The sequence below is a fragment of the Engystomops pustulosus genome, chromosome 3, assembly GCF_040894005.1.
Source record: "Engystomops pustulosus chromosome 3, aEngPut4.maternal, whole genome shotgun sequence".
NCBI lineage: Eukaryota > Metazoa > Chordata > Amphibia > Anura > Leptodactylidae > Engystomops > Engystomops pustulosus.
Genome location: NC_092413.1, coordinates 192,382,566 through 192,504,461, shown reverse-complemented (window position 1 = coordinate 192,504,461; position 121,896 = coordinate 192,382,566). Strand labels below are relative to the sequence as shown.

The following is a 121,896-nucleotide window of genomic DNA, read 5'->3' as shown; positions in this document are numbered from 1 at the left end:
ACAGGGGGAGCTGCTGGGTAGGGGGTACAATAACAGGGGGAGCTGCTGGGTAGGGGGGCGCAATAACAGGGGGAGCTGCTGGGTAAGGGGGCGCAATAACAGGGGGAGCTGCTGGGTAGGGGGTACAATAACAGGGGGAGCTGCTGGGTAGGGAGGCACAATAACAGGGGGAGATGCTGGGTAGGATGGAATAATAAGATGGGGAGCTGCTGGGTAGGGGGGCACAATAACGGGGAGCTGCTGGGTAGGGGGTACAATAACAGGGGGAGCTGCTGAGTAGGGGGTACAATAACAGGGGGAGCTGCTGGGTAGGGGGCACAATAACAGGGGGAGCTGCTGGGTAGGGGGCACAATAACAGGGGGAGCTGCTGGGTAGGGGGGCACAATAACAGGGGCAGCTGCTGGGTAGGGGGGGGCACAATAACAAGGGGAGCTGCTTGGGGGCATAATAACAGGGGGCAACATAAGAGCGGGAGCTGCTGGGGGGCACAACCTAATGGGGAGATGGAGGGCACCAAGGGGGAGATAATACTATGTGGGGGCAGAGTAGAAGGAGTGGATCAGGCATCTTTTCTCCCTGGGAGGATTTGCTAATTAAATGAAATGGAAGTTGCAGATTTTTATTTCTGCGTTGATACCCACCTGTGTGAACACACCATAAACATTTGGTCATCTTAAGCTCCTTCACTTAACACGTTTCTCACTCCCCCTGACCTGTAACCCAGTCACCGGCACACACTCTATTGCAGAACACAGCCCGGGTACTGCTTATATATAACGTGTGCCCGGGTCACGTGACCTGCTGGTGACCGGTCAGTCCATGTACGCGGCTCGCGATTTTTTTTCCTTTGCGTCACCTATAGTCACTCGCCCTCTGCTCTCATTCGTCCGCTTTCTTCCCCTGTACCTCCGATTGGTCTGCTGTCCTGTACTGCGCTCTCATTGGGCTTGCGCCTCACATTGCTGACTATGATTGGTGGTTATGTTCTTGTGGCTTCTCATTGGCTGCCGAGCGGGGGAGTTGTCATGGCGGCTGTCCGCGGTGTCTCCCGGCTCCTCGCCGGGCTCCTGAGTCCTAGCGCCCGCTGCTCGTCCTGGGGAGCCGCGCGCCTCTACTCTGTCACCCACCTATCAGTACCGGAGAGGATAGAGAGGAAGCGGAGCGCAGCGCTGCAGGGCGGGGGAGCCCAGAGGATAGAGGCGCAGCACCGGAGGGTGAGAGCAAGGGCACGGGGACACCGCCTGCACACCGCTCCGTGTATAGCGGGATGTGTGCGCCTGTGTATAGCGGGATGTGTGCGCCTGTGTATGTGTAAACACTTGTATATAACTGTGTGCACCTGTGTATAGGCGGATATACACCTATATATAACTGTGTGCACCTGTGTATGCAGAGGCTGAGTGATGGGGGCCATTCACACTCCATTTATAACACTCTATTTACACAGTACAGTCCAAGGAGATCTGTATAACCTTACCTTTTTGTGTGTTGAAAGTAGCATCAGGACTGTGACAAATTCACTTTTATTACAGGATTGTAGCTGGACTCTGGTGCACAGGTGTGTGATATCTCTTCACTGTACTGCTGCACAGCCCCTCCCTCTGCTCTGAGTCACTGCTGCAGTTTGTAAACAATCCTGTTGTAGAAGGGAGGGGTTTTCTGCTTTCTATGAGGGGATCCCACACATCAGTCATCCACAGTTCTCCAATTACAGCTACAATCCTTGAATATTAATTCTTATTTCACAGTCCTGCCAGGGTGAGACAAGTAACACGCGGCGTGGAAGTCTCACGATTCTCGGGTGCGCGGTGTGTCGCACACTGGTGCAGCCTGGTCACCTGTGCTGATAGTCAGGCGGCCGGCTCATGTCTTGTAGCATTTCTGAATAGTTTTCCATTATGAATGTATCAATCTTGCATGTCTTCCAGGGAAAGCTGACGGCGCGGGAGAGGATCGGCCTGCTGCTGGATCCGGGAAGCTTTGCAGAATATGACATGTTTGTGGAGCACAGATGTGCAGATTTTGGAATGCAGGAGGACAGGAACAAGGTAACGTGATGAGATCAGATTACTCCTAGTAGGATGTGCACAGGGACTGTTATCATTACTGACACCTTGTACAGAAGGGGAGTCCTGGCATTATACCGAAATACAATGCAAGGACATCCTATCAGCTGGCCGGGTTACAGCACCAGTACTGTAAGTGTTAATACAGTGTCGGCTGGGAAGTCCAGAAGTATGCGGGAGCCTGAAGCTGAGTTACTCTAAACAAACTGACTAATGGAGAACCACCTCAATGATGTTTTTAAAAGGACATCTACCACCTGGATGAAGGACTGTATGCAAATGAGTCTGAGGGGCTCCAGGCTCCGTTAACACCTATGGTGCCTGGAGCCCCTCAGGCTCATTTGCATACAGTCCTTCATCCTGGTGGTAGATATCCTCCTTTAACATTATATCACTCTCCACTACTTGCACACGGTTGCGGGTAGGTTGGGCAGTAGTTACCTTTTGCCTAGTGGTCTGGATGGGGGAGAGATGAGAGAGGGCCTAGTAAGAAGGTTTTATGGTGATGAGTTTATATCCTCACCTAAGTTACAGTAGTGATGTCCCATCCTCCGGTGTCCTTTCACCTATACACATAGGGGTGTGACCACGTAGCTGCTGTTAGCAAATGGGTAATGACTGATCGGATCTCGGCTTTTAACTGCTGTTGCAAAAGATCTATGGGCAGCGTTGCCATTAAAGGGATTGTCCCAAATTTTTACGTTATCCCTACCTTGGAAATAACAAGGTGATCGGTGGCCTGACTTCTGGGACCCCCATGGCTCACGAGAGAAGCACTCCCAGCTAATGGGTGCAGCATGTGTCCTGCTCTTCCATTCAGTTGTACAGTGGAAATCAGTAGTCTACATAATAAATAAATATATATATATATATATATATATATATACATATATATATCTCTCATGAAATCACAATAAACCTTTCGCATTTTAGGTCAGTTAGGATTACCAAATGCCAGAATAATGAAAAAGAGAATGTTTAATTAGGCAAATCTCTCTTCAGCTGTTGCAATGCGTTTTTAAACCGCTGTGTGACCGCATCCTGAGCTTACTACATACATCCTTAACAGACTTGCAGGTACATCACATGTTGTTTAAGTGTAAAATAATCTGGCACTGCCCATGTGATAATGTCATGTCTTTGGAAGCTTCTAAGCCAAAATATAGGGAAGAGAATTGTGGATTTGCACGAGTCTGGTTCATCCTTGGGTGCAATTTCCAGAAATTTGTAGGTGCCTTGTTCACCTGTACAAACAATTGTACGCAAGAACAAACAAAATGGGAATTCCAAGCTATAATACCACTCAGGTAGGAGACTGGTTCTGTTTTCCAGAGATGAACTTGATTTTGACCCAAAAAGCCAAATTAATGTTTCCAGTGCACAAGAGCAAAGACCTTAATTTTTGGAGACCTGTCTGATGGACCTAAAATGGAACTGTTTGGCCATAATTTCATCGTTACGTTTGGAAGAAAAGGGGAGAAGCTTGTAAGCCTGAGATCATCCCAACTGTGACACACAGGGGGCAGCATCATGTTGTTAAATAGATGCATCACGAGGAAATAACATTATGTGGTAATAATGAAGCAACATCTCAAGACATCAGCCAGGAAGTTATAGCTTGGGTGCAAATGGGTCAATGGACCATAACCTAATGGTTAGTTGTGAGCCCCATTGGGGACAGGGACTGATTTGGCAACCTCTGTACAGCGCTGTGTAATCTGTGTGCACTATATGAATAAAGCATTATTATTATAAAGGAATTATTAATGCCAGAGTGGTTACACAGCGGCTTAAGGATAACAAGGTCCATGTTTTGGAGCGGTCGTCACAAAGCTCTGATCTCAATCCTATTGGAAATGAATGAATAAAGCTGAAGACGGCTCCGTTACACCAGTCAGGAGGAATGGGCCCAAATTCCTCCCATCTATTGTGAGAAGCTTGTGGAAGGAGATCCAGAAAGTTTGACCCAAGTCGTACAGTATAAGGGCGATGGTCCCAAATACTAATGAAATGTATGTAAACTTCTGACTTCATAAAAAGTTAAAATAATTTTTTTAGGCATTTTTCTCTCTCATTATTCTGGCATTTGTCAAATAATTTTGGTCATACTAATTGACCTAAAACAAAGGTTTATTTTTAGTTATACCTGACATGGATTTTGTGCATTGTGCTTGGTAGTTTCCGACACTCCCATAGCATTGTATGGAGCGGGAGGATCCAGAGGTCCTGTTCACAGGATAAGTGGGGGTCACAGCCAAGGCCCGTGCCAGCACTGGGCAAGTGCCGGGGCCCCACGTAAGGAATCCATGGAGGTGAGGGGGCTGTTTGGGATGATAAACAACAGAATATTTTAGGAAATTGGAGACTTTTAGTTTCATAATTTTTAATGCTGCCACATGAGTTCACTGTAAAGGGGCCCACTGAGGCTCTCTCACCCAGAGGCCTACTGAAACCCTCACCAATCGCCTTGTTATGGATAAATCCATGGCAATGTGGGGATGATTTCCTATCGTGTTGGGTTTCCATGATAAAACCTGGATGACTGGTGTACTGCATGTAACTGATGTCCTTATTACAATCCTTGCAGTTTCCTGGAGACAGCGTGGTCACCGGACAAGGACGCATTAACGGGAGACTGGTCTATGTATTCAGTCAGGTAAGTGACACGTATGACTGCGTGCGACCTTCTGTGGGGGGATTCCATGATACATAGAGAACAGGGTTTTGTTTTCTTTTTGGTAATACTTTTGTAATTTGGTGTTGTGTTTCTCCACAGGACTTCACAGTGTTTGGTGGCAGCTTATCTGGAGCTCATGCCCAAAAAATCTGCAAGGTAATTCTTAAGTTTTATTAATAAATTTGGTATTTCTTATGGTCTGTACCGATTGTAGCCAAGTGTGATTGTAGGATCTAAAAACTTTTTGGGGGAACTCTGTTGCGGCGTATAATGTACTGCATTTTACCTCTAGATCATGGACCAGGCGGTGCTGGTGGGAGCCCCCGTGATAGGACTCAATGACTCTGGAGGAGCTCGCATCCAGGAGGGTGTAGAGTCCTTGGCCGGCTATGCAGATATCTTCTTGGTATGGATCACTGTCATAGAGAATGAATGGAGCACATGTTTTGTATTGTTACATGGTGTTACTTTGTATCCAAACACAATCCATTCATCACGTGTGTATGCGGCCTAAGGATACAGTCACCGTTGTGATTTACATTGTCTTCCATCTGATGGATTTTCTCTATTGCCAGAGGAACGTGTTGAGTTCGGGAGTCGTGCCGCAGATCTCCCTCATTATGGGGCCGTGTGCTGGGGGCGCAGTCTACTCTCCAGCGCTCACAGACTTCACATTCATGGTTAAGGTAAGAGGTCCCTCTAATTGTGGGCCTAGGTCTCCCTCTAGTGATGCCCTCTACACAAGATGGGCATGAGGAATAACTAGCTGTACACTTTTGGTTTATCCAGTGATATTTAGCTGCTTCTTCCTCTATGGGCTCCTTGTGGATCCATGCATCTTATACATCCTCCTTATGATGGAATAAAAGTTCACATCTAAATGTTTAAACACCATCAAACCCCCATTTACATTATGGGGGAGATTTATCACCAGCACCTGAGAAGAAACCTGTTCTGGTTGCCATCGCCAATTAGAATAGTTTTGCTCTTTGAAACTTGTGATGAATCTCTCCCTGTGTCTTTATCTCGCACTACAGAATATGAGGAGTTGATTGTCCAAACGTAGACAAAGAAAAAACCGATGCATCACCTCCATTGAGTTATGGGGTTACGTAGAAGTGTATGGACAAGGCTGTATCATTCATATTCGTATAAATCAGTACTTCTCCATAGTGTCCTACATGATCATACAGACTCTGTGATGGTTATGGAGCAGACTCTCCTGTACTTTGTGTGCAGTGTATGGTAGACATCATAGCAGCTGGTCTCCTGCCACTAGCTCTGAGACAACTGAGAATTTGCCCAAAATCCAGTCCACTTTACTTGAATAGATGTGACTCTTACAAATACATGTTTGACCTCAAAAACCCAACCCCTGCTTCTGTCTAGTCAAATAAAAAGTATCCAGAACCTGATCCGGCTCCGACTTGGGCCCAGCTTATGTCTTCTGGTAGTGACGTTATGGTAGCAGAAAGACGTATTGTCTCCTTCTCCACAGGACACTTCATACTTGTTCATCACTGGTCCAGATGTAGTCAAATCTGTCACCAATGAAGACGTAACACAAGAAGACCTCGGAGGAGCCAAGACCCACACGGCGCTCTCAGGTTGTTACATCCTCAGTTTGGTTGTAAGGAGTAAACTTGGAGAGATGCAGCTGTAATGGCTGATACAATGAATCTCGTGTATCTTGCAGGGGTGGCTCATCGAGCCTTTGAGAATGACGTTGATGCTTTATTAAACCTTCGTGAATTTTTCAACTTCCTCCCACTGAGCAACAAGGATCCAGCACCCATAAGAGAGTGCCATGACCCAAGGTGAGTGTCTGCGATCTACAAAAAGCACATCTGATCATATGTGACCAGTACCGATCTCTAGCATATATCTCTTATATCCCTGATCAGGCCTTCTGTGCATCCTCCAAATGGATGTCGTTGTGTAGCTGCACAGGACAGGAGCAGGGATGGGCCAGAACCAATGGCCCGCTGTGGGGTCATCTTTGATCCCCTTTATATTGTTCCTGTTTTGTCACAAAATACAATATGAGGTGATAATCTGTTCTCAAGTTTAACGTGGCCTATACATAAAAAGTTTGTGCAAGTCTGCTCTTGGCTTTGAACACATATTTTCTACTACAGAACTGGCCTTTACAGCATAACAAAACTTTTGACAACGTTTTGTAAATAAATAGTGCACTTGATAATAGTAAACTTTGTGATATACCCGTATATATATATATATATATATATATATATATATATATATATATATATATACGAGAGTATAAGCCGACCCGAGTATAAGCAAAGACTCCTAATTTCAACACAAAAAAACTGTGAAAACCTATTGACTCTAGTATAAGCCGAGGGTGGGAGATGCATTGGTCACAGCCTCCCAGTACATAGCCTGCCCAGCCCCTGTAGTAGGAAAAAAAACCCCCCACTGTACTCACCTTTCCGACATCCCCCGTAGGTCCTCTTCTGTCTATTGACTTTTTTTTTTTAGTTGACTCGAGTATAATATAACATACTTTACAAGCTAAAAACTGGTTGGGGGACATGTTTCCGATTAAAGTATGTAAGTGTAGTGTGTATGCAAATGGTAACCAATAACATTAAGTGAATGACAAGTAATTTAGCCTTGTACGCGCAACAACGAAATTGTATTATAATGTATGAATGCCTCTCGTGACGTACTGTATGTGTATCCATAATATGCTTATTACTAATTGTATGTGACAATGTGCAAAACTATCAATACTGTCATAGTATAGGAGAGCAGGAAATAACCAAGCACTGACACTCAGCTATCCCCAGCAGGGCCATAGAGAGGAAAGAAGGCTAAGCAGAAAACAGCGCAGATGCCAGGGGTTGGCCTGCAGGGGGCGTGATTTGTTACTGTTTTAAAAAATAGTTTTAACAATTATTTCAGAAATGAATAGAGCAGGTGATAATAGAAAACATTTTAATATACTTCATTGTCCATCAGCTTTTTTCTGCAATTTCTCCTGTATTGAGCAGTGTATCTAAAAACCCTGAAAGCTCCATCCACTTCAGACAGATGAGGAGGCTAATAATTAACGACTTCCACACTAACGCGACGGGTAAGGTTGAGGGTTTGTGCTGTTGTAATTGGCAGTGTTACAGTGAAACCAGCCTGAACGTGGGGAAGCTGTACGCTGCTCTGTGCCGGTGCTGCTCTGTGCCGGTGCTGCTCTGTGCCGGTGCTGCTCTGTGCCGGTGCTGCTCTGTGCCGGTGCTGCTCTGTGCCGGTGCTGCTCTGTGCCGGTGCTATAAGCTGCCTGGTGCTGGTTACTTATGAGACTGCTTGATACAGCTTTCCCTCGTCCAGTGCTGAGACACTGGTGACTACATTTCAGGGGATTCCTTGCCTCCTGGTGCTTTGGTGAAGCCCTTAATAGGCGCTCTTGGCTGTCTGGTCCCGGTGCTCTGCTGAGCCCAGTTTAGCAACCCAGAACAGCCTGCTGCCAGTGATCCGGTTGGTACTGTAGTCGGATCCTATGCGGATGTTTGGTCACGGGCATGGTGCTGTCCAATGTTGCATTACGCTATGTGTTCAGCTACTTGCTGGCATCGATGGTGGATCTTACCGGGTGGTGATGCTGGCAACACAGCTCCTGGTGGGGGGGAGGTGGGGAGTCGGGCTCTAGGAGGTGAGGTCAGCTTGTGGACTTGCTCCATTGTTCATATGACCCCCTATTACTCTGGTCAGTGTATATTTGTGAAAAACTTAAAGAGCAGCTCGCACCTTGCATGGATTGGAGTAGAGCCACACACAATTCTCTGATCTTTTCTAACTCAATCATTTTTTGTCTCTTAGTGACCGCCTGATCCCCGGATTGGACACTGTAGTCCCCATGGAGTCCACTAAAGCCTATGACATGCTGGATATCATCCACTCGGTAAGATTTTTTTCTATCGGATGCATAGAAGGCGACATCCGTAGTCCGTCTCCTATCGTACGAGTCTTGTTTCCATGTCTTTCAGATAGTCGATGAGCGGGACTTCTTTGAGATTATGCCCAATTACGCTAAGAACATTGTGGTGGGCTTCGCCAGGATGAACGGCAGGACAGTTGGCATTGTCGGAAACCAGCCCAAAGTCGCATCAGGTATTCTACCTGGAAGTTAAAAGGGGTGTAAATAAAATAATACTGATCAAATACAGGGAGGAAAAAAAACCCTAAACTTAGAGGATCCTCTAAGTCACTGATGACGAACCTTTTAGAGACCAAGTGCCCCAATTACAACCAAACCCACTTATTTAAATGCAAAATGCCAACATGGCAGCTTTTAATTGTATCTGTGTCTTAAGGACACCAATACAGTTGAACAAAATAGGACAAATTCTGATTATCGTTGTGACATTATCACTAAACAGGAAGAATTGCGGGGCCCAGAGCAGGAGCTCCAATAATAATGCAGCCCTGTATGCACCTCCTGGCTCCTCCTGTAGTTTCAGGCAGCTAAGGATGTGTAGCTTTAAAATGGCCCTGATCATAGCACATCCTGGTTGGACAGGGACTGCAGGAGGAGGTTTTGAGACCTGGCAAACTCTGTGCTGGGGTGATGGTCTCGGTGCCCCGAGTGCCGCCCCTGGCACCCGTGCCATAGGTTCGCCACCACTGCTCTAGGTTATCATCTGGACTCGCTGCTAGGTGTATGTGGGTAAGTAGTGGGCACAAATGCCAGAGACAGTCTCATGCTGCTCCAGATGGCGATATACCTTCAGCTCTATTACACTGTCTAGTGGTACTTTACACCTCCTATTAGTCCTGGTGTGGTACAGCAGCTTCCGCTATTGCACTACTGGGCCCAGCACATGAATGCAGCCAAGGTATGTGTACACAGATGTATCCAAGACTGTACACGTCAAGACCTCAATCTGAGAGCCGTGTTTTATAGTTTTGCTTGCCCTCATTCCCTCCATCTTGCAGGCTGCTTGGACATCAATTCATCAGTAAAAGGCGCTCGCTTTGTCCGGTTTTGTGATGCCTTCAATATCCCCATCATCACTTTTGTAGATGTTCCCGGATTTTTACCAGGTAAATTCTGCATGAATGGAGACGCAGTGTCTATATAGCCTATAAAGTTGAATATGTATGTAAGCTGGAACAGATACTTTATAATTGCAACTCCAGAGGTTTTTTTTGTTACTTGTTCCTGTGATCGGATTTTCAAAATTTTGTGCTGTCATGGGGGCAAGGATTATAAAAAAAAAACTTAATTAAGACACTTTACAACTGATGATTGTAGCCTGGGACTAAAGTAAAGCCTCCAGGGGGCAAAGAGGTCTGTAACTAGGAATCCTTTAAGCAGGGTCCACCTAGTTATGACTTATTACAAGTGAATGGAGCAGTGGATGCATCACTTTGTCCTTCAGTTCTATGGGACAGCAAGACATCATTTCAAGGGTCTCACAGAAGAGGCAGTGGTCACACTCACATGGGGTATTTGAGAACCTCACATCTTAAAGATGTGCTGGGCGGCAGACCATAAAGGTTAAAAAAAAACAAAAAAAAAAAACTATAGTTTGGGGATAGAAGATCCGGGTAGATTTTAGTGCTTTTCTAACTAGTAGATGTTTCATTGGGTTCTGTAGAATCGATAATTCCTCTTAATAACAAAATGCCCTTTTTATCCCCTTCTTTAGGCACCGCTCAGGAATATGGAGGAATTATCAGACATGGGGCAAAACTTCTGTTTGCCTTTGCTGAGGCGACTGTACCCAAGATCACAGTTATTACCAGAAAGGTGAGTCCAGAAAGGGAAAGTCTAAGTGCGGAAGAACCATTGGATTTAGGTCATCCTAGGTGTGACATGATTGTTGCAATATACCCTATCATATTATGGATGAGCCCCCCTATATAATACATTGGAGCGACTGCATGAACTATACTTTGTCTGGCACAGCCTTCCCTAAACGTACACATTTGGCTCAGCGGAGATGGTGTCAGTCTTCCAGATGCTACTACAGATATTCCCACAGAACACAAGAATCCGGTATTTGTATCCCAAATTGTCAACTCATCTCCCCAGGAGTAGAATTGGGGCAATCAGCTGCACATCATCTGCTCTGGCTAATCGAGATGTTTGGGTCCTACTGACTGATATCAATAACCCCTTCCCAGTTCTTGTGTCTTGCTAATTTGTGGTTACTTTCAGGCTTACGGTGGTGCATATGACGTCATGAGCTCCAAGCATCTTCGAGGGGACGTTAACTATGCCTGGCCAACAGCAGAAGTTGCCGTCATGGGAGCAAAGGTACATAGTGGAGAGATCCCATAACTTTATGGAGGTGAAGTACTGGGAAAGGTTACTATACAGCCTGGAGGAGCGGTCATTATCTTGTCTGCCGGAGATGTGAGCGTCTTCAGCCTATGTGTTAATGTGGGAGCTGTCATTCTCCTACTGTAAAGGAGTAAAGATAAAATAAGTCCTAAAATGACACTGTCTCTACAGGGGGCTGTGCAAATCATATTCAGGGGAAAGCAGAATCAGGCTGAAGCAGAAGCGGAGTATGTGGAGAAATTTGCTAACCCCTTCCCTGCGGCAGTGAGAGGTAAGAATCCTGACCCGAAGTACCGCTCTTACAATGCCAAATGTAATGTTAAATTATTGCTCTGTTCTCTTGAATATCTGGGAAGATATACCTTTTTTTTTTCATGTCCAATATAAACTTGATGGTACAGTGACCACTGGACAGAAGCATCGAGGGGGCAACAAAAAAAAAAAATATTGAGGGAGGGTTGGAAAGTAATAAAATGTGTAAGGCTTGTGCCATACGACTGAAGAATGGCCCAAGCTCAAGGCTGGGGACATCTTAAGCTACATGCACAGGACTGTATTTGTGGATGCACCAGATAACAGCCAGAGGTCTATAGCATCCGGTCACAGTGCAGGCGGCACACACTGGGGCCCATTTACTAAGAGTAGTGCAAACTGCACTAAATGCAGTTGCTTGTGTAGTGTGCAGGGGGCGACAGATTCAGGATTTCTGGTGAACATTACTTATGAATCTGGCACCCCCTGCACTGCTCCGACAGAGTGCACCTGTAACATAGGGCGTGCGGCAGAGTTCTGTCATACTTTCCATGATAAATCTGGCACACGTTCTGACTGAGCACCAGAATGCCCCCTAATTTGTGTTGCATGGTGCCTAGTGCTGCAGCGCCACAAAAGGGTTGGATATGACACAACTGTGATGCAGACACTTCTGAGCCGCCAGTTTGCACAAAAAAAAAAAAATGTCCATTAGAAAACTGGTGCAGGGCCTTTCATGTGCCCCGATGGTCTTGCCACACCACAAAAAGCTCAGAACCTGCATCTAAAACTCCATCCCAACGTGGAGTATGTGGCTGATGCACCACCAGCTTGTTGTGGCTCTGCAAGCAAGTGAGGTTAGGATGAGACGCTAGCACCCAGAGTAATGATGGCTTCTCCAGTGGATCAGTTAGGAATAGTTTTGGGGGGGGGGGGGGGGGGAAGAGATATAAGGCAAGTCACCAGTATAACTCTATTACATGTTCTGCACTGCTTTCTTGACCTATAAAGTGAAGCCGCCTGGTTCAGAAATGTCTCGCCTCTGCTGCTATTACAGTCCAAAAATGGAATTATAATTCTCATTCTTCCCTCCCATAGGTTTTGTCGATGACATCATTCAACCATCTACAACGCGGCTTCGCATCTGTCGCGACTTGGAAGTCCTCGCAAGCAAACAACAAGTGAATCCATGGAAGAAGCACGCTAATATTCCTCTATGAGGCCGCACTCGTCCTGTACATTCCTGTCTGGAAATGATTAGTCCCAAAATACAATGATGTTGGTTTGTGTCAAACTGAGTGACAACACTAGAATCTGGGGATTTGTCTCTCCTGATCCAGCACTTCTGACCTATAGATAATGATTATTAATGAACCATTAGATTGTAATAAATTCATATGATGGGAGAAGAGTGGTAGAGTCCTTTCAGCATCCACGACAAGGATCATTTATGCCTGAGACTGCATTGGGCTGAACGGGAACATAGGTTTAGGTGCTCCTGGTGTATATAACATGTACCCAGGTCATACAGCTTAGGTAATCATATGCATATGATGACTTGTGATGGGTAGGATCTGGGTCTAATTGATCACCTTGTTGCTCTAATTTCAGTCACGGCAATAACGTCACTCGCATGAAAACAGCATCAGTTCACAGTGCTTATACACAGTCAAAACGTCCTCTGTTTACAGCCAAAATATAGAGGTATATACATAACAGGAAAAACCCCAAAACATACAGTGGTGTGCAGTCAGTTTTTCCTGCACATTTCAAGCAAGTAGCTTGGAGTTGTAAAAAAAAATTTGGATGTGAAAATCTGATAGGACTAGGTCTGAAATCTGACCAATTATAGTATGATTCAACACATTATGAGGCCCACAGGCCTTAGGCAAAATGCATTGTACATGTAAAAACTGCATTTGGCTAATTCTCCTGTACACCAGTGAGAAGAGATCCCTGGAGGCAGGCACTGGGATAGCAGCGTCTATATTTTTCCCTGATACAATAAGAGCTTATTACACATAAGTTGAGAGTCTAAGTTTCCTCACGAGTTGCTATACATAAAACACTCCACTTGTTTCTCATTGATTTAAATTGCAGTGTGTTCTAGAATATTGGAGCACCCAGCTTTTCCAGGAAAAGATCCTCAAATACTGATCTCAGTAACTGCCACATGAAACCATCCATATAACGCAGCGGTTTACAATCCTAATTCTGTGTCCTAGGGAGCAGTTTATGACCCGGTAGCCAAAAACCAATCAGACCTTCATACTTCTCTAGAGACAAGTCATAGAAGCCGCATCAGACTTATGGACAGTTCTCTTGGCGTCTGTGCGGTTCTTCAAAGAACCCGGGGAAGTCCCCCGGGGCACAGATGTAGATAGTGTGTAGATAGCGGAGATTCTAATGTGACTTGTCCAACAAATCAAGTTTGATTATGGGACTGGTCCTTTGGGCTCCATTATTGCTGTGTGTTACAATTATTACATTTTTCAGAACGTGGATCACATTGGCCGTGGGTCTGCGTAGAATAGAAACAAGAGCAGAATATAGGTAGGTCCACTACACCAAGCCATCTGATTCAGTTTCAACACAGCAGTAAGTGATCCTGAACCAGAGCTGGACCCAACAGAGAGAAAGTCTAACTGACAGACTTGTACATTATCTGCATTTAGGATACTTTTTTTTTTTTTTTGGCTTATTAATTCAGACAAAAATACTAAGGAATAGCCATGTGGTCCTTACTCCATGCTATAGGGAATAGCAATCTGATTGGTAGGGGCTAACCACCAGCAGGGCAGGGGATCCCATTTCTGCTCCATTCAATAAGATGGAAGTGTAAGAAATTGCTGAGCATAGCCTTTGGGTCTCTCTAGTTCCAACAGCTGGGAGTCATTCTCTATCCTGTGGATAGGAAATTCACTAAAACTTGGCACAGCCCCTTTTATTACCCATCCTAGGGATAGATCATTAATTTTCAGTCTTGTGTTTGCCTTTTAAGTCACAGGAATGGGGATAACTTTCTAAATCTGTGATGTTCTGACAACTGGAATCCCCATCAATCACAAAAATGGGGACCACCAGCAATCAGAAGAGGGATCCCGTTCTTACAAATGAGTGGAGCAGCAGAATGAGCATGGGTCCACCTGCTCCATTCAGTTCTATGCTCTCATAGAATTGAATGAAGTGTGACAGCGCACACTCACCCTGCTGCTCCCCCAGTTACTGAGAACGGGATCACCATTCTCCCCAATCCACAGGCATAATTTCCTAAGTGGGGACAAGCCCTTTAAAGAAGCCCGTGGTGAAGCTAGCAGAGAACATGCCATTTCAGTAAATTCTGCGCTGGATATAAGACTAAGTTATCAATTATTGTTAAAATCACTTTATTTAAGACATGTGATTTTGACTTTTATTACAATAATACAGAACAGGGCAGTTAAACAGGGAATTATTGTGCTGGGGGAAAAATACTTTCCTCTTTCCCGTTTAAAAAGAGCCAAACTGGGGACAGATAACACTGAAAATGCTAGAACTTGCAACATTGACCAGAGGGGGAAACAATGGCGAGAAAAAATAAAATGCCCATCCAAGCGCTTGTTATAGGCGACAAATAAGTTTAAAATTGCAAATTTTTTTTTTTGTGTACCTTTTCTTTACAAAAATATTACTGTTGAATTTTACTGCATGGATATTAGGCTCATGTCAGTCCGACTATAATAAGTTTCCTTTATTTATTGTAAAATATGTACGGATGTGTCCGACAACACAAGGAATATAAAAAAAAAAGTGACAAACCCGACAACAAAAAGTGGTGGGGAAGGAGAAGAGACTGGTGACCTCCAGGGATGAGGCCGCTCATCTGCTGCCACCCTTGGTTTGCTGGTATCAACTGGTAAAAATGTGGAGGACGAGAAAAATAAGAAACTGCAACGTTCTGGAACAGAAGTAAAATACAAAACTTGTGAAAAAATAAAAAGGAGCAGATGATGATCCAGGTCTTGACGTCTGCTGAGTAATAAAAATCCCAGGTTAGAAGAATTGGATTTGGCTTTCCCCCCCGATGTTCTTATTAACCTCTTCCAGTGCATTGAGTAATTTATGTACATTTCCATACAGGAGGGAGGGGGGGGGGGGCAGAGGCTGGGGGTCTTCTGGGCCAGCTCAAGGCCAATATGTAGAAACACAGACTTAAAACATATAAAGGAGGGGGGAAAAAAAGGTTAAAATGTTGACTTTTACAGCAGGAAAAACGAGTCGATAAAACCATTTAGTCCATAAAACAGGCTATGTATCCCATTACATCTCTGTATGACCAAATGCAGACGGATGCGAGTGCCCCCCTGCAGCACTGCTCCCCAATCTGGAGGGGGTGTAGTGTTCCTTCCAGACAGCGGGAACCTTTTTCCAGGTTGTACAGAATCCATCAATACCACAAGCATTTGGTTTGAACAAAAACTTTTTAAAAAAAAGTCTTTTTTTTTTTTGTTTTTTTTCCCCTAATTTTCTTACAGAAGCTCACAGTATACAGGCCTTTAAACAAGAGTTCCAGGTATGTGCTGAACCTCAGAACATTGGCATCCCGAATCCCTGCAAGAGAGGAGAGAGAAGGATTACACCACACAATACTACAGCCGTTGTTTCACTGCGGAATAAGGTTGAGGTTTTGTATTTTTGGTGACTGGACTGACCTTGGATATCTGCACACATTGCGGATTGTCATGAAAATCAGCATCAAATCTGTGTCAAATATGCACAGTATTTGTGTGCATTATTGATGCAGATTGTAGCATACTTTGCATTGTTTACGTGTTTTTTTCACACTCCGTTCAGCTGATCAGATGTAACTTCAAGCTCAAATATGCATCAATATTTTTTTTTAAAAAAACCCATCATTTTATGTTCCACACCGAGTAACAATTTCTGTGCAGAAAAATGCATCACCTACATGACCTTCTCCAAATCACATTCACTTTAATGCGACTGTTATACTGCAGATCTTCCGCAACAAAACTTATGCATAATATTCAGCAAAGTGTGCAGAAACCCTTAAAGGCAAACTCCAGGAATGAGCACTGTACAGCAGGAACACTCAGGACTGCATATGTATACCACATAATACATACTGAATCATCTTCAATAATGGCTGCGGAGTCGAAGAAGTCTGGTCGTAGCTCTGCTCTTTCCCGTCTGTTTCGAGATGGTGGCTACAAGAAAAAAAATCAGCATGATTTCCTGCTGTGTCTGGAGTTAAATACTTAACTTTGAGTCCTGACTATTTTGATACGACTTCATGATCATCTTTCTTACATCGCTGGGTTGTATTGCTTGAAGGTTAAAGGTTTACACCCTATTGGGTGTCAACAGTCTGTACACACTCAATGTCCAGCAAGTGATGCTGCTGTCAGAGTGAACTACAGCTAGTTTACCTCATTTTGGTGGGTGGACAATGATATGTGCTCTATGGGTGTTCTCAGCGTGTTACACAGGGTATCAGTATTACTAGAAGACATTGCCCAGGAGAGGGTACAAAGGATAGCACACATTGCGGGTATGTGTACACAGACTGTATACTTTTCTGTATAGAAAATCCTCTTACCAGATCAATAACCATTGTGTCCTCAAACTCTTCATTCATGTCTTCCAATTGCCCCCGCGAGGACATCATTACATCCTCAAATATAGGCTCCGCATCGTCTTCCATTAGACCTCGTCTGAAAATGCGGGAGGGGGGATATTGTTACTATTCAGATCTATATTATTCATTGGTAACAAAGTTATTACAGCTAATAAATACATAAGATGTTGTGGTCCTGGATAAAGACTAAGTAAAACTAATTGAAAATCCCTGTAAATACTTACACCCCATGCCTCACGCCGCTCCGCACTTTCATGTAGCTCATGGATGTTCTGTCTTTTCTATTCAAGTCTTCTAATTTCTGCTGCCCCAACCAAGACATCTGCATCTGGGGACTAGGAGAGAAAACACACATGACATTACTTGGCCGTACAGCACACATCCATCCCATTGTCTAGTAGCTTCTGCTGGAACCAACCACCACAGGAGAAAAGTACATTGTATCCTCAAAAATAAGACTGGGTTTTATATTATCTTTTGCGCCCCAAACATGGCGTAGTGTTAAACAGAACAGAATAAAACCTACTTGTGTAGGAAGTCTGGTTCTGAGCCGTGTTCCGACTCTTGTTCAGGCATTTGTTCGGGTATCTGTCTGGTGTTCTCCCGTAAGACGGTGGATGTAAGCTGTGGGGTGGTAAGTGCTCCTGGTGTTTGAATGGAGTCGTTCCTGGTGACCCAGGAGCTGTCGATGCTCTCTTCTGTAACATAGGAACAGTATAAAGTCATTGTATGACGAGATGGAAAAGTTGCAGTCATTAATAACTTTTTGCCATGGTCTTATTCCAGCAGCGCACACAGGCTGGAACTCACGGAGTGACCACAATGTAGAGGACGGGTCTCTGAGTATCTTAGTGATAGGATTACAGTCCAGTGCAAAGTCCCCTAGGTCTTACCTTCCACGCCTCTCTTCTTGTGCAGGGGCGGCCGGCCCTTCTTACTCCTCACAGACGAGCCCTTGCTGTTGCTGCCTCCGCTATTCACAGACAAGCGGTCCTCGTCCCCACCTGTTACCAGAGAGTTTCTGTAGGAGATAAGAGGCAGCCACACATCTTCCCTTCTCTCCATCATTTGATCAGATAGGAATTTCTCTAGATATGAATGCCTACAGGGGAGAAGAAAAGGGTAGGAGATTAGTTTCATAAGGAACTGCAAATAGCCCGTCTAAGGCAGACTTAAATTTGTCCGTCATCTGTCTGGCTTTGATAAAGATAATACAACTTAGAAAACTTGACTGTTCTGTAAAATAAACAAAACTCATACTTACACTGTCTTCTTGTCCTGCCGTAACAACTTAGAAGAAAATTCACTTAATACTTCCAGGAAGGCCAAGTTGAGTGGTGGGTACTCTGGGCCCTTGGGATTTTGGTATTTAAAGGCAAACTCTATGCCGTCCCTGCAAAAAGTAAAGCAGATAGGAAAATGTAATTCACTGAAATAAGTATTTACAAAGCGATCTGGAAGACATGTATCCAGAGCGGCTGTGGCAGAGCAGGGCATAAATAAATATATAAATGACTTACTTGTGTAACGTCGCCACAGCTTCCCTGGTCTTTATTTGATCCAGACCAAACGTAAGAGCGAACCTACGAGCCAACTCTTTGATACCACTGACATGTGCCGACGTCCTGTCCAGGTTGGGGCCTTGCTCCTGGACCAGTTCATTGAAGAGCTGGGAATAGAAGGGAATGGATGAGGTTAACAAGTAAACTCCCTTTAATGGAAGATTTGAAGCGTATGATCGTATCTGAAAGCTTCATTCTTACCTGCTGCAAACTAAGGATCAGGGTCTTGGCACATTGGATCTTGTCCATCTGTCTTGCTTTACTTAGTGTTTCTTTAATGATGTCACCATAATCGTTGTAATACTATAGAATAGAAGTAGTATAAGAGATGAGATCTACGTCCATACATAGTACCCTCCATTAGCCAGTTTTGTTCATGTATGATGACGCCTTTACCTTCATATAGTGCTTGAAGATGTCTGCGGCTGCATGCATGTCTACAATGTCATAGATGATAAGTTTACAAAATGCTGCCAGAAGATTTCTTCTCTTGTGCAACGCCTCAATTTTGTTGGCTTCGTCTTCCTCGTCCCCCTCTGTGAACGGACATTAAATGATGTTTTTTTCTGCAAAGTTGTCACTACTTCTATGTATAATTGTCCCCTGAGTACACATAGCACAAAAGTTCCACTTTGATAAAGGAAAATCATCAAAAAAGCCATGTACCCACATGGCGGGATGGGGTTGGTTGTGCAGCCCTGGACACTGACATCCCCATTCAAATGAAAGGATTTTAAATTTGCTAAATTTTCTGCAACAAAAACTGCCATGTGTAATTATACCTGAACAAGCTGTAATTCCAATAAGATGAAGAATTGGAATCCATTTATAAAATTACTGTGTATGAGTTACTTACAGAACCAATTATATAAATCAATTGGGATATGACCCAATCAATGTAAATAGGCCCTAAAATTGGCCTTATTGCCCATTACAACCAGAGCTCCGTTTTCATTCGCTAACGTGCACTGGAAAAGTGAAAGCTGAGCTGTAATAAATGAACCTCCATGTGTTTAAAAGAGCAGGTAATATAGACCCAGTCTAAGCCCATCTTTGAGACTCGCTATATTTGGAATAGTGTGCCATTATAAAGACGACAACACAGCAAGAGACACTTCTAGGAGGTATAATTCCATTACCCATGCTCTGGTTCTCATCGTCTTGATCAATGAACACGTGATCCATGACAAAACTGAGTAGTTCGGATTGCAGTCCTATGTCAGGATTAAAGACCAGCAGCAAAAGATTGTCCCGTCCACCTGTGGTTAGCTGATGGCTGAAGATCATGAGGAGGTCACAGAGGAGCATGAACGCCTGGAAGAAGACAGCCAACAAGTCACACAAAAGGATAAGGAGTGCATCCAACATTATTATTTATTAACAATAAAAGGAAATCATTCATTTTATAATAAAAAAAATTAAAAACCTGTGTGGTTCTGTAAATACAGTAATCTATCGCATAGTTCATCACGTCGCCTTCCTTGTCTCCGCTTACCTGTTCTTTAACCTGCGTGTTCACATTGGTAAGACACTGCTGACAGACCGCTAGGAAGGACTTGACAGTTTTCCTCAGCATCAACATATCTTCCTGTAGAGGAACAGATCACATGATGAACCAACGCACAGCTATTACGTATGAGAACCCATGGTAAGACATGGAGGTATCCCTTACTTTGGAAGGGTTTCCTTCAGTGATCTTCACCAGCTGCCATAGAATGGAGTAGTGCGCACACTGCAGGGCCTGGACTCCGATCTGCACAGACAATCATAGGGATCATTAATTCCTGTATCACCAGAATTACACTTCTCCATAGCACATCTCGCCCACTCACCTGCTCGATCATGCCTTCATGTTCAATGCCTGCTCTTAAAAGCCGGTAACAGTTCCCAAAAAGATCCCATTTTGTCAGATCATGAGCGCTGAGAAGAAAAAAAAAAACAATATCGGTGCCTATTCAACTAATGCTGAAGATACAGGTCCACGTATACCGATTCTCAAACACGTGGCAAGAAAGCTCATCCCAGTGTGCATCATAAAGGTGTCCAGGGATATGAGCAGCTGGGCTTAACAGAGATACTGAAATGCTGATAAATACTAATAAAAAAATATAATATATATATATATATATATATATATATACACACATACATATACATACATATATATAAATAAACAAACCATACAGAATGGTCTGGTTTACAGAGGACACTGATTTCATTTCTAGTATCTGACCATTCAAATCCTCTTCATTGTCAGAGAGAAGGGTTTATAAAAATCGCCTCTGTGTCAGAAGATTAGCTTTACATATGCCGCCTCCTCCTCTGCTCCAGCTTCTCCTCACTGACAATGGAAAAAATTATAATGGTCAGATACCAGGACTGATATCTTGGAAACTGTGGAGACTCAAAAGAAACTTTTAAGTGCCCCTGAATTTATGTAGCAGCCCCTAAAGAATGGTATTTTTTATCAGGTGGTGAAAGAAAATAAAAACAAAACATGTACTCACTTGTGAAAACACGTTAACCTCTTTAAAGAAGCCAGGACATTGTATATATCATCCTCGTCTGCGTCATCAATCTGGAATTAAAAACAAAATCGCAGCGTCAGATTAGAATTGGAGACTGCATTTTTTTTTTGCTGATGCCAGCGAAGATTTGGGCAGGAAATCCACTACATTTTCATTGTTGTACAAGGCAGGAAGGTGGGGGGTGGGAGGGGTGGGAGGGGAGTGAGAGCCTGAAAACAGATCCGAGATTCTACCAGTTTTATGTATTTTATTCTGGAATCAGAAGAACAGACTTAAGAGTAGAAGAAAATAAAAGCAAAGTTTGTGGTTTAGGATGGAAATTACATTCTACCTCTATAAAGGGTGGGACACAGGGGAGGTATTAATCTAGTAGTATTAAATAGCAGCCATGTATACTAATGGCTAGTGCTGTGCAGCGTATCTAGTCCGCTCCAGCCTCTCGGAAAACCTCTACGTATACCCCAGATTAGAGGCAATGTTCTGCTGACTCTTCTACAGATCAGTAGTGGTGTAATGTTATGTAAAGATGAAGCTGGACATAAGTTTCATCATTATATACAAGCATCAATTACACTTCTTCACCGCTTGTTAAACTCACATCGTGTAATAAGTCCTCCACGGAGTGTGAGAATCGATCGACCAGCTCATCGATCAGCTGGCTGTGGGCGATGTCCACCCTGTTCTGGATGGTGTACTCCTCGCTGCACAGGATGCTGTAGGTTTTACTACAAGCTTCTAACACGTCTGACTCCGTATGTTTTTCCACTACAAACTTTATCTGCTTTAGTAAACTGTCCAGGTGCTAGAGAGAGGGGAAAAAACCAAGCATTTTGAGAAACTTCCAATATGCAGTGAAAGGAACATATAACAGGATAAAAGGATTAATTGTTGATACAGACAGTCCCCTACTTAAGAACACCCGACTTACAGATGACCCCTAGTTACAAACGGACCTCTGGATATTGGTAATTTACTGTACTTTAGCCTTAGGCTACAATAAACAGCTGTAACAGTTATCACAGGTGTCTGTAATGAAGATTAATTGTTAATCGTGGTTCTTAGAACAATCCAACATTTTTAAAATCCAATTGTCACAGAGACCAAAAAAATTTGGGCTGTGGCTACAATTATACAGTTCTGACTTGCATACAAATTTAACTTAAGAACAAACCTACAGAACCTGGGACTGCCTGTATAACCCATATATGGAATATATCCTCAGTATCAGATATGTGGGAGTCGAAAACTAGCACCTTCACAGGTCAGCGGTAACAGGAAGCACACAGCTCCGTTGTCTGTGAAGTGGTCATAACAAGTTACTGCAGATGAGCTCATTTGCCTCTAAAAGTTGCAGTAACCCAGATGAGCCGCTACATAAGAAACAGACAGGTCCAGTCACTATTTCACTCTCTGCATCAGCTTCTACATACCCACCAATCCAATTTTGATGACCAATGCAAAGTAATAGGTCACTCATATTTTTACAAAGGACAAACTCTAATGTTATTAGATCTCTATTCTCCCTGGGTGCACATGCTGATCTGACTTGAAGCACTGCATCCATACATAAGCATTGATGGAAGATACAGTAACAATTTACTTGTAGCACATACCTAAAATGTCAATGTACACATAATGAATTGCTGCGAGAACAATGCTGACGTACCTTTTCCATTCGCCCGGTGCTATACAGCTCTAGATCAAAATACTGAGGGATTTGTAAAAGATTTGCCACTTTCTCCGCATCAGCAGAATACTACAGGAGACAGAGAGAATTATTTTGCATGCATCTCAGAAAATTGACAACTTTGGAGACTTGTCTGCACATCTCCAAGGCAAGGGCTACGTGAAAACGTTTTCTTTATGACAATCACCCCTTGTCGCTTCCATGTTCCGGACCAGGCCCTATTTTTACAATGTGATCGATCACGATAATTGGTTCTAATTTGGAACGCTTTAACATACACAGTGATTTTAAAATGGTTTTCTCATGACACATTGTACGTCACATTAGTTGAAAAATTTGGGCGATTTGTTTTGTGGAAATTTGAATTAAATGGTAAATGACAAAAGCTTTGCAAAGTTTGATAACCAATTTCCCCATATGTGTTGGTAAAAGGGGTGAGCTACACTGTGCACATACATTATTTTGGGGGTCTATAGCTTACTCATGAGATTAACTATGATATTAACTATTTCAAGGCAGACAAAGAAAATCATCAATTTTTGTTTTGGATCTTAAGCGCTTTGTTTTCTGGCCGCTGACCATAAAATGTTATGTTTTCTCTCTGGTTGACAACGATTACAGCAACCCCTCATTTGCCCAACTGTACAAAAGTAATATTTGAGAAAATTGCAATAGGATCCCTGGAGGAAATGTGCCTACACTCCGGAGTTTTGCATAACTCTTAACATACAGCGATCAACACCCGTAATCAGAGTCCTCTCCAATCCCGGGTGTCGGCTGTAATATTCATATGGGAGCCGCATCTGAAGGCACCAACTCCGCTTAGGACGTAATAGTAGTGATGTTTGTGGGAAATCACTTCCCGCAGGGCAGTACTGTTGCTGCCCGAGTAGCTAATGACAAATACAGACACAGAACCTGCATGACTGGATATCGGGATGACAATGGGGTTTGGCTACCGGGTCATAGCGTGACCATATCACTAATCAATTGCAGCTATGGTGTGGAAATTCTGTCATGCCAATGCAAGGTAGGAAAGCTCATCATCTGAAATGCTGCCATGTCGTATTACACATAGCAGCTAATACAAACATCAGGCTGGCAATTGCTGTGTTGTTTTTTTTAAATAAAACTTCTTCAATTATCAAGACAATAATGTACCTTAGATAGCAGCATTGGAAGTGCAACAATGAAGTGTTCGGTCAGCTTATTTTTGTCATCTATTTGAGTTTTTCTTTCCTTGGCAGTCAAAACCTGTAAACAAAAAGAAAGACAAACAATAAGGTTTTTTTTCTGGTTATAATTAAACCATAAAATTGTAAGTGATGCACAATAAAGCCACCTACCCTCTTGCCGGTTCCTCTGCCCACGGGCGGATGAGCCTCTGCGGCCTGACGTATCGTGCACACCATCAGTTCTATCAGTGCACTCTCCTGCCGCTCAGACATCACTGCAAGTCAAAATACATGGTTATTGCAAACATCAATGAGCCTGGGAACATGACAAACTGCATTAACATCTGTGAGGGTAAGTGCAACCTGTAGGAAATGTGTGGGGAATGCTTACAACTCTATAGGGTGGTTACATACACATTTTTAGGGGATGTCAGTTAAAGGGCTTGTGAACTATATTGGAGGGTGGGTTTTACTGGAGGGAAAATATTGCAGATAGAATAACAAGGCCCAAAATGCAATGAATGTATTAAAATCCTGCAATAAAATTATGAAATGTAAAATATGAGATTCATTCAGCTTTGCCGTATACTCAAAAATACAGACAAGGCCCAAACATATGGAAATCTCTGCTCAGATGCATTGGATGTATCTGCCGAACCAGGGAGATGTCCATGTACATCAATACCCGACTGTATAACCGATGAAGGGACTGTAATGATGCACACATCAGCTGGGTTTACAGGAGTGAGAAGTCCACTGACTGACTAAACACTAAGCGTCTAGCTTAACTAGAGTATGTAGGGTAACATGGGATTACTCAAAAGTCCCACTTTCCTCTAGTTTGTTTAGCATTTCAAGCAGCAGGAAGCAACAAATAAATCATTTACATACTGCAAGATAAATGAACTGCAAGGCCTCATGCACACCAGCATTGCATGGGGACAGAGGTCGCACTAACATTTTTCCAGAAGGGTAATAATACTCCTCTCACCATTTTTGAGGAGTATTTTTAGCTGAGGAAGAGTATGGAATTTTCAGTAAAACAAATATATAACTCCTAGTCGTATAAATTGTTCATAACCAGCCCCAAACCCCCTACCTCCCCACACTGAGCAGGCCGAGGCTGCCGCCTGTAAATTTATTTTATTTCTTTTTCAGGGGTTGAAGGCATAACACTTTTTTGGTTTTTTTACACTGTTTATTTTTTACTAGATAATCCTTCCCAAAAACAAAAGCCTTGTGACCAATGCACTTGCATTCACTGACTAGCAAGATGTGTTTGGCCGCGATAAAGTTGCTACTTACTGAGCACAAGTGTTTTGGTTCAGGGAGGATTTTTTTCAATTGAATGAATTTCAATACAATGTTAAAACATTGGGGTCTTTATTTATTTTATCCCTTACTTGAAATGCCTGGATCATTGCACAAGCGCTGTCATCTCCTGTGTCCCCTCCTCCTCATAGATTGTAAGCTCCTGTGACCATTGTACAAGCACTGTCACCTCCTGTATCCTCTCCTCCTCATAGATTGTAAGCTCTTGTGGCCATTGTACAAGCGCTGTCATCTCCTGTGTCCTCCTCCTCATAGATTGTAAGCTCCTGTGACCATTGTACAAGCGCTGTCACCTCCTGTGTCCCCTCCTCCTCATAGATTGTAAGCTCTTGTGACCATTGTACAAGCACTGTCACCTCCTGTGTCCCCTCCTTCTCATAGATTGTAAGCTCTTGTGACCATTGTACAAGTGCTGTCATCTCCTGTGTCCCCTCCCCATAGATTGTAAGCTCTTGTGACCATTGTACAAGCGTGGTCATCTCCTGTGTCCCCTCCTCCTTATAGATTGTAAGCTCCTGTGACCATTGTACAAGCACTGTCATCTCCTGTGTCCCCTCCTTCTCATAGATTGTAAGCTCTTGTGACCATTGTACAAGCGTGGTCATCTCCTGTGTCCCCTCCTCCTTATAGATTGTAAGCTCTTGTGATCATTGTACAAGCACTGTCACCTCCTGTGTCCCCCTCCTCATAGATTGTAAGCTCCTGTGACCATTGCACAAGCGCTGTCATCTCCTGTGTCCCCTCCTAATAAATTGTAAGCTCTTGTGGCCATTGTACAAGCACTGTCCCCTCTTGTGCCTCCTCCGCATAGATTGTAAGCTCTTGTGACCGTTGTACAAGCATCGTCACCTCCTGTGTCCCCTCCTAATAGATTGTAAGCTCTTGTGACCGTTGTACAAGCACCGTCACCTCCTGTGTCCCCTCCTCCTCATAGATTGTAAGCTCTTGTGACCATTGTACAAGCGCTGTCATCTCCTGTGTCCTCCTCCTCATAGATTGTAAGCTCTTGTGACCATTGTACAAGCACTGTCACCTCCTGCCCCCCCCCCCCCCTCCCCTCCTGATAGATTGTAAGCTCTGGGGACCATTGTACAAGCAATCTCAATCATAACTATTTTGTACTTTATTAAATACATCTAATGTCAGGCTCAGGTAACCACTATTAATCAATTGAACTCCCTGGGAATAGGTCAGTCACACAAACCTGTGAGAGCACCACAGCAGGCACAGGACCCCCACCACAGCAGCAGGCACAGGACCCCCACCACAGCAGCAGGCACAGGACCCCCACCACAGCAGCAGGCACAGGACCCCCACCACAGCAGCAGGCACAGGACCCCCACCACAGCAGCAGGCACAGGACCCCCACCACAGCAGCAGGCACAGGACCCCCACCACAGCAGCAGGCACAGGACCCCCACCACAGCAGCAGGCACAGGACCCCCACCACAGCAGCAGGCACAGGACCCCCACCACAGCAGCAGGCACAGGACCCCCACCACAGCAGCAGGCACAGGACCCCCACCACAGCAGCAGGCACAGGACCCCCACCACAGCAGCAGGCACAGGACCCCCACCACAGCAGCAGGCACAGGACCCCCACCACAGCAGGCGGCACAGGACCCCCACCACAGCAGGCACAGGACCTCCACCACAGCAGGCACAGGACCCCCACCACAGATGACCTCTTTGAAATCAAACGCTTCTCCACTCTCCTCATTTCTCTTAGACTTTGCCAAGTCTGTTAGTGTGCATGTGCAGCTGTATCTATTAGAACTAGAGAGACGGGTCAGGAGGGGAGGAGGAGCAGAGACCCCAGTAAAGGTCACATGTCCTGTCCTCCTGCCTGTGCCTTGCCCCGCCCCCTTTTAGTGTAATGTGATTCCCCTGCTGCTCCCTATATGTGAAGTGACAAGGGACACAGAGCAGCTTGGAGAAGACAGTGACTGGCAGCAGTGAGCGTTCAGGGGGCGTGGCTTCATCTTCCCTTCTGCCGGCAGAAGCAGAGACCTCTCTGCAGTGTAGTGGGTCCGTGTGCACGTGACTGCTCTGTGCGCTCCGCTGTCCGCTCTGCTCCTTACAAACTAGCAGGCGGCAGCTGCAAATCGCTACTGCGGAGAGCCAGCGCTTTTACAAGAAAATCACCAAGCGTATTTATACGCTTGGTGTTTTTTTTGGAGAGTAAATCAGCCTCTGCATGCGTCATAGACGCTTGTAGAGGCGTTATTGCGATCTCTGCATGGGGACATGTGCTAGATATAGCTTACATACCTAGCACCCTTCCCCATGTATATCTATGGGCTCACACACACAGCAGTGGTGTCCTTGTGTAGGAGATGCCTGCCCGAGCCACAAAACTCAGGTGTAATTCCTGCCAAAGTTTGCAGTCTATTCAGGGAATGAGCAGACTTCAAATGACAATGACACATGGGGTGCAAACAACCAACAATGGAGCAGTTGCTTACAGGCCCAGAATGCAGACGTGCGTGAGGCTAGTAAGGAGCAGCCAGATACATGTGTGTGTGTGTGTACCACCTCATCCGCTGATATGGTTTAGAGTCACCAACCAGGTAATCGTTGTTCCGAAATGTGTTGCTTCACTGTACATGCACTCTCACCCCTGCTTTACTGAAGCAACAACTTACATGTGCTGGGGAACACCAGAGAGCAGTATTGGACTTTATCTACAAAACTCTGTAAAGTCACAAATGGGAAGAGATTACCAAAAGTGTGGTCCCATATTTGCCGATACGTTCCATAGACATTGGCAGATTGTATGGTGTTCTGAATTGCACTCGTGAATGATAAAATGTGTGGTAGTTCTAACAGAATAAAAAATTACTTTTTCCACTACCCCGACAAAAACAACTTAAGATAAAATTATTAATAAACAAGTTAAAATAAAAAAAAAAGATTTACTTTTTTTTAGGGTTGGGGAGAATGACCTTCACCAAAGAATATATATACCATATATACTCGTGTATAAGCCGAGTTTTTCAGCACAAAAAATGTGCTGAAAAACGTTCCCTCGGCTTTTACAAAAAAAAATTACCCACTTAAAAAAAATAAACTTAAATACTTACCCTCCGATGTCGTCGCGGCTTATCGATGTCCCCGATGTCAGCGTGTTCCGTCTTCTTTCTTCTCCGTGGCTCTTCTTCTTTCTTCTGGCGTGGATGCGGCCATGTTTTCTTCGTGGCCGCGCATACTATGACGTCAGCAGCATCCGCGTATAGTATGCGCATGCTAGAAAAAAACATGGCTGCGTCCATGCCGGAAGAAAGAGGAGCCGCGGAGAAGAAAGAAGACGGGACGCGCTGACATTGGTAAGTCGCGCCAACATCGGAGTATTTAAGTTTATTTTTTTAAGGGCAGTGGGGGCGGGCTTGCTGTATACTACTGGGGGCTTGCTGTATTCCCACCCTCGGCTTATACTCGAGTCAGTAGTTTTTCCCAGTTTTGGTGGTAAAATTAGGGGTCTCTGCTTATACTCGAATCGGCTTATACTCGAGTATATACGGTAATATATAATCAGGTTTTGTATATAATACTTTGTGAAGGTCCAGTACAAATTAACCATATTGGTCTTCCCCTACATGGCCAGTGATTTGGCAGGATCTTCTGCCATAGAACATGATCCAGCATTGAGTTGCGATGTCTGAGTTGAGTGAATGCAGCCTTACCTTCCTCTCCTTGAATTGGCTCCTCTACTAGCAGCTCAGCCATGCATTCCCAGTCTTTCAGAAGTTCTTGAGAACTTTCCCATAAGCTGTCCACTAAATACGCCGCATGTTCATGTAACTGAGATAAAACCATAAAAGACGTTTAATCTCTGAGCAAAGATTAGGTTATATGGCTATTACAGGATATAAACATTTCATAACTGCATTTTATGTATTATGGGCAAAAAATCCAAAAACATGGTCCTAATAGGTTCTGTAAAATCACACATACTGGGGTCCAGTCTTAATGAATTCCCACTTTTCCACATACACTGCAAATCGTTCATTCACACGTTGCATTTCAACGACATTCTGCAACGCAATTCAAATGTGACAGCGAGAGATATGAAAACTAACTAAAGGTGGCCGGTGGGGGCTGCTTAAAAAAAATAAACTACTTACCTTCCGGCGCCCTGTGGATGTCCCACGTTGCTGACACTCCGGTCCGGGCGCCATGTAAACAAACATGGCCGCCAAAGCAGCGCTGGACTCAGCTTCTGGCCGGCCGTGGCCGGGCAGGCCTATCCGTCCTTATTCACAGCATTGTGAATGCGGGCCGGAAAGTTGACGGGTCCGACCGAAAGCCGAGTCCAACGCTGCTCCGGCGGCCATGTTTGTTTACATGGCGCCCGGACCGGAGCAACAGCAGCGCGGGACACCGGAGGGTTCTTTATTTTTTTAAGCAGCCCCCATCGGCCACCTTTAGTTAATTTTCATAACTCTCGGACAACCCCATTAAGTATGCGTTTTCACATTGTTTACATGTAAAATATGTGCTGCTCATTAACGATCAAATGCGTTTCAGTGGAAACATTAAAGCGATAAGGTCCAAGTTTGAAAACGCAATTGAAATGCAACATGTGAACGTGGCCTCAGTATTTGTCCGAAAGCTCAGTTTGGAGAAGCTGCTTCTCAATGATAATCTGTTTTGATGACGTCAAAGAGATCCTGTAACACATCTTACCTCACTTTCAAGAAAGAAAAGTACCAGCATTTTGACCAGGTTTCCATTGGGACTGCTGCGCCCCCTTCTTTTAGCCAAAGCCTCTTCAGCTTGTGGGTCATGTCTGCTAAACAGTCTATGCAAAAAAGAAAAAACAAACAATGAAATCCACATCCAAAACATTTACAGGTACTACATATGCACTGCCAGACCCTCTTGATTGCAGCCCTGAAGATCAGGTGAAGCTCTGAGCAAGCATTTCACCCCATCTCAGAGAGCAGAACCTCCGCACCGCTCTCCCTCTCCTTTACCTGACGCCAGTGTTGCACTCGGCACAGTGGGTCCTGTAGTAAGTAAATGGACATAGCAGAACCAAAGTGCACATTTCAATTTGCTTGTGCAACAAATAATTATGAATGTCAAAAAACAAATACTAACTTTTTATGTAGGAATTCTCCGGCAGCCACAGCAACAGGTCGATGTGCTGAATAGACCAAGTGGTAAACATTCTCACAGTCTTCATTGGAGAGCGCCTCCTCACTGCCACTGAAATAATACAGGAAATTAGCACTATACGCGGCGAGGAAAAACCTAATTAAAAAAATTATATATATATTTTAACAAAACTAAATATTTCTCAAATATGAAAGTAGTTCAGCGATGAGCTAATGTCATTGAAGAGACACCTTTACATAGTGTCCTGTATCCATTGTTCATATGTGAAATACATGGCTGCCCAGCGTGAGAGAAACATTTAAAAGGGGTTTTCCCCTTCAAATCTGCTATTCACAGGAAAATTGTTTAATTAGTGACTCCCTCTGTACTACTACACGGGTAAGAACCAACAGCAGGGTTGCCTTTATAAGGCCAGCTTCAATATAATTACAGTAATTATAATGAAAAATGACAAAATAAAAATAAACTGCTGGAGATACATACATGTACACAGCTACACCATGGCTGTATAGACAATGGCTGCTGTGGCGTGTCATAAGAACTGCCGCTAGGATCACCATTAGCTAAAATCAATTATATTATAACATTTGTTCCTTACATTATAGGACATCTACCATCAGTTTTTTTTCTTCTAAAAAACCCAGCGCTGCCGAGTGGCACTCAGGTGATATCAGCGTGAGCACCTCTGGCTAATTTACATATCCATTTATTTATCCAAAGAACAGTTACACTGCGTGCATAAATATTACCATCAGTAAAACTGATGGTAGATGTCCTTTATGTTACAGGTACATAAATGATCCTAGTGTGCCAGTTTTAGTAACAGAATTTTTCCTTAAAGTTTCTTCAGTAAACACAAGATGACTTACTGGAGGATCAGTGTGACTAGCCGGATTGCTTCAACCGCTACATCGTATTCTTTGTCCAGGGTCATTGAGACTATTCGGTCCTGAAAATTTTTTTTTTTTAAATGTTAGGTTATTTCTCATCAAAAAGTTTCCAGAGAGCAAAGAGTAGTTGTCAGAGTCAACAACATAAGGTCAACATAACATGAATAGCTCTGATGTTTTCTAGACTTGCAATGCCACATAAACCCAGTGGAGGGCAGTAGAGTCCATCATGTGGATACAAAATGAAAAACCCATTGATTGGAACAGAGACAGACAACAATGCGCTTCTATGTCATTCTCCTATGTGCGGGTTTAGGGACGCTGAGCTAACCCTACATAGTAAAAGGCAAGACTACCGTTTGCATCCCTACAAACAAAATAATTTATTTTGTCTGCTAAAAATTCTGAGACCGGCAAACACACAAGTGGATTTTAATAATGTTTACTCCTTGGTGCACATCTTTGCTACAAAAATGTAGTGGGAAGCCAAATGTGAAGATTTGGTCAAATCTGCCAAGTACAACATAAAAACTCAGGAGTACAAATGCATTGAGCAGGAGAGACTTACCTTGAACCTGTTGGTGAAGAGCTCCAGCTTGGGGAAGAGCTCTCGGTTGGTGTAAAGGCTCTGAAGAGCTTTCAGGCACTTGAGTCTCACTTCTCCTTGCTACAGAAAGATCCCAGAAAGATAAACACTTCAATATGAAATAACAAGGGCAGCCAGACACGTGACAATACAGAGCCAGCACATCACAGTACATGGCTGCATCCATCACTAGTCTATACCTCTAGTAACCCAGACATTGATTTATAAGATCAAACTGGTTTCTTCACTTTGCATCAAACATAGCAATACAATAATAGATTAAATATGTTGTTGGTGCTAATAAAAGAGTAATTTGCCATGCTTTTAGCCTTAAAGGGGTTTTCCATATTCATGTTGGTCGGAGTAAAACAAAACATTTAACCTGATATTGCTTCTGCATCGCTCTGGTCCTTGTGGTTTGGACCTGCGCCCAACCAGAAGTTCCGGGAAAAGATGAGGTTCATATAATTATGCAGACCATCACTTCTGTGTTCCCAGCGACTTCACTGCTTGTCTTGCAGCAAGCATTGTATGAAGCTGCTTGGGCACAGGCCAAAAATTGGAAGTACCATAGCGGGGTAAATGTTTGGGTTCTTTTATCAGGAGTAACTATTGATGGCCTATCTTTAGAATAGGCCATCACTAGTGGATTGCGGGAAGCAGATAGCAACAGCGTGCATCAATCAGACAGATCACATGGTGCGATAAGCAGTTGTCCCCATACCCCTGTAGCAGATGGAAGCTGTTAGAGGAACAACTCGGGTAAATGGAAAAAGTGCAGCTGTAATTACAGTTTCCAGCCACTACAGAGACATGGCACAGACTGCTACCAGCTAAATTTGATGGGGAACAGGTGACCCCGTTAGTTAGCTTTCAGTGGTTACCATACTATTCACCCCTTATATATACCAGGGATACTGTAGTATCAGCCAAAACCATGTTGTATTCTGAATGAAAGTTAAAAATAAAAAAAATACCATCTGCAAATAACTGATATTGTCTGTGTAACAAACAAACTTACATAATTTTCCAATATACTTTCTGTATCAATTCCTCTCGGCTTCTGGGAGATCTCAGCTTGCTGTGATTCTACAGAAGCTTCATTGTTTACTTCCTGTGTCCATGGTCATGTGATGTCACACAGGAGCACGGCTCTGATTACTCTCTGACACTAACGAGCCATGCATCTGTGAAAGAGATCCAGCCACAGGAAGTAAACAATGAAGCTTTCTTATACAATGCCAGCAAGCAGAGATCTTGTAAACAAAGAATAATTGATACAGAAAGTATATTTAAAACTTATATAAAACTTTTTATTACACAAACAATATCAATCATTGCTGAAAGTGGAAAACCCATTTAAAGCAGCCTCAGCGCTTACTCGTGACATTATCCAGGGCTAGAAGGACAGTTTCAGATGTTACAATCACCTTTATTATAAAACTCACCCGGTCGTGTAGTGTCCAGCCGACATACTTCAGATAGCTGTCATTAAGGAAAGCATCGCTGTACATTTTCATCCAAACCCCTATTTCTTCAATGCAGATGGCTCGGATCTCAGCAATGGCGTCCCTATGAGGAGGAATTACACAAACGTTTTTACTATTATAAATTGGACTGTAAATTGTATAGCGGTAGACGAGATCTGTATTGTATTGCCCAAGCATGTACATACTGTGGAACACAGAGGTTAGATGCGTTCTTTAGGTTTGTACTTGAGTTGAATTTGTATGCAAGAGCAATCTGGTATTTTTTTTTATAAAATTGTAACTCCAGGGGGAAAAAAAAATTGTCCCAATGATAATTGAATTTTCAAAGTTTTGTGCTTTCATGTGAACAAGTATTATCAATAAATCTTCATAACAGACATCTTACAGCTGATCATTGCAGTTTGGGACTATAGTAAAGCATCCAGAGAGCTTCACCAGAGGTCACAGTGGGCAGAGGGGTCCGCGTGTACATGGTATGCCCTGATAATCTTAAACCCTAAGCCAGCTACCAAGAGATGTATCACCTGTATCTGTGAACAAAGATGCCTTTGAATATGGAGTTCATCATGTTTTCTATTTCATCCTGGTTTTCCTGAAGCTGTGGATCAAAACAATAACACACCGTAAGACTCCCTAAAAAAATGCTTAGTGGGTGATAAGTTCCCACCATAAAAATAGAAGTATAGACAGAGTATAAGCATCCAGATAAATGTGAAAGGAAAGTGCAACATACAAAACTGTATCATAAAAATAATAAATAATCATCTTTTGCTCCTTTTTGGTGCAACAGCAGTGGTGCCATTTTGTGAGATGATCAATGATTAACCCTTTAAGGACCTCGCCCTTTTATTTTTCACTCCCCACAATCAAAAATCTATAACTTTTTTTTTTTTTTTTTTTTACACGTAAAGAGCTGTGTGGCATTGCACTTCATAGTGATGGTATTTATTATTCCATGCCGTGTTCAGGGGACGCGGGAAAAAAAAAAAAAAATTAAAATGCAGTGAAATTGGTGAAAACACACATTACCAGCGTTTTCTTGCGGGCTTGGAATTTATACTTTCACTCTGCGCCACAAATTACATGTCTACTTTATTCTTTGGGTCGGTGCGATCACAGGGATACCAAAATGTATGTAATGTTTTATAAAGTTTTCATACATTTACAAAAATTAAAAACTTGTGTAGAAATTTTTTATTTTTATGTTGCCATCTTCTGGAACTAATAACTTTTTTATACTTCGGTGTGACTGACTTTTGATGAAGTTTTCAATGCTACCATTTTTAGGACTGTACAACCGTTTGATCACTTGATTTTTTATATTTTTCAAAATATAAAAAAAGTGCCATTTTCGAATTTGAGCGCTTTTTTCCGTTATGGGGTTAAACGCAGGGAAAAAGGTTATTATGTTTTGATAGAACGGCATTTTCGGACGCGGTGATACCCAATGTATTAGTGATTTTTACTATTTATATATTCGAGGGAAAGGGGGGGGATTTGATTATAATTTTTATTTTATAAATTTTTAAAATTTTTAATTTTTACCATCTTTCAGACTCCCTAGGGTACTTTAACCCCTTCCCGACGCGCGCCGTACTAGCGCCGGGTTCCGGTGCATGGAGAGGGCTCGCGGGCCGAGCCCTCTCCATAGCCGGTAAGTCTTTGCTGCATATTGCAGCAAAGGCTTACCGGTAACACCCGCGATCGGTGCTAGCACCGGTCGCGGGTGTTTTCTCCGCGATCGCCGCCGGCAATGCTGCCGGCGGCTTCAAAGAGATGGCGCCGCATGGGCGCCGCCATCTTATTGTGGATCGCTGCTCCCCGATGACGTCACGGTGAGCGGCGATCCGTCGCCATGGTAACCTCGGGTGTTCCGAACACCCGAGGCTACTTCGTTTTAACCCATGCATTACAATGTGCTAATTGCACATTGTAATGCATGGGGAGTAAAATCCACATATACTGCCATACTGTAGTATGGCAGTATATGATAGGATCGATCAGACTACCTAGGGTTAGAGTACCCTAGGGAGTCTGAAAAATAGTAAAAGTAAAAATAAAAAAAAGTTTAAAAAAAAAAATTATAATAAAAAAACCTAAAAATTCTAATCACCCCCCTTTCCCTAGAACTGATATAAAAATAAATAAACAGTAAAAATCATAAACACATTAGGTATCGCCGCGTCCGAAAATGCCCGATCTATCAAAATATGATAATGTTTTTTCACTATGTTTAACCCCGTAACGGAAAATAGCGTCCAAAGTCGAAAATGGCATTTTTTTGCCATTTTGAAAAATATAAAAAAATTAATAAAAAGTGATCAAAAGGTCGCACAGTCCCAAAAATTATAGTAATGAAAACGGCATCAAAATTCGCAAAAAATGACACTATCCACAGCTCCGTACACCAAAGTATGAAAAAGTTATTGGCCCCAGAAGATGGCAAAATAAAAAAAAAAATTTTGTACAGGTGGTTTTAATTTTTTTAAATGTATGAAAACATTATAAAACCTATACAAATTTGGTATCCACGTGATCGTACCGACCCAAAGAATAAAGTAGACATGTCATTTGGGACGCAGAGTGAAAGCTGTAAAATCCAAGCCCACAAGAAAACGTCACAAATGTGGTTTTTCACCATTTTCACTGCATTTGGAATTTTTTTCCCGCTTCCCAGTACACGCCATAGAATATTAAATACCGTCACTATGAAGTGCAATTTGTTACGCAGAAAATAAGCCATAAAACAGCTCTTTATGTGGAAAAATAAAAAAGTTATAGATTTTTGAAGTTGGTGAGTGAAAAATGGAAGTGAAAAAACTAAAAAAGGCCAAGTCGTTAACCCTAGGTTGTCCAAATGATCCTACCATACTACTGTATGGCAGTACAGTCAGTCCCCGGGTTACATACAAGATAGGTTCTGTTGGTTTGTTCTTAAGTTGAATTTGTATGCAAGTCGAAACTGTATATTTTATAGTTGTAACCCCGGCCAAATTTTTTTTAAAAATGTTGGATTGCCATAAGAACCAGGATTAACAATAAAGCTTCATTACAGACACCTGTAATAATTGTTATAGTGGTTTATTGTAGCCTAAGGCTAGAGTACAGTAAATTACCAACATCCAGAGGTCCGTTTGTAACTAGGGGTTGTCTGTAAGTCAGGTGTTCTTAAGTAGGGGCCCACCTGTATATGGGGATTTTCCTCCTCATTCATTACCATGTGCAAATTGCACATTGTAATCAATGGATTGAACCGAGAGCCTCAGGTCTTCAGAAGACTCAAGGCTGTTATGGCAACGGCCGCCGCACCCCAAGGACGTCGATATGCAGCGAAGACTTAGCGGCGAGTGCCGACCTGTGACATGCTATTACGTCACGGGTCGTGAAAGGATTAAAGGAATGTTCCTGGGGTTTCTTTACCAAAATGTTGTATACTAGAATATCCCTTTAATTAAACCCTGAATTAGACTGAATTTACCTCTTTCCTTTTCTGTAGCAGCAGCTCCAGCCTCTCATTTGCTCTTTTCCCAATCATTTTGTTTCTCTCGGCCTCGTACTGTCGCTGGGTGTTATCCTGGTGGATACTTAAGTTGAGGGCAACGTTCACCAGAGCAGTCATCAGCTTCATCGCTGCGCAAAAAAGTTATATAAATAGAACAGTTTAGAAAGTTAGACAAAAAAAACCCACAATTCATTCCTGGAATCAGTAACCCAAAACTAAAGCATACGCAAAAAGTTCTACAAATTAACAATACACTTTGGGGGAGATCATCCAACTTATAACAAAAATATCTGAAATTCTGTCAAATTGATTGTGGTCATATTTCCTAAAAAGATTTTGACAAATTGATATTGAGTTGTTTTACACACAAGTGTGGCCTAGCAGGAGGAACATGGGCAACATTATAAAAATAAATTTGTGCCACAAAAAAACAAAACAAAAACAAAAAAAAAAAACTTTAACGATGTAGACAATGGCATTGAAAGAAATCCAAGAAAATACCTTGAAGCCAAAAAATAAAAATTCTCTAACAATTACGATATTTTTTATTTTCTCACAAAAGATGATAAAAAGGAAAATTACAAAGCAGAAAGTGCAGGCGGACAATTTGTGCAGGTTTTTCTACTTCAATCTTGTAATAGTTTACCTAGAGGCGAGGCTAGAAAACACATGTAGATAAAAAGGCAGCGACGCTGTAAACTAGAAAAGAAAAACTGCACAAATGTCAAAGCACAGACGGCAAAGGAGAGAATAAAGTGACTGTAATTAGAGTTCTTCCATTTACCAGCATGGGGCAGCAGCCTAAAGAGATTCACAAGAGCAAAACTGCCCCAGATCCAGAGCAAACTACAAGAAGCAGCTCACACTGATACAAGGTGGCAGCAGAGATTACTACTCATCCAAAAGAACGATACACACGGCTGACAGGCCTGACACACGGGAGAGGGGGACACTAACAGGGGGCGAGTTATTTACTGTATATGCTTTGTAGGGCAGGCTGCTATTCAGACTAACATATGGAAGAAGAAACATTATTTTGCGTTTACACCCATGCATTTTGGTTTAGCTTTCTGAATTTAACCATTGCATGCTACAATAGCTTGTAGGAGTTAATCTTTTTCATCTAAGTTGTTTTCCTCAAGTATGTACTCGGTGGTGACCTGGACCACACACCAAGGAGCTGTACAATCTTCCCTTGTACACTCGCTGTGGGTAGAAAGTACAGGGTCTGGGTAACATACTAAGCAACCATAAGTGTATACAAATACATAAATATAAGTGTATATGAACCCTGCCTGCTGCCAAACGTTACCTGCATTTTTCATTCAGTTTTCACTACATGTAAAATCAGCAGCAGAATTTATGGAATGGATAAGAAGTAATGACACTGCTCCTATTTGCTTATCTAACCATATTTGAAAATAGAAATTAATAGTAGTAGCAAAAGCAAACTAAATAATTTAAGGCCTCGTGTACACAACCTTATGTGTGTGCCGTGAACTAGCTGCGCAGACTGCGGTTGATTCAAAGCGCCATTGATTTCTATAATGCGCACGTATCAACCCAAACGTGCCGACAAATTATAGAGATAATAGAGATCTCCCCATTTCACCCGGATTTGAGGCCCAACCAGTCATTTCCTTTAGACATCATCAGTGTGAGTGAGCAACACAGGCCAAAATTTTCAAACGGTGGTGTGAGGCATGCGGCCTAAATCAGATGAAGAAAAACACTGAAAATGCTTTATTTTTTTTAAACAGAAAAGCATACTTTACCTGCCAGTGTACTTGTATGCCTGAACGCCCGGACCTGGGAGTCTGAGAGACCGGTGAGGAGGGAAATAACCGTGTCCATCATGTACTCGTCATAGATGATGCTGTACTGGCACTGCCGGATCAACACGCCAATGAACTCACAAAAGTTGCAGCGAAACTTTTTCCAATGAGGGCCAGGCATTGTCAGGGGGTAGTCACCGCTATCCTAAAGAAAACCAAATAGACAAAATACCTCTTTATGACTCCATTGTACATAACTGCCCCACTCAAAATGTTTTTAACCCCTTAAGGACGGAGGGTTTTCCGGCTCATTTCTCGCTCTCCAACTTCAAAAATCCATAACTTTTCCATTTTTCCGTGTACAGACCTGTGTGAGGGCTTATTTTGTGCGTAACAAATTTTACTTTCCCGTAATGTTATTTATTTTAACATGCCGTGTACTGCGAAGCTGAAAAAAAATTCCAAATGTGGAAAAATTGAAAAAAAAAACCGCACGTGCGTCACGTTCTTGTGGGCTCAGTTTTTACGACTTTCACTCTTCGCTCCAAATAATATGCCTACTTTATTCTTTGGTTCGGTGCGATCGCGGTGATACCAAATTTATATAGGTTTTATTGTGTTTTAATACATTTTCAAAAATTAAACGAATGTGTACAAAAAAGAAAAAATTTTTTTCCCCCTCTCACCACGACAGCACCCAACCAGAGAGAGGGATCCGCCCCCAGGGACAGGAAACCCAGACTTCAAATTCTGCGGTACGCCCCATCTCCTTCAGTGGTTTCCTGTCCCTGACGGGGGATCCAGTGAGTCTCGGTGAGGCTCAGGAGTCGCGGTGAAAGGGGGGAATGGGAGTCCCAGGTACCCCCAGGTGGCTGCACAGGTCCCCCGCCGAGGCTTACCGGAGGGTGGTCACTCGGCGGCGGTGGAGAGGTGAATGCTGCGAGGTGCAGCGCAGTCTGTGGGTGCGGGCGGACTCCGGCACGCCTCCGATCCGGAGTGGAGGCGTGTGTGTGGAAGGGCGGCTGAGCGCTGGCCTCTTCCTCTGCGATGGTCTTCCCCAAAATGGCGGCGACTCCACTTCCGGTGAGGACCGGAAGTGACGCGCCGCCCAGCGTCCACATGGGAGATGACGTCAGACGCGGTAATTTTAAAAGGAGATCCCACACAGGAGTCCTGTGTGTTGTTTCTAGCACCCACAGCCAGCCACAGGAGTTGCTCCAGTCGTGGATGAAAACGGAGCTGTATCCTCACCACTGAATAAGATGAGTTCTAATGAAGGTGGTAGAGAGTCGGTGGACACCGCTACGGTAAAGTTTGAGTAGGGGGATAGTCCGCTGATTGGTGAGTGTGGCCTTACCATGCCTTTAAACTGGTTCTGATGATGTCTTATGTGATTCTTATTTTAGAGGGAAGAATCTCGTAAGGGGAAAGCCACTGTAAAGTCTAAGCATCATGCATGTAGAATCTGTGGAGATAATCTGCCTGACTCTTATTTAAAACCTAACTGTGACCAGTGTGTTCAGCGCCTGTTAGCACAAGAGCAGTCGACCTTGTTTGAATCCATGCGTATGCTAATCCAGCAGGAAGTGCGTAGTTCTGTGCAAGAAATGAGGAGATCCCTCAGGTCAGAGAATTCCCCAGGCACTTCCAGGCAGCTTGAAGATTCTGGCCCTAGTTCGGGAGAATCATCTGAGTCAGAGGAGGAGGACAGGTCAGGCAGACCCCTGTTTCCTATAGAAGATATTGATCATCTAGTAAAATTAGTAAGATCAACTATGGAGTTAGAAGATGAAAAAGAAGAACGCTCTGTAACAGACGTTATGTTCCAGGGTCTAGGAGAAAAGAAGAGAAAGGTTTTTCCTATCCATGAGAATATTTCCTCCCTTATCCAGGCAGAATGGCGCAAGGCAGACAAGAAGGTTTTTATCCCTAGAGCTATGAAGCGGAAGTATCCCTTTCCTGAGAAGGAGACAGAGATTTGGGACAAGGCGCCAAAAGTAGATGTTGCCGTGTCTAAAGTGTCTAGAAAGAGTGCGCTTCCAGTTGAGGATTCAGGTGTGCTTAAAGATCCTATGGATAAGAAGGCAGATGGCTTCTTAAGGCGTTCCTGGGAGGCAGCAGCGGGCGCATTCAAACCCAATGTCGCGGCTACATGCGTTTCTAGGTCTCTTTTTGTTTGGCTTTCCCAGCTGGAGGAGAAGATTAAGGCTGGTGCATCCAGGTCACATCTCATCTCGGAGGTTACCACTGCACAGAAGGCCTCTGCCTTCTTAGCCGATGCCTCGGTGGACGCCTTAAGGTTATCGGCAAGATCGGTAGCCTTATCTAATTCTGCCAGAAGGGCCTTATGGCTGAAGAACTGGACAGGTGACCTCCCATCTAAAAGTCATCTATGTAGTATTCCCTGTGAAGGGGAATTCTTGTTTGGGTCTGCACTAGACAACATCTTGGAAAAGGCAGCTGACAGGAAGAGAGGTTTTCCTAGTACAAGGCCTCAAGAGAGGAAGTTTTTTCGCCCCTCACGGCGATTTAGATCTCCTCAGAGATCCGGAGACAAGAAGGAGGGGTGGCGACCCTCTAGGAGGTCTAAGGGATTCATGTTTTCCCGGCCTCAGGATTCCAGTAAACGTCCCGGTCAGCAATGACGCCAGGGGTCCTGTGGGGGGAAGGCTCTCCCTGTTCAAGGCGGAGTGGAGCAAGATTTCAGGGAGCAAGTGGATTTTGGGGATCATACAAGATGGCCTAAAATTACCTTTTCTATCCCCTCCCCCACAGCGTTTCAAGATAACCTCAGTGGCCGGAAGAGCAGAAAGACAGGCTCTAGAGACCGAAGTAAGATCCCTATTGGAAAAGGAGGTGCTACGGCAGGTGCCACTGCAGGATCGAGGGACAGGATTTTATTCAACCCTGTTCCTTATAAAGAAACCGGACGGAACATTCCGGACCATTATAAATTTAAAACCACTAAACTGCTACCTAAAAGTGGAAAAGTTCAAGATGGAATCGATAAGGTCAACCGTAAACCTGCTCTTTCAGGATTGTTTTATGGCTTCCATAGACTTAGCGGATGCTTATTACCACGTCCCTATTCATCCGGACAGTCAGAGATTCCTGAGAGTGGCGGTGAGGATGGACGGCAAGATAGAGCACTTCCAATTCAGAGCTCTGCCCTTTGGAGTGGCGATAGCACCGAGAGTTTTCACAAAACTAATATCGGAGGTGGGAGCCTACATACGGAAATATCAGGGCACCTTTGTGCCATATCTGGACGACTTCCTGCTGATAGCAGGTTCGGCAGAAGAGTTGCAGATCTTAATAAAGGTGGTGATGAAGATCCTACATCGCCTGGGCTGGATGGTAAATCTGAAGAAGTCCTCCCTCACTCCGGCCAGATCAAAGATATTTCTCGGCATCACATTAGATTCCACTCAGCAGAGATCTTTCCTTCCTCAGGACAAGGTGGTGAAGATAGTAGCCTCGGTGGAGAGGCTGTACAGACAGCCATCCCCTACCATAAGGGATATTATGAGGACTCTGGGTCTCTTTACAGCGGCAATCCCAGCGGTGTCTTGGGCGATGTATCACGCAAGGCCCTTACAGCTCTTCATGTTGGAGAACTGGAGGGGGGACCAGTCCTCCTTGGACCAGAGGATTACACTTCCTCAACAGATCCTGGATTCCCTGAGATGGTGGCTAAGAGAGGAGAACCTCCAGGCAGGCCGGCCTTGGAGAGAGGAGAACCCTCTATCCATGATTACGGATGCAAGCTCTACGGGTTGGGGAGCCCAGGTCAGGGGCCTCTTATTCCAGGGATCATGGAACGAAGAATCCAGGAAAAAGTCCTCAAATCACAGAGAACTAGAGGCCATCCTGCAGGCGATCAGACAAGCTCTGCCGATGATTCGGGGGACAGACCTGAAGATTGCCTCGGACAATGTCACAGCGGTGGCGTTCGTGAATCGCCAGGGAGGTACCCGAAGCGGGTCCTTAATGAACCTCTCGCATCAGATTCTAGAACTTGCGGAAGCCAATCTAAGATCAATATCGGCGGTTCATATAAGGGGCAAGGACAACCTGCAGGCAGACTTCCTAAGCCATCATCTCTTACGTCAAGGAGAGTGGTCCCTGAATCGGAGGGTATTCTCCAAGATAACCAGGCTTTGGGGTCAACCAGAAGTGGATTTATTCGCCACAAGAAAGAACAGACAGGTCAGGCTCTTCTGCTCCCTAGACCCGAGAGACCGATCTTTAAGTCTGGATGCCTTCACAATCAGGTGGAACTTCAGCCTAGCATATGCATTTCCACCCCTGTCTATTCTTCCAAGGGTTCTGAAGAAGATACGGCAAGACCAAGCCAGAGTTATTCTTATAGCCCCCTTCTGGCCCAGGAGGGCATGGTTCTCAGTATTGAGAGAGCTATCGATATCAGACCCTTGGATCCTCCCAGAGAGTCACGATCTCCTCTCCCAGGGCCCAGTATTCCACCCGCAGATTACGAACCTCCATCTGACGGCCTGGAATTTGAGAGGCGCATCTTGAGGGAAAAAGGCCTCTCGGACAAGGTAATTACAACCCTGCAGAAGAGTAGAAAAGTAGTTACCTCTAAAATCTATTTCAGGGTCTGGAGAGTATTCTCAGATTTTTGTTCCCCAGATAAAATAGACTTAGCTCATCCAAATATAGCTAAGATATTAGATTTCCTGCAAGCAGGATTAGATAAGGGCCTAAAACCTGCCACCCTTAAAGTTCAGATCTCTGCCCTTAGCTCCCTGTTTGAGTCTCCTTTAGCCTCTCATCCCTGGATATCTCGGTTCATAAAAGCGGCATCTCGTATGACCCCCTTTAGGAGATGTACGGTGCCCCCCTGGGACCTCACTCTGGTATTAAATTATCTGATAAGAGATCCTTTTGAGCCCCTGGAGTCTTGTTCACTAAAATGGCTGACCATTAAAGTTGTATTTTTGGTAGCTATCACTTCAGCCCGTAGGGTTGGAGAGATATCGTCTCTGTCATGTAGAGCGCCTTTTCTCAAGATCTTGGATGACAGAGTAGTTCTGATGACAGACCCGGCCTTTTTACCAAAGGTAGTCTCTAGATTCCATAGATCCCAGGAGATCAGGCTCCCATCCTTCTGTAGTAACCCTTCTACGGATAGGGAGAGAGAGTTTAACAAGTTGGATGTTAAGAGGGCCATTGAGCTTTATTTGGATAGGACTAGAGATTGGAGAAAATCTGATAGTCTTTTTGTTCTTTTTGGTGGCAAGAATAGGGGGCAGAAGGCCTCAGCGGTAGTTATAGCTAGATGGATTAGGCAAGCCATTAGCTCCGCTTATTTAGCAGCCGGTCAGCCGATACCAGAAGGTCTAAAAGCCCATTCCACTAGAGCAGTTTCTTCCTCATGGGCAGAATTTAGAGAGGTGTCGGTTAATCAGATTTGTCAGGCTGCCACCTGGTCTTCTCCACATACTTTCTATAGGCACTATAGGCTAAATGTAGCAGGTGCACAGGAACTTTCCTTTGGGCGAAGGGTTCTTTCTTCGGTTATCCCTCCCTAAGGATTTCATCTATGTTATTCTCTCTGGTTGGGTGCTGTCGTGGTGAGAGGGGGAAACCGGTAATTACTCACCGGTAATTGTGTTTCCTTGAACCACGACAGCACCCTGGTTATTCCCTCCCTTGTAAATTCTTTTTCACACTTGGGTGTTCAGTGTTATGTGTGTGTCACAGAGGTGTGAGATTCTCTCATTGAAAGTGATACTGAATGACACGGTGGTCAGAATTAATCAAGAACATTAAGTCCCATACAGTCTCTGTAATCCACGGAAGGAGATGGGGCGTACCGCAGAATTTGAAGTCTGGGTTTCCTGTCCCTGGGGGCGGATCCCTCTCTCTGGTTGGGTGCTGTCGTGGTTCAAGGAAACACAATTACCGGTGAGTAATTACCGGTTTTGCCATCTTCTGACGCTAATAACTTTTTCATACTTTGGCGCACGGAGATGTGTGAGGGGTCATTTTTTGCGAAATGAGGCGACGTTTTCATTGCTACCATTTTGAGGTCTGTGCGACATTTTGATCATTTTTTATTTCATTTTTTATGTTATGTAAAAAGGTGTAAAAGTCGCATTTCGGACATTTGGGCGCCATTTCCCGCCTCGGAGGTCACCGCCGCCTGTAACCGTTTTTATATTTTGATAGATCGGGCATTTTGGGACGCGGTGATACCTAATATGTTTGTGATTTTTACTGTTTATTATGTTTTATATCCGTTCTAGGGAAAGGGGGGTGATTTGAACTTTTAATATTTTATTAATTTTTTTTATTTTTTAAACTTTTTTTTTTATTTTTTTTTTCACTATCTTTTAGACCATCTAGGGTACATTAACCCTAGATGGTCAGATCGCTGCTACCATATACTGCAATACTTCTGTATTGCAATATATGGCATTTTTGCAGCACATTCATTACAATGAGCCACTGGCTCATTGTAACGAATCTGCAGCTGCCAGATAGCCTCGTGTCAAAAGAAGACACGAGGCTACCATGGCAACCGATCGCCGCCCCCCGATGACGTTCGGGGGCGTGGCGATCGGAAAAAAGATGGCGGCGCCCACGCGCCGCCGTCTTTTAAACGCCGCCGGCGACTTTGCCGGCGGCGTTGAAGGGGTTAATAGCCGCGATCGGTGCAAGCACCGACCGCGGTTATTAGCGGTGGGGGTTTTGTGCAATATGCAAAAACCCCCACCTCTGTATGAAGAGGACTCAGCCCGTGAGCCCTCTTCATACATCCCTTATACCTCTGCGCCGTAGAGCTACGGCGCAGAGCGTTAAGGGGTTAAAGAGGAAATGAAACCCCCCTAAAAGACCCCCACCAAATATGTCCACCATAATCCTCTCCCCAGCCCCTTTTTAGCAATGACATTTTTAAAAAAATGTAGGTTGGCAAAGATAGTTTTAAGAGGTCGGATCCTCGTATCCTGTCCCCTGGCAGTCGGCCGTATTCATGAGGGGGTGACCGACACACCCACTCCATGCACCTGTCAGCGGGGAACCTGTAAGAATAGCCGGCAGCAGCGCGTATATCGCACAATCGCTGCCAGCTCTCTGCCACCTATCAATTTCATCCCAATGACCAATCAACAGATAAGTGATTAATAAGGTGGGAGTCCATTGTCACTAAATGGTAAAGGGATTTCAAGAAATTAGGAAAACCTTTTCACAATGTGTATCTTAAAATGACAATACAAAATAAATTTCTGATGGATTTCTACATACCTCATCAAACTCTTCAGTCATTTTCCGAATAATTTCAGCATTCTGCATATTTCGGAACATCTCAATCCTTACAGTACCTGGAAAAAGTTTTTTTTTATATCAGCTCTTAAATATCTTTTAATAAAAATGGAGGGACAAAGAATGAAAAATTCAAGCTGCTGCAAAATACATTAGGATTTGCAAGGATCTAAAATGCCTATGAGACGGTTCTGAAGGCAAGAAAAATAAAAGTCCTAGAAAGTCACCAGCATAAATGAATAAAATCTTAACATGTGAAATTATTTAACAAAAATCATGATTTTGTGATGTCATGGTGGTAGTTTATTATTTGTAGCAATGTGGAACTTTGTATCATTTCATACTAAGCAGCAGTTGTGTATACTAATCACAACACAAGAAACCTACCTTTACACCCTGAACACTGGATGAAGAAGTTTATCAAATCCAGAAGTGCAATATCTCGGTCCTGTTTATAAGATTCAATCCAGTCATCAACTACAGACTATGGAAGAAAGAGAAAAACAAACAAACATGGGAATTAGTAACAGATCTACAAAAAGTTCCTATTAAAAGGACATCATTGTAAAACAAACACTGACATACCTGTGTGCCCCCCTTTGGCATGCCCTGCTTTTCTTTTAGCTTCTTAAGCTCTGGTTTTTTTTTTTTTTAAAAGAAAAGGGTTTTAAAATTATGCAAATACTGAGGGGCTTCAGGTTCCATAGGTGTTAATGGAGCCTGGAGGCTGATTTGCATAACTATAAATGACTTTTCTTAAAAAAACAAGGGCATAGGAAGCTTGAAGAGCAGGGGGTGTATGTCAGTGCTTGGTTTACAATCCTTAATCCTGGTGGTAGATGTCCTTTAAAGTAGTATGTTTATCTTTCTGCCGTATAAGCAGACTTTTTGATGTACGGGTGCATGTATCCCACATCCAAAGCTTCCATTGTAAGGATATGTCAGGAATCTGCCTGAAGTATTCTTACAACAGAGCAGTAACAAGGTCTGAATGCAGTCTCGCTATGCAAAAGAAAATAATTCAACTTTTATAACACTGCTGTGACACAGGAGACTGACCACAGCTTGTGTGCAAGCAGGAGAGATACAATGTAATACAACTGAAAGTCACCCAATAAAGGGAACTTAAAGATTTACAGTAACTGCAATCAGTGAATTTGTTGTTTAATTATTGATTATAGCAAATCTGACAGTAAACATTTCACCACCGTCTCTAACTATTTAATTCACTTTCATTAAGGTAAGGGCTGGATCAATGCAAACTTGTCAGATCCTTGTGTAACGGTAGAAATAAAACTTTGTACATTGTGTGACTGAATACATTATGACTGTATTAGATAACTGGACTGCCCATCCTGACTGAATGGGGTTTACCTGCATGGCACTCTTGCCCATTTTCACGACTTCGAAGAGGGTAACTGGATCGCCTTCTCCATTCTGCTGCGGATGCCCATTTGCCCTCCCTCTTCCTCTGGCTCCTGTCTCTCCCCGACTTCGTTCACCTGGAGTCTTCCGTGGTTTCTTTATGGCGGACTAGCAAAATAAGTAGTAATTGAGGACAATCCTTCCTCCGTGTAAGCATGTACATCATTTATAGACCACAGTGCTACATACCGGAGGTCTTCCGGGACGCCCTCTTTTTCTCTTCCCTTTGACCTCTATATCCTCCACAATATCGGAGCTCATCTCACTTGCCACGGCGGACATGTCTGTGTGCACGGTAGCGCTCTCATTTGTGGAGTCCCTGCAAGAATACACGTTGCATTTAGTGCTGGAAATCATAAAAAATACACTTTAAACACAGCGCTAGGAGACAAAAACTTACTGCAAAACTGACAGCTCCGAAGTGATCATCTTTGCCCAAGTTTAGTTTAGTTCAATAAGAGGTGTAATCTCACTAAGAATCGCTGTGCACCGTTTCAGGTTGAGTTACAGGAAACGGCTCTTTGATAAACCTAAAATAGAAAAGCAACAATGTAATAAAAAGCTTAGAGATTATTCCTAAAGATAACCCTACACATTGCCCGGCCAATGTGGGAGCAGAAGTTGGAGTAAAGTAGGATTGGGAATGTTTAGTTTCAACATGTCCTCTCCTTCACCCCTACAAGAGATAAGTAGCCACTGAAGTTCTTCAACAGGGTCTGTTCTTCCTATGCTCAGCCATCCGAAAAATTGCAATAGCTCAATCTGACAGTTCTCAAAAGGTGGAAAGGTTCCCCTTTGTATGCATGTTGGAACACGTATTTTTTTATAAATGTAACTCCAGAGAAAAGTCTTATTTTTGGTCCCTGTGGCAATTGAATTTTCAAGAAGTTGGGATGGGAACAAGGAAATACATTACACTGAAGCGTCATTACAGGCACCTTCTATAACACCTCTGTTGACCATTGCACCATGGGGCTTAAGTTCCATAAATTATCTTCACTAGAGGTCACAGTGGTCAGAGAGGTCGGTCTGTAAATGGTGATAGTCTAAGACGGGGGTCCATAAATTGGGGACTGCTCGTATACATAGAGAAACTACAGTATTCATAGACAGGATGAAAGCTGATGGAATTATTGGTGCACAAATGAATATAACTCCCTCCCTTGTGTTAAGAAGTACAATACAGTGAAAGCAGCACCTATCCAGCTGAACTTCAGGCTGTGACTACAAACAAGAATTTGTGGCGACTGATCTCCCATTTTTGGCCGAGCTGCACATGGACATGATATTGTGTCACGTTGTGTTTCCTATGGAGATCATCTCTGTAAAACGACAGAGCGGGATTACTGCCAGGAAACAGTTAAATGTAACACAGTTTTAGCGTTGGCCACTAGGTGGCTACGTATCATAGATTAATTTAAGTTTACTTTGTTTAAGAAGCGGCTGAAACATTGCAGACATGGCTGGGGCTATCAGCGCTTACCTCCGGTGGCCAGATCCTCAGTGACAGAGTGTTACTATATTACAGTAAGACATGGCAGCTCAATCACGTCACCGCCGAGCCCATTCTTCACCCATTTACACCTTACAAGATTAAATAGAGTAAACAGAGTACAGGCCGAGCTCCAGTAACATGTCCCTACATGACCTCAGGCCTCGTAACCTATACACATCAGGGTATCCACGATATTAAACCACGTTCATGTTTTCAGCAGTAAAATAATTGATATCAGGGCACATGAATTATGTGGAAATAGAGGATAAGAGGTCTGTATTTCATGAAGCAAAGCAGACTCCCAGCACCAGACCTCTATAATACTTGGAGTCCCTGCTGACCCCCTAGCTCAGTGGTGGCGAACCTATGACACGGGTGCCAGAGGCGGAACTCTGAGCCCTTTCTGTGGGCACCCGGGCCATCGCCCCGGCACACCAGACAGGACACAAAGAATTTTCCTGCAGTTCCAAGCAACTTGGAAGGAGAGATGCTGCTTTCAGTGATATTTTAAAGTGATACTTACTTGGCTATTTGACTATAGGAAGAGGGAGAATGTGTAGAAAGGGCCTAATTATGTTTGGAGGACCTCCTTCTGGCCCCCATGAATTTCTGTGTACTGAGGGACACTGGAAAGAAGCTAAAATTATGCAAATTTTCCCTCCAACAATTTTAAATCATACTGGCCTCCTGTGGACACCAGCACGGTAGAAAGAACAGGCAGCAATAAGTTACTGTTTTAATTTTTGGTTGGCACCTCGCGATAAATGAGGGTTTGAGGTTGCAGTTTGGGCACTCGGTCGCTAAAAGGTTTGCCATCACTGCCCTAGCTAAAGATATGATTACACTATTGGGGGGGAGCGGTCCATCTGACTACAGACCAATGTTGGGGGTCCCTGCACAATGTACGGCCTGAGAAATACGACCCAGACATTTCTACTACAGATAGTCTGCAGGGGAAATGAAAGGGGTATTTTAGTATTTTGGACGGATTATTTTCTAAGGATGGCAGTCACCCGTCCGCCATGGAAGAATGGCTTCAATAAGGGGAGAATATCAAACCCAAGACGGCCATTACCTGACAGCACACACAGTGGTATAACACAGATCTCTCGCTCTCTACAGCTTCTCACCACTAACAGGTGGGGGTCCTGACTAGTGCCCCCCACACACTTATGACCCATGTACCTGGATTTGCATGTTGTTCATTTGAGGACAGAAGTAGAAAGAAAAGAGGGGAGATAAAGTCCATCTTTATAACATCATGAAATCAGAATGCCACATTGAGTTTTAGTTATTTAGGTGATGATTTTAGCACAATTCCTTTATAAACCGTGCAAGAATCGGTAATAATGATCAGGATATTGACTAACTCTGAAAAAATTCTAACCTAGGACAAGTGTGACCGAGATTGTACATTGTAATTCAGAGAAAGACAGATCCCGCTGCAGACGTTCTTCTTAAAAAAAAGTAGGGGCAAAAGATACCGTATATACTCGTGTATAAGAGTTTTTCAGCACAAAAAATGTGCTGAAAAACGTCTCCTCGGCTTATACACAAGTCTATTACAAAAATAATTACCCACTTTAAAAAAAAATAAAAAAATAAATAAAATAATAATAATAACCCCTACGGGACACAGCATCTTTTGGCCTAAAGGACGCGGACCCATTTTTCAAATCTGGCCTGTGTCACTATAAGTGGTTATAGTTTTGGAACGCTATGAGAAATCCAGCGGATTTTGAGATTGTTTTCTCGTGACACATTGTACTTCAAATTAGTTTAAAAATTTGGATGAAATCTTTTGCGTTTAGTTATGAAAAAAAACAAAATTTGGCAAAAAATTGGAAAAATTCTATATTTTCAACGTTCTAAATTCTCTACTTTTGATGCAGATAGTCATAGCACCCAAATAAATTCATAACTTACATTTCCCAAATGTCTGCTTTATGTTGGCATGGTTTTTTAAGATTCCACATATTTTACTAGAATGTTCTGAGGCTCAGAATTTAGGTATCATTTTTCACATTTTTTGTAAAATCACCAAAACCTGTATTTAGATGGACCTGCTCAACTTCTAATTGACACTGAGAGGCCTAAATAATAGTGAGACTCGTAAAATACCCCATTGTGGAAACTACACACCTCAACGTATGAAAAACCACTTTTAAGAAGTTTGTTAACCCTTTAGGTGTTTTATAGGGGTTAAAACAAAACGGAGGTGCAGTCTGAAAATTGTAATATTTTTTCACAATACACTCATTTTGGGTGGAAAATTAAACATTTACAATGGATTAAATTAAAAAAGGCTCCACAAAGTTTGATACCCAATTTCTCCCGAGTACACCGATACCCTATATGTGGTGGTAACCTGCTGTATGGGCGCACGGCCGGGCATAGAAGGGAAGGAGGCGCCATCCAGATCCGATTTGCTATGTCACATTGTACAGGCTATAATTTTTTTCTTTTTTTATTGAGGACCTATAGGGGCTTATTTCTTTTGCCACATGAGATGCACTTTTCTGGTACATAATTTTGGGGCATCTATAGCTAATTGGTGAGATTTAATTAAAGCTTTGTTGGTGGAGGAAATGAAAATCGTCAATTTTTAGGAACATTTTTATGTGTTTTTTTTTTGGCCGTTAACCATACCATAAAAATAGTATATTATTTTTATTCTATGGGTCGCCACGATTACAAAAATACTTCATTTATATATATTTTTTATTTTTTCCCATTTTTACTGAATAAAAAGTAATTTGGCAAAATTGTTGTTAATTTTAGCATCACCGTCTTTCATATGCATAACTTTTTTATTTTTCACCTCACAAATCTGTTTAAGGGCTTATTTTTTGCGAGAAGGATTGTTCTTTTTAGTGGTCTTATTTTAGATTGCGTAACTTTTTTAAATCACTTTTTAGAGCATTTTTAAAGGGCATTAATAAAAAATCATCTTTTTTTTAGAGAGAGTTTTTTGAGGTTGTTTTTTACGGGGTTCACTTTGCGGATCTAATAACGATTCTGTTTTATTATGCAGATTGTTACGGACGCAGGGATACCAAATATGTGGGGGTTTTGTGTATTTTATTCAATTGTACTGAATAAAAACTAATTTGGAGAAAATCTTATTCATTTTAGCATCACCATCTTTTCATATGCATAACTTTTTTATTTTTTGGCTGACAAATCTGGTTAGGGGCTTATTTTTTGCGAGAACAGTTGTTCTTTTTAGTGGGCTTATTTTAGAGTGCATAAAATTTTTTAAATCACTTTTTAGAGCATTTTTTATAGGGTATTAATTAAAAATTATCTTTTTTTCGGAACGTTTTTTGCATTTTTTTCCTCCGGCGTTTACCGTGCGGGTCCAGTAATGATTCTGTTTTATTATGCAGATTGTTACGGACGCGGCAATACCAAACATGCGGGGGTTTTTTGTGTTTTTATGTTTTTTATACTTTATTAAGTGTTTTTATGGGAAAGTGACATTTTAGGGGCTTATATTTTTATGTATTTATTTTTTATTTATTATAATGTGTAGTGTTAAGTGTTTTTGCATAATTTTACTTCTACATACTTGAACTTAAACCAGTGATGCTCTGATCACTGGTTTAAGTTCAATACACTGCTCTACAATACTATTTTATTGTAGAGCAGTGTAAACTGTCTAAGCATGCTTGCGCATGCTCAGACAGTTTGCAGTCAGACCCGGAAGGGGTCTGGCTGCCATGGAAACCGGGCAGCTCCGGGGCACATGCCAGTCCTCGGAGCTGCCCAGGAGAGGATCGGATCCCCCGGTAAGCGGCACGGGGGATCCGATCCATAGGGGGAAGACCCTTACACGCCGCGGTCATGCTTGACCGCGGCGTGTAAGGGGTTAACACCCGCGATCGGAGTCGGCTCCGATCGCGGGTGTTAGCGCAGGCTGTCAGCTGTACTAGACAGCTGACAGCCGCTGCTTCTGGTACCGGCTCCGTTCGTGAGCCGGTGCCAGAAGCAGGACGTTATAGTGCGTCCTGGTGCGCTAAGTATCTAGCCACCGGGACGTACTATAACGTCCTGGTGCGCCTAGGGGATAATAATAATAATAATAATAATAATAATAATAATAATAATAATAATAATAATCTTGTATACTCACCCTCCCATGTCAGCACGTCCAGTCTTCTTTCTTCTCCACGGCTCTACTTCTTTCTTCTGTCATGGACGTGGCCATGTTTTCTTCCTGACCTGCTTGAAGAAAACATGGCCGCGTCCACGACAGAAACAAGAAAAAAGAAGAAGAGCCGCGGAGAAGAAAGAAGACTGGACGTGCCGAAACCGGGGAGCCGCGCTGACATGGGAGGGTGAGTATATAAGTTTATTTTTTTTTTAAAGTGCTATGGGGGCAGGCTGGCTGTATACTACATGGGGGCAGGCTGGCTGTATAATCCACAGATTTTATGGAGCTCCCATACAAGTAAATGGAGCCTGTGCACAAGTGGTAGTGGATATGGGGCCCTTCAGGGGTCTGGTGGGTCCCCTACCAAGTTATCTAACCCCTAGCAATGACCGATTCCCAACCATGTAGATAAGGGATAGGTGACTGCACAAAGTCTATAATGTGAGGAGATCCTAGGACAGTGATAGCAAACCTTTTAGACGCCGAGTGCCCAAACTACAACCAAAACTCGCATATTTTTCTCAAAGTGCCAATGTGACAATTTAAGCAGTATCTTATTACTCCCTGCTCTTTCACAAGTTTGAATTGTATAGGCACCTGAGGACACCAATACAGTAGAAAGAAGGAGAAGAAGTTTGGATTATCATTGTAGCTTCCTTCTAGGGTCCTGGGCTGCCTGTGATTGCAAAAGGCCTTGAGTCCTTTCTGGCGAACACTGCCCTAGGGTGATGGCAAGAGTGCCCACAGAAAGGGCTCTGAGTGCCACCTCTGGCACCCGTGCTATAGGTTCGCCACCAGTGTCCTAGGAGATCTAATGCTCTGTAGTAAGAAGCCCTGAGCAGCTAAGATCTGCCCCATACATAAAAGAGAACAAAAACGTAGGTAACGGTATTATTGATGCTATTTTCTCTGTAGCCCCCTCCCAGTCCACTGCCAGATGTGCCGAGTGTATGGTATATAAAAGCACACTCCTGCGTATATAACCGGGCACTGCCCACTGCGCCACGAGTATGCTATGTAACCAGTCCCACTATAGGTGGGAGGTGCTTTATACACACACACACAGAGGTCCTGTTAGCTGTAGCCCAGTAGTTTATACATATTACATGTATGTATATACATTCATACTTATTGGCGCAGATTTACAAAGAATTCTGGTGTAACGTCATATAAAAATCTCGCCACATTTTGAGTTTTACATCATTTTAGGCACTTTTACAAGTGTCCTTGTGTTAAAAAAAAAAAAAAAAAGTGCGCCAAAACAATTCTTTCATGGGTAAACCCTTTCAATAAAGTTCTCAAATGACCTCCTAGTGATGTTTACACATAATAACACCCTATTTTACAATTTAATTCCTATGCCGTTTTAGCTCCTATCACTCAGTGATGGTCAGCATAAGATTCCAGAGTGTGGGCTGGGACTCTCTAAGCAGACACTTCATGATCCGTCTAGTGCTATAAGATGCTGTGCTTAGATTATCAGGGTACAGGTTTATCTACACTTATTACATTCACTAGTATCTCACACATAGAACAAAACCATAAGATAGATCAGAGATGATGAGATCTATGAAATGGATATAACACACAAAGACGCTGCTAACACACCTATAACAAACACTGTCAGCCCTGCGACATGCCTCCTTCCCCTGCTATAAAGACCTTATCTAGCTATAAAGGTATGTTTTCTTTGTGTTTGTGTGGGTTTTCTCTGGGTCCTCAGGTTTCATCCCACACTCCAAAACATACTGGTAGGTTGATTAGATTGTGAGCCCCATTGGGGACGGGGACTGATTTGACAAGCTCTGTGCAGGGCTGCAATATCTGTGTACGCTATATAAATAAATGAATTATTATTATTATTATTATGGTACAAAGCACAACTCCAAAGCCTTTTACTATTCTACCTGCATTATAAACCTAGTGCAGAACAATTAAACCTACAAAATAAACTTGTATGCCATATACTGATTACACACAAATGAATCTTTATTAGGTTATCAGATTAAAAATGCATCAAGAACACAAATAGGAGATGAATTAAACAATTTTAAAAGGGGATACATTTAAGATGCCCAAGTATATCACTAAAGTTCCAGGGATACCAACCTTACAACAATAGAGACAAATTCTGATAACAGAACAAAGATGGGACGAATACTGACCACAAAGAAGAAGATGCAGAGGTCGCACTAACATTTTTCCTGATAACTGTTACAGCTGTTTATTGGAGCCTAGGTCTAAAGTACAGTAAATTACCAAAATCCAGAGGTCCGTATGTAACTAGGGGTCGTCTGTAAGTCAGGTGTTCTTAAGTAGGGGACCGCCGGTAGCGTTAATAGACTATTGTTACTCTGTAAATGTCTTACTTTATTTGTATATGTCCCCTATGCACTACGGAATATGATGGTGCTATATAAAGATTATTATTGTAGATGTCTATTTATAGAAGAAAATTGTTACAGCTCCCGTTTTTATAGCTACTTGAGACAATCATAGTACTATTTGGGGCTGACGCTGGCCCCAGAACACCACCCCACAGAGCGGGCCAGAGCCGACACGCTGGCCCCGGACCATCCCCACCTACAGAGCAGGCCAGGGCTGATGCCGTGAATTGTGTGTGAATACCCCTCTAGGAGCGCTTAGGGGACATGTTACTTGTTACCTGTTCCTGTGCTGGATATATTTTATTTTGAACTCTCAATTGATCCATAAAGTCTGAAGACAAAACTTTTAAATAACTGGAGCATTCAAGTGCTGGATCAATCTGCTCTTTTGTTAGATCACAACAGGTGCCAAAAACCCTACACACAGATCCATTCCTATTTTACTCATACAGACAGTAGCTCCTGCTTCAGCCAGTTGTTTTGCAGCCCATCACAGGGTTATAATCAGTAGGGGTGAGGGGTGTAGGTTATTTTGCCATTGCTTCACGGGTTCTAAAAATTCCCCTTCCACTGATCACCGCTGACAACTTTTAGTGTTGTACTATTGCTGCAGCACCGAGACGTATTACACTAGGGAGAAATGTGGTGAGAGGGAAGACATGGCCAGGATAACAAATCACCTAGGTTTTGGAGGAGTACTGCCTCTTATAGAAGAGACACCTTAGTATGCAGTGACATACTTAAAGGGAACCTACCACCACAATTCTACGAATAAAGGTAGATCAGGCGGTAGGGGGATGTATGGGACATGAGGATAGCCCTTTTTAGAGCTAATCCTCACGTCCCCGCTATCTTTTAGAAAACTTTATTAGGCCAATATGTAAATTTTGTAAAGCAGCTACTGAGGGGTGGAATAGCCAGACATGAGGCTACACGTTGCGGCTACTCCATGCCCCAGTAGCCTCTTTTCTCCTCCTGCTCCTGCCAGCTTCTCATACGAGGGCGCGCAGCTATGATGAGGAGCTGCGCTACGAAAATGTAAGGTTAGGAGGAGACGTCCGGAGACGCCTCATGTCCGGCTACTCCACGCCCCAGTAGCCACTCAACAAAATGTACATATTGGCCTAATAAAGTTTTCTAAAGGATAGCCGAGACGTGAGGATTAGCTCTAAAAAAAGGCTATCCTCACGTCACATACATCCACCGTTATTAGGTAGAATCGTGATGGTAGGTTCCCTTTAAAGATGAAGATATGGGGGGGGGGGATATGTAAATTGGCACAAATCACCTATAGCAAACACCATAGTGCCATGTGTACGGTGGAGAAGAAGATGAAGTATTTTCTTCTACCTGCAGCAGTAAAATAACTACAGATGTGCAGACACTGCCAGCTGCTATTTCATTTAATGAAACGTCACCAGAAAAACACCCATTACTTATCCTTCAGGGGGTTTTATGCAAATATCATATACAAGACAGGATTACAACAGAAGATGACAGCTCTGTATAGAAAACTCATCATCATTAGGCCGGGTTCACAGCTAGTTTTCCATCATACATTATAAGGACAAAACTAGGGGATTCTGACATTCTCACAACGTATGGCACAGATGTATCCCACTGTATGCTATTGCCGGGGTATGGTACGTTTCCTTACATGGACAGTGACATCACCGGGTCCCCTCCCAGCAGCTGGGGCTCTAGGATGCAAGATGCTGCACCCGCGCCCCATACACTTCTGTTGCCTCTGCTGAGCGTATACATCACTCATCAGGAGGAAGCCGGATGGAAAGACGTAACTTGCTGCGGGTGCGATGTATAGTGGTCAGACAGAGGCAACAACTATGCCTCCATCTGTCAGCATATACGCCAGGAGCTTTTCCAGCATATACAATAAAAAAAAAAAAAATCCCTTCCAGCTATGAACCCAGCTTTACACACATTATCTTAGTTTATTATCCACTACCTGTACCTGCGCAGACTGTGAAGTCTTCATAGACCTCTTAAGGGTAAAGCTCTAGACCAGTGATGGCTAACCTATGGCACGGGTGCCAGAGGTGGCACTCTGAGCCCTTTCTGTGGGCACTCAGGGAGATACCTGGAGTCATCTCTGGTGATGGCCTGAGTCCCAGACAGCCCAGGACAGAGCTATTTTAAAGTGACAGTGCTACCTGGGACTATTTTCTGCTGTATTGGTGTCCTCAGGGTGCTGGTATCAATGAAAACTGTGACAGAGAAGGGAGTATAAATCACAAATTAAATTGCTGTGTTGGCACTTTGCGATAAATAAGTCGGTCTTTGTTGTAGTTTGGGCACTCGGTCTCTAGAAGGTTTGCCATCACTGCTCTAGACCATCTCATGCTATGCTGTCGTAAAGCATATTACTAAGCCACGCTAATACAACTCGGGCAAGATAACATCTACCATAGGAGAAAAATCATACAGCTGAAGGCCCATACAGAGAGCCAGACCCTCTTTGATAAGTCTGTGCAGGAATCCCCCCACCCCCTCCAATGCTTGGTAATAAAGAGATGATTTGGTCTATAGGCCATAAAAAGGGCATAAAACAAACAAACAAAACAGTCCCTTATGTCCCCAAGTAGCTAAACTCTTGTACCATAGGGAATTTTTTTCTTGTTGATTTACAGTGAAAAAAAGGAGGGGGGGGGAATAGACATCAGAATAAGCCTGTAGATCATCGAATGTGAAGTCTAAAAGATCAAAGCTTTTCTGATCCCGGGTCAGATCCAGTCTCAGTACTAGCAGGACACGATGTCGCGTCATAGAAAGGCCGCACTTTATTAGTAGCACATCTAATGTCCGCCATTAAAAAAAAAAAAAAAAAAAAAACACGGCGATCATTAAGGGGTTAAAGGTCACTTGAATATAATATATATGTATACAATTGCCATGATTTTCCTATCACATCTGACATTATTGTAAACCTGTCCCTGGAAATACATTGGTAGGCCTAAACCTTAAAACAGCTTAGGTGTAAATTACTACTTTCAGGATATCAGGGGGGACCTATGTGTATTTTCGGCTTTATCCACTATCAAATAGGTCATGTTACAAATACAGCAATTTGTCAAAGCATTGAACCCCATAAGCAATATCTGCAATCCATGGAAGGATTGGGTAATCTCCAGCCCCACATAGAAGCTGCTGGAGGAGAAGACTCCTTGTACTTGGTATACACACATCTCCTTTCAAGTCCACAATCTTCTCCGTAGAATATTATTTTACGGCGTAAACTACAATTGGCAAACAGACAAAACACTCGCTATTTTTATAACCTCAAAACAAGGAGCCTGAACACAATCTGCAGCAGTCGATAGATCTCTCCTCTGCAGACTTGAATGGCTTCCAGTATTGGCAGGTGACTTGCATAAGAAGCTGGAAATTACAATAGTGTCAGGGGCCTGAGATACGGCTGCACTTCACACCGAGCGCTCAATACTGCGCTACACAACCATCTATTACACCGCAGGCCTGGAGCATCACATAATACTGCTAACATGTTACTGAGGGCTGGAGATTATCTATAGGACATTTTAACTCTAAGATGGTCTGGATACATGCAAAATACATCCGCAGAACTCCAGCTATAATCATTGCTCATAAATGGATTTGGGATAACCCTCATCAACTAAATCACAAGCCATCATCAAAGTAAGCAATTATATTGACCGACAGCAGCAACGCAAGATGGCATTAACTGCATGCACACTATACACACACAAATAGTTACTCCCACATCATATTCTCTGACACTTTATACAATCATAGGGTACATAGCCAGACGGAAAAAGATAGGAATAATGTTGATGCCGCTCTTCTCATCAGAGAAATCAATGACCTTAGATCAACCTGCCCTACTATACAGAAAACAGTAATTTTGGGTGGTTAAATTATTCAATTAAAACTTCTCAAATATTAATCCTCTAGTGATGTTTACACAATAAAAGAATTTTAACCCCCGTACCTTACAATTTTACTGTTTTATTGCCGTTTTAGCTCCTATCACTCAGTGATGATCTGTGTAACATTCCAGAGTGTTGGGTAGTGGACTCTAAGCGGACACTTCAGAATTCCTCTAGTGCTATGAGATTCTGTGTGCTGACAATGTGCTTAAATTATCAGGGTACAGGGTTTATTCAGTTTATTAACTTTCATTCAGCTTCTAAACATTTACTAGTACCTGACACATAGAAAAAGACAGATCATAGATAAGAGCTGATGAGATCCATATTACGCATGACAGTATCGACTCCACTAAAACCCTTCTATAACACATACTGTCAGATCTGCTGTGCCTCCCTCGGATAAAGATCTTATCTGTCTGTAGCTTTACTCTCCTCAAGTGCCGGCAGGAAGTCAGTGTGTGTGTGTGAGCTCGTCCTGGAATGCAAGGGTGGGGGCCACTGCAGGGAGCAGACAGAAGATCTGTGCAGCATCAGACAGAATAGCAAGAGGACTTCCCCAACCCTAAACTCAGAATTTAAAGGGTTGGGTCTAGGGACTACCAAAATTGTGTACACCAGGACCGATAGAGACAGGTTGTAGTTCGATCTGTGAAATGCTGCATTTCTGTTAATAGTGAATTAGAGAATATTTTGAGAATCATGAATAGAGAATATTTTGTTATCATGAGTAAATTTAAGAAACTTGCCTTTGTGGGAATAGCCCTTTTGGCCTTGCAATTAAGAGACCTACAAGAATTTATCTACTCTCCAACTCAGCACAATGACAGATAAATATACACTAAATTAGGGATATTTGGCTTTTGGGTGAAATTGCATGAACCTAAAATACACTTTAGCCTTTACAAGAGAACTTAACGAGTTATTTCTATGAAAACTCTTTAATATACTCGGGATAACAAAATAATGCATTCTTCAATTTACTGTTATTAACAAATACAGCATTAGGCTGCATTCAGACGAAGGTACGATCCATTTGGCCATTGCCGTCTATGGGGGACGTTTGTACAGCTGCAAGCTTGTTTGTGTGAGTGCAGCCTTACAAGGATATAATTGCAACCTATCAATCAGTTCTGGTGTACACAATTTTGGTTGTCCCTGGATCCGACCATAAATCTTGGTTGGATTCTCATTAATAGCCTCTCTTATCTGCACCATGCAGTGCTCTCTGCATTACAAGACCAGCTGAGACACAGGAACTTCCTGCCGGCAAGCAGCAGTGTGCAGAGACTAAGGTCTTTATAGCAGAGCTGACTATGTGTTATAGTTGAGATAGCAGAGCTGGAGTGTGTTGTGTTTTATATCCATCTCATGACTCTGACCTGTCTTCTCTCTTTATCTGTGTGTCAGATTATCAGGGTAAAGGGTTTATCTACACTTTTTTTTTAGCTTCTAAGCAATTGGCCATTAAAATTTACTGATATTCAAACAGTCCTCAATTCCTTGATATCCTGAGGTGATAAGCAGGATAATCTCAGATGGAGGTGACCACTGAGCTCAGAGTCAGAGGTTTAACAGAAATGTGTATCTGACCACATCAACAGGCACAGGCGTCGTAGTGCTGCATGGGACCGGGAGCATCTTTGTTGGACAAGGAACCAATGGGTTTTACCGCTGCTGATTCTGATGAAAGTTGTTTCATGCTGTGCAGAAATAAAGGCCTTGTTAAAAACTTTATATTAGTGATAAGTAAATTAACTACTGGCTACTGGGGCATGTACTAGCCTGGCGGGGCAATGGGAGCCAAGAATGCCTCTGCAGTGGATTTACATATTACTAAAATAAAAATTTTAAACCTCTTTTTCATTTCCGAGTTCATTTTTTTTACTTCCCCGCTTTTTTATTTTTCCCATTTGTGGGGTTGGGTGATGGCTTGTTTTCTGCGTAACAAATTGCCCTTCAAAAATGGTGGTACTTAATATTTCATGCCGTGTACTGGGAAGCAGGAAAAAAAAATTAAAATTTACAAATGCAGTGATAATGGTGAATAAAAAAAATTTACGCCACTTGTGGGCTTGGATTTTACTGTAAACCCAAAATGACAAGACTACTTTATTTTTTGGGTCATAACGATTATGGGGATACCAAATTTGTATAGGTTTTCACACATTTACAAAAATAAAACCCCCCCCAAAAAAATTAAATGTATTTTGCCATCTTCTGGCGCTAATAACTTCATATTTTGGTGTACGCAGCTGTGGAGCATGTCTTTTTTTGCACCTTTTGATGACGTTTTCGTTGCTACCATTTTTCGGACTGTACGACCTTTTGATTACTTTTTTGCCATTTTGAAAAATATAAAAATGTAAATAAAAAGTGCCATTTGCGACTTTGGGTGCTATTTTACATTATGGGGTTAAGTGAAAAACCATTATTATATTTTGATATATCGGGCATTTTCAGATGCGGCGATACCTAATATTTATGATTTTTACAGTTTATTTATATCAGTTCTAGGGAACGGTGATTACAATTTTTAGGTTTTTTTTATAATTTTTTTTATTTTTTAGTTATTTTTTACCATTTTTCAGATCCCCTAGGTTGTCTGATCGATCTCTACCATATAGTGCCATGGGGGAGCAACGATTCTCAACATTATTCGAAGCCACCGGCAGCCATGCACCATAAACTTACCGGCTATGGAGAGGGCTCAGCCCGTGAGCCCTCTCCATGCACCTGGTGTGTGACGTACTATTACGTCACATGTCGGGAAGAGGTTAACAAGTTCGGTTACAGAATTATTAAATTACAGGTTAGGGTAGAGGCAGACAGGAGGAATCTACCATCAGATCTACTTTTCATAGTAGAATCCTCATGGTAGGTTTCACAGATGTGAAGGTCTCCCCTTAAACATGAGTATCATTATGGGACAGTTGCTCTATATCAGTGATGGAGAACCTTTTAGAGGCCGAGTGCCCAAACTACAACAAAGACCCTCTTATTTATTGCAAAGTGCCAACACAGAAATGTAATTTGTGATTTATACTCCCTTCTCTGTCACAGTTTTCATTGCTACCAGCACCTGAGGACAACAAAGCAGAAAATAGTCCCAGGTAGAGCTGTCACTTTAATATAGCTCTGTGCACAGCAAGTCCTGGGCTGTCTGGGACTGCAGGAAGATACCTGGAGTCATCTCTGGTGATGGCCTGAGTGCCCACAGAAAGGGCTCCGAGTGCCGCCTCTGGCACCAGTGCCATAGGTTAGCCATCACTGCTCTATATCATAAAGTGAAGTCCTAAACCTGGAGAAGAACCTTCTAAGAAAATGTCCTATGAATTAGGTTAATGAATTTGAAGCCCATATAATATCTGGGAAGTAAAAAAGTCTCCCGTAATCATGACTCTGATTGTATAACCCGCTCCTGTGCTGTGCCCTTGCATGCCTTTAGTCTTGTATAACCAGCTGTGAGGAGGATCTTCCCTATACTCTAGTCTCTATGGGTAGCATTCAGTTCTCCAGAAGCAGCAGCACTTACATCAATTTCACAGACAAGCAAATTAATAATGACCTTGGCTGATGGCTTTTCCTAGATAAATACTTACAGCAGAGTCAGACAGGGTTATGGCAGCCTGTGTATTAGTGCTAAGAGAACAATACAGTGATTGATCGCTGAGCCGATCTCTTTATTGTGTGTGATGTAAAGTGTTCTGTTCAGAGGTTTTACTCATTCTATTCTTTATAGTACATAGAAAGGTAACCCAAGAGTTCTGATACAATTTTGCAATGATCAGTAATTATTCATTAAATGGAACCTTTCATCAGATTTTACCCCATTATACTACTAGTCCCATCAGGTGGGGTATGAAATGTCCTTTCTAGAATTCCCTCTTATGTGAAATCTTACCCATTTACCTAGGAAATCTCCAAAATCAGAAGAGAAGAGTCATATTTGCACAAGATGAGTCAAGTTTAGAGGCTGCAGGGGAAGGGTCGATTCAGACAGCCCTATGGTCTTTTCTATTGTACCTAGAAACATGGTTTTGGTGCCATATTAAAAATAAGAATCTCATTTCCAGATCACCAGGGTTTTGATTCTGTAATCTACAGTGGAAAAGGCAGTTCTGTCTTTAAATGCATGCATCTAGCTGCAAAATGAGCAATGTTTTACTACATGTTGTAATGTGCAACAATCAATAAAGTGTGATGTTGAACTATAAATGCCTGCATCTCTGGTTCTGTAGATTGCAGAAACACAAGCCCAAAAGCTTATATTCTAATCTTTAACATGACACCAAAAACATGCTTGTGGGTACTACAAAATAGGGGCATCTGACACTACTCTTCCCCTGCAGCGTCTAGACTTGACTCATCCCAGGAAAAATATGACTCGACTTTTTTGACTCAAGATTTTTAAAAAGGTAAGCTAATGAGACTAAATTTACTATATGCTTTTTGTTGTTGCTTGTTGAAATCAGTGCAGCAGGGTATGATCTATTATTGGATTGCAGAGTAACATCTTGGGTTCCAATACAGACCAAGTGACGGTTTAATAAGTCCAAGCCGCTCCATTTGGCCCCGTCATGACACAAATTGTTGCAGGACACCAATCTAGTGTGTAGGAGTAATGTCTCTTGCTGCAGATCTATTACACATCTGTCAACCATGAATATCAAGCACAGCGCGTCACACCCCTTTACACAAGATCCAGCCCTTAAAGGACACCTGTCATCAGGTCTGTGTCACTTGTCCTGTCACTACTACCTGTTGGAGCAGCTCACAAGGATCCCATCCCAGCCTTTATCTAGTTATTTCATACATTAATCATTGTAAAATCATCTATTCTTTATTATGTAAATGAGGCTGGTCACATGGTCAGAGGCAGTGATGTCACCCCTGTTACCCCTCCCCTCTCCTCCCCCTGCTCATGTCTGTGTGTAATGTATAGTAAAGCATGGCTAGTGTGTGTGCTGCATCTGCTGACATGCTGCATCCTCCTAATATACAGGTGAGAGACACAGACATCAGCTACACATGAATCTGACATGTTCTGCTGTAACATGGCTGCCTGGAGCTGCTGTATCTCTCCTATACACACACACATGCACACACAGGCTGCAGGGGGCGTGGCCACCAGCACCAGGAAGCACATCATTATACAGCCTCACATCATTATACAGGCTGTCAGTCAAGCACTGGGGGTGTGGCTGTGCCTCCCACTCATGAATAGAGTGGACAGCTTGAATATGCTAATGCTTCATTGGACATTTCACAGGTCATTTGCATACAGCTTTAGGACCTCATTGCTTAGGTTTACAGGCATGTAGAGGGACAATGAAGGGATAGAGGCAATGCTCTCTAATGGCAGTTTATGAAAATATATTTAGTTTAGGGGGTTATTTTGCATGACGGGTTCTCTTTAATCATATTTAATCCTGGAACATTTATTACAACAGCAAAAACACAGCCTTAAGCTGCACATAAACTGCAATGAGCAGAGAAGATTCATCTTTGGAAGCGCACAAGCTTTATGTAAACCCTGCTATGGTCCTATAAAAGTGATGTCAAATGTAGCTGGCAGGTGGGCGCTGCCATCAAGGAGAACTACACAAAGAAGATGGAAACACGGGAAGAGTTTACAGCCTCATGGTTTATTGATCACACTAGAAAATGCTCACAGAATAAAAGGCTCATTCGCCCCTGCGCTGGAGAAGAGACGCTGCGCTCCAGTGTTGTGGAATTTGATGAAGCTTCCATTCAGGGGATAATCGAGATCTCAAAATATGATAGAATCAGAATGTTTCCAGAAGAAAAGAAAAAAAGGTAACATTCCAGTGACCGAATAAAGGAAAGCATCAGCTACAGATTAAGGCCACATAAAAGATCACGTAAATGGAATCTGTGCAGAACGCTCTACAAGTCCTATATCTTGTATGGCCTAGGAAAGGTGAGGGAGTTTTCTACGAATACGAAAATCCACGTGGGGGCAGGGTATTAAAATAGAAAATAACACATACTTGCCCCACTCTTGTATATTCAGTTTGGGGCCTTACTTTCGACAACAAATTCCAGGGAGTCATGGGACTTGTTTCATCCAATTAGAGGCCTCACCAGACACGGGACGTGGCTTCCTGTGTTACCCCATGGTGGGAGGAGGCCAGTCTACTGACCAAGTGGTTCCCAGGACACTCCCCCATAACTAGCAGGATTCAAAACTGGAAGTATCAGAGTGAAACAAGAACATAATCGGGGTAAGTATATATATTTTCTCTTTCTTACCCAAGCCCCCTGCTCCCGACAGTTGTCTTACAGCCAGGCACAGGACGGTGAGTAGGAGGCCCATAGAGAAATCTTTATATTTTTCAGTATTATTGTAATGCAAGAGAAATAGGACCCACTGAAGCAATTTCAAGGGGTTACCAGAATAGTGCACTTTATTTTATTTTTATGGCTTAACCCTATCAGGAAGGTTATATCGGGAAGGAAGGAAGGAATATCGGTTCCTGGATACTATATACACCTGGTGAGGTGGTCTCGCCAAGTCTGGTGGATTTGGCAGACATAAAATCTAACATATTTATTCTACCATTACTACGAAAGCAAGCCTGCACTTGTTCAATTCTTTTTCTCATAAAATTGGCAAAACTTACTTTAAGTTGAAAATTAAACATTTTTCTTGGCTGCAGCTCAATTGCACCAAGACAAAGAGAGGACATGTGAATACAGAGGAGCACGTGTAACCCGGGCACAGCCTTCCCAGTCACTGCACTCATTCCCCAGACACAACTATCAGAGCCCATTACAGGAACAAGTTCATTCATTTACTCCTTCCTATACAACGGTGTCCTTTAATTTATGTCTCACAGATTCTATATTTAACTTTGCTTCAAAAAGTCTAAGCCAATTTGCTTCACACCGTGTGAAACGCGTTGTTAAAGTGTTACATGGAGGCAACGCTCAAATAGCTGCTCCCCAGAGAGCGGCCTCACACTTCCAGATGCAAAATGGAAACAAGCCCCAGCTCATGTAGAGGAGAAAAACTCACTACCTGACTGCATCTTCTCACATACAGGGATAAATCTAACCTCAAACCTGGAAAAAGAGTTATAATCCTATTTCTATGATGTGTACAGTCAGTCCCCGGGTTACGTACAAGATAGGGTCCATAGGTTCGCTCTTAAGTTGAATTTGTATGCAAGTCGAAACTGTATATTTTTTCACTGTAGCTCTAGACAAAAAAAAAAATTTGGCCCAGTGACAATCAGAGTTTCAAAATTTTTAGCTGTAATGGGACCAAGGATTATCAATTAAGCTTCATTACAGACACCTTACAGCTGATCATTGCAGTCTGAGACTATACTAAAGCATTCAGAGAGCTTCATAAGAGGTCACAGTGGGCAGAGGGGTCCGTCTTTGTATAGGTCATCTGTAAGTCGGGGGTGTCCTTAAGTAGGGGACTGCCTTTATATCTCCTAAAAACATAATAGCCATATCTTAGGCAACGTAAAATGTTGAGAACACTTGGATCCAGACATGAAAAGATCAGTAAATTCTCCATGATCCCAATCCTCAAGTGCAGCCATATCGGTGAAATGTTAAGTATTAGCTTGTCCGCTAGTAACAGTAAACTTCTAATAGGTTTAAGGCATCTCTAAACAAGTTGCCTCAAAAATGACTCTAGCCAGGACCTGGAAAAGAAGGTGCGCGTTCAGTAAAATGTGTGACCCTATTAGGGGACTGTACTTGCCTCGCTGAACTTTGACATTACTGGCCAACCCCTTTAACTACGGGATGAATCATTGTTTGAAAAAGCATTGAAGAGGGAGAACATCTGTCAAATGGTTCTTATACATGTTGAAGGCGTTGCTATAGAAGAAGCCATCACTGTGTGAGGATCTAGGAAATAAACCATCACAAATCCAAGAATACAGAACATGACTCGTGTAACAACTAATTACTGAAGTAAATGATAGTAACAGGATCATCTACACAACCTGCAAATGCAATTTTATTATTAGGATTAGTGGTTTTATTGGCTGCTCTATGTAACTGGTATTCACCCAAGTTCTACTTCTACTGTCACAAATATCTTCATGCTCATATGATTGTTTGTTTAATCTACATATGGAGAAGACAGAGAAGACTATGGAGTGTTCAGCTTCTGCCTTTGTTTGATACATATTGAATGTAAGAGCATAGAATAGTTTGGAACAGTAGAAGCATCAGCAGAGAATGATACAAAACCAGGTTTAACCCCACTAAAACTATTAACCCCCTCAGGTAGGGTATGAAATGTCCTTTCTATAACCCCCTCGCACTTGAAATCCGAGAGGGGGGAAAAAATATTTATTTAAATATATATAATCAATTATTTTCATTTGCTATATTTAGGAAAGGAAGGCAGTGAAAACAGTGAGCGAAAAGTTGACATTTTGTATCAATGCATTTTGTATCTTCTACGTACAGGAAGAATCTTTTCCTTTGCCACCAAATGTGCAGCCCTCGCTGGGAATGTATATAGATTACAGACAACACTGTAATGGAGAACTATACATCAGCACTTAGACACTCAACAAAGAGCCAAGAACAAAACAACATCAGACGACGCACCCTCCGCCTTCTCACAACACTGATATTTGAGGATTTCTCCCTTCATATTAGTCAGCATTAAGAACCAATCATGTACGCAGAGAGGCTTGTGACCTACTGGATGGTTGCTATAGGAACACTGCTTTCCGGGATACATGTTATGCATTTTAAGTGCCCTCTCCTCATAAGCTACAAGGAGGTGGATTTACTCCATCCTCCCAATCTCACAATTAAAGTGTAAGAAGATAAAAAAAAAAAAATCACATGAAAATAAAATATAAACATAAAAGGGGGATGCAGAGCTCGCAGGCAGCGGGGCACAGAAAACAAACATCTCAGAGGGAAGGACGAGGTTTCCCTGACACATTTCATCAGCGCTGAAGCCCCGTCGAGCTCCGGATTGTTACACTTCACATGTCTGCAAACAAATGAACAAAGCAAAGGGGATGTTTCATGGCAGAAAACAGGTGGTAACGTACGAGGAGGCTGCCGGGGCCACAAAATGTGGAAGATTGTGAATAAATCATTGAGGAATTATAGAAAATTGTATTAAAAGGACAAACATATTGATAACACTTGCCCTACAAGGGACCAGGGCAGCAAACATCAATAGAAATCTACCCTCAAAATCCATCCTGATAAACCAGGACACTTACTCATAGATCCAGGCACAGCCACTGTTATTATAGTTATTATCCATGGCCTCCTTCCTTCTAAAATCAACTTTTAAAATTAAGAGTCAGAAGGGTAGCTTTACATGCTGTTCACACTGTGCAAGAGAACTTCCACACTTCCTACTGTGTGAGAATACAACAAGAGGAAGAAGTCCTGAGAGCAGAGGGGGAGACCTGCTACTGGACAGTGTAACAGTCTGTGAAGCTTCAGAATGCAGGAGCTCTGGTAGGGTCCAAAGACAAACTCCAAGCAAATCACACACTACTTTAGGCACAGGAGAGGGGAACAAGTGTAGCTCCTTTCATAAAAAAGCAAAACGTCTTATAGAGATTCTGATCCATCTAATCAACTGATTGGGGGCACCTCCCCTTACTGTCAAACTATATCAAACCGTATAGGGGCACCACTTCTTCATATAGGTACTGTTGACAACAACCAATTATCAATTTATTAATAAATATCTGAAAGGGCACAGCCATGTCAGCAGCGGCAGTATGTGATTCTTTTAAGCAATCCCACTGAGTATCCAATGGCGACTTTATGGAGAATTAGACTGCAGAGCAATGTTAATGGTATTTTCATTGCTTCACATAATTATCGTGTAGTGTGACTGGTCATGGAGAGCATAGCGGAAGGTAACAGGTACGTGTGTATAAAGCAGCTAGAGGAGCTGTATTACATAGAATATTCGCTGTAATATACTGTAAAGTCTTCATTGCAATGCTGATGCTGCTGTTCCCTTTCATCTATTATTGTGTTTGCTTAAGATTTCCCACCTTGAATAAATAACCTACCCATCAATATAAGTCTGCTGATCTATCTACATCCATGAGTTATCATACAGGGTGTATCTGTGCTTAATCATGTACTTTTGCTAGAGATTAACCATGTGTATGTTTAGGGCTAGAGATGAGCGGAGCTGAGGTCTCGGCTGCCTGACCAGGACATATTGTCAGATTGGAGACCCCCTGGCCAATCAAAGCAGTGGCATGTTGATAGAGGAGTGAATTTGCCAGATTTGCAACCGAACAGCCAGGACAGGAGGACGTCAGGAGGCAGAAATCAATAATCTGGTTTGCTCCTCTATAGTTAAAGTACAGGTAGATGGCCAGTCTGTGTGTCGTTCAGATTTACCACCCACATCTCAGGCCAGCAGGACCGTCAGGCTCATATGTACCAGGTTCAGAAAGGAATAACCAGTGTTTTTCAAATAGTGACACTTTTTTTTTCTTTTCTTAAAAAGGCATTAGATCGTCAGCCCTTTCCAACCCACATGAGAGCTCAAAAACGAAGATGAATGAAATAGCTTACATTCCCAGATATGGCACATCCATGTACAAAGCATCCACCAAACCACACATTACACTCACAGACAAAAATCTCACAGACAAGGTTCCCTTTAAGCTACATGCACACAATAGTATGCATTTTACAGTCCTGTATTTGCAGAAGTCTTTTGACCACAAATGTGTGCTGTGTGACATCTGTAAGCAACTTCTAGAGAGTTGACAGGACCGCAAATACAGAAATGCTCTGTATTATGTTGCACGGCTTCAAAGATCAAATACCAATCAAATGGATCAGCGTATATCCAGTTATTGTCCAGGTATATTCAAAAATATATAATTGGCTGGGTAACGTAGGGCTCGTTCTTGTGTTCTTACCCATCCCGCTGGTTATGTGTTTTTGATTAAACCTGGACAAACCCTTTCAATCCCCTTTCCTGGGGATGTGGAAAAAATATTTAGCATGCGGCCAAGAAATGCAGTTGTGTACATGAGACCTTAGTATTAATAACAGAGGGAAAAGTCAAGGCAGAGTTTGAAGAAAAGTTGCTTTAAATCCTTCCCCCACTACAGGCCAAAGAAGTGAAAAATGACAGAACAAGCATGAAGCACAACGAGGGCCATGAATATGGCCAAATCTCCCTGTAGGTACAGGTGGATACAAATCACCATGTAAGACAAGAGATTACATGAAATGCTTCAAGTTTATATTTTATTTATCACAACGCAAAAAAAAAAAACCCACACAAGGTAACCATAGCAATGCAAGTGCGAATAATAAAAAAAAAAGCTAAGAAAAATAAATTAAAAGGACACTAAATAGTCACCTGACACCTCGGAGGTGAGACAAAAGCATTGATAATGGAATAAACAAATCATCACAGACACAAAATCACAGCTTTTCTTCCAAACATGACACATTGTTATGACTCCTGTCAGAAGGAGAACTAGTTAACAAATCCGTGTTCTGAGCGTTCCAGCTGTGATGAAGCCGTAAATAAGCAGGAGATAAGCCACCTCATAATACATGTACCCCAACCCCAAATACTCTACAGCAGAGGTAGCAGACTGTCCAGCGACCTGTGACACTGAGGAGGTCTCAGCGCCAACCTCTTTCTAAACCGTGGCTAGGGTTCAGTTCATTGGCACAAAACACTAAGTTATCCCACCCTTAAAGGGGACTTTTCATCACCTTCACCAAATTAACTCTCTGCAACCTTTATAAGGAGGACACAATGATGGGGGGGGGGGGGGCTGTAAATCTTATTCTTAGCCCCTTGCACTGGTGAGGATTGGACTCAAGGACAGCAGTCCTTACAGGTATAAGTCATGTGGTGGGGGGGGTCATGTCACAGCTTTCCCTGTCCTAGGAGGGAGGGTGTAGTGACACAACAGGGGGTCTCAGTCAAAACACATTAGAGTGTCTGTACACACAAGATGCATCTTTTTAATGCTGTTCCTTTGAAAAGTGTCCTAAGGTTAGACAGTGCACAATTACACTAGACAGTCTTATCCTGCACAAGACTCAAGTGTCTAATGCTGGATGATAAATCTGCCCTAGTATAAAACTGTCTAATCCTACTCTGCACCTCCTATTAGTTGGCTTACTATGTGCCCGAAAACTAGAAATAAATTGAGCAGTATTTTTAGATCAGGGACCTTTTTTGGCACGAGGACATGGCTGCTTTATCACACTAGACAGAAAATCCTTTCTAAATGGGGTGCAGACAGCTTTTTAGTGCAAATTACAACAGAATTCTGTCATAAATTAATAACATCACATGACCATGGGCAGATTTCTATCCATTGGAAGTAATCATAGAAGCTTCCTATAGAATGACAGCAATCAGAGATCTAGAAAACCGCAAGGAATTGATACAGAAAGCATATTGGAAAATTCTAACTGTTTTCATAACACAGACTATCAATTATTTGCTTTAAGTGGACAGGCCCTTTAACTTAAGAAACGTAAAAACGTAGGAAAACCCCTTTAACCCGGGGTCCCGGTTCATGGAGAGGGCCATGAGCGCCATCTTGTCGGGGAATGCGCTCCCGTGCCTTCATTGGGGAGCGGCGATCCGTCACCATGGTAGCCCACTACTTCGTTTTAACGCATTCATTAACGCATTCAGTCACTTGGAAAAAGGGGACACGTGGAGTGCCAAGAAGCTGAGGTCTAAAAACTTAGGAAGTGCCCCAAATAATGCTGGCTTAAAAGGAAACCTACCACTACGGATATATCTATTAAGGTAGATCCGGTGGTAGGTGCATCTAACCTATGTAAGGATAGCCCTTTTTAGGGCTAATCCTTTACTCCCCTCTATCCTTTCTTATCTTTAATCAGGGTAATATCTTTAATCAGGGTAATATGCAAATTTTCTAAAGAGCATACTGGGGCGTGGAGTAGCTGGAACTGAGGCTACACAGCGCGGCTACTTCCTCTTTGATCATCCTACCCAGACATCTTCAGCGCGCAGCTATAAGGAGCTGCAGGCACGCGGTGCATTCGCATTCGCAGTAGCTCCGGCTTTGCGCAGCCGCTGGCCTGTGCCTGAACTCCGGCTTCGCAAACGAGTGTGCGCAGCTCCTTGTAGGGGCCTACTGGGCCGTGGAGTAGCCGGAGCTAAGGCTACACAGCGGGGAAGGGGGGGGGGTTCTCCACGCCCCAGTATGCTCTTTAGAAAATTTGCGTATTACCCTGATTAAAGATTAGAAAAGATCGAAGAGAGTAAAGGATTAGCCCTAAAAAGTGCTATCCTTACATACATTAGATTCACCTACCATCAGATCTTCCTCAGTAGGTAGATCCGTAGTGGTAGTTTTTCTACTCCTTTTATAATATAGAAGGTACAAGGTAATACAGGGCTTGTAAATTCAACAGTGCTCTCCAATAAAACGATAGAACTGCTTGCGGCTCCTCAATTAGTATGTTTATGTCCTACATTACAGTATATACACATAACTGCAACCACCGAGCACTGGAAGGAGGAGAACGGAAGGTCATGCAGAATCCTCAGTAATGAGGACGACATCCATTGTTAGGAGACAACAAGTGCATTTCTTAGCAGCAGAAATCCTCTGGTGACAAACTGCTGAATTATAGTGTCTTACATGTCTTAGCGGATAGGATTCTGCTCATGTGCATATTGTGAGAGCTGAGTACAAGCCATTCACTCCTGTACCTACCACAGACACAGATTATGTCTACAACTCTCAGTAATAGCTTACAAGCCGTGCAAGTTTGAGCTTAGTATAGTACATGTTATAATATTAGCCTGAGCTAAGGAAATACCTAGTCTTGTGCAGATCAGGCAGTGATCTGTAAACCACGTGTTCAAGAGTAGATTTTTTTTTTGTATTGATGGCGGCCAGACCTGTTGCTCTAATATACCGCATATACTAGACTAGAGTATAAGCCAACCCGACTAGGCTTCTAATTATGCCACAAAAAAAACTGGAAAAGCTTATTGACTCGAGTATAAGCGGAGGGTGGGAGATGAATTGGTCATAACCAGTATATAGCCAGCTGGCCCCCTGTCCCCCGGTATATAGCCAGCCAGCCCCAGCTTGCCCAATTCCTAAAAAATTTATTTTGTCAAAACTTAGCTTTTCACACTTTTAGGTGATCACCGGTAGACTACCACCAATCAAAAATAAATAAAAAATAGAGTATTACTGCATAAATATCACGCAACTTCTGAGCTCTATAACAGTCATTAAAACCTACAAAGGAAACATATGGGCTAAACTGAAGGTCTCATTCCATACAAATTAATTTTTTTTGGCCTCTTTGTAATGTTTCAGAATTTCATATAAAAGTGCACGGCCGAAAGACAACGCTCCTAAATCTAATGAGGTTCTTCTCATCCAATACTTATTCTAGATTTTCACATCAGAAATCGTCAGGCTTCATTTCAGAAAAAAAAAAAAAAAAAAAAAGCAAGCGTGAAGGATCTGGCACGGTACAATCATCAATCAGATTCCAACCCTGACAGATGACTAATAATTAACACCACAGAAATATGTTTAATGAGAGAAACAAATCCAGATTTCATAAGAAGAGTCAAAAACACAAAGTGCTCCTGGGAATTTATGTACAGCAGATTTCACAACGCTCACGGGTTGTCCCACGTATATATTTTACACACACCTGTACCCAATGATCAATAAAACCGTGTACACACCCAGGATTTTGGATTACGTTTCAAAACTACAACCACGTGTTTTGTATTGTTTAGAGACACTTCAAAACTTATTAGCATAGGTCACACATGTGATTGAAACTAAAGGTGCGATTACACATGAATTTTCAGAACCTATAAAGAATGGCTGGACTATTATACAACCTCTTGTGTCACCCCCTCATCCCCATAGACTGTAAGCTCTTGTGTCACCCCCTCATCCACAGACTGTAAGCTCTTGTGTCACCCCCTCATCCACAGACTGTAAGCTCTTGTGTTACCCCCTCATTCTAATAGACTGTAAGCTCTTGTGTCACCCCCTCATCCCCATAGACTGTAAGCTCTTGTGTCACCCCCTCATCCACATAGACTGTAAGCTCTTGTGTCACCCCCTCATCCACATAGACTGTAAGCTCTTGTGTCACCCCCTCATCCTCATAGACTGTAAGCTCTTGTGTCACCCCCTCATCCCCATAGACTGTAAGCTCTTGTGTCACCCCTCATCCTCATAGACTGTAAGCTCTTGTGTCACCCCCTCATCCACATAGACTGTAAGCTCTTGTGTCACCCCCTCATCCTCATAGACTGTAAGCTCTTGTGTCACCCCCTCATCCACATAGACTGTAAGCTCTTGTGTCACCCCCTCATCCCCATAGACTGTAAGCTCTTGTGTCACCCCCTCATCCTCAGACTGTAAGCTCTTGTGTCACTCCCTCATCCTCATAGACTGTAAGCTCGTGTCACCCCTCATCCTCATAGACTGAAAGCTCTTGTGTCACCCCTCATCCTCATAGACTGTAAGCTCTTGTTTGTTCTTTCTAATGTAATATAGTTGTACATGTCCCCTATGTTTTGTAAAGCGCTACGGAATTTGGTGACGCTATATAAATTATTGTTATTATTATTATAACCTACTATATTTCGGAATATTAAAAAGTTTCAAGGGGCCAAAACTGCCATCGCTATAACAAACCTTTTTCTTCTACAGACATGTCTAAATTATACCAAGGCACCCCCCCCCAGTTCACAGCTAAAATATTGTACTAATATTGCATTCTATGTAGCGGTGTAGTACAATGTCACAGATTTGAAATTCACACAGGAAAGAAAAAGAAGTGAAATAGAACTTGTTACCAATGATGAACAGCAAAAGAGGAGTCAATTAAATATGTCAAAACTGTGTGTGGTTAAAAATCAGATCAATTCTGAACAATCTGATGCCAAAAATCATATACCATATATACTCGAGTATAAGCCTAGTTTTTCAGCACACAAAAAACGTGCTGAACCCCCAAACTCGGCTTATACTCGAGTAAAAAATATCAGTTTTGCCAGGTTTTTGTGGTCAAATTAGGGGCCTCTGCTTATACTTGGGTCGGCTTATACTCGAGTATATACGTAGTTCTATACATAAAATAGCAGGTTTACCAAAAATGTTCTATCATTACTCAAAATATGGGACTCCCTTAAATGGAAATGGGCCACAACGACAAGGGGATTGTAACAGCCACTTGTCAACTTAAAATGTAGTCACATTTTTATGGACAAAGCCAGCTGTAGCAGACAGCCTTAGTTTTTAAACAGGACAGGGGATCATAATCTGATCCATTTGGGTCGGACTGCAGATTTGCCCCATCGCTCAGGTGAACTGGGCAGATCCTATTCTCACTAATTTATAGGGCTGAAGATCCTGCCACTCCATTCAATAATTTGAGAGTGCCGAGACTTGCCTAGCAAAGTGCTTGGCCATCTCCAGCAGTCACTATAGGGTACACTGGAGATACCCGAGCTCTGTGCTCAGCAAGTTTCTAGGCTCTTATAGCATTAAATAGAACAAACAGACACGCTCCACCTGCCACTACATCAATTTGTGAACAGAAACAAAACCCCTGTTCTCATGATCTGTGGGTGTCCCTGCAATTGCAGTCCTACCTATCAGTTTGCTAAAACACTTCAAGTTTACTTTGTAATGAAAAGGGTCCAGTTTTCATTCCAGGGGGATCCAAGGGGGAGTGAAAAACTGCCCCTTTAAATCCATATGGGGCCATATCTAGTCAATGCATGGCCGGGGAACATTACATTTATCTCTTTATCAGGATTAGATCCTGCTCTTGGCACCACATCCATACAAAGTATTACCCTGCCCATCTGAACTCCTTACAGCGGAGACGACTTCTCACATTGCCTCATTATAATTAACAAATTAGGAGCGAAATAGCGCTGCCGTCTGATGAGAAAATTTTAATTTGAGCATCAATCAGCAACAAATCAGTGGCCGAGACGCTTAAACTTCATCGTCTGAAGGGGAAAACTTGCCAAACATAAGACTGAACAATTTATTCAGCTACACTCCATTAACTGAATAAAGAGATAACAGGAGAGAAACACTGAGCACATCACAGCTCCAAGAATCATTTTACTACAAGAGACCTGGAAGCGCTCCATACCTGGCAGACTCAGAAGCAAAGACAATTATTCAAATCAAAATATAATAAACTCTGGCAGATAAAACACTGCAAAAACAGGGGAGGGTACAGCCATCATTCCCGGAGCACAGGCTTAAAACAGTCTCTATTTCTCTAAAAGCAGAACACACTGAAGAGGTTGTGTCACTATATTATACAGTATAGCCGAGCTGCAGTGGGTCCGTCCACCGGGACTCCCAATGATCAAGATAACAAGAGAAGCCAAAAGACTGTTTTGGCTGACCAGGTGACATTCACTGTTATGGGTCATCCAGGAAACCCATACAAGGGAATTCAGCACTTGTTGAGCAGATACACCTAGGTGGTGGTCACATTACACACAATATGAAACATTAGGCCCCTAATTTTCATACTCTATTAGGAGTGGTAACACTCGGAAGACCCCCTTGCTATATATTTGGCAAATACACATGCCATTTCACCTACTAAGGTACAGGCTGGTTGACAGCGCAGCCATGTTAACGTAGCCTTAAAAGGGGTTTTCTGGTAACAAGTCCAAAGTTTGGAGCATATCTTGCTAATCAGTGGGGGTCCCAGCGGTGGGGTCCCCTTTCATCATGAGAACAGGGGTCCTTTGTACCCTAAACAAATGGTGTGATAGGCTGCGTTTGCTGCTCAATCCAGCCTGATCTGTGTCCATAAATGTAAACATATAATTGAGATACATTTCTTGAGATTAGCACACTACGGCTCCTCTCACATGATACCACTTGCATATGGGTAGCACACAGCCGCATACACTACAACAGGGAATTCTTTTGTATGTGTCACCAAATATGGCACCGAAATACAAGACTGAAAAAAAGCATATCAGTTAATTTACATATTACTAAAATAAAGCTTTTAACAAGTTATGTTGCAGGATTATTAAATTACAGATTAGGCAGGAAGGAGGAATCTACTTCCAATCCTCATTTAAGGTTTCCTTTAAAAGAGAACCTACCACCATGATTCTACATATAAAAAGGTAGAACGTGTGGTAGGTGGATGTATGGGACGTGAGGATAGCCCTTTTTTTTTTTTATAGCTAATCCTAACGTCCCCGCTATCTTTTTGCAAACTTTATTGCCCTGATATGTATATTTTGTAAAGCAGCTACTAGGACATGGAGTAGCTGGACATGAGGCTACACGTTGCGGCTACTCCATGCCCCAGTAGGCTCTTTGCTCCTCCTAACCCGAAATCAGTGAAAAGCCGGAGTTCTGCGCATGCACAGTAGCTCTGGCCTCAGGGTAGGAGGAGCAAAGATGATACTGGGGCGTGGAGTAGCAGCGACGTGTAGCCACATGTCCGGCTACTCTACGTCCTAGTAGCCGCTTTACAAAATTTACATATTATGGCAATAAAGTTTTCCAAAAGATACAGGGGACGTGAGGATTAGCTCTAAAAAGGGCTATCCTCATACATGCAACTACCACCCGTTCTACCTTTATAGGTAAAATCGTGGTGGTAGGTTCCCTTTAAACCACTGTACCGGCATATATACAAGAAAATCACTTGTTTGATTAAAGAGGTCCCGTCACCTGTAAAAACGGCACTAGGAGCAGTGCTACAACAGTCACAGCAGTATTGCACTGCTAGCGTTATAGGAAACCTCCAATAACGCTAGCAGACACTGCCGCAATGTACACTATTCATGAGGGGGCGGGGCTAAGGGCATGAAGCTTGTCAGTCACCAGCCTATGGAGGGGGCGGGGCAGTGTACATTGCGGCAGTGTCTGCTACTATTATCAGAGGTTTCTGATAATGCTAGCAGTGTAAGGCTACATTCACACTGCCGTATGGGGGACGTATATACGGCCAATATACGTCCCCCATAGACGGCAATGGGCGCACGGCGCCCAACTGGAGCGGTGCTGTGGCGCACACGTGCGGCACCGTACCCCGGAAAAAGATAGGACATGTCCTATCTTTCTCCATATTACGGCGCCATGTGCCATATGTTCCTATGGAGAGGGGCAGGGGTGAGCCGTGATACCCCTGCAGGTGATAGATCTTTAAAGGGGTTGTCCGAGTTTAAAAAATATATATATGTGGCCGGGAGTGGGCTGCCTAAAATAATAAAGCTGTACTTACCTTCCGGTGCCCTCCCGTATCTGGGTACGGCTATCCGTCCCTATACACAGCATTGTGTATGGGGGTCGGAAGGTTGTCGTGTCCGGCCGGAAGCTGAATGCAGCGCTGCTCCGGCGGCCATGTTTGTTCACATGGCGCCCGGACCGGAGCGACAGCAGCGCTGGATACGGGAGGGCACCGGAAGGTAAGTACAGATTTATTATTTTAGGCAGCCCACTCCCGGCCACATATATATTTTTTTCAAAACTCGGACAACCCCTTTAAGCCCCAACTATGATGCCTAAAGTCCTATTGCCACCACAGTGTTCAGTCCATGAAATTCAGCCACTGCACGGTCCTGTAATAGTGTAATATAACCATAGACAGGGTGATAAAGTAAAAAAAAAAAACAACACTGCAGGGGGACAGCAGTTAAACCAAGAAATCTTTAAAGTCTCTTAACCTTCAGAAAGTGCATTTTTTACAATTTAAAACCTAAGTAAATATTTTAGTAGTTGGAGATATTTCCCCACTACGGTTTCAATCACCTTTTGTCTACAGCTATTTCAGGACAAAGAATATGATTTGTGTAGAAGTGGCCTTGTTATGGCTCCTCTGTTTCTTTAGAATCTGTACAGTAAGATGTCAACAAGCCCCAGCAGCTAATGCACGCGCCACACCTCAGCGCAGACACAATCCCTTAAGAATTAGCAGATGTTTAGAATAATCACAAGGCAGCAGGTCCTGGGTCATGGTGAGGAAATCATTACCTAATCTGCTATTTTTACTCACATATATAATCTCAATAAGAAAAATATCACAAGCAGGAGTTACCAGAAAGCACAGCGCTTGCCTTTCATGCTACATCTTTTACTTTCTATTACTAAAGACTTGTGGAAGACATTTTTGGAACATCAACAGGTGCAACCCTAAATGTCTTATACGTCAGCGTACCAGATCTATGTAAAGGATGTGATAAGATGCCTCCACATTTACTTTATTGTGGAAGTTCTCAGGACATTTGCCATCAGTGCCCCTTCTATACACTATAGCTACAATGTATCCAGGGGAATCCATTGCTACATAGTAGTAGTAACAAGTCATAACATGAGGCTCATAGGCGATGAGGCCTTAACAAATTAAGGATTTGAAGACATTTCTTTTCAACCAGATTCCAAATCTATTAAATTTTCCCTCAAAAAGGACCATCCCTCAGTAAGCACCAAAGCACCAAATCTTTTCAATAGAGGATTCTCAGAACCGCTCACGCTTTCTGAGTGCAAAACATTTCCTCCATGTGATCCATCATGCGTCACAGGAAAACACTTGGACCATGGGTGTGTGTTCTCCTCAAATGGAAGGTTGACCCAGCACCATAGTTTAAACCATCAATTACTATGTTGGCTACAACTAAGAGCAACAGTTTCCCAAAAAGGCAGCAACCTTGCCTGGTAAATTCTTTTTTTTTTTTCCTAAGATGTACCAATGAAGTAATTGAATTTGTAAACCACAGCGGTGGGATATCCTTCCTTTGAAGCTCACTAAATCGTTTGATAGTGGTCATAAACCCAACCGATAAAAATCTTAAAAATAATAACAAAAAAGTCACTAGGGCAGACAATTCCTTTTTGTTCCAGTCTCTTCCCAAAAAAAACCCAAAACGCTCATTTGAGTAGATTACAACCAATTTTCCTGTATAAAGCAGAATGTCAAAAAAAACAAACAAACAACACATTTACAAATGGGACGACTAAAATGGTTCTTGACAAACTCACGTGGGCGACCATTGTGTGCACCCAGCATGAGGTCCCTTCTCATGTAGGCAGATAGAAGGGGGGGGGGGGGATGAAAGTAAGGTGGGTGTTTGCTGTTATTTTTGTTTATGTGAATTGCCCAAAGAAAAAGTAGAGGCCGCTCTAGTGTGCACATTATCATAATCTGCTATTTTTCAATGACTTCCATCTCAATGGATAGTCCTGTACATAGAGGCCAATGGTGGTAAGTTTGGGCAAAGAAAATCTATGATTTGCAGATAAAATAAAAGTACAAGCCTAAAAATATTAATATCCTGCATGACCATTTCTAACCAGAAGTTTCAGGGTGGTACGTGTAAGGGAAATTGGATAGTAAAGGGGGTTTTCAGATAGAAGATAATTTTTTTTTTTTTTACAGATTCTTCTGATTGTATTTGCAATACAAAAGGCTGTGTATAAAACATTTAGTAATAATTGTTGTTCAAGGAATCCCTATCAATTTCTAACAAGTAATCAGAATATTATAGGAAACAACCAGCAAAAAAAGGCGATAAAATGCTTGGTGTGCAGCCAGCCACCTCATGTTCAACCTATAATTTTTGTATATTTACAACCCCCTCCCCCCCATAATCTGGGAAACTCTCTTTGGTTATGCTGTAGACAAAACATCATTTAACATTTAAGTATGAAAACAGAGATCCTGAGCCGGCTCCTCGCCATCTGCCGCAGCCACGGAGTCATTATCTGGAAAACTTCACTAGTAGAAAGACAGGAGGTCAATAACTAGATGGTTTTGTGCTCAAATAAAGAAAGCCTTCACTTTCCCCAATGTGAAGCTGGTAATGAAAAGAGCAACATATTACAAGAAGTGTCAATTAAAAAAAGGTTCTCTGAGAAATACACGCCGAAATAATATCCGCCTCAAAAACCAGGATTCAGCTGGTGCAGTTCTTCAGACAAATACTGAAGCCGGACCAGGAGACAGTGTCCTACTCTGGAGGAGGGACATCACAATGTAATGGGGTATAGTCTGATACAACAACAGCGCGTGATTCCATTGCTACAAAAAGAGAATTTTTCTAACAGAGAAAATATTAATGGGTTCCAAAAACCCCACATGTATGAAATACTGGGGCAATAACAAGCAATTTACTAAACCCCAAATATAAGTAAGGACATGTCAAAGTAAAAGTCAGTCCATACATTTACCCACATTGCTGCATTGGGCCGGGATCACATCACATTTTTTGCATCAGCAAAATAAACATCTAAATGTAAGTTATGGCGTATTCATTGACGTCCACGGACATGACAGATGCCCAAATCGTGCACGTTTATTGTCCTGTGCGCCTTTTGGTTGAGAAAAATGTGAACTGCTGCATTTTCCAGCTTATCCTTTTTGAAAATGAAGGAAAAAAACTAATACTAACATTGGTGTCTATGGATGACGTACGCAGAAAGTGTTCATCCGTATGCATCAGTCACATCCATTTTTATGCCCAAATATGGATTCACCATCTTGGATTGATTAACCCTTTCAAGATGCAGCCAGTTTGTACATTAAGGCTCGGCCTCTTTTTTTGTAATCTGGCATGTGTGGCTTTACATGGTTAAAACTTTTGAACACCAACTTACCAAAATGATGTTGAGATCGTTTTTTTTGTGACACATCGTACTTCATGTTGGTAGTAAATTTTGGTTGATATGTTCTGCTTTTATTTATAAAAAAAATAAAAATTAGCAAACTTTTTTTGTGAAATTTGGAATTTAAGTTTTTAATGATCCGCTTTTGAGGCAGATGATTGTTTTAGCACCCAAATTAGTTATTTAATATTTCCCATATCTCAACATTATCAGTTCTTATATGTTAAAAAGCTAACAAATAAAAAACAGTCAATAAATTCTCCACCCCAAAGATTTTATATTAAAATTATTGCGATCATTTTTGTTTTAAATGAGTATGAAATCTAAAATTATTAGAACCACCCCCCCCCCCCCCCCCATTTTCAAAAGTACACCCTTCAAATTATTAAGGGCTACTTTAAGGAAGGTTCTGAACCCTTTGAGCGCTGCAAAGTAATCAAAACAAATTGTAGATGGTCTTATATTAGTCCTTAATTTTACACTTTTCCTAAAGAGAAAAAGAGAAGACCCATCTTAAAATTTGTTGTATTGGCGCTCAGCGAGGCGAAGGAGGGAAGGAGCGCCCTCCTATAGAATTTGCTGGATTTTAGTTTCCTTGGGTCCCTTTCACACTTGCGGTTTTCATGCCCGTTTTCTGCACGTGCTTTTGACGCGCAGAACTTGCATTGCACTCTGACCCATTGTAACCAATGGGTCTTTTCAAACTTGCATTTTTTTTCACGCGCACACACGCGCGTTTTTTTAACGCATGTTTAAATCTCGACATGCTCTACTTTTGCAAGTCACGCGCGTGAAAAACGCACCATACAAGTCTATGGAGATGCATCAAAAACACATTGCACTCTGAGACACTTGCAAGTCCAATGCAAGTGCAATGCGTTTTTCACGCATCAATTGCCATAGAAAAGATAGAGCTCAGTCCTGAGTCCATTTCACTGAGACACTGAACAAACTGACTGAAAACTGATTGCACTCTGATGCAAAATGTGCGTTTTTCACTGACCAAACCCTGATCAAACTCTGACGTGATCTGCAACGCAAGTGTGGAAGGGGCCTTATTGGTGTCCTTTTGTAGGCTATAAAATTATAGTTTTTCCGTTACTGGAGCCACATGTGGGCAATTTCCTAGCGGGAAGAGATACATTTTCCAGTGTTACCATTTTGGGGTAGGTATGCCCTATTCTTAAAAACATTAACTTTTTCTGGGGGTGGTGGTCCATAAAAGCCTCAATTATGTAATTGAGTTTTAAGTTTATATTTTTTAGTGTTCACGTCTTATTATATTTTTTTTATTCTATTGGCCAGTACAAAAACAACGTACTTACGTTTTACAAAATTTCTCACAATAAAAACTAATATGGTGGGGGATCTATCGTTTTTGCAGAGCCGTCTTCCACGTGGCATAACATTTATCAACTCTGCGTCTTATATATCGGATGTTGAACGGTAAAGCCCAATGCTCTGCGTGCGATTTAAACTATTTCACAGTGACAGTACAGCCAGGGTTTGTTCTTAAGTTTAATTTGTATGCAAGTCAGAACTGTCTATTTTATAATTGTAACCAGAGTCAAATTTTTCTGGTCTCTGTGACAATTGGATTTTTAAAAAGTTGGATTGTCGGGTGTTCTTAACTAGGGGACCACCTGTATACATTTTTAGAGTGTAACAACGAATAAAAACGGATGTCTCGTAGACAAATGTAATGTAGATGACAAAATGCATCCATTTTTCAAACGTGTATGTTTCAGCATATGTCAAGCGGATGCAGAAAACGCGATGTAAACCCGGCCTTATTTCTATGTAAATGAAGCTGAAAATGCTGCACCGTTTTTCCCCAGGTTACTGTAAATGCCCCCACAGACATCAGTGAAGAGAGAATGGCTTTGTTAATGTTTCTGCATCTATAATGTTCTGTACACAGTGATGCACACATATACTAATGTATGCAGAGGCCATTTTTTAACCCATCTGAATGAAATCTACCATCAAAATCAAGCATGATAAACCAGGGACACTTAGATCCAGGCACAATGACTGTGGTAATCTTATTTTTGTCATACATGGACTCTTTCCTTCTAAAATCAACTTCAAAATTATGCTAATGAGCCAGAAGGGCTGTGGAGGGCATTTCCAGAGCCCCTCAATACTAAAGCTTTACAGGCCGTTAGATGTCGCCTCCCCCTGCCCCCTCCCCCTTCTGCCCGATATGATTTAACAGCAGCAGAGGAAGTTTCAGCTCAGGGTGGAAGAGCGGGAAGTGCTCCCACACAGTGTTTTAGCCAGTGAAACTACTGAATGGACGAGCTCTAGGAAAAATTATGCTGGCTGCGGCCTTTTATACTTAACTATAAATAATATAATGCAAGCTTTTGAACCCATAACTTCAATCGCCAAGTCTTTGCATCATTAAGCAGGTGTCACTAGACAGATTCCAGCACAATTAGAACTTTTTTACCTGGACCCCAAGAATAAATGCATCAGTCTCAATATAATAATTGGGTGTTGTATTGCCAGATGGGCCAACCCAAGGATGCAGCAGTCAAGCTGGCACCACACACCTGGCAATAGACAGCCTATTTAGCATATCGATGGGCAATTCTAGTGGCACCAACTGCTAATGACCAGCAAGTGCTAGAGGCAGATTTCCTATTGCACTTCACACTGTGGAGACAATAAGCAAACTGAGTTGTTGGTTTTAAATGTGGCCACAAAGTATCTGACTGCAACATAAGGAAGCTTCAGATTATGTTATCCGGTGGTTACATGTTTTTTTTTTTTACTACTGTGCTTTTTGTAAGCAGTGCCCACACATTGCCATAGTGCACTAGGACGTGGCAATGCACAGATATGAGCATCCCTGACGTTATACAGATCCGAGCAGGCCACGTGTGTGACACCAAAGCAGAAACAAAACGATCAGTTTCCAAGGCTAATCGCTAGAATTTCTCAAACATCACATAACTAAGCAGAAACAGTCATTCAAGGTCAATCGCGTTTACACCAATTACATCACAAAATCGAGTTATAGCAAGATTGCAGTTTAAGGGAATGTGTTAAGAAGACAGATATAAAAGCTCGGAAGATATAAAAGCTTTTAACATGAAAAAGGGAGACCAAAAGCCAAGACAATGACTTCTCTCATAAACACCTAGCTTGTAATTAGATGCAAAAGTCATTAAAAAGAAAAAAAAAAAAAAAAGCATTTTCTAATGGCATATAAAAGAACAACGTAAAAGGCACAAATAATAAGAGTATCCAAAGGCCTGTTAGAAGTGTGGATACATTTTCTAGTTCTATTTGATGCATACAAAAGCTTTTCACAACTTGAAGATCTAAGCAAACAAGATTCTTGCAGGTTTTTTCATAGAAACAAGGAATTCATATGTAGCCGTCACAATCTCAATCAGAGCGCATGTACAACTAAAAGTATAGTACAGATGTCTTCAATGGCTGCCTACAAATTAAGGCAAATAAACTCCTTATTTACAAAACCAAAAAAAAACGGTTATCCACCTTTACACCAAACTTTATGAATACAAGACTAGGCCAACAAGACCTGTAATATTTGTTGGATCAATGTAATGAGGTCTTTTTTGGCATAGGAGGAGAGGTCTAATTTCTCCGTCCTAGTCCAAAAGCATTTCCCTACACTACACTGAAGAGACGAAATCGTATTGAAACAGCGCTGTCTACAGCTGGAAATCTGTTCCTTCTGCAATAGATTTACTGGTTTTGTCTTTAATCCTACATCATATCATTAGGCTTCCTGAGGGTCATGCTTGATGTTAAGGGAGCTGCCTTACAATGTAGAGAAGAGGCAATGTTATCCTCATCCTGGAAACGTATTTGCATGTTTCCATTAGGTCCATGGTGGGATTGCCATTTACTTGATCTAACCTAAAAGCAAAGTTTCTTCTGATTATCTAAGCATACATGCTCAAGTAAAAACTGCCAAGTGTCAGATTCACTGCCAAAATAATTAAATCGTCCTTTATGAGGATGAGAGAAAAAACAAGAGGCAACAAGCTGGGACCGCAAGAAAAGAGGATGGGAAGAAGGTCTACAGTTTTATTTAACACTTAAGAGAGATGGAGTCAACAAAAAAAGTCCATTGGTGTGCAGGATTTACTCAGACCATAGTCAGAGCATTGGCCAATCAACTACTAAGGAGTAGTCACAAGGTCAATAGTAGTATATGGGCCACCAGTTAGCCCCTTATCAATGAATGATTAAGAGGTCACCTTTTTACGGACTATGCCTAGTAGCAAAAGCTGCATTAATGTCCGTACAAGCAACTAAAAATGCAGACTTTTCCGTGTGTACTTGAGAAACAAAGAAGACGGCAGCGCACAGCGATACTCCTTACATTGGTGATAGTAAACTGAGGAGCTGTAGGCTGTGGCTGAGCCATTCTGTATGTTCCCTATATGCCCAAACAGCGTAAGATACAGCTACTTCCTGTATACTCCTGTGCATGATGCTACCCAGAGCCAAGCCTTTACTAAAGTGTATTATATACACAAACATACACTCACCGGCCACTTTATTAGGTACACCATGCTAGTAACGGGTTGGACCCCCCTTTTGCCTTCAGAACTGCCTCAATTCTTTGTGGCATAGATTCAACAAGGTGCTGGAAGCATTCCTCAGAGATTTTGGTCCATATTGACATGATGGCATCACACAGTTGCTGCATATTTGTCGGCTGCACATCCATGATGCGAATCTCCCGTTCCACCACATCCCAAAGATGCTCTATTGGATTGAGATCTGGTGACTGTGGAGGCCATTTGAGTACAGTGATCTCATTGTCATGTTCAAGAAACCAGTCTGAGATGATTCCAGCTTTATGACATGGCGCATTATCCTGCTGAAAGTAGCCATCAGATGTTGGGTACATTGTGGTCATAAAGGGATGGACATGGTCAGCAACAATACTCAGGTAGGCTGTGGCGTTGCAACGATGCTCAATTGGTACCAAGGGGCCCAAAGAGTGCCAAGAAAATATTCCCCACACCATGACACCACCACCACCAGCCTGAACCGTTGATACAAGACAGGATGGATCCATGCTTTCATGTTGTTGACGCCAAATTCTGACCCTACCATCCGAACGTCGCAGCAGAAATCGAGACTCATCAGACCAGGCAACCTTTTTCCAATCTTCTACTGTCCAATTTCGATGAGCTTGTGCAAATTGTAGCCTCAGTTTCCTGTTCTTAGCTGAAAGGAGTGGCACCCGGTGTGGCCTCAAAGTTCGACATACTGTGCGTTCAGAGATGCTCTTCTGCCTACCTTGGTTGTAACGAGTGGCGATTTGAGTCTCTGTTGCCTTTCTATCAGCTCGGACCAGTCTGCCCATTCTCCTCTGACCTCTGGCATCAACAAGGCATTTCCGCCCACAGAACTGTCGCTCACTGGATATTTTCTCTTTTTCGGACCATTCTCTGTAAACCCTAGAGATGGTTGTGCGTGAAAATCCCAGTAGATCAGCAGTTTCTGAAATACTCAGACCAGCCCTTCTGGCACCAACAACCATGCCACGTTCAAAATCACTCAAATCACCTTTCTTCCCCATACTGATGCTCGGTTTGAACTGCAGGAGATTGTCTTGACCATGTCTACATGCCTAAATGCACTGAGTTGCCATGTGATTGGCTGATTAGAAATTAAGTGTTAATGAGCAGTTGGACAGGTGTACCTAATAAAGTGGCCGGTGAGTGTATAAGAATGGATTTTCAATGTAGCTTGAATTGTGAAAATCTAAACTCTATTCAAAAACATGACGGGTTGTGTTCATAAAGTGCATTTTTGTTGCACTTGAAAGTACATTGTAAATGTACCAGGCCAAAACGACATTGTGACAAAGGTGACAGTTTTCCCTTTGTAATTGTTATCATTGACCTGGTAATTTTACCAAGCACGTGTATTTTGGAAATTATATATTTGCAATGCATCACAAAATGAAGCGCAACTTCCCAAAATGAGTGTAGCTCTAGGCTGCAGGTTAGCCACAGTCTAATTGTCTAATCACAGCAATTTACACCAGCTGAATATGGAATATGGTTTATACATAATCAAAGCCATATTCTTCAGCATTTTATTTTTTACCCTGCTAGAAACACTTAGAATGACCCCTGTCAGGCAAGAACAGAAGGAGCTGGTAAGAATCCCCCCAGCACGGTGCATATACTGGCCAGAACATAGACAACACTTGTCAACCTATTCCCACCATGGGTAATTGGTGGTGGTCGTTTATGGAGCCCATATTCTCCAGACCAATTCCCATTAAAAAGAAAAGGAAAAGCTTTGTTTTCATTTTTATGTCCACAGTGATATAATCATTTCCAGCAATATGTAGTGTATTGTGTGGGTTTTTGGAAAAATGACACGTCTAAAATTGTAAGCGAGCCGCTTAGAAAAACCATTACTGTTGATTTATCAGGAAAAAAAAAAAAAACTGAAGTAACTATGCAGACAGCCAAGTGTGATAAATACTAACTACACAAGCAGCCTGCAATTGCAGAAAGCATGAAAAATAGTCTATTAAAGGAAATCTACCACCAGGATGAAGGATTGTAAACCAAGCACACCGACATACTGGTGTGTCCCCCCCCTCTGCCAGGATCTGCTCTTCTTTTAGCTTCTTCTGCCCGGGGGTTATAAAATGATGCAAACGAGCCTGAGGGGCACCGGGCTCCACACATGTTATGACTGGTCGGTAGTTAACAGCATTGGACGGGTCCAAGGAAGGCTTATTTAGTGATGGGGGAACAACAGCATGCTTCAAAGAAGAGGGAAGTACACAAGAAAAAGAGAGGCTAAAGAAAACACTTTTAGGTGGCACATTAGGGTTCATCCCTGCCTCGTCTACATAATGATGCTAGATCTGACTGTATTCATTGGGCCCTTATCTACCATGTTATAACATTACTACTCAGAAATAATGTCTGTGGGTGCATTGGCGCTTTACACAAGGAGCCCTGCAGACTGAACATATTGCACACAAGTCCTTGCATCATACAGAAATAGGATGCCAGGATTCCCCCTCCAGTAGTGTAACAACTAACAATTGCTGCTGCTGTTCGGCCTGCAATTGGACCAACATACCAGTTTGTCTCGGCAGACTGAACAGGTTTATGTGTAGGTAGCCTTATACCACATAGATGTTTCACTCAATAGAGACTTTGGCATCTAAGAGGTGGAACACCCAGAACCAGAATTTTTCAGGAAATGGGTATTAAGAACCCATGATTGCCCTGTGATGGCCATTGGTACACAAGTCATAAAAAGCAGCATGTACAAGGTTATAGTGTTTAGTTAGGTCAGTAACTGGGTGTATAGGAGGGTACAAGGGGCTAAAGTATTTCCAAGAAAGACTGTACACGACTTTACCACACAGGAGGAAAATTTACAAATTACAATATTTACACACTGTGCTATAAGAAGCTCAAACTTCTTAGTTTATACATAAAATTTAGCTTTCAATGCGATATAAATAAAATATGATGCCATTTAATTGTTGAAGACACTTAAAACTGTTATTTTTATGTGTGAAAAGCATTCCTGAAGATTTCCTCCCCTCCACCATTGCAGTAACATTTCTATATGGCGAAGCTTAGAGTTGGGAGCATATCACTCTATTTCCCAGATGTCTTATTTCGCCAATTAGGCAGCGACAACATGGAGTTATAACAGACTACTATTCATCATAATCTTTACTGCATTTTATTTATAAGACCATAAAATAAACTCAAGGAATTGTTCACAAGGGGAAAATATTTTGGTTGCAGAATTTTACACAGATCTGTGTTTGGGTTGTGTTCACATGACTCAAGATAACCTGTGAATAGATCCTATGACCAAGTCTATAAACAAATTCTAAATGTAAAAAAACCCAAAAAAACAAAAAAAACACCCTGAGATTTAGGCCGACAAAAAAAAAAAATAGAATCCTCAGGGCCTGCAGGTTTGGTATAAAAGTAGAACTGTTGTAATTAAGAATAAAATGTAACCAGACCCAAGGAAGTACTAGGAGACGTTGTACTATACAAACACTACTTGAAAGGGAAATAGTTTTCCTCACATCCAATAGATGCACCTAACACCCGATCTACCTTTATAGGTAGATCCGTGGTGGTAGGTTTCCTTTAACAGTGAATTGGAGAATGTGTTATTTTGTCATCTTGAGTATATTTAAGAAATTTGTCTTCGTGGGAATACCCCTTTAAGGACAGATCTCTGGATGCTGGTAACTTACTGAACTTTAAACTCAGGCTGCAATAATCAACTTCTTCCCCCATGACATCTAAAAATGATGTCAGAGGGATAAAAATACATTTTGGTTGGCGTTATCCTTACAAAATATACCTGTTCTGACTTGCATACAAATTCAACTTAAGAACAAACCTATAGAACTTATCTTGTATTTAACCCAGGGGCAAAATAGTGTAAATCTACCCAAGTGTGTCCTCTATGGAGCTTCTTGTTCACGTCACTGGATAACTGGATAGACATCCCCTACAGTGAGTAAAAGAGCAAGGCTAAGAGGTTACATTGTAAACTCTTGGTATTCTGAGAAGTTATAGTAACATGAAAAACTGTGCCCTGTTCTATTGGGTAGTGAAAATGTGCATTTTTCTGCATACTTTTAAGACATCAAAACAATGCCCCCCTCCCTCCCCCGAAATATCCAGACACAGAATAAAGCTCCAAAGGACAGAAATATCAAATGTTCAAGACGTATTTTCTACAGGTTAGAAAGTATAATTTTAAAGTGAATCTACCACCAGAATGAAGGATTGTTAACCAAGCACGCTTACATTGTGGGCCCCCTCTGGCAGGATCTGCTCTTTTAGCTTCTTATGCCCTTGTGTTAACGATAAAAGGCCTTAAACATTATGCAAATGAGCCTGAGGGGCTACAGACTCAATTAACAGCTATGGAGCCTTAAATCCCTCACACTCATTTGCATAATGTTTAAAGCCTTTCTTTGTAAGAACAAGGGGTCCTGGTGGCAGCTTTCCTTTAATCAGAACCAAAAAGTAAAAACTGATGGGAAGCACAGATAGGGACGCACGCAGTCAACCATTCCTGTGGCCGTGACCCGTCTGCATTTCACAGCCACCACCGACTTCATTGCACCCGTTTACGTGCAGTGAGCTCCACTTCCTATAGAGATGGGAGGGGCAAGTCCAGTTTGCAGCCAGTCCGCCCTGCCCCCACCATTAATAGATGGCTAAAAGGTCTATTACAGTTTAGAAAGAACAGAAGGCGAAAAGAAAATCTCTTAAATTTCCCCATCTGCTTTTACGCTTTTCTTAAGTGGAAAGAGCAACGGAAAATCCAAACGTACGTGTGAACGTACTTACAGGCTCAACCAGGTGATCAGTGTTAATAAAGCAAAACCACAAGTGGTCCCCAAACAAAAGAAAAAAAAGTAATGGAATGATTAACATTCAAGTTACGAACCCTGGAAGAAACTACTGAGACGAATACTGTCCACGTATAAAACTAGTCAGAAAATACAGCCTGGAACTAGACGTGACATTTTGCTGCAGAAAAGCGTAAACACATTAGTAAATCTACCCCCCCCCCCCACCTCTTTCCTAGCCGTGCACGGACTCTCAGGAGTGACTGAGAAGAACCATCTGTCCAGCAGAGGGGAGAATAGGAGGACAGAGTACAGCAGAGCAGTCATGGGGGTGGTGTAAGGGATTGTCCCTGTAAAGAATAGATATATAGGAGGAGTAGGAATGTGTTGTGTATTTCCATGTAAAAGTAAATGGGTATTTGGAGAGGCTGCTAGAAGAGGTCTCAGAGCTCCAGTGACTGCTGCCACATTCATTTATCACATGGTCCATTTCCAAATGAATAGGGTGAGCTGGAATACCTAGCACTGTATGGCATTCTGCATGGTATACTGGGAAGAGACTTGGGTACTCCTTGTGCCAGTCGTCAGACCACCATTGCTGTGAATTATCCTAAAATTATCAATAAATAAGTTCTAGAATAGCCATTTCATATACAATAAAACCAAACAGAAGAATAAATACAACCGAGATTAAAGCTTTGTGTTTCACGGTTATTCAAGTATAGACTTATTTGTATGATGATAATGACTAATACAGTTATAATATAAAATACAAATAATAGAGCTGCTTCAATTTAAAAAGAATGTAGCACAAAAACCCACAAAAGCCAATAAACTTAGGAAAAGGACAAATCGGCCATCATCAAAAAAAAAATAAAAATAGAAAAAAGATAAACCAAACAAAATTATCTAAAAATAATTCAAAGCATGTCACTGGGAGGGGGAAGGGGGGTGGAGAGAGACTAATTATGCCTTATCTGCCAGTTTTCCACCATTCCTGACGATGGTTTTTGTGTTTTCCCACCCTGAACACCACATTAGCAGGACAGGGCGCAGAGTGGGTTTGTACATCCTGGCCCGTCGTATTTACCATCTGTAATATTTGAGATCCCTTCCAGATTTACTAAGTAGTTGGAGCCTCTTAATATTTTCAGTGCAAAGCTTCCCGGGTCTACTAAAACTAGCCATGCAAGACGCCAATCTTAATAAAACCCCCTTCCTGTGCGTCTTGGATAGTGGTATATGATCAGATTGTTCTTACAGGCCAATATTTGTACATATTTGTATATTCGCATTGCACAATCAGATAAAATGTAGAGCCCTCACTCGGTCATGTGGGAAAAATTCTATTCTAACCTTAAAGGGGCATTTTCACAAAGACAAGAACCTAAAATCTACTCAGAATAACACAATGATACATTCTATAATTCGGCGTTATTAACAAAACATCAACAGCATTGTTCACCATATGCTGCCGTATATTCAGCAGGATGAAAAATGCCACATATATGGATTCATACAGCATAGAAATGCAGGAATGGAGAAATGTACACGTTTGTTAATGCAGCTACAAGAAAAATAAGGCTTTTATTCAGGGGGGAGGCATATAGCAGAGCTGACCGTGTTGTAGGTGTGTTAGCAAAGCCGAGTGCCATTGTGTGTTATATCCATATCATCTCATCTCTGATCTGTGTCTGATACTAGTAGAATATTCAGAAGCTAAATAAATGTGTATATAAACCCTGTACCTTGATGATCTAAGCACATTGTCAGCACAAAGGGATCATAATGTGTCTGCTTAGAGTCCCCACCCATATTCTGGAATCTTACACAGACCATCACCTAGTTATAGGAGCTAAAACAACAATACAACCAAGCAAAATTGTAAAGTAAAAGGGATAAAAATGATCTTTATTTTGTAAACATCAATAGCCAGAAGGGATGTGGGGAGGGGTTGGGCAGGAGGAGTTATCAGAGCCTCTCAGTTCTGCAGATTCACAGGCTGTTACAATAAGAACATGTCTTACCCCAACCCCCTGCTCTCTCTCGCTTTCCTCTGCTTGTGTAAATTGCCAACAGGCGGAAGTGTGCAGGGGGAGGGGAGACCTGCTTAATTTAACAGCCTATGAAGCTACAGCACTGAAGGGCTCTGGAAACGCTGACAAGAGACCTTCAGACTCCTTAGCATAATTTTAAAAGTTGAGATCGTGGATAACAAATATAAGATTACCACAGTCACGGTGCTTGGATCTATGAATAAGTGTCCTGGTTTATTATGACAAATTTGGTGGTGGATTTCCTTTAAGATACAACTTTATTGATCCCCAGGGGGGATCTGGCAATTGTTACACAGGTATAACATTACAAATACATAAATACTTTGAGAGGCGTGTTCTTAAATGTTGTTAATTACTTGGTTGCATACAAACAGCACAATACAGGTTGTATGAACATATTACATTACATATGGGGAAGCAATTATGGTACGAAAATAAACTAGTCACAATAACAAATAGATAAAGACTAGACAGACATGTACAGGGGATACTAGGGATACTACACAAGGGGTGCCGATGCAGCGACCAACAGTGTTGTGCTGCTGCTGGTTTTGCAGAATACTGCTCTTGGCTGCCAGGATCTTCTTCTGGCGCTCTGTTGCAGCCAGTTGTGTGACATGGAGCCCCTGCAGCTGAACATCCGTTTAGTGGGGGTTGATAGGGTGCGAGGTCAAGTTGGTGTCGCAGGGTGGGGGGTAGGGGGTCAAAAGGCGGAGCCAATGCACATGCAGCCACATACAGTGGCTCCATCTTGACAGTGCATCTTCTCTATTTGCCACTACAAGGCCACAAGATTCAAAGTAGGAAGGCGATGGGGGAAAGAGGTTATTATGCTTTTCGGATAAGGCAACAATATGTTAATTAACTGTAAGTAGTACCCTTAGCTACCAGTGCCTGGCCAGGCTAGTACATGCCCCAGTAGCCTCTGCAGTTAATTTAAAATCTACATTTACAGATTCCTCATGGTAGGTTTCCTTCAATGTACCTATAGGAAAACACATTACAAGCAGATGAGAACCAATTCCTCCACAATGAAGAACAAACTTTGCCATAAGGTATTAGGCTCAGAGGAGCGGAGCAGCAGGTAGAACCACATATTAGATACACACCCATTATGACAATATTCATGGCCCCAAGGCCGACAATGCTGCGCCTGACCTGTAAACCTGGCTGACAAACTGAAAAAGAAAGTTGTCAAACTAGAAACTTCAAGTATGTAATCCTTTAACAGCGTAGACAATGCCTCACTTATCAAGAATAACCTACCTGCAAGGTCTGTGCCGGGGCCGAGGTTACAGGGATAATTTTTGGCAATGAGTTAAAGCTTAGATTATAAAGTCATGATAAATGTCCCTATTACTACAGACTTATTATACGGCAGCAGCCGCTCTGACCTGTCCTTCATCTGGCTCTGGCCTCCAAGTTCAGTTTGTTAAATGGAGGTCCACTATCTGCATCTCCTGGTGCACTACAACAAATCAATGATCTCCTGTGTCTTTGCACCCAATTATCGCCAAATTAAAATGTATAAAATCTAAAAACCTAATAACCTTACCCCATAAATACACAACAGCTCGATAATGACAGCCCCCCAGTTATCAGGTTGCATATAAAAGACTCATGTGGAACTGCACATAAATTGTAGCACTGACCATAGTTACATTGTATAAGTAGTACTATCCCAAATAAGTATAAAAATCAAAAACGCCAATGTATGAATGTAGACACACAACATCCAAAACAAATACAATAAGTGGCACCCGGCCAAAGTTGCCACCCAATGGAAAAGATATGACGCAACAACATAACAATTGACAAATATCTTTCTCTCCATAAAAGTCCGTGGCACTTGTTACACAATTTCAGATTGCACAAGGATTGTGACTGGTTGGAGATTTCCATGTCACCAATGTTGGACTATGGCTCTTCTTATGGCAGATGGGCGATAATTAAATGTGTAATCCATTGAGGTTGCTGAAACTTGTAATGTATATTGGGGGTCTCTTAAAATAGTCAGCAGAGGCTTCCCACCTAAATGCTCAGCCAAGTGTGCATGTCCATGTGGGTTTACACACATCAGCAATGATGGGATGAGGGTGGAGGGTTCACAGGTCAATGTAATACAATGTAGGCACATGACAAAAGCACAACTGATAGAAAGCAGATCAGGCACGTGGACTAAACTCAACAGCTACCACCCACACTTGTAGGGTGCCATCTATACACCCCAAGATATCAATATATACTTTAAATAGTATTGATCACGCGTGACGTACAAAACAAATATCTGTTTACAAAGAAACAATTATATTGTGTTATCAGAATCTGACAGAGCATAGAAAGGTTTTATGACGGTGAAAGGTAAGGGAGATTAAAACTGGTTCTGTCCATTTACAAAAACCAACTCATCAGTAAAACAAATCTGCACAATGTTTATTGGAGCTTAGCGTCTCTTTATTATCTGCTGTGTATTGCCTCCTAAATAAATAACTTCTCTCTATAGTCCAATCCTGGCAGCATAGTCTGGACACCCATAGACTAGGACGTTGGCGACTGTTTCCAATCACACGGCAGATTATGACAGATTTTTCAAACCCGCCTCATAACGATTTCACGGATTATTTATGAATTGTCTGAATGGGAATTGACTAAATATTTACAGACAATTGTACAGTATAAGGTATGTCTTCCGTAGGGTATCAACCACTGAACTAAAAAGTGAAGCGAAAAATAAGAGCTCTCAGAAACCGATGTCACGTGACCCACAACACAATCCGACAATGTATCAGCCCAGCCAGGGCATTGATCAACGATCAGACCAGTCTGTGGACCCCAATCTTGTTGCATATCAGACCAGGATCCTACAATGTATTGGCCCAGTCTGGACCAAGATCCCGCAACATGCAAGACCAGGAACCTACAATGTATGAGACCAGTCTGCGGACCTCAATTGTGTTACATGTCAGACCACGATCCTACAACCTATTACAGTGATGGCTAACCTATGGCACTGGTGCCAGAGGTGGCACTCAGAGCCCTTTCTGTGGGCACCCAGGCCATCACCAGAGATGACTCCAGGTATCTTCTAGCAGTCCCAAAAAGCCCAGGACTTGCTGTGCACTTAGGTATTTTAAAGTGACAGCTCTACCTGGGACTATTTTCGGCTTTATTGGTGTCCTCAGGTGCTGGCATCAATGAAAACTTTGACAGAGAAGGGAGTATAAATCAAATTAAATTTCTGTGTTGGCACCTTGTGATAAATAAGCGGGTCTATGTTGTAGTTTGGGCCCTCGGCCTCTAAAAGGTTCGCCATCGCTGACCTATTAGATCAGCCTGGACCATGATCTTCCAATCTACTGGATGAGTCTAGACCACAATCCAACACATAAGCCCAGCCTGGACCAGGTTGTGACAATGTATGGGCCCAGTCTGTAAACCCGATTCCCAATCTAACAACCTATAAGAACAGTCTGGACCGCAACCTTCTGAAAATCGAGACCAGTCTGGACCACAATCTAACAATGCATTGGCCCAGTCTGTGAACCACATTCCCATAACTAATCTTACGACTTATAAGAACAGTCTGGACCATGATCGGACAGTGTATGGGCCCAGTCTGTAAACCCAATTCCCACAACCTATCAGCCCAGTCTATGACCCTACAAGACACCACCTCTGTCTAGACCAGGAACCTAGACTCCTCTTCCCAAGTACCAGATGAGTCAATGCCCTGCACTTTATCATAATAACTTGGCCCAGATCGGGCTGACCACTGCACATGTGACGATCCGCCCGATCATCATCCCCCACCCCCAGTGACACATCCGGCCAATCATAGGTTCATTATGCAGAATGACAACAAATCACTCCCCGCATCCCCGGCGCACTTCGTGCTGAGGCTCCGGTACAGTGTGACAGGACAGGTGCAGCAGAGCTTGCACTCGGTGATGTCACACACAATGCGGGCAGGCGCCTCCCCCCGCCGCCATGGGCGCAGGCCCCGCACTGGCAGCAGAGGAGGGGGCGCTGCCGGTGTATGAGCGGGTGGCGGGAAGCCCCGGCGCCTCCCCCCCCTCCCCCAGTTCCCGCGCTCCGGCCTCCATCTTCCAGCCCCGGCTCCTCACCTCCTGTGCACATCCCGGGCTCCTCCGGGCGTCCTGCGGGGGGTCAGGGAAGGCTTCCCGCTACACCTAGTCCTCGGGTGAGGGGCACAAAGGATCCGGCGGGAGGGGGGTTAATCCCCGGGCAGCCCCAGGCCCCGGGCCGGCGGACAGCACTGCCCCCGCTACTTGTGGCAAGTCTCCGCTATTACCCGCTGTACGCGGGGGGTGTGGGGGGGTCCGGGGAATATCAGATAATAATAATAATAGGAATAACCCCCGGGCCGCGCCTGGCAGGGAGCAGCAATCCTAAGCCGCCATCTGGCGGTATCTCTCTCACCGGAATGGCGCCGCCGCTTGTCCGGGGAACGGGCGCCCTCTGGCGGAGACACACCGGTGAGACTCGGAGGGGGCGGGGTCGGGAAACGGGCGGGAGAGAGAGGGAGGCGTTCACCACACGCTCACCACGGACCTGAAGGGGGCGGGGTCAGTGTATCACCAGCCCACGCAGGCTGCACTAAGAACAAGAGCAAATGCCACTGTTATTCACAGCAACTGCGCATGCTCCGTCATACAAAGGCGCTGGAAGTAGACGCATGCGTTAACCTCCCCCCCCTCTCTCCGATCTCGGTGTACTAGATGCGCATACTCCGCCAAAGCAAACGTCATGGCAGTAACGCGCATGCGCTAATTCGCCAACCCCCCCGCCCTGCCGGGAGGTCATTATGTTGTCATAGCAACAGGAACGTCAAGGGCGCTGGAAGGATTGTATGTGGTGTGTACAGTGCTGCCATCTACTGAAGCCACCGCAGTATGACAGCCAGTGCTGCAGGAGACTGCTGAGGGCACAAAAGACGCAAAGCACAGAACATTTCACTATAAAATAAAATGGAACAACCTTTTTCTTTTTTTTTTTTCTTAAGTTTTTTTTTCTTTTATGTGTGAAAAAATAAACAAAGCATTAAAAAAAAAACTACTTAGACCGTGCCACAATCCAGGGAAATAAGTGTATGTTCACATTGCGAATTTGGAAACGGATGAGATGATTACTCTTTTATTCAGTGGGGGGGGGGGGGGGGGGGGACTGATTTTCGGGATTTTCCAGTACAATAAGAGCAATATTTGCCTCCCAGTGTTTATCATGAAACCTCAATTATTATTCCAGCGCAGTTTGTGACACAAACCACCTCATAGAATGGCCGTTGGCTAAAAATGAGTGGTCCACATGTCTCAGCTCGAGTGCCGGACCCGGAGATATTGGCAGACGAACAGCCAATCCAGAAAACTGACACTACTATGATTGGCCACGGCTGTGATTGGCCAGGGGTGTCGTCCCACGTGACAGGAACATACTGCCACATGATGAATGTGATCAGAAACATTGAATTCACTCCTCTCTACTGCTGCCAAATCAAACTTGTTGTATAAGGGCTCAGTTCAGGGTTAGGGTGCATTCACACGGCAGTATGCCCACTGGGCGCGCATACCGCAGTGCGCTGGAGATGAAGAGGAGGTGACCCCTCCATAGGAAACAGCAGCGCAAGGCCGCACACTCACAAAAACATAGCGCAGGCTCTATCTTTTCCCGGTGTACGCCGTGGAAAGGTGCCACTCACGGTGCCAAACTTTTGGCCGCATATATGTCCCCATAGACAGGCGTCTGAATGTACCCTTACACAAAGGCATGTAAATCACTTCCTAACTTACTGTGTGTACATCAATTATAATCATTTCTTTATTGATATAGCATACACAGATTACACAACGCTGCACAGAGCTTGCCAAATCTGTCCCCATGCGGCTCACAATCCAATCATCCTACCAGTATGTTTTGGAGTGTGAGTGGAAACCCACGCAGACACGGAGAGAACATACAAACTCTTTGCAGATGTTGACCCTGGGACTTGAACCCAGGTCCCCAGCGCTGCAGGGCTGTAATGCTAACCGTACAGTCCCTCGTACCCACACATCAAAATTGGACAGCACTCAGATGCGCTTAAAGGGGTTGTAACTAGTTGGGTGTGTGTCCTTGAGACCCTGACACCTTGTATCACTGAAAAATAAAAACAGCAACAGAGGACGGCACCTCGGGTGATACCTTTTAGAAAAAGTCGAGAATAAATTGAAACCCAATACGGGCTGCTCATCTTGTTACCACTTGGGTATACACCAAAAGCCACAAAAGGGGTATTGACAACTCACTTGTAGATCAGAGGTGTCAGAACTTATAGGCAGGAGACATATTTGAAAGCTGGCACTGGTCTTAGAGCCGGAACACCAAAAACAAGTGCCCGGTAACCACCAGCAGTAAAGTAACACGAGGAAAAAGATAGGCCAAAGTCAACGGCAGAGCAGAAGGTCAGGGCTGGCAGCAGAGGAACATAGTCAGGAACGAAACCAGGGTCACAACGGGAATCCACATAATCAGCCTATAGCATAGGAACAAGCTTTTGCTAAGGCACTAGGCACAAAGAAGGGGCAGAGAAAGAGGCAGTCCATTTATTAGGGCAGGCAGCCAGCAGCACCAATTAGCAGTGTGCTGGCCCTTTAAAACTCAACAAGCCGTCGCGCACACACTAGGAGGCGGTGACAAGCGCCGGACCATAGGAGGTGCCGCTGGAGCCTGGAGAGGTGAGTGTCGCACACGGGTGTGCCTGTGACCCGAAACATGATGTCGCAGGAGCACCCATGATGAAATGCTTTTTCTATGGATATTTTATGTAAATAATGTTATTTCAATCAATTACATATTTTTAATTGGAGATTGAGTCAATAGGTTTGATGCAGATAATCCTACACATTTATAGACGTACGCGCCACCTCCTTTTGCCTATTTTTTTTTCTTTTGTAACTTTACTTTGATGTCTCATGCTTGGCCTAGAAATCCTTCCAGTACAGGGTCTGTTTTTCCCAGACCACCAACATGTGTGTGCCCCCTGGGCCTAACATAGTCCATCAGTGGTAGGAGATTGGTTTGCTGCAACTCTTCCATAATTTTTAACCTGTTAAAGTTAGAACCTGCAGTAATAGTTATGGGGAACTTGTCACCATCTTTGAGCCATTTAAATTATTGACACTTTTGCACTATATAATAACCAACATTTTTTTTTACCTAAGATCAGTTCTTTCTTTAAACATTAAATCACTTTCCAATCTTACCTGGCATCTTACCAGAATGTGGAGCAAGTCAGAGGGGCGGTTCTTTTCCTCCGAGTCAAACTGCCCCACCCCATCCTAGCTCCTAGCTACTGCCCCCTAAATTTTTAGCATTTGTCATGTGCAGTGAGCTGGTGGAGGACACAAACCTACTCTGCTGCTCACTGCGCATGACATATGATGAAAGTTTAGTGCGCAGAGAGGGAGGGATGACATCGGAGAGGGAGAAAAGTAGCGTAGAGTGAGGACGGGAGATGCTGAAAAAGAACCTGACTTGCTCCTCCTTCTGGCAAGCTGCCAGGTAAGATTACAAAGGGATTTAAGGCTTATAAAAAGAACTGACTTTTTTGGTAATAAAAGGTGGCCATTAGTTTATACAGTGATGTGGGAACCTGTAATAGTAGCTCAAAAGGTGTTGACAGGTTCCCTTTAAAGCTTCCAATAGTTTCTACCCACAAAACAAAATGTGAGGTCAATGGCCATTTTTCAAGAGACCCGAATGGGAAGCAATGAATAAGCCAAAAGCAGAATAAAAAACACCACGTAGGTCAATTGATGTATAGTCAAAATTAATTTTCCTAGGTGGAGGGCTGCTAACTTATATATGGACTAACTGGATGACGTATCTGACGCTGCAGAAAATTATTCACTTTGGACTATGCACAAGCCGATCATGTCCTTATTAAAATAAAATGAAATGAAAATATCAGGCCCATGTAATGGCAGGACATAAACAACGACAGTGCGCCCTGACACTGAGCCCCCCAAGCTGTCCCTGCCTGCTTATTGGGTCCCCCCTATACGAAGGCCAATAACAGGTCTACGATCTCTCCCTGGGTAAGGTGTGAACACAGTTTGAACAAAAAAGAGTGAAGGCGCAGCTGGACACTGGTGCAAATGCACCCTTATTTGATTTTTGAAAGAATTATATTCAGGTATTAGGTCAAACATATTGTACTTACCCTGGTAAATGTTGTCCTTCACTTTTTGAGCTGTGGATCAAACAACCTGCTGCCTGCCACATTCAGGACTTCTAGTGACTTCTTGGTTCTCCGGAGGGCCAATAGCAAAGTTTGCCAAGCTTGTACAGCCAGTCTCCATTCTGGCACTGAAAATAGTGGAGCATATAGACTTGGCAATCTTCCACCATAGACCTGAATGGAGAGTGGATGTGGATGCTCAGCAAACTCTCTGTTCAGACTGGTCAAGAATGGGTTAAGGAACGGTTGTTCCGCTGCCAAATTCTAATTTTAAAATCTTTTGATATGCAAGTATATCTGCAAGTACATGGTGTAGGGGGGTCTTTTTCCTACAACTGCACATCCTTCCACCAAACCCAAGCCATAATTAACAAATTCATCCTCCATCTGTGTCACATCTGTCTGTGGTCAAATCTGGCAAATTGGATCTTCCACTTTATTAGTATTGGTTTAATAATCCTTCTGGATCTTATGGGCCACCTTCAAGGTCGTCCGAGGTGACCCTCATCCTGTTGTTAAATTTCCTACCCCTTAATATCTGTATTTATGTCTTTCTCATTGAGAACCTAAGAATATATCCTTCTCAATGTTTCCAACACAGATCTTTTACTCTCCTGTCAGGTTTCACAATTTTTTTTTTTGCAACCTGAATTTTTTAGTAACTTTGACAAGCTTTGCTTGGATATCAAGGTCTTACATGAATATCTGACATGATCCGGGAGCACGGTTCAGGTATTTCCCGGGGCTTTTGACTTCTCGGATGTTCTACGGCTTTCTCTTTGTTTGTGTTCTATGAACTGGATCTTTTATCTTGAAATTTATTGAAATGCTAGGGCAACAATGACATTTCATTTGCGTCTTCTGCTGGCAAAATCAGACCATTTCAGGCTGTCCTGGTCAAACTGCATGGTCTATCCTTACCTATCCAGTATAGATAGATGAACAATGCTGAAATCTATGAGGTATACACTTAATTCCAATGTAGCCATCAAAGATTTAAGCTAAATGTTGGAAATCAGTTTTATTAAAAATGTACCCCAAGAAGTTGTAACATAACAAGATATTGCAAACAAAAGTGTACATGGATGAGCAGGGCACATATAAAATTCAGGGCTGGGTAAGCTTGTAAGAAGGTAATTCTATAGTGAGACTGTAGCCCAAAGATTGCTGTTTTCAAGGATTCCACTTAAAGATGACGAAATAGACGGCTATGACGAAATAGACGGCTCATGCTTTCTCCTCTCACGTAAGCTGCCGCGTGCTCGCCCTTGGCTATGTCCAGGCAAGCACACATTAGTGTGAAAGTAGAGTAGCTTTGGTAGGCACAACAATAGACTTGGAAGATTAGTTTTACTATACAGGCAGCAAGCTTGGTGGTTACAACCAGTCTCACAGAAGGTAAAGTCATAACGGTTACAAAATTCTTAGGAAACAAAAGAAGTTCTTGACAGAGATATGAAGCTTAAAGAGGACCTGTCACCTCAATTTTCGGCACCAGGAGCTGCTTACTAAAGTAAGCAGCTCCTAGTGCTTGAACAAACGCCGAAGTGTTACAGTGATAGCGTTACTGTAGCGCTATCAAACACTGTGGCGGAGTACAATGTAATCATCGGACAGCTCGCAAAGCTGTCCGATGTATTCATGAGGGGGCGGCCCGAGGCGCTGCCTCTTCCCCGGACCGCCCCTAGCCGCGCCCAACCCCGCCCCCTCATGAATACGTCGGACAGCTTTGCGAGCTGTCCGACAATTACACTGTACCCCGCCACAGTGTTAGATAGCGTTAACGGAGGTTTCCGGTAACGCTATCACTCTAACACTGCGGCGTTTGAACAAGCACTAGGAGCTGCTTACTTTAGTAAGCAGCTCCTAGTGCCGATAAATTGGGTGTCCTCTTTAATACAACACGAAACAAGCTCAGTAGTCTCTCTCTATGATCCGTCTCTGTTAGTTCAGGGCCAGATTTGTCAGCATGGTTTTATCATGTTCTTGGGTCTTCCCAACCTGTGTCTCCTCTCTCTACCGCTTGGAGAGAATGTTGGCAATTCTTCTCCACTACTGTCTGGTTACCTTCCACATTAAGTGAGCCATTACCTGTGCCTGATATAATACTCAGAGGAACAAACACTTATTTCCATTGTCTCACCCATTAATCACCTCCTTGGAGATTGTGTCAGCCACCACAGTTTGTCTACTACTCCTTGACAACAAAGTCCAGGCAGACCTTTCCCCTTTATTTGTCTTCACTGTAACCATAAATGATCTATGTGATGGCACTTGACTCTTCAAAATCATAACTCTCAATAAATTAGCCTTATGCCTCCCTACTTAGTTATCTAACTGTGCTTTTCTCAAGCTGTGGTAACGGATCTATATTCCAAATTTGTGGCCCCGGTTTCATCAGTATGTCACCTAAATGGGGCTCATTTACTAAGGGTCCGAACGCCACACTTTCGTCGGGTTTCCCAAATATTTCCGATTTGCACCGAATTGCCCCAGGATTTTGGTGCACGCGATCGGATTGTGTGGCATCGGCGCCAGCTTTCACGAAACAGAAATCGGGGGGCGTGGCCATCGGACAACCCCACGGATTCGGAAAAATCACGAAATTTAAAAAAGAAATTTGTGTCGCAAGATCAGCACTTACAAGCACCGGGGCGAAGAAGGTGAACTCTGGCGGACCTCAGTGCAGCAGCGACACCTGCTGGATATCGGGCGCACAGACCTTAGTGAATCCCAGCAGACCCGAACGTGCCGCGGGATCGCGACTGGACCGGGTAAGTAAATGTGCCCCAGTGTGTGTAGTGTGGGGGAAAAAACAGTCTACATGTTATCTCATCTCAAAAAAATTACAGATCTGCAATAAAAATGTTAGGTTGCTAAATGATGTCTCTACATTCCCTTCGCAACCCCTTGAATGGGCATCTGAGTGTGTTATCTAGCAACTGATCTGCAAATAGGCAAAGCACAAGTATGAAACCAGTGTCTCATCTATGCGGCTTTTTATATTTTTTCACGTTCCCTTAGACTTCTATGGGAAGAGCAGAGCCGCAAAAGCGACCAAGGTCCAGCCACTACTCAAATCTGTTAATAATAGGTTAATGTCCATTGAAATGTATGTGTCAGTGTGTCATCACTTGCAAAGGCTATAGCAGAATTCTACATTAGACAGGACCAGGCGTAGAATTTACCAGGAATTCAACCAAAGCTTCTTAGTATAGGAGGCCCATAGTGCAGGTCAGGGGGATTATCACAACTGCACCCAGTAATAATAAATCACCCAAAATGCATGGATGTTACTGGGCCTTGATAACGTCTCCTTTTGACAGTCCATCGTGCTCAGACCACCACTGCTACCAGTCTATGGCTTTATTGATGACCTGTAAACAAATTGACATTTCAAAAGCTTAATCACCTTTTCCCACAATCTACATGTGGGAATGGGAAGAATGTGTATTACCTACCAACAGCAGATTATAATATAAGACTTTTGGATGAAAGTTGCTAAACAACTGCAACACCCCTGCCGATGCAAGGCAGAGTGGTTGTTGCGAATACATCCCAATATGTAGCTTGCAACCTGTGTGGAGTCTGATCAACCCCACAGCAGGTCACTACACAACATGGGGAACACTGCAGTGGTAGATCCTGCCTGGGAAGGCAGGAGTTAATTGTTTAATGTGATGTCTTTCCATCAGCCAATCACATCTGTTCTCATATTGTATTGTAAGTTGGGATGCAATTGGAGGAGTAACCACCACCTGACCAGTGGGAGTAATAAAACCCCTGGTCAGGAAAGTTCTAGAGTTAGTCTAGACTAGAGAGTCAGTCAAGTAGAGTAGGGAGACAGAGTAGAGCAAGAGAGCTCAGCTCACTGCCTGAGCAGCTCTGAGGAGTTAGTGAGAATAAATGGGTATCATCCTACCTTCAAGGGTGATATCTGAAGTAACCCAGGACAAGCCGAAGCATCCTACTAGGACAACGCTACCTCCCAGCCTTCCCTTGCATCCAGGATGGTGGTCAATCCCTGTGGTTCCCTCTACAAGTGCATCCCCAGCCTTCTACCATTGTCAAGATTCGTTTGGCACATTATCCACTGTTCCTGTCGGTTCCAATAAAGAACTGTAAGTTACTTTTGTACAACGTCTGCCTCCGTCTGATCCCTGCTACTACGGCTGTCACCATCATGGGCACCCTATCCACTACACAGGGACTCATACTCCAGACCCCAAAGGGTTGCCCCAGGGGGAACTACTACAGCAGCCTCTCCCTCATCATTTCTTATCAACACCACCTGCTGGAGACCTGCCAGGATGTAGGACAGCCCTCCGGTCCCCCATACCAAGCACCGTGACACTAGCGAGCCTAGGCCGCAACCGCCAGCCACTCTGGTATTCCGGGCCCCGGCTGTCTCCAAGCCCCAAGAAAAGGCTAGGCCCCGGTGGGGGATGTTGCACAACCAATTGGACATGGCCAAAAAGTAGAATGGAAACTGATTTTCAGATTGGAAAAAAACAGGTGACATAAAAACGTGAAAAAACGGATGAGGACTATACAGACTGAAAACAGTATCACATGTCCCATTGATTAATGACACATTTATACCACATTTTCATAAATGGTCGTTTTATCCACTGGTGCACGCTATTGAGACCACATTTGCATGTTTAGAATTTCATATGCAGTGTCTTGATTTCAAAACCAGGAGTGGAGTAAAAATAAGAGGAAAAGTAGCATCTCCATTACATGTCCTCACCCATTATGATCCACACCAGATTACAAAACTGTTTAAGAAAACCTCTACATAGGAACACAGCCCAAGGCTACGTGCACACAACCATGTGCATGCCAGGGAAGGAACCCTGGACGGGTGCAGAAGAGGGGGCGCTCCTCACCACTCCCCTCTCCATAGAAAGTTGATTGGCCAGCTCTGCCCTACCATTTCTAGTATTAGACCTGCTGATTATTTTAATCCATCTATACATATTGGGGCACATTTGCTTACCCGTCCCGTCGCGTCCCTTGCTGTGTATTGTCCGACGAGGATTCAGGTCTACCGCGATTCACTAAGGTCGTGCGTCCCATTTCCTGCATTTGTCACTTCCCTGCTGAGGTCCGCCGGAGTTCACCTTCTTCTTCCCGGTGCATTGATCTTGCGAAACAATTTCGTTTTTAAATTCCGTGGTTTGTCCAAATCAGTCGAGTTGTCCGACAGCACGCCCCCCTGATTTGTGTCGCAAGCCAGCCGGCGCCGATGTGCCATAATCCAATCGCGTACGCCAAAAACCTGGGGCAATTCGGCGCAAAAAGGAAATATTCTGGAAACCCGACAGAATTGCAGTCCGCCGACCCTTAGTAAATGTGTCCCATTGTGCTCTATTCATTCATAAAGGAGACACAGCAAAGTAAATATTTGTCTCAGATGAGGTAAGCCTTCTAGAGGACATTCGTATTTGGTCCCCACCTCACCGGGCCTTGTACTTTCACTAAGGGCAGTAATTTAGTTATTTGATTTCTCATCAGTCACTGACGTGACCATGGCAGCGACATTCAGCAATGCCGTAATTATATAGGCTTAGGTGATGTCATGTTTCCTAGTAACTCGATTAAACCAAATTCTGCTGCTGGAAGGTTTCCTCTACAGTTCACAGATTCCAGGTTGATTTTTCTGCTCTTTCGCACCTCGAAGCAAAGCTTTACATCGATTGCCTAAAATAAAAAATAAAATGACATTTTTATTAATACAGTGTATTGGTTGTAAAAATGAAATAAACTGCATTTTCCCTCGGTTTTATCATAGGACACTAGCCACAGCTGGACTCTGATACTTGATGTCACGTCCATCTGGGCACAAGCCGCGGAGACTGCAGTCTAAGTGATGCAGAAAATTACATTTGGCTGTGAAATCAGGGCAGGGCATTGTTGTTCGGAGAAGAGAGATGTTTTACATGGCACGGTATTTCTGAGTACACGTATAAAATGGCAGCACACAACATGCACTTATCATTATTGAAATCAACATTTGTTATGGTAATTGTCAGTCAGTGGTGATAGGACATAGGCAGCTTTCTGCTTTAATAAACCTTTGTGCTTGTGGTGTTCAGCTGAATTATCATCATTACCCTATTATACAGTATTAGGCTACATTCAGACAACCGCTGGGGGACGTATATAGGACATGTCCTATCTCTCCCCGTAATACGGCGCCGTGTATCTCTATGGAGAGGGGCAGGGGCGAGCAGCGCTCACCCCCTCCTCCTCTTCTGTGCGCCTCCGCATGCCCGCCGGAACACGTTCGTCTGAATGTAGCCTGACCTGTACCTAGCTTTCTGCAAATGCTGACAGCTGGTGAGTTCTACAACATTTGGGGTGCAAAGCCCAGAGATTACTGTGATAAATTAGTAGCAGAGACTGTACTCCACTCAGATGTTGCAACAACAACTACAAAAACCCAAGAGTGAGAAATCAGTTGCAAAATAACCCACAGTAAACGAGCTAAACGCAGTGGTAAACCCCCCTGTACCTTGAATGGAACATGGATTGAGCATGTGCACAAATTCTCCAATGATGTGGAATACCTGTGGGCACTTATGGACCCATTTGTAAAACCCCTTTAACTAAAATATCATTCATCTTCAGCTAAACCAAGCTTGGATGTTACAGTAGAAGATGGGTGATAGTGATCATTCTATCCATTGCTATGTGATGTGTGTGGCTGCTGCCTTCCTTTATCATTTTCTTGCATTTTTTTTCAACGATTAGTTATTCATGTGGCTGCATTTTATCATTTTATAGTTAATATGCAGAACTTAACCCCCCTTAAGGGCAAGAGGAAGATACTTCAGGGTGATGGGATTAGCCACTTCTGTATCACAAATGATAGAAAAGAAAATTGATTTGAGTAGAACATTCTGACTTCCCTTTGATGTATTTTACTTCTTTTTTTGCACGTATTTTGAATTCTTTGAAACTCGTTTAAGTCACTTAACCTAGGGTAGTGTCTGGAATATAAATTAATTCTTTCAGCCATAGGTTTTCAAGCTTGTAGAAATGCCAATTTTTACCATATCATAAAATGTATACACTACATGTCACCTGTGACATTCTGGACTAATATTTCGGTGTCTGAAAAATATTTCAAAATCACCTGGTTTAGGCTCAAACCCTCTGCCACCAAGAAAGGGGGCTCGATGAGTTCAACTATTCTTCTTGCCATATTAATGGAGGGCCTCTACTATTACGAGGACCTGATCCTATACCCAACCTTTTTCATATTTTTTTTCCTAATAATCTGGTTCCTAGAAGCAACATCTTTGTATGTTTGGGAAGTTCAGCAAATAAACTAATCAGTTAAGTTTTGGTGAACACCATTTCTCAGGACAATTACTCCAGGTCCATCAGTCTCTTGGCCTAGTTGATGCTTTGTCCCATTAGGCTTTGTGGAGCTGCAATACCACCAGAACCAGGTGCTGGTTGTTGGATCCCCACCAATCTAATATTGATGGCCCATTTTTCGGTTGGTCTGTCAATATCCAAGTCCAAAATAACCTTAACAATACAACAAAATAGATATTCGACACAGCTGTCCCCTTCCGCATGTGCTTGTTGCTGACTATGCTTTTGTTTGGTTCTACTTTGCTGGATGGATTGCATTAAGATGATTCCACTAAAAAATGGAAGGATTTCCTGGGATAGTGGTTAAAATTCCATCATTTTATTATTAAGATGAAAAAGGCGTGACAAGAAGCTTTGATGTGTTTCAGACATTTCATTGGCCGCAATGTAACACCCACAATGCGTCATAAAATCTGCTTCCTGACGTGGATATGCCTTTTTAATCTAAATAAATAAAATTATGGAATTTTAACCACAATGTCAGGAAAACTTTAATAAAATCTTTAAAAAAAAAATGCCTTATAAAAGTACAAGCATAAGTTTAAGAACACGTAGGAGTTCAACTAATTCTCTAGAATCTATGGTGCGTGGGGTGTTTTTATCCCCTTCTCTCAAAATAAAATTCTAAGAATTCTAAATTACATTCATCCCTTATATTATTATATTATATTCCCTGAGGAGGAGTGTACATTGGCAGCAGCTGGCGATTGGCTACTGCTGATGTACGGGGTGTTTCCCCAGTGATGTCACTGACCTTATATGGACAGTAACATCACCAAGTCCTCCCTCTTGATGTGCAACATATGCGCTCAGCATGGCTGGGGGGAGGGATGTAATACGCTACCCGCTCCACATAGCCTCCTATTGCCTCTGTGTGTATACGTAGCTCAGCAGGAGGGAGCAGGATGGAAAGACGTAGCTTACTTACTTTTTCACCAGAAGCGACATATAGTGGTGATACGGAGGCAACAACTATGCCTCCATCTGCCCCTATATGTAAATGTATATGTTCAGCGCATCCGTCAGGAGCTTTCTCGACATATACACTCAGCATATGCACAAAATGTAACGTGAACACAGCCTCTCCTTGGAGATCTGTGTTAACATACCTTTGTGGGTATGTTTTTAGTCGCAGCAGGGCTGTGATAAACACATTTATATTCCAGGATTGTAGCTGCACTTTGGCACACTTAGGTGAGATCTTTTCAGGCTAGAATTAAAAAAAACCCGGTTACAATAATGGCTACACAGATCTCTAGAACCAATACGTAGTACTGTCTGTAGCTTTGTATTGTAAAAACTTCTCCCCTCAACCCTCATTCATTCATCGCTTCCCTGCTCAGTTCACCTTCTTCTTCCCGGTGTATGTGAGTGCATTGTCTTGTGACACAATTTGAATTGTAAATCCCGCACGTAGTCCGAATCAGTCCGGTAGTCTGAAGGACATGCCCCCCCAATTTGTGTTGCATGAAAGGCATCGCGATTGTGGCAAAATCCCATTGCGTGCGCCAAAAACCTGTTAAATGCGCCGCAAATAGGAAATAGTTGGGAAACCCAATGGAAATGCTGTGTGCGGACCCTTAGTAAATGTGCCCCATTGTGTAATTGCAGCTGCAGCTTCTGCCTGGCAAGGCAACAGTTAAATGTGATATGTAATTATCCAATGATGTTTCTGTAATGCAAGCTAGGTGATTGGAGAGGTGAGAGGTGAGTATAGAAAACCCTGCTGGGCAGAAGCACATGGTCAGAGTGAGAGACTCCAACTTAGGGTCAGTCTCTTGCTAGAGTCTGCAGTCAGAACCAGACCTCAAGGTCTGTCTGCCACAGCCGCAGTCCTAATTCCAGGAATTCCAGGTGACCCAGGGCAAGTCCGGAGACTTTAGGTCAGAACTGAACTCCACCACACGGACTCAGTTCCATCTGCACCAGCCCAGCCTAAAGCTACTACCAGGCTGCGTGTAACCTTCCTGTGAACCGGCTCTCCACGACTCTTCCAGCTTAAGAATCCGCTGTCATGGTTTTGGCTGTTTAATAAAGAACTGTAAGTTGATTTGCACAAGGTTGCTTCCATCTGATCCCTGGATACGGCTGTTTACCACAACGAGCTCCCACATCCATCACCCAGGGATTCTTCCTACTGACACTTAGGGGCTGCCCCATGGATACACCGCTGCATCAGCCTTTCCCACCACCTGCTGTAGGTCAGCCCTTCAGTACCCATATAAAGCACCGTGACCACAGCGTGCCCAAGGCTGCACTAGCCATCCACTCTGGTATTCTGGGCCCCAGCTGTCTCCAGGCCAACAGTACTGTACTGAGCCAAACAGTTTTTGGCAACATATAAATAATTTGGCAACATAATATAATGTACTGTGGAAGTTTTAGATTGTGCAAGGTGTTAAAAAATTGTTGTGTGAAAATTTTCTCTTTTTTTAATTAACAAAGTGCAGTGAATAAAGGGCAAAATTGAGACCCAATTACCCCTATAATGCATGCTCTCCCCAAAACTCACAAAGGATGCACACCACCCCCGATGCGCCCTATTATTTCAGGAATTGGTTCCCTGAACGAGAATCTTTCCAGTTGGCTTGATTGGGTTTTACAACCACTGGTACGCAGGACCCCTGGTAATCTACAAGACACAAGGGACGTTTTATGCTCATTACATGACAAGTACTGGCAGGCTAACCATTATTGGGTGAGTTGTGACGTGGTGTCATTATACACCTCCATCCCCCATGATGTGGCACTCACCGCATTACAACACCATCTTAATAAATATACAGATTATGGTTTGGAATTTAAAGAGTTCACCATAACAGTTTGCCAATATCTCATCACCCACAATTTCTTTATGTTTGATGGGATTTTTTATTTACAAACACAAGGTGTCAGCATAGGGGCCAAGTTTTCTTCCTCCTTGGCCAACTTGACAATGTCGTGGTGGGAGGAACATACCATTTATTCTGAGCACAACCCCCATGTGGCGGACGTGGAGTGGTATGGCAGGTACATTGATGATATCCTGATCATTTGGCGGGGGGATGTACCTGCCATACCACTCTTCATTGATTACCTCAACACCAACACATGTAATTTGAGGTTTACTTACACGATGGACCCTAGTGAGATTGTGTTCCTTGATTTGCATTTGTCAGGCATGCCGGGGTGTAAGATTGACTCCACCACACATCGAAAGCCCACTGCGGGCAATACTATTTTGCATGCTAGTTCACAGCACCCCTTACATACAATTCAGGCAATTCCTGTTGGTGAACTGACACGTATTAGACGAAACTGCAGCACGGATGAGACATTTAATATGGAATCTTCAAATGCCTGCAGGAGATTGAAGAAGAGGTGCTATCCAAACTGGTCCCTTAAACGGGCTTACAGTAGAGTCAAGACAAAAGATAGACAGACACTACTTTTTCCACACAAGGATGATACATCTCTGAATAGACAAGGCTCCACATTTTCGAATTCCACCCCCACACTGGTACTCCAATATAGCCCACAATTCAAAGCCATTTCAGAGATTATCCACCGACATATCCCATTATTACATTCTGATCCTATTTTGGAACAGATTTTGAACAAGGGCTGTAGGATTGTGTCAAGAAGGGGACACAGTTTGGGTAACTTGCTGTCACCATCGCTTTTTACCCCCAAGGCAAAACACACATGGTTATCCACACAAGGTTTCTACAAATGTGGGTCAAATAGATGTACAACTTGTAAATTTGCCCTGGACAAGACCAAGTTTTTTACCGACAGTAGTGGTCAGAGATGGTACCCGATAAAAGGCTTTATCAATTGCAACTCTAACAACGTAGTATATATTATATATTGCAACGAGTGTAATTTGATCTATGTGGGGCAAACCATGCGTAAATTTAAAACAAGATTTGTAGAGCATCTATTTGATATTTCCAACCCGTTGGGCCGTAATTTGTCTGGTGCTTCAAAGCACTTTGTCCAGACACACAAAAGGGATGTAAGCTCTCTGCAAACATTTGCCTTTGAAAGGATGACTAAACGTATCAGAGGGGGCAGTATAACATCCCAGTTACTGAACAGAGAGGCATATTGGATGCTCACCTTGGAAACTTGTTATCCGCAGGGATTAAATGCAAGACGTGAACTTATGTATCACTATTGAGCCCCCATCTCTCTCTAACAAGCATATTATATATATTATTGTGACCCATTAGTCTTACTTATCTGTTCATGTTGTTCTCCTGCCTCTGCCTCTCCATTTTGTACGAGCCCTTTTCTTGTTTTTAATACCGTTGAATATGTCATAATTTTAATTTTTCTTAGCCACTAATTTTTTCTTTGCATTCTAGATGCCCACCCCACCAAATTTTACCTAAGAAGAAGCGCCTCCGGCCTCGCTGCGCTGATCCCGCATACCGGACCCTGATTTTGAATACATGTCAACGGTTTCCAAGCGCCTTCAGATCTCCGCGGCGACGCCGAATGAGCATTTCTTCTTCACTCTCCTCAACGGCGCGGTCACGTGATTCCTACCACGTGACACGCACAATTTATCCGCCGAGAAGACAATGCAGTTCGCCATGGAGACGGCGTGGTCACATGACCCTACGATCGAGTGACACGCTTCTACGCGCTACCTGACAATGAGATGCACAGTATTTATATCTATTGCCATGTCATAGTATTTTATTTAACAGCGGCTTACTTACCATGTTGCAGTTATAGTATGTATTGATGCTCAATGTGTGTTTCTATCGGGGCCTTGATTGTAAACTGACTTCCGTTTGGGGGCGGGGTTTAGTGGCTTGGTTTTACTATTTAATGTTAGTCAGATCATTGTGTGTTAGCTATGACTAAGGACGGTTAACCCGCCCGAAACGCGTTAGCGGTTGCTGTATCCCTGCATCATGGATGTTGCATTAATGTTGCACGAATAAAGGACTTCAAATGCATTGCCTGGAGCTTGGCTGAGCCGTCTTTTCGTTCATTTTGGATACTTTACCCCAGCAGAGGGGAGGCCCGTGCCTCGCTCGGCATGCCATAACGGGAGGTGAGCTGGTTTTTGTTTATACCTCAAAATTGAATTAGCCTAGTCAGCTCACCTGGGAATAGCCACTCACTCATATGAAATCATATGGAACTGGTACAGGGCTACAACCGGAGTCTGGGCAATGTCCTGTTTCGGCCAGTGAGCATCAGTAATGGGGGAACTGCTCCACCCGTCGACGTCCATAGGTAATGAATAGTCACACTGCAAATCAGGGCAGGAATAGGAGCTGTTCTGTATTTTGTGGTGCGCCCATCTGGCACACTTACGGTGTAGTGACACACGGTGTCCCACCGCACAGTGCCCATGCACAATAGGGGGTTTTGACCTGGCCGCAGTTTGTACAACCAGCTCACGGCAAAAAAAAATAAAATCTGCAATGTGTAGGTAGCCCGGCTAATGAGTTCACCTTATCTGACCTGTACTGCACGGACACTTCTCTGCAGTCTAGAGTTGCGATTGTCACAATATTGCATTACAATTTCATGCTCCGCCACAGCAGATGGCACAGGATTTGCCCAGTTTGCAATATCTATTTCCAGACTTCTTTATTTAATATAAAGCAGCGTGACACTGTTATAACCAACAGCAATCACAAAATGTAATTTACTATCTAATAAACAAAAAGTAATGAAGAGACAATCATAATACTGTGCATTTATTAATGTGCATAGTAAGCCTGTTCCCACCAGAGGTAGAGATGAGAGAAGACACTTTTCTGAACAGCGGGTGCTCCCCAGGTATGTGATGAGATTGGCAAACTGAGCGAATAATGTGTTTAACCAAAATGGAAAACTAGTTCTGGGAAATAATTCTATTTCATACTTTAAAACTCGAAAATTCCTGCATCAGAACACACATACATTAAATGATTCATATTTGCCAAGGGTGACCTTTTATTCTAATACAGCACATTGGAAATTGCTCCAGGGAAAATTCAAGATTTCTGGTGTAGGGTAGAGAAGGGGGTGCAGACCCTAGACTCACAACCCCTGCCACTTAACAAGCTTTGCAAACCCTATAGGTAAGGGACTTGCGGTCGACAATCCCTACATGACCAAACTCAGAGGGGCAGACAACAGATAAGAGACGGATAAGCGGAGTCGTACAGAACCGGATCAAAACTAAGATAGCAGAAAGGCATAGAAAAGTATAACTAGAGAGGTCAAGTAAACATAGCAGAGGTCAGATACACAGAATAGCAAGTAATAACACGAAATCACAGGAAACAGGTATAAGGATACTAGTAGAACCAGCAAGGGGGAATGGGAGTGGATAGGTATATAAAGGAAAGCCTGGCCGCCACCCAGAGCAGTTGACTCATTTGGCTGTCACTCTAGTAACCCTTGCGTGACAGGGCTGGGCTTTGTGGAGCTGGCTCTGGCTCAATCAATCCCAACACAGCAGCATCCTTAGCCACAGTTCACACACAAAACACTGAAGAGAATCAACACCTTCTAAGCCGTCTTCTGCTGGCATGGATGTTACACCTGGTTTATAATTGGGGTTTAAAATGTGTTTAAATGGGTTGCCAAGTTCAGCAAATAATTGATTTTTGTTTCTGCAATGAAAAGTTATATATATCCAATTTACTTTCTTTATCAATTCCTCATGGTTTTCTAGATCTCTACTTCCTGTCATTCAACAGGAAGTTTCATTGTTTACTTCCTGTGGATAAAAAACGGTCCCTAGTCATGTGTTTTTACATAAGTGCACAGCTCGTTACATCACACAGCTCTGTTTATGCTCTGTGATATAATGAGGTGTGCACCTGTGTGAGATCACATGATCATGGACTGGTTTGTATCGACAGAAGGTAAACAATTAAACTTAATCATTAATCAAGAAAACAATGAGGAATTGATACAGAATATATACTGGAAAACTGTATAACTTTTAATTACACAAAAAATTCCATTGTTTATTATCAATGTCCTCCCTTTTGGGTGGTGGCTACAGGTAGGGAGGACAATGCAACTGGGAAGGGCTATAAAAAGGAGGGCGTTTGGAGAGGGCTATCATTCGTGAGAGACAGCAGAAAAGCCTCTTTTGTTGTTCCAAAAGTTGATAGATACAGTATGTGTGTATTATAATCCTCAGTCTCTAGGATTGGGTTGAGAAAGCTTTCAGTTCTGGTTCCAGCTAGGTGGACATTCCCCTAAGAGTATTAGCCTTTATTAAACAAAGTTGTATCTTTCTGAAGAAGGTCTGGATGTAATATTGATCGGGTTTAATGATCATGTGGGTACGCCATACATCATTTTCGTCATTGACGTGTGTGGACGACTTCCTTATGAATTAATAATTGACTAAAAGAAGGCATAGCTGACACTATGTGCAGACAGAGCAGCAGAATCTTATTAGAACCGTTCTATGTTTGCTTCCTCTCACTTCAATATTATCATGTTAAACCTATAGGACAATGGAATGGAGAATGAGGTACCTGGGATAAATGAATCATTTGGAAACAGTCTAGATGTAATATAATATATATATAAAGGTGTAGGAATAGAAATAATAGAGATTGTCTGAGGGGGTCCAAAGGCCAATCTGCAACATACAAACATCAATATGGGAAAAAAGTATTATTATTATTATTATTATTATTTATAGAGAACAATTAATTCCATGGTACTGCACAATCAATAAGAGGTTTACAGACATGGCATTATGACAAGTACAAATGCAAGTAAATACAAAAACTGCTGAGATCTGGAACAAGTGGAATTGTGCACAATCTATATGGAAAAGTATTAACTTTAAAACCACTGGTTCCTAAACATACAAATATGAAGTATGTTATGTATGTAAAGCTTCATGAAGTAGTAGGCAATCCCTTTTCAGCAGCCCCCTTCCCAACCCTCCCCCACTGACAGCAGCATTGTCTCCCTTCCCACCCCTCCCCCACTGACAGCAGCATTGTCTCCCTTCCGAACCCTCCCTACTGACAGCAGCATTGCCCTCCTTCCCAACCCTCCCCCACTGACAGCAGCATTGCCCTCCTTCCCAACCCTCCCCCACTGACAGCAGCATTGCCCTCCTTCCCAACTCTCCCCCACTCACAGCAGCATTGCCCTCCTTCCCAACCCTCCCCCACTGACAGCAGCATTGTCTCCCTTCCCAACCCTCCCTACTAACAGCAGCATTGCCCTCCTTCCCAACCCTCCCCCACTGACAGCAGCATTGCCCTCCTTCCCAACCCTCCTCCACTGACAGCAGCATTGCCCTCCTTCCCAACCCTCCCCCACTGACAGCAGCATTGCCCTCCTTCCCAACTCTCCTCCACTGACAGCAGCATTGCCCTCCTTCCCAACTCTCCTCCACTGACAGCAGCATTGCCCTCCTTCCCAACTCTCCCCCACTGACAGCAGCATTGCCCTCCTTCCCAACTCTCCTCCACTGACAGCAGCATTGCCCTCCTTCCCAACTCTCCTCCACTGACAGCAGCATTGCCCTCCTTCCCAACCCTCCCCCACTGACAGCAGCATTGCCCTCCTTCCCAACTCTCCTCCACTGACAGCAGCATTGCCCTCCTTCCCAACTCTCCCCCACTGACAGCAGCATTGCCCTCCTTCCCAACTCTCCTCCACTGACAGCAGTATTGTCCCCCCCCCCCACTGACTGCAACATTGTCTCCCTTCCCGACCCCCCCCTGACAGCAGCATATTCTCCCTTCCCAAAACCCCCCCCCCCACCCCACTGACAGCAGCATTGTCTCCCTTCCCACCCCCCACTGACAGCAGCATTGTCTCCCTTCCCACCCCTACCCCCCACTGACAGCAGCATTGTCCCTCTTCCCAACCCTCCCTACTTATAGCAGCATTTACCCCTTTCCCAACCCTTTCCCACTGACAGCAGCATAGTCCCTGTTCCCAACCCTCTACCTCTGTTTCCCAACCATCCCTCTCTGACAGTATCATTGTCACCCTACCCAACCGTCCCCCACTGACAGCAGCATTGTCCCCCAACATCTCTCCCCTACTGACAGCAGCATTGTCCCCCAACATCTCTCCCCTACTGACAGCAGCATTGTTCCTCTTCCTAACCCTCCCTACTGATAATAGCATTGACCCCTTTCCAACTCTCCCCCACTGATAGTAGCATTTCCCCCCACACCTCTCTTCCACTGATAGTAGCATTTCCCCCCACACCTCGCCCCCACTGACCGCAGCATTACCCCCCACAACTCTCCTTCACTGATAGTAGCATTTACCCCCACACCTCGCCCCCACTGACCGCAGCATTACCCCCCACACCTCTCCCCCACTGATAGTAGCATTTCCCCCCACACCTCTCCCCCACTGATAGTAGCATTACCCCCCACACCTCTCCCCCACTGATAGTAGCATTACCCCCACACCTCTCCCCCACTGATAGTAGCATTACCCCCCACACCTCTCCTTCACTGACAGTAGCATTTCCCCCCACACCTCTCCCCCACTGACAGCAGCATTTCCCCCCACACCTCTCCTTCAATGACAGTAGCATTTCCAACCACACCTCTCCCCCAATGACAGCAGCATTTCCCCCCACACCTCTCCCCCACTGACAGCCGCATTTCCCCCTACAGCTCTCCCCCACTGACAGCAGCATTTCCCCCCACACCTCTCCCCCACTGACAGCAGCATTTCCCCCCACACCTCTCCCCCACTGACTCCACTCCATTCTCCACCTTCCCAAACCACTCCAACTGATATCAGCATTGTTGTCCTACCCAACCATCCCCCACTAGCAGCAGCATTGCCCCCTCCTATGCCTCCTGCATTGACAGCAGTATTATCCTCTTCCAGTCTCTCCATCTCAGCCATTAACCATTCTGTAAAACTACACACAGTTGTCAAATACCCCTTAGTTACATTGTCATAAAATCAAAAAATCTATAGATTCATTAACAGAAAAATGTCTTACTCGTAATCATAAGCTGTCATCTTTGCCTATAGATAAAATTAAGAGGAAGCTTTTGCCTTGATAAAGTTACATTTTGCAGTACAATAATATCCGACTCTTACCCGAGTAACAAAGCACAGGCAGAGAGAGTAATGAGCGGCTGACGCAGGATTGTGATCAGCAGTAATTTCCAAATCCTGTAGATAATTAAAAGAGATGAGACAAAAGTAGTGGTTTCATGAAAGCGGACAAAGCCTGCCTTCTAATTATTTACAGCTCGTCTTTGTGCCTGTTCATGTTCATTAAAGGAAACAATTTGCAGCAAAAAAAGGATGAAGAATACAAAAAAAGAGTATTTGTGAAGAACATCTAAGGTCAGGGCAGTAGTGAAATTTGGTCTTAATTATGTTACTTTACCATAAGAAGCCAAACATCAGAGCTTAACAAATCTATTACTAGGGTAGCTCTCATAGCAGATGACATCCATAAAGGGGCCCATTTTAACCCCTTCAGGTCTAAGCCATTTTAGACCTTTAGGACCAGGCCTGATTTTTTAAATCTGCCCTGTGTCATTATAGGAAGTTATAACTTTGTAACGCCTTAACATATCCAGGGGATTGTGAGATTATTTTCTCGTCACACATTGTACTTCAAAGTAATAGAAAAATTGTGATGATATCTTTTGTGTTTAGTTATGAGAAAAATCAAAATTTGGAAAAAAAATATTATTCATTTTCAAAGTTCAAAATTTTCTGCTTTTTAGGCAGATTGTCATAGCACCCAAGTAACTTTATAACTAACATTTCCCTGCTTTATATCGGCGTGGGCTTTTTATGCATCCTCTCTCTTTTTTAGCTTTTCAGGAGGTTCAGAATTTTGGGTGCAATTTTCTCATTTTCATGAAAATCGCCAAAATGATTATTTAGAGGCAGCTGCTCAGCTTTAAGTGATTTTTAAGAGGTATAAACAGCAGTAAAACCCCCATAAATCATGTCATTTTAGAAACTGCACCCCTCAATGTGTGAAAAAGCAACTTTAGGAAGTGTGTTAACCCTTTAGATTTAGCTGTAATTTTTTGGGGCCAAACTTTAAACTGTCACAAAGAATTAAATGACGAAAAACTCTTCAAAGTTTGATACTCAATTTATCCCAAGTATAAGGATGCCCCATATGTGGTGGTGACGGCTGTATGGGCACACTTCCGGGCATAGAAGGGAAGGAGGCGCCATTCAGCGCAGATCTGCATTGTCACACTTTACAGGCTACAAAATGTTTATTTTTTTGTAATTTGGACATATGGGGGATTTTTTTTTTTTTGTGTGGATGAGATCCACTTTTCAGGTACATCATTTACAGTGGGGCTCAGTAGCCAATAATCAGATTTTATTAACTCTTTCTTGGTGGTGGTTAAAAAAATCATAAATTCTTGTTTATGGTTTTTAGCATTGTTTTCCATGTACGTTCACCGTACCATAAAAATAATGAGGCACATTTACTTATCTTGTCCCTGCGCGATCCCCGAGGTGCATTGTCCGCCGGAATCCACATCTGCCGCGATTCATGAAGATTGTGCGCCCGAGTTCCTGCATGTGTCGATTCCCCGCTAAGGTCCGCCGGAGTTCACCATCTTCTTCCCGGTGCATGTAAGTGCTTGGCTTGTGACACAAATTGCTTTGTTAAATCCCACGTGTAGTCCGAATCTGCCCCTGATTTGTGTCACGTGAAAGCCGGCGCCGCTGCGCCAAAATCCGATCACGTGCGCCAAAAACCCTTTCTAAATGCGGCGCACATCGGAAATCGTCAGGTTTAAATGAGCCTCAATGTGTTATCTTTATTCTATAGGTCATCACAATTACGGCGATACCCCATTTATATAGTTTTTTTATTAACTTGTTAACTGGTTAACTTGCTCTGCATATAATAAAACTAATTTTGTGAGAAATTTGCTTGTTTTTGCATCGCTATGTAACAATGGGCAGAACATTTATATATTTTTTTTGTTTATAGAGCTGTTTTAGAGTTTATCTTTTGCCGAACATTTCATGTTCGGGTAAATTTTACTTTCTGATCACTTTTTTTGCGCTTTTTTATGAGGTCAGAAAATTTCATTTCATTTTTGTGAGGTTTTTGTGTGTGTGTGTTTTTTACGGTATTCACCGTACAGGATGAGTGACAATTTTATTGTATTGTACGGGTTTCAAGGACGATGTGATACCCAATATGATGTGTTTTTTTAGTGATTTTAACTTTTTTCTATTTTATTTGATTATTGTATGGGATAGGACTTCAGGGAACTTTTTAATAATTTTTTTTAATTTTAAAAAAAAAAACATTTTTTACTATTTTATTTTGTCTCAGGGTGGGACATGAACAAGTGATCACTTGTTCATTGTAATATACTGCAATACTAATGTATTTTATCACATTATATAGTCAGCCTATGCATTCTGCATAGGCTGACAGCTGCACTGTTAGATCGTGCAGAGTGCACGATCCTAACAGGCTGCTACTACGGGCAGCCCTGGGGTTCTTATCGGACCCCAGGGTTGCCATGGTAACGATCTTAACGGAGCTGCTGATCGTCGCGGCGATGCACCATGGACGCTATGAGAGCAGCGTCTATAGGGTTAAACAGGCGGGATCGCAAAAGTCACGATCCCGGCTGTTTCTGTGGGACCCCAGCTACCATGTACTGGGGGATCCCGCGGTGATCCCACAGGCTCAGAGTTGCGCAAAAGTCGCTAACGCTTCTGCATTGGGATTGACATTAACTTTTTTTTTACATTTTTATCCATTTTTTTTTTATAATTCCCCCCTATTTTCATATTTTCCCCGAATCCCCTAGTGGAGCGTCAATGACTATAGAGTTTATTTACTAAGTTCCCGCAGCCGCATTTCCTTCACGTTTTCCAATGTTTTTCGGGGATTTCGCTGGGGATTTTGTCGCATGTGATCGGATTTTAGCGCAT

General features: G+C 43.0%; 2 protein-coding genes across 3 annotated transcripts; one reads left to right on the top strand and one right to left on the bottom strand.

The window, feature by feature from the left end:
* The first annotated feature begins 984 nt into the window (after positions 1 to 984).
* Positions 985 to 12,715, top strand: PCCB (propionyl-CoA carboxylase subunit beta). Its single transcript, XM_072143465.1, has 15 exons — positions 985 to 1,215; positions 1,930 to 2,049; positions 4,655 to 4,723; positions 4,844 to 4,900; positions 5,037 to 5,150; positions 5,320 to 5,430; positions 6,243 to 6,351; positions 6,441 to 6,561; positions 8,585 to 8,666; positions 8,752 to 8,875; positions 9,701 to 9,808; positions 10,417 to 10,517; positions 10,929 to 11,027; positions 11,226 to 11,325; positions 12,405 to 12,715. Exons 1-15 carry the CDS (start codon positions 1,027 to 1,029, stop codon positions 12,524 to 12,526), a joined length of 1,626 nt encoding a protein of 541 aa, XP_071999566.1. The 5' UTR covers positions 985 to 1,026; the 3' UTR covers positions 12,527 to 12,715.
* A 1,960-nt stretch (positions 12,716 to 14,675) lies between these two features.
* STAG1 (STAG1 cohesin complex component) lies at positions 14,676 to 97,909 on the bottom strand. 2 transcript variants are annotated; one of them, XM_072143463.1, is made up of 34 exons: positions 97,806 to 97,909; positions 47,708 to 47,837; positions 47,497 to 47,626; positions 47,257 to 47,415; positions 46,270 to 46,366; positions 45,865 to 45,941; positions 38,593 to 38,797; positions 36,794 to 36,945; positions 33,840 to 33,913; positions 33,274 to 33,397; positions 31,808 to 31,906; positions 31,219 to 31,298; positions 30,332 to 30,439; positions 29,915 to 30,029; positions 28,912 to 29,029; positions 24,068 to 24,171; positions 23,883 to 23,975; positions 22,701 to 22,790; positions 21,633 to 21,836; positions 21,014 to 21,084; positions 20,339 to 20,426; positions 20,179 to 20,259; positions 20,002 to 20,094; positions 19,646 to 19,820; positions 18,903 to 19,042; positions 18,708 to 18,809; positions 18,465 to 18,613; positions 18,209 to 18,337; positions 17,838 to 18,046; positions 17,471 to 17,642; positions 17,169 to 17,279; positions 16,906 to 17,020; positions 16,433 to 16,513; positions 14,676 to 15,896 (listed from the first exon to the last, which is right to left on the bottom strand). In XM_072143463.1, exons 2-34 carry the CDS (start codon positions 47,734 to 47,736, stop codon positions 15,873 to 15,875), a joined length of 3,798 nt encoding a protein of 1,265 aa, XP_071999564.1. In that variant the 5' UTR covers positions 47,737 to 47,837; positions 97,806 to 97,909; the 3' UTR covers positions 14,676 to 15,872. The 2 variants fall into 2 exon arrangements, with proteins under 2 accessions (XP_071999564.1, XP_071999563.1); XM_072143462.1 differs by having other exon boundaries at positions 97,490 to 97,905.
* Between the last annotated feature and the right edge of the window lie 23,987 nt (positions 97,910 to 121,896).

Coding starts and splice junctions, on each gene's coding strand:
- PCCB (XM_072143465.1), top strand. CDS start 1,027: ATGGCGGCTGTCCGCGGTGTCTCCCGGCTCCTCGCCGGGCTCCTGAGT. Junction 5,431..6,242: donor ACTTCACATTCATGGTTAAG/GTAAGAGGTCCC, acceptor CCTTCTCCACAG/GACACTTCATACTTGTTCAT. Junction 8,667..8,751: donor TGCTGGATATCATCCACTCG/GTAAGATTTTTT, acceptor CATGTCTTTCAG/ATAGTCGATGAGCGGGACTT.
- STAG1 (XM_072143463.1), bottom strand. CDS start 47,736: ATGATCACTTCGGAGCTGTCAGTTTTGCA. Junction 47,627..47,707: donor TCGGAGCTGTCAGTTTTGCA/GTAAGTTTTTGT, acceptor GTATTCTTGCAG/GGACTCCACAAATGAGAGCG. Junction 15,897..16,432: donor CCATTATTGAAGATGATTCA/GTATGTATTATG, acceptor CCTCTCTTGCAG/GGATTCGGGATGCCAATGTT.